At 37.9% G+C, this 144,179-nt stretch overlaps 1 protein-coding gene across 2 annotated transcripts; it reads left to right on the top strand.

The window, feature by feature from the left end:
- The first annotated feature begins 43,597 nt into the window (after nt 1-43,597).
- PRKX (protein kinase cAMP-dependent X-linked catalytic subunit) lies at nt 43,598-104,720 on the top strand. 2 transcript variants are annotated; one of them, XM_063341070.1, is made up of 9 exons: nt 43,602-44,253; nt 74,000-74,168; nt 78,065-78,328; nt 86,285-86,404; nt 91,902-91,997; nt 95,641-95,698; nt 97,153-97,230; nt 100,299-100,447; nt 100,955-104,720. In XM_063341070.1, exons 1-8 carry the CDS (start codon nt 44,061-44,063, stop codon nt 100,422-100,424), a joined length of 1,104 nt encoding a protein of 367 aa, XP_063197140.1. In that variant the 5' UTR covers nt 43,602-44,060; the 3' UTR covers nt 100,425-100,447; nt 100,955-104,720. The 2 variants fall into 2 exon arrangements, with proteins under 2 accessions (XP_063197149.1, XP_063197140.1); XM_063341079.1 differs by lacking the exon at nt 91,902-91,997 and having other exon boundaries at nt 43,598-44,253.
- Nucleotides 104,721-144,179: the final 39,459 nt, after the last annotated feature.

Raw genomic sequence — 144,179 nt, 5'->3', positions numbered from 1 at the left:
ATATTCCCTACTCCACTTAAAGAAACCATCAATATGTATTGCATTACTTACAGACATTTGCTTCCTATTGCCACCTATTTGACCTGCTTTTATGCATAGTTTATTAGGGAAATTCCTTTTTTTCCTCTTGAAAAGCTATTCCAGTATCCTTAAATGGATTTCTGTGTATAAGAACTGAAATCAATCCATGCCTCATTTCTTCACTTAGAAAGTGTGGTGACTTTTATTATTTAACTGAACTGCTGTAAGAATAAAAATAATTTAACCTGAGAAAGTTATATTAATCAAGTTTAGGTGCTGGAATCAATGTACTCCACATTTGAACAGCTAACTTGAATAACTAATCAAAACTAGGCACTGTGATTTTACAAATTTACAAACACAAAATAACTATCATCTGAAATATGTAAACATAGCCAAGCTACACAGGTTTTTGAGTAAACTGAATTCTATTGACAGCAACAAATACATTTTTGCAAAATATAGTTGATTACATTCCTCCATAGATATTCTAAGGGGGAAAAAGGACTAAATAATTGCTTTATTTTGTTGTGTTATCTTCACCAACTCCTGTTATAGAAGTTGAATGTGAAAATACTATATGCAAAGAATATATCCCAAAGGAAATATACTCTGCCTACACATTAAAGCACAGTGATAGCATTATTTTCAGGACCGATCTCTGTAAAAGTAAGGCAGATACTGCCGAACATGAGGTTTCAAAAGAAGACATAATGCCATGTTTGCACATTTTTGAACTTTATAGTTCAGAATTTGTATCTTCAATAAAAAGTTCATTTCTGATTCAGAATATGATTTTTAAATGTCAATTTTATTTCTATGAAAAATAAATAAATAGCTATCAAAATTGGTATTCAAGATTTCAAGACAATAATAATGAAGTATTTGATTGGTCAATCACAATTTTCTGCTTCATTACTAGATCATGAAAATGTTTGGAGCTTTGATTTATTGTCTCAGTGGAAACATTTATTTTAGACTTGAATACTCAAGTATGGGAGAGAATTTCTTCCTATTTAGCTATCCTAATCATAGGTAAAGTTAATGCTTTTTTTTTCCCAGGAAATATCAGGTTGGATTTGTTTGGCAGCTGGCATCCAAACAACAGTTTAAGTTTAAACAGCCTATTGCACAAATTTTGGAAAAACAATCTCTTTATCTTTGTCAACATTCCCTTTCCCACAACAGATTTTAAAATCTGTCACCCTTTCCCACCTGCGAGTTAACAAGAAAGGTTTTTCCCTCTTTCGTGGCAGAATTTTATAATAGAGTAGAGATTGCTGGTTTCTAAGATCTATAATTGAACACATACTCTGCACTCAATTTGTTCAGCTGTGGTTAACTCAGGTAAAACACCGAAGAATCAGGACCCTTTTATCACTGTAAGTTACAAGGCATTGAGTTTGCACTGTACCTCCATTGGCAGTCACCTCAATAAGTACCATCTGTGCTCCTTATTTATGTTCACCTGCTTTCTAATTAGCACCTTGCAAAGCTGCACACCTGCAGCGGCTCTGTTCTCACCTTGCTGCACATTACCCACTAAGTCTCCATAGCACACCCTACGCAGAAATAATTTTGTCACTACATCATTATACCTCCTCCCCTGCCAGCGAATACAGGCAAAAATCAACAGCTTAAAATGATGTTATTCTTCGGGAAAAATAGTTATTCTTTTTCTTTTCCATCTTTACACATTTTCACATAAAATGTGAAATAAAGCCAATGTCACATAAAGCCGTTTTCACACAAAGTAAAAATGTTGCGCGTCCAATGTCAGTATTGCAATTGGCTCTTTTAAGACCAGGCTAAGGGGTCAAAACCAAACAAACAAAAAAAACCAAAACAAAACCCAACCAACCAACCAAAAAAAACCCCAGAAACCCAGAGTTTTCTCTTTGGATCTCATTAACAAGTATGCCAAAACACAGCCAAACGCTCTGAAATGCGCTCACCATTGAAACATATACTTTTGCATTAGGTTAATTTCTTGTAAAGTCACACCAACCCTGTTCTGTTGGTCTGGTTGCTTTTCATGAGGGGTTATTTTATTTTCCTGTGTTGCATCACATTTTGTGTAAATCCCATACACATACACACACACACACCACACTCACCCACAAGCCCAGCTGCTAGTGAATAACTTAATTGTGAAGTAATTCAGCAAACCCTGAATACCATGCGGACAAAAAGCATCACCTCAGGGGAGTCCGATGCTTGGTCAGATTTTGAACTGTAGTAAGGAACATTTTTTTCTTATGCGTGTTCATGCAGTAGAACTGTTCTCCTCTGAACCTCTGTCGTATATGATCAGTACACCCTGTCATAGCCTGTATTTTCCTCCAATTCCCAGACAGGTTGGCACATGTATGTTTGTGAGTGTACGTATGCAAGGAGTGCGTAGAGTGATAATCTGCCCTTGTATGACTTAAATCACCATTGTACAATTGTGATTATTAGTGATAAATTGCATGTATAATGGACGGGGTTTTTTAATGTTACATTGGCTTTATTTTTCCTCTCCACCTATTTGGTATAAATCTTATTTAAGTGAAAAAACTTTGAACATTCTGTGATTTTCTTAGTCCCCTAGTGCCTGTAAGTCTGTTCCTATGTGATTACCTATGCCTCTTTGAAGCAGGTGGGATAGGATGCTGAACACTCCCTGAGCAGAACTATCACAAATCTCTCTCATTTTGTGGTCATGTTGCGGAGTTGTACATAACTTCACCAAAGCCAGTAAGCACCACTTAGACAGTCATATGCTCTCTTAAAATCAGAGTATTTTCTACCTGAGCCTCTGCTTAGCAGGGTTCTGTCTGTGCCTTGAATGTGGTAGATCACTGGTCTGTCAGCCAAGGACTAGTCTGAAAGCTCTGTGGTGTTTACTGGTATTTTTAAGAAAAAACTATGCAGCTGATCCTCACTGAAGGAAACAGTCATAATCCATTGACTTTAATGGCAAAGCAGAATTAGGACTACTCCTATATGCAAGCAATTTAAGAGCAAAGACATTTCAAGGAAATTGCAGAAAGTATTTGAGAGCAGAGCTTTCAGCAATGAAAAATACTTTAAAAAATTTAAAAGCATGTTAAGGGATGGAAATATGCAATACAATTTAACTGCTATATACTTATATGCAAAAACCACATACATTTGCAATATAGAGGTGATGTTGTATGTTTGCAACTCAATGATAACCAAATAGTAACTTCACACTGTGCCTCTTTTAATGACGCTCCAATGGATTAGCATTAAAGTATTCTGCCAATGAAGAACAGTTAATGTAAAGCTCAAGCTGGTCATACAACGAAAATATGTCTAAGAATTTAATGTAAAGTTTTTTTTTTTAATTATTGAATGAAAATAAATGTAGACTGGAAAAATCTCATGAATTTGGAATTTCCTTGTTGGAAAAACATTTCTTTGCCACACCTTCAGAAAGGGAAAACCCCATCCCATTTCCTGTCCTAATCCCTGTTCCAACTTGCACAGCGTATTTAGTTCCAATGATTGCATTACTTAGCAAATAAATTCCTGCTCAAGAAACCCAGCCAAGTGTCGAGATTGTATCTTTATTTACATTATAAGATAAAAATAGCGCCACATGCATATTTTTGGGTAGTACTTCTCCCTACCCCATGGTATTAAGAGCTAGATATCAATCTCTGTAACAATGATTCAGCGAAACAAGCCATAAGTCTAAAATCTTGTTAAGAAAACACACGTTATACTGTCACAGAATGGTTGAGGTTGGGAGGGATGGTTGAGGTCAGCTGGTTCAACCCCTCTGCTCAGGCAGGGCCACCTACAGTCAGTTGCCCAGGACCGCGTCCAGAAAACTTTTAAATATCCATAAAGATGGAGACTCCACAACCTCTCTGGGCAGCCTGTGCCAGTGCTCAGTCACCCACATCATAAAAAAGTGTTCCATGGTTCAGAGGAAACCTCCTGTGTTTCATGTTGTGCCCATTGCCTCTGGTCCTGTCATTGGGCACTACTGAACAGCACCTGGTTCTATCTTCTTTATAATCTCCTTTCAGATATTTATACACATCAATGAGGTCCCCCCAAAAGTCCCAGTTCAACTTTGTGTATCACAAAGATCAGCTCAAACCTGTTTCAGCATTGGGCCAACGTTTAAATGGCTGCACTAGGGAGCAGACAACTATTCTAACACCTAAAACGTGGACATCTGTCCTTAGCAAGGTGAGTCCTGATGCCATTAAACATGTAGGACTTTTTAATTTTTAATTTTTTTTTAAACATTACAGATCATGCTGAGAGCCTCTCTACTTGCTTTCCGAGTTAGTCAGCAGAAAAGCTGACTACTGATTTAAACATGGGCCTGTCCCTGTGTCTGTCCATAGGCTCCAGAGAAGGGACAAAGTAGCCTGAATATGTCTGTACCCACCCATATAGTTAGGAATTCAAACATAGTTAGGACACAGTACATAGAAAAAGCTAAATATCTCTGATGGGATGCTTCAGCATTTATGTACACTAAGAAGGAAACTGCCTGAAGCTGCCCGATAGGACAGGTTAAGCCCAGCCCCCGTGGCGAATTCAAACCAGAGTCATCCCTTGGCCTTTGCCCTGAGACTAGCAGGGGTCATCCTTTGTAAACAGAAGGAAGACATCATTTAGCCATCCAGCCTTTCTAATACCATAGTGGTCAACACATTCAGATGAGGTGAGATTCTTGTATTTTCTCGGTGATGTTTTATTCTAGGAAAATGTCCAGCTACCTGAATATAAGATTGACTAAGAGGGAATGCACTTCACCTCTGTGTTGTAGCTGTACCACTATATAGCCAAAAGATAAGGCTAGTTACTTTTCTCCACAAATCTTTCCTCTAGATCACTCTATTATTATTCATAATTAAAATTATATTACATTTTAAGTACACTAATCATGTATAATTGACTGAATCTACTAGTCAATCTACCTCTATTCTTTGTTCTTTCTTCACCAAATGCATTCAGAAATGCCTCTATGCAGTCAGAGAAAAATTGCTTATCATACGTCAAATAAATGAATCGTATAGAAGTTTATCAAAAGTTTATATCAAAGATGAAGTTTATCAAAAACACCTCACACACATAAATACTGAAATGAATGTGCTTGTTTCGCACTATCAATGCAATTAAGTCCTGTCATTTTTGTATACAGCCTTGGGAATCACAGCATCAGTTATCATTAATCAGAGGGAAGAATACAATAAATACTAATCTGTTTAAAGAAAAATGATCTGTTCTTTTCTGACCACTACCAAAATAAGACACAGTGGAAATAATAGCCATTTATATTTATAAGACTTATATGTTTCTATATCTAGAGAATTTATCATTTTAACTAGACTTTGACTGATTAAACATAATGCCCCAGCGATAAGCCAAGACTTGTACTCTGAAAATTCACACACGGCATTGATATAAAATATTGTAGCAATGCAACTGGGACACTAACAACAGCAATGAACTCTGCTGCTTATGAAATAAACTCCACGTTCTAAAACTACAATTTTTTTCTTGAATATTTTATTACCCTCTGTCACTCCAGTTGGTGGGAGGTGGGGGGTGAGTAGGTTTTAGATCTTGCTAATTCTTGGAGCTGACTATGAAAACTTCAGTGGAAGCAGTCACTGTTCAATCATGAGGAGGAACTTCTTTACTTTGAGGGTGGCAGAGCACTGGAACAGGCTGCTCAGAGAGGTGGTGGAGTCTCCATCTCTGGAGACATTCAAAACCCGCCCGGATGTTTTCCTGTCCAGCCTGTTCTAAGTGAACCTGCTCTGGCATGATGATCTGCAGATGATCTGAGATGATCCTCTCCAGAGGTCCCTTCCAACCCCAATCATTCTGTGATTCTGCATTACTTCTTTTAGCCATGCAGTATGGTTTATGCATTGTGAATGGAAGAGTTCGTAGTCCCTTTTTGCTTGAATTATAATACCCTCAGGTATAAAAAAGACTCCTGAAACATCAGTGCAAACTATTTTACCACTTATGGCAACCGCAACTGACTACACAGATATTCACACACACAAATAATAGAAGTTTTCTGCCAAATACCCAGTGAACAGTTCTGCAGTATGGTAACACATCTATTAAACAAATTCATAACACAAATTTCTGTCAAGTTTTCTCTGATGTTTCTGAAAAATTTGTGGAAGAAAATATGTCCAGCACCTGTGTTTTGTATCAAAACATTGATAATTTTGATTTTTTAATTAGTTTTTTGATATAACAGAGTATGTTCTACAGAAGCTATGAATTAATTACGAACATTTTGCAGACATTTTTCCTTGTTGCTTCAGTTTTAATATGGTTCCAGTTGGTCTCAAAATGCACTATGATATGTACTAAGACTTCCTTTACAAAGACATGTTTTTTGGCTGTACTAACTTTTAAGCCAATGTTTTACAGTTTCCCCATGAAGCGGTGTACGGATGTACTTCATACTTTAGTTCTGCAGAGTCATGAACAGAGACGGGAAAACGAGCATGTAAAAATCCATGGATTATGGGTATATTCCTACAAACTTTCTGCTGGACAGTAGCAGAGCTGACCGCTGCTATTAGCAAAAAATTAGGTACGGTTCTCCCATGTTTCAGCAATTCAAAATGGTGTACTTGCATCCCCTCGGTATGAATGCAGTTTTAAACCAGGTAACTTGGCCAAAGTAAAAAGGAATTTTACTTTCATGAAGCCAGAGTCACACAGTGAAAAATAACACACTAAAGTCTATATGTGGCATTCCAATGTGTAAGTAACTCATCTCTTAATCTCTTCGAAGACTGCTGATGGAAAAATATGTTATCCAAATGTAAGAGTTTCTGCTATTTTACAGTTTATTAGGCTGTCCCATTAATTTTTCAAGCTTTTCTAGTAATAGATGCTTAAATTATTTGGGTAAGAGGAAAGGGGCAAACACAACAAAAAATTGTTTATAACTTCCTTAAAGTATTTCCTCATCCATGGAATTGTTGTAGCTAGCTGCTTATTCAAATAGAACACATTTTATCTCTCCCTGTTTAAATTCGTGGTACTGATAGTTGTTTGAACAGCTAAATATATAATTGTGTAATGTACGCAGCTACCCAAAATTTGGGGCTTTTTTATTTAAGGAAAATGAAATATACCTTCACTGTTACTGCAACACTGGATTCATTTTTCCTACAAACCATCCTGGTGGGGAGGTGTAAGCTCCATTGTGTCTAAAGAAGTGCCAAGTATTTGCATATTTCAAATCTGTGAAGCTTCATGGATGAGCAAACAAAAATAATCACTGCTGCAGATACTTGTGTCAGACAGCAGTACGGATATGTATTTCTGTTGCTGAAATCTTCATTTTTTTATGTGCCCAATTATTAGAGCATGTACAAGGCAAAGTACTTGAATTAATATCCAGTAAGCCAAAATAAAGCTACCATAATTGCCACAGTTGTTTCCTCTCAAAGGTTTGTTTGTGGGCTTTTATAGTTCCTGAAATACATCTCCAGTCATAAACAGGCCATATCAACTATTTTAATGCATTTCTTAACAGAATGAATTTACATATTATCACAAGAACAGCTAAACAGATTCAGAAGGGGAAGTTTTTGGGAGTAGTTTAGTTGAAAAGTATTTTGAAATATGAAAGCAACTATTTTGCTTTCATTAAAAACAAAGAAACACAGAGGGTTCCACTGGAGCAGCGCAGAGGCTGAAATGAGCTTTTTGACTCCAAAGCAAACAAATAAACAAACAGAAAACAAAAACATTTGCATGTCTCTGTTCAGAAATGCCTCACAGCTGCATATATTCCTATGGGAACTTCTTAGAATACGTGGAAGGGAATAATTAATCAATGTTTAATTTAGGTGTTTCGTTTGGACTTCATAAATAAAACAAATCTATTTGTTTCTTTATTCCCTTGTGTACTGTGCCTTACAGCAAAATCCAATAAAATGTATTAGAAATTAAGTATATAAGTTTATATTAATACTAAACATATTTTTAGTGATTATTTAATCAATTAAGATTTAGTAGATAATTACCTCAGATAGATAGAAAATTTTGTGGGATGGTTTAAGAATCCTACATAAAAGAATGCAATTCCGTATTAAATTCTGTGGAAAATGAACATAAAGAATAGCAAGTCAGCAGAACACAATGCAAAATTTTCAGAAGACAAATAAAAATCTAAGAGCAAAATTTTTCAGTGTTTAAAAGAAAAAATAGGAGCAATGTGCATTTTTTATTAAACCATTTTTTATTAAAATGTTAGGCACGTTTATACATACTGTACATGGATTAGAGTTGATCATTCGTGTAAAGTAAATAAAATCCTATCGATGGAGGATTTTTAAAAAAATCTGTCATGCATATAAGGCACAGATTATGGGTCCATACTAATATGCATTGCCAAAATATTGTAACAGATGTGAGGAGTTGTGCTGTCTGTTGTGTCAATGAAATTAAGAGCAAAGCATATTTCAAACCACATAAGACTAGAAAATAAAGCAGGCTCTGGCATGCACTATGCATCATATTGTATAGTTGGATTGGTCAAAAGGATTTTTGGTGTTACTTCACAGAAATTTCACTGAATGAAGATTTCCGACGTAGTGAAAAGAAGAAATAGTAAAGTAGAGGTAGATTCACAAGTAAGAATATTCTATATAGCATTCATTTCCTGCAAAACTATTAAAACATGCATACATTGGTTCCCAGCAGCAGAAAAGGTGCCACACTTTTACTGTCTTTTCCTCTGAAAAATTTCTTCAGACTAAGATGAAAAGACATAGTTCTGCTTTGCTGATAACTGCCTCATTTAACATAGTGATCACAGATTATTCCCCTCTTAGTCCCTTGGCAAAGGTGAAGTTTGTTCAAGGGTGAAGAGGGTGAAATTCTCTCTGTATTTGTGCAATTCAAACTCATTAAACTGATATTGCTAGCTGTTGCTAGAAGGCCACCACAAGGTTAGAGATGGGTAGTTAGACTCTCAAATTCATTTTCATTACTTGTGAGTAGGTGATTCCCTCCTGAACAACTCCAAATATAATCTAATTATTTTTTTTTTGCTTTTTTTTCATCTTTAGAGGTCACAATATCTCAATTCAGTCGTAAGGACTGCAGAACTGAAAATTGTCTGGTATCAGATTTTGCTGTATTTCCTAATAAAGAATAACAGTACAAAATATTTACCTTAACTGCTTTCAGAGAAAGATAAAGCAAGAACATGGGAATGATGGCACCAAATAATCAGTATCACTCTACCACTGTAATTGAAATATCCAACTGGGAACTGTCCTCTTAACGAATGCAATATGTATAATTCCAGTTTAAGTTTCAAGCAACATGGACATTCATCCCTAAATATTAGACTGAGATCATCCTTGTTCTATGCAACATCCAAGATAATGCAACATGGGCCAACACCTGTCCATGGAGGTTCAGACTGGTGATGAAGGACAGTAAGCCAAACAGCTACTTTATTTTACCTGTCAGACACAATTAGTTGTCCCAGTCTTAAATTTCATCTCTTCTTTTATTAAGGAGGATGGTTTTTAAGTTGCAATGCTGTTTTTCCATGCCTATAATATAAAAAATTAAGCAGAGTTTTTATTCAGCGGGTAGAAATTTTTAAACAGGATTATTTTTTTCCCACACAGTTTAGGCACACCTAGGTCACTGCAAGTGGTAAGCTGCAGAAACATATCATTTGTGTAGCACTACTTATTTAAGAAAAATGACGAAATTAATTAGTAGAATCCGTTTCCTTCCTTGACTGTTTAACTTGCCACAGCAAGCACGGGGAACTAAATGTCCATCCGCAACCTGGCACATCCTAATGAAATTCCATTGCCGAAATGGCTCCTGGCGAGCGATGGGGCTGGCAGGCGAGGGAGGCCCTGGCCGGAGGGCAAGGTGGAGGCCCCTCAGGAGACCTGGGGAGGCTGCTGGGATGAGGGTCACCAGCGTGAGAGGTGGCTGCGGTCACAGGCCATGCCGTGAGGGGGGCTGGGCCGTGGGGGCAGCCGTGGCAGCTGGTGATGGAGGCCGGACCCTGCCGGGGAGACAGGGCAGCCCTTCAGGGAGGCCATCGGAGGCCTGGGCGTCTCAGGAACAGTGATGGAGACACCCGCCTGGACAGGGAGGCAGAAAATTGAAGTAACTGTCTACCTTCACTGCCTTTTCTACTTTTGTGCTTTATTTTTATCTCTTATTCTCTATCAACAAATTTTTGTTCCAAAATAGATTTGCACCAATATGAAGTGCTGCGTCCAGTTTATTCTGTGCTGAAAGTAATTTAGATAAGTAGTATAAGTCAAATATCATCTCTTATGAGATGACATAATAATGAAGCAGTCCTCTTCCACCCAAGGACTTCATATTACCACATGAACATCAGTTCTTCCCTTTGAATATCTTTCTCTTGATGGCTGATTGGATGGATTGGATGTTTTGTCATCCAAAAAGCCAGTTGTGCCTCTGCCATAACTCCTGCACCTTTCACAAACAGAACTAAAACAAAGGGATAAATTACCAGCTTGGCGCAAGGCCATATACAAAAGCTGTTAAATGGCTTAGGATGATTCCTGTTACACGCACAAGTTTCAGGTCAAAACCCATTTAAGTATGGTCCTATGGCACTCCTGTTACAGAGCTCAGGAGTGATAGCAATATTGCCTAATTGCTGAATTTTGTAAGAGGAACACTTCTGCTACACTGTTAAGTCCCCAACTATAACTTCTTTGAAATAGTCTTTTGAACTGCATGGCCAAAATGTCCCTGTCTGTGTTCTTGCACGACTGAACATAGGCAGCACCATCCTTAAAGCTGTAGGAATAGTTAGAAAGAATGGGCAGCAAAAATAGCACAGGATTATTTGTCAGTGCAGACTGCTGGTTGGACAGCAGTGAGGAGCAAATACAGTAGTAGAAAAAAAAAAGAGAGAAAAAGAAAAGAAAGTGATCACAAATGGTTCGTAAAAACTGTTATCAAATATTGTATTCATTACAAATATCCAGATGCATACATAATTGAAAAAAGGAAAGTTGAAAAGACTAATCATTAGGTTTTTGATTTTGCCAAGATGAACATTTAAGAAATGCCTCTCTGGGCAGCTGGTCCAGCCTCACATTCTTAGCCTCTCTGAATCCAGGGTCATTTGTTTATTATTCATCTGTTATGGAAGTATAACACCTTCATGGCAAAGAGACTCAGTCACACTTGTCATTGGTATTCACTTTATTCTGCTTTGCGTATTTATATAGAGAGTACCTAACCCTGGAATACAAAATGAGGAAATTAATAGATACTATAAAGGAAAATATTTCTTTCTGCAGTTAAGAGTGAAAGGATATGGCCGTATGAGGTTGTACTGATATTTTCCCAGTGGTACTGACACATGAGTGAAAGCTCATAATCAGCCCTTTTTTATTAGCACTAGATAATATCACATTCATTGCAAGATTGGTCTCCAGCCTCAGAAGGGCACCTTAAAATCCATGTGCCTCTGGGGCAAAAAAGTCACTATAATTTTACTAGCTGCAATCTCTAAGAATAGTTCAGATATATATACAGGCAAAACAGGCTGGGATAATCTGACTCTGACTCACATTAATAGTTTAAATGGAGGCTATCTTTGATCAAACTGCCCATCTATCTATTTGTGTGCATATTAAAAGAAAACAGAAATAATTCAGAAGAAAAAAGAACAGTTATGTAAAAGAAAATTTGGGGGATAAAATATGGTCTTGATCCAGGAGATAGAGGAAAACACGGATTTTTCATAGTCTTCCCCTTCAGAGGGGAAAGTTATCCACAGGTTATCAGTGTGTAGGTGTCGGAAGATAATGATGAAAGGGAATTTATTTTTAAAACAACATGTTGCCAAAACAGGCATATGCAATTTCATCATACACTGCTTAATTACGAACCCTTATGACACACACGAATACAACAATATCCATTACACTGGTATTATTCCTTTCTTAATTCAGCAGGATTTTTTGCCTAAAACATTCTGAATAGCTTCCACTACAAAGTTAATCATGTTTATCATGTAAATCTCAATTATTTGGAGTTGTATTATATTGCAACATAAATGTTTTCAAAATATTTTGGAAAACATTTCAAAAGACAAACTTAATCCAATCCTGTCTGCCAGAGCACTCACATGCTGAACCTTGAAAAATCCCATTACTGCATGAGTAAAGTTTCTCTTATCCTTTCACCTAATTTTGTTCTCTGATTTGTATGCCAAAGATAGAAATTTAGAAATATTTAGAGTCAGTGCAATGTTGGACAGAAAATAAGCTTTCTGTTCTTGTAAGAACAGTGATTTAAGTGTTTTGTTTTAAACACACACAGAGTAATGTAAATTATTCACATAAACACACACTAGTTTTGATGCTATTTTTAGTGCAAGATCTAGTTAAAGACTTGAATGCCTTAAACAGAGTCTGAGTGTCCTATCACTGATTCTTTTTTTCTCCTTGTGACTGAACAAGGCATTCATAAATGTCAAGACCAAATGGCTCTTTTTGCTTGTTCTTTCAAGCAGCTGCAGAATTATACAAGAAGAGAGAGAAAATTGAGAGTGTTATATTGAGAAATGGGCATGTTCATGCATGAAGTTCAAACAAAATATGCTGGCAACACAAACAAAGTTCACTGGGTAATTCCAAATACATTCTTTGAGCAATTTTTCAGAGGGCAGTGACCACAGAGTTAGCATAATAAAGGCTCTTTCAATAAGTAAACTGCTAAAGGAACTAAAAATGCCCTCCTCACACACTTCTCTGAAGCATAGATGTAATGCCAAGACCCGGACAACATAATGGCCTCCTGCATGCCTGCTATGTTCTGTATGTCTGCTATTCTGCTCCATATGCTCTCCTGGCCTGCTTTTTTTTTGTGTGTGTCTCCCATGTAATTTTGCTCTTCGCCATGCTATGCCTTGGAGAAAAGAGGGTCATACATTCTGGCAGTCTGCATCCTGATTCCTGTTAGAGCTCCTTTGAATAAAAAGGACTCATAGCGCACTTCTGAAGTACAAGTCATACGCAGACAATTTTGAGCTGGTGGAGCGCTCTCATTATAGTTCCAGGTCTACAGGTGTGGCCTGGGAAATGAATGCATCTGGCACTGCCAGGATCAAGATATGTAATTTAGGTTAACTCACATGAAGACCACAGGTAAAACTATACTAATGCAGAACCCCAAAAGGAGAAGGAAGCTTGGAGATGTTCTCAAACATAAGCCACCACCATAAAAATAAGAGAATGTGACTGACGCCATCAGGATTCAGTCCCCCTGGAAGTGTTGATGTTACAAAGGAATGCTAGAGTTAGGCTGGTGTGAGGTGTATTAGAATAAGCTAATATATGCTAGTAGAGTTTGTTCTGGTGCTAACCTGGGAGGAATAATGAATGGAAACATGTATGTAATTAACAGTCACCCTTGTATCTTAACAGGATGACCACAAATTTATCTATTCCGTATGTTTGAAGTGGGTTAGTCTATTCCATGCAGTTATTTTCTAGACTGTAATCCAGATGTGTAAAGCATTATTAATTCCACTTTTCCTCTATTTTGTGAATACATAAGTATATTTTGCATAAATGTTTACATATTTTAAATATAGAGTTTCTTAGTTCTTCCTGCTTTAAACCATACTATGATAGTTAGACCTAAAAAAAGAGTATCTGGTGGTGTAGCAGATCCACTGTAAATCTACAAAGAAAGCCTAGAGCCAAAACACGTACATAAGAGATGGAGAATAGCTCTACAAAATGCTTTTCAGTAATTCTCCACTGAATAGCCATGAAAAAGCATTAGGCATAGAGATGGGCAAACACAGCTGTGGATTCCTCTGTGATCCTGTATCAAGAGCTGTTCTGTGGATAATCCATTTAAAAATGCTCTTTGGCCTGAGCTAGCATGTGCCAAGTTTCTGCATCAATCATGACATTCTGTATTGCCTAGATAGAAGCCAGTCAACAACTAATGCGATTACATGGCCACGATAGTTTTTAACAGGAAAATGGCTTAGAAACTTGCAATTGGATTTGATTTGATAATCCCTTGAATGCAAAGGTGGCTTTTCATGTACTGATGCTGAATGATTATTTCTAGCAACGGAAACAGGAGACAAAAGTCCAAAATAAATTTTGGGTTTGGTTTCCCCTCTTTTTTTTTTTTTTTTGTTTTTTTTATGCTTCAGTGTGTTAAAGTGTTTGTCACTTAGTTTGGAAGTCATACCTCAAACATTTCTCTGAGAAGAAAGAAAAATCTATGGGATACAGGGGACACATTCTGATCAGCAAAATACCTGCTGTAAATGGGCTGCGTTCTTTGCAATCTAGATTGCAGGGCATTGTAGGTCTATTAGAAGGCACCAACAGTCAAAGATGTCCATCAGCATTATTTACTTCCTTTTGAAAGCACAATTATGATACAGTGAAGATTTTACTATTTGCAGCTGAAAATTGCTTATTAACTATATATGAAAATTCAAAGTATTATATCTTAGCAGCACTGTTCTATGTAATTATAGCAGAACTAAATTCTATTTTAGTTTAGCAGAATTAATTTTATCTAAATAGCCAAAATGCGCCACTTCAGACTACAGGATGAATGAGACAAAATGCAAATCACCCTAGTGAGGTTAACTGTTCCATTTCAATGAAGTGAACGGCAACTTACTAAACATCAACTTCTTGCACCGATTTTCACGTCACGTATGTTTTTTCTTGAGTTTACTGTGGAAAGACAGGAAGCAAAGCACAAAATCTAACAGTTTTGCCTTCTGAACACATGGGCCTACCCCAGCAGCAAGTTTTAACTGCCTCAGTCATGCAGCAAAGGTGTAAACTCAGCTCTAGTCAGAGCAATCAGAAGGCACAGCAAATCCGGAATAAGATGCAGTATGAATATTACCTGAGCAGAAGCATATAGAACCTATATTTGCCTGCTTCCTTTTATCTGCCACGAACAGCATTTTTAATGGAGAATCTTGGAACTTTTCCTGGGTCATCTTACTATAATTTAGCAGTTAGCAATTACTTGATAATCTTAATTAACAATTTTTTATTTTTAAATCTCTCTGCAGTTGTAAGCACTTACATTTTCCCCATGTTTCTAGATAGGAGGAGCTATCTTCAGGAGTCAGCTGGCTGCCTGTAGTCTGAGGAGCTTTAGTGAATGCAGGAGTCCTTACATGACCTCAGGCTGACCCTTGCTTGAGTCTCAGTAAATCTAGGCTATGGTAAAACATTGTGGCTTCTCTGCAACACGATACTTAGAGCACACCCCTCATATCAGGTTCCATTCCTGTCTAACGTTGCGTTTGCCTGCCGATCCTTCATCACAGGAGAAAAGTAGAGCTCTTTTTCTATGGTGACTTTCCATCCATCGGATATCTCTGCATTCTTTGCTCTGCTACTTGTATTAATACTTCTTTCTACCATTGGTTTTGGGATGACTTTTTTTTTTCACCATTTTTATGTAGGTTTTTTCATGCTACTTATTAGGTTCTCCTTTTTTTTAATATAAGCATTTTAAATATTACAAGTGAGTTTATTGTTGGCAAATGAGGCTGGATTTCTTGCATTAAAAACTGACAGGCTCATCATCCTTTATTTTGAATAATTCATTAGTCCAAACCCCAAGAGTACCTTAGAAAAACCTGAAACCATACCTCCTGTGAACATACCACACCCACATCCACAAATGCTGATCATTCGAACACTCTCCCTACAACCTAATTAGTATATCTGAGCCATTTGCTTTTGTGCCAAGAAGTAATCTATGGCCAAAGATTCAGCCAAAAGCATGTCAACTCTAAGTGTTTTTATTGCTTTGCATCTGGAGTTAAAAGACTTCTCAAACCTCAGACTACGTTCAAAAATGTCCGATAAAAACGCATTACCTCTTCATACGGTGGGGAAGTTGGCTGCTCTGTGTAAGCCTCTCTTCTTCCCAGAAAGTCACTGCATCTTGCCTCAAGATATAATGTGAGAAATGTGGGCACAAACTGAGCAGGACGGGTAGTGTTTAAGGGTGGAATTCATCAGATTTAAACCTCAGCAAAAGTTTCAAAGGGCTGGTCCACATCCAAAGACTCGACTGTCACTTTTGAACTGTGCCAAAACAAACCAGTGACCTAAAAATAAGACTCTGCATTGTGTCTACCATCTTCCTCCTTGTTCTATTTTTTTGGTAAATAAAAGAAAGTGGCAATGATACAATCCATTAGAAAACAGAAGGAAAATGAAGTTTTTTAAAACCATTTCCCACTGAACAAAGAAGTGATCCAAATGAGAAAGGGTAAGCAGACTACTGGTTTACAGTCCACAACAGACAGAGGAAGAAAGAAAATAAGTCAAGTCCATCTATCCTCCTGGACCTCATAATGCATTCATTAAAAAAAAAAAACAAAAAAAAACCAAAAAAACCAAAAACCACCACGAATCCTCTTCTAAACAAATTAGGTTAACAGACTAGTGAGGCTGCCTGTTTCCTATTTCATCTTAATTATTTTTATGCTGTTAATTAATTTTGAGAATATTAACATTAGCTTTAATGTTGAGGTTCCTACTTCTTTGTAATCAGATTAAGTGATTCCAAGGTCTTTCATGTGTTTTCTAGTTCTCCTTTCAACAGCTTTCATAACTGCCTGCTTCTATTTATATTTCTCCTACCGCAAAGCCAATGTCAGTGAGATACTTCTGCTCTTGCTCATAAGAAATGTTAAATCTGCTATTTTTGGAAAGGGGCTCAGCATCATTTGTGCTGACTAATTACTTTCATTTCTATCATCTTGTTTTCCGTTTTCCATGTCTTTTATTTTGCGTTAACCCCTTACTGCTAACATTCTCTGGGCAGCAGTGTAGCAGAGCCAGGCCACCCCGGTGCTGACAGCTCCTTAAGAATAGGCAGAGATGCTGGAGTATTTCTATGTGACAGGCTGCAAAAAGCATTCCCACTTTCCTGATACGGTCACATTCAGAGATAAGCTGTGATGGGTCACATGTTTTCCTTTCACGCTGCTTGTTCCTGCCCAGTTGAGCAATGGCAGCAGGGAGACATTTTTCTCCCAGCACTCATCAAGATGTAATAACAGGGTTCCTATTGTTAGAGGTGAGCCTTGCTTTTTTTGGCACCGTTGAGTTTTAACGTAAACATCAGCCTTGAAAGTCAACATAGTTGTAGTTAAGAGAATACAAAAATGTCCAATAATGTATCTTCATTCTAAACTCTGACATGTGCTTCTGAGATTGCTGCTATGTCATTTTTTAAGTCATAAACCTATCACCATACCTTCAGTTAGCGCAATCCTGTAAAACACAGAGGTCAGAATACATGGTGCTTTTCCCCCTCATGAAGCTTGTTTAAAGCTAATACTGAAAACAGCCAGAGCCTTCTCACAAAGAAACGGATGTAAAAGTAAAGGTCAGGATCCTGGCTCTGCCTGCCTTTGCCTTGGCCAGAAGAACCATCCCAGCAAAGATGTGGAGGCAGCTCACTTTGTGCTCCTTCAAAGGGCCAGCAAGGGTGACACTGACATGTGGTATGCATCAAAACACAGTGCCTCCTGTTCTTTGGTGTGAGCTATCAGACTTGATTTTACCTTGCTCACAGGCTGCAGGTGCACAAAACACTTCAGGAGCTCCTAGTCCAAAATACCTTCCAGCTTGGTACATGCTGTCCCTTACTCTACTTGCAAGCAACAGATCTCAATGCAAGATTTAGCATGATTTATATCTAACTATTAAATGTTGTTTAATAGTGTAAGTCTACCCATTAAATCTTTCTTCAAACCAGATATTTTTAGGAGTAGTCAGAGGTGATAATCAGCTTTGGTATACTGTCCTGTTCTCTCATGGTTGCAGAAAATGAATGTAATGAAAAAGTCACTCAGTATTCGGCCACTACTAGAGTTCTGATCTACCAGAGCAAATTTATGCCATAGTGCAATGCAAAGTCAGAAGAAAAAATAGCAGCTCTACAACGTCAAGCTTTTACATCTAACACTAGTAACTTAAATCCATGCTCAGACAGGTAACAAACCAGATCACCAGTTACTGAGGTCACAGGACCTCCATCGAGCCAAGCATCTGATTTTGCAGGTTTGGCTTCTAGTTGCCAGAGCACTGTCCAAGTGTAAAGAAGTTTTTCAAAACATTATATAGATTATTAAAAGAGTCATCGGTAGCTTGACTATAATTAGCCACAAGATCCACAATGTCATTAGAACCAGAGAGACCGGTCATAATGACATTCAGTTTTCTATTGCTCACATAAAACTAAGGGTAACGACTGCCAGATATATCCCATCTATTTTGCCTAGGTTTTACTGCCAGACAATGTGTATAATATGATTACGGACCTGGGCACATTGCTGTTCTATGTCAGATGATTTTTTAAACTGCCATCTTCCAGATTCATTATTTATATTTAAAACGTCTTTAGTCCCAGTGCTTTAAAACATAAAATGAGTGTGTAATCAATGCAGTGATATCTCTCTGAGTCTACAGTCTGGAACAATGGCTTCAAATGGCATAAATTGCCTCCTATTTCCTGGCAGGATGTTATTGCTGAAGTCTAGTGACAATTCTCTTAACATCAATTATTTCACAATTGATTCTACTAGATCACCACCAAGTAATCACCCACATTAGACGTACCTACAGCTTTTGGCAAATGTTTGCTGGGCGAGGTTAAAGACATTCACATCTTTTCATTGCATGTTTAAATTCCCTACCTGGTCAGCAAAGTCAGAGAATGAAGAAATATCTCTCTTCTGAATCAAACTGGTCCCTCGATACTGAAAACCAAACATTGTTTTACGCTGTTTTAGGTGCCTGAGGACCCAATTATCCATTCTCTAACTGCCAACCTTTCGTTTTCTTTTAGCTTCTCAAATGTCTTGTGTTGCTGAATTTAATTAAATGATATTTAATATAAATGTAACACTAGAGAAACAGATACTTATTCAACAGGGCTGTGCAAGAAAGTGGAAAACAAGAAAGAAAGCACACTGAGTGACCCAGCTACTTAATTTCATGGTGCCTACCCTACATTTCAAATCCAACATGTGACAAAAGTCACTGTTTATCTGTTGTACCTAAATTGTCAGTCATATCCATGGATAGATACTGCTTCAAGGAGACACCATCTAAAGTTTCCTCACCTCGTCAGAAAACTTTCCAGTTTTCTAATATGCAGCGAACACTGCAGCATGCAATGAATATGCCACAGTCACTTTTCTGTTTTCTGACAAATTTATGACCACGCGTTCCTCAAGAACGGTTGAATAGGTTACTCCATAACTTGCTACCCTGCCTGTGGGAGAAAAAAAAGCCAGAAACAGTTTTATTTACTAAAAACACATCACCTTTCTATTGAAGATCATTTTGTTTCATTTGGTTAGCAAAAGGGAAAGAGGGGGAAAAGGAGAGAGCAAGCAATGTAGAATAAACTGTACCCTTCCCTCTGAAAGCAGCATTTGGCACACGGACAACTCACTAACAGTTTCTTAGTAGTGATAATTAGCAAGTCAGCTTCTGTCTGTTTGTCTCCTGTTCAGTTGTGTTTTGCTATCACAATAGTTCCAGTCATCATCTTTCTTCCCACACAGAAAATCTACCAGTAGATGAATTATTCTGGCACTATTTAATAATTCATTTTTTTATTGTCCACAGGGTTTACATGTAGCTATTTTTGTAGCATGAGTGAAACTGAATTATGCAGAGCATTTTTGAACATTTGCCCTGTCACATCCTCTGCAACTCGTACTTATGGAGGATGAGTTGAACAAAATAGTTTGCAAGCTAGATATAGGCACCACTAAATGAAGGACTAGCTCACGATGGGAGCAAACTTCAGGGATTAAGTTAAAATCCCAGGGCAGCAGCATTCCCAGAGAGCAGAGAGATGTTTGAATGAAAGAGGAGGGCCATGAGCCCTGGAGAGGATGGCTTTATACATCTTCCAGAGACCAGTTCTTTTTCCACAGAATCATAGAATATGTGTTGGGTTGGAAGGGACCTTTAAAGGTCATCTAGTCCAACCCCTCTGCAGTAAGCAGGGACATCTTCAACTAGATCAGATTGCTCAGAGCCTCATAAAGCCTGGCCTTGCATGTCTCCAGGGATGGGGCCTCCACCACCTCTCTGGGCAACCTGTTCCAGTGCCTCACCACCCTCACTGTAAAGAACCTCCTCCTAATGTCTAATCTCAACCTACCCTGATTTAGTTTAAAACCATTGCCCCTCATCCTATCGCTACATGCCCTTGCAAACAGCCCCTCCTCAGCTTTCTTATAGGACCCCTTCAGGTATTGGAAGGCTGCTATAAGGTCTCCCCGGAGCCTTCTCTTCTCCAAGCTGAACAACCCCAACTCTCTCAGCCTGTCCTCATAGGAGAGGTGCTCCAACCCTTTGATCATCTTCATGGCCCTCCTTGGACCCGCTCCAACAGGTCCCTGTCCTTCTTGTGCTGAGGGCTCCAGAGCTGGACACAGTACTCCAGGTGGGGTCTCACCCTAGCAGAGTAGAGGGGGAGAATCACCTCTCTGGATCTGCCGGCCACGGTTCTTTTGATGCAGCTCAGGATGCGATTGGCCTTCTGGGCCTTTTTTGCTAGACTGTGTTTCTGATTTACCTTTTATTGTCATAACAGCTCCAAGGACACACATCATGACAGATTTTCCCCAACTTGCATACTGAAGAAATATTCAGGAAAAGGTTAAGTTGCATGCTGCAAATGTTGAGGCTTCCAGACAGTGAGATAGAGTCTTTCATAGTCTTCCCCTTTTTCTCCCATCTTCATGAAACACCTTCATCTTTTCAGCAGGTTTCTTCCATCTTCTTTACTTCATCTATACTCTTACTTTCTACTTGTTCTTTCATGTTAAGGAAATGTTCATATCATTGCTGCTACTTCTTCCTTCAATCAACCATATTTTTTCAAATTTAGGGACGGAACCATGAGTGACTTCTTTCCCTAAATGTACAAATAAATTGCTTCTCACTCTTATGATGTTAGAAGGAGAATATAAAGGATAAAGAACAAAATTGAATCAAAAATGCCACTTTGCATTCATGAAGTGTTTATAAGAATAAAATCTTGCCACTGATTTTCTAGTGACAATCAAGATGCACATCCCCAGTGCAACTAGTAAAAACTCTATGACCACAGCAATAAAGCTGCAAGAACAATACAAATCAGGCAGCAAGACAAAATGTCTCTGCCAGACAAAGTGTTTACAGCTTTCTTGAAAAGATTTACTGTAGGTTAGTTTTGAATAGAGAGAAAGGAAATAGCTAAAAGTATCAAAAGAGAAATAATAAAACTTTTTGCATTTGAAGAAAATATTCTCATGTCACAATACCAAGGAAACAATGCACTGCAAAAGAAATCTGAAATGCTGACTGAAAAAAATGTTTATCATAAAAATGGAACTGTCTAGAACTATATAATATCAAGCAGGGATGAACACAAACAGAGAAAGAAATAATCAGAAATAGATGAAAAATGTTCGTATAAAACTGCCTAGAAATGAAGATGAGTATAACAATCTCCAGTGAAACTTGGATGAGAAAGCAGCTTTTAAAGGCAAATTTTCCCCTTTGGTATAAACAAAAAACAGTTAGATTGCAGAGAGATATTTACCCGTGATTATTCATACTTTTCACAGCCAATTTTTAGAGTGCTGCATTTAAGGTCAAGGCAAAGAACTGCGCAGACTAGAACTCAATGGACAAAATCAAACTCTCTGAAAAAATCAAGCAACTAAATTAAGGCACTTATGGCACCTTGATTCAGGATCCAACTATATCATGTACATTAGCATGGACGTTACTAGATGTTCATTGTTCTTTTGCTACATTCAGTGGAAAACTGCATTACACAGAGTAGATGGTGTTTGTTTAATAGAAAGCGAGACACTAATTTTTCAAAGCCTCCAGCTGCAGTGGAAATGAAACTGGTTTTTCCCTTTTCCATACTTCTTGACTGCACAAGGATGATCTCCCCCTTTCAGCATCTCACTCCCACAGTTTGTCCATCTTGTCTCAATACTTCACTAATAACCAGATTTGTCCCCAGTGATTCAGCTACCAAGCTGCTCTATCCCAGTTCTGCTGATCTGTGTATCACAGCCACCTCCTTCGCTTCCAGCTGACAATCCAGGATTTTCCACATCTATATTTGAGGCAGGCACTCAGAAAGATTTTCATAAAATGATCCACTGGTTCAGAGAAGAAGCACAATGTAGAAGTCTCACTTTCTTCACAAACTCTACAGGATTTTAAAGCAAAATGGCTTCGTAACTTGCAGACCTAATTTTAGGTGCTACATATATCATCTATAGTGCCTGTCTAGCAACAGCAGTGATGGGAGTTCCCTTATTTATCCTGGGATATAATCCTAAGTTTTTTACTGATGAAATCTAAGAAATCTACTCTGTGGTTGTATATGACAGTTCTTCAAAACCTAGAATGGCTGGATTTCGAAAGGGACAGCAAAAGATGTCTGAAACTTATCACAGTGGACTACCTCTATTTTCATGACCAAATATTCAAAAAGAAGAAACATTCTCAATATTGCCATCACATCTGGACAATAAACCATACAGATGGATCGAGTTGCCTGTAACAAATAACTTTTACAGCAATTTAAGGATACATCTCTTCTCGCTCCTTTCACACTCTGATACTAATGAGTGCGTTGCTTTTAAAGAGACTCAGTTATGTTATCATAAAAATAAACATCCCTATTGTTTTCTTCTATATAACAGAAGCTAATGGGAAACCTATTGTAGATAGGTATCTTAGTGTGGTCTTTCACAACATCTTATACAATAAGAGTACATTAATATATCACTACTTGCATAAAAACTGCCACTGTGTGGAACTATCACTTTTCTATTCATTGAGAGCAAATCAACAATTTTTGTGGCCTTACACTTTGTAGGGTTTTTTTTCATTGGTAATTCAATGTTTACTGTTGGTTTATGTTGGCTTTTTTTTTTTTTTTTTCATAAGACGGGTTGTAATTTGACACCTATTTTTTAGGTGCAAAGTTCTAAAATACTTTGTGGTCAGACAGCATCACTGGACACTCAATCTCAGAACCATAAAAACTGCTAACAGCAAATAGCTGGGTAGCAGCTCTGATCCTCTCTAAAAGCAGATGGTGATCTGAATGGACTATTAAATCACTGTATTGGTTATAACACCGGTTATGTGCTGGTGGCTTCCATTGTGCAAAGCTAGCTCTTGACTGATGACTTCTCTGTAATTCATGACTGACACTGATTTGATAGGGAGATGTAAGTAATATTATTCTATTATTATTCCTTTCTACACTGAAAAAAATTAATCAGAGGAAGGCTCTAGCATTCAAATTTTCCAAGCATTTTCTCAAAAGTCAATCTCTCTGCAATACTTAAGGTGGGTGAGGGGTTTTTTTTTATTTATAACATTATCTGATTACCAAAGGTATAGTTTCATTTGGACTTATTCATTTATTTATGTTCATTTCTGCATTTGTTGCCAATGATTCAAATAAGATTGATAACTTATCACCCACAAGAATAAAAGCTTATTAGAATGAGTCAATTATAATGAGAATTTATAATTTGAATCTGAAAGAAGCCACTCAACTGGAAATTATTTTATTTTAAATTGTTAGCATCAATCTGAACTCCTATAATTACAAAAATTTTCAAATACTGTGATGTAGCTGAGCTATGCGATTTCATACTACACGCTTGGTATATTTTCCATCTAATTTCTAGCTTCTGGGGATCATACACTAAATCCTGTGATCCCGTGATCCAGTATAAAAACTGGTAAGAGGTAAGGAGGCATAAAGCTCACTCATGTATCCTGCCATTACTTTTTCCATATATTGAACCAAATCCCTAGCTTCCTAGTCCCCACAGGGTTCAGCTGTAGAATAACAGTTTCATACCAGTTCGTAGCTCCACTTTTAGCCACATCCAACTCATTCAGGAGGTAAAATCCTCTCCAAAGCCCAAGGTGCTACTGCCCTGAATTTAAAGGAACGCTGGAATGGTTATAAGAATGGTTATACATGCTATAAGAACAGAAAAGGTACCGAGTCCATCTCCCTCTACCAAGGCAGGCTAGACCATTCTTAATAGATGTTCACCTAGTCTCTCTTTCAAAGCCTCTAATAATAGAAATCCTATTTTTACACTAGGCAGCTTGTTCCTGTTATTAATTATCACTGTATTTTGAATATTATCTTTTGCCATTCAGCTTAAACCTCTCTTCTTGCAAATTCAGCCAATGTTGAGACCTTGTCCTCCAGTGGATATGGAAGATAATTGAATACCACTATGTAACAGCCTGCATATACTGGAGGATGTATCCTTTAACAGTCCTGTTTTTCTAGACTAAGTTAACTCAGTGCTTTCAAATTGTCCTCAGAGATCATATTGTCTAAATCTTTTAGCGTTTTTAGCTCTACTCTGAGTTCATTCTAATTTGCCTACATCTTTCATAGAGAGTAATTCCTAAAATTAGACACATCATTTTAGCTGAGGCCTCACTATATCTGGAAAAAGCAGAATAATTACTACCTGTCTTATGTACAAAACAGCTGCTAATACCCTCTAGAATTAAGAGAGTTATAGCTTTCTACCTGATAGCTATCCTTTCATTCTATCTTCCCAAGAGACCCTACCTAACAGCACTTTGTATTTCAACAAAGGAGGCTTAGGAAATTCACTTTTGTCAGTCTTTATCCTCCTCTTCCATCCATGCATCCTCTTCCTAGAATCCCAGATACATCATAATCTTGATACCTACATCAACACGTCTTCTGTCTGTGGATTTTCAACTGTTGTTGTCTGGCTAGTTAGCATCATATCTAAAATTGCTAGTACTAAATATTTATTCAAATAAAAATATTGTGTCCACCTGACAAGTTGTTATTCCTTGTCTGAAAAGCAAAATTACTCTTCCAGAGATACAAAGTTAATTAAAACCATCTACTACAACCCTACTATTTCGATGCATTACATAGCTACACAAAAATAGCCTCATCCACCTACTCCTTCTGTTTGGCAGTTTATAGTAAATCCTTACCATTATATTAACCTTATTTTATTCCCCTTTCATCTTCATCCAAGTATCCAACCACACTGCCTCCTCCTGAACTTCAGAGCAGGTATGTGTACATTCTTGATCCACACAGGAACAGTTCCCTGTGTTTTTCCTTCAGCATGGGCAGGGTTTCATCCTATATTTAAACTAGACATGAGCACTGTAACTATTTCACATAAATGTTGACTTATATCCTGGAGCCTCAAAACTTGCCTGGGTACTTTTCAGAGAAAACAAAGGACGACCTATTGTAGTGACCTGCATGTGTACCAGCCCAAGAACAATGCAGACTAGAAGTGCATGTAAGGAGAAGGTGGCTGAGTAGGGATTAAAATGGATGAACATAAAAAGGCGGTATTTTATTAAGACAACGAAATGCCCCACGACGTAGCCAAGCGAGTAAACAAGAAAAATCTGTAACAGCCCTATAATTATCATGTAAATTGAGATTAATAATAGTAGAAATATTCATCCCATGCTCTTCTAATCAACAAATAGTAGATTACAGGGTAATTAGTAGGGAATTTATATATGATTATTAGGCTCTAGATTACATGGTGACTAATTATAGTAGCAATCTGAAGGCACGCTAATGACCATGGTATCATCTGGCAAAAAGTACATAAATTAAAGGTGTAGCATATCCTAGAACTGTATACATGATCAAAGATGGATAAAAATATAACAAAATCTTTTTCATTATTTAACCATTTCTCCAACATAATGAAAAATAAGGCATCAAAGTCATATTTTTGAAAAACCACAAGGTAGATTATCAGCGCAAGATTTAGAAGAAAATATTATTAATGATTTATTGAATGTCCATGACCACAAAAATATCTGTATCAGGTTCAGTAGTTTGGAAAAAGGACAATTCAGAAAAAAATTGAAAGCCTAAGCAGTATGATGGACACATGGTATTTTTTTGACTGTCACTCCTAATTAATTCCAGTGAACAATGTACAGGACAATCTCTGTCCTTTCAAATGAGAGCACATCCTTAAGAACTTAAAACCAATACAAATTCTTCCAAAAAATGTAAAAATAAAATTTATGAGATTTTCTAATTCAACCAAATAGAAAACTGCTTTCCTATGTCCACATAGGGACATCAATAGTATGATTTTCTGATGCAGTAGGGTACGCAACAACCATCTTGGGTGAAACTACCAGAGACTGAGCATTAATGAAACTCAGACCTCACCTTAGTAGCCAAAAGTAAACTTTCAGTCTTAAGTTACACAGCCTTAAAAACAATCCTCAATAAAGCATTATTTTAATATGATTATTTTAAAACAATGATCATTTATTTCCTGAGAAAACCAGAAGAGTGGGTAATTTCTGGGCAATAGAGGAGAACATTTATACAGCCACTGCCTTATCTACTCCTTCATTTATCAATGTCTGCTTTCTACTGCAATCCAAAACAATAAGAATGATCTTTAAAATCAATAGAGACTCTGTAACAGGCATGAAAAGAGAGCAAGAGAGGTAATGGAACAGAGCATACGCTCAGCAGAATGTAATTAGAAGAGTGGAAAAGTTAAATGCTAGTAAAAAGAACAAAGTGTGGGAGAAAGAACATCTAATGAGAAATAATATGGAGAGTGAGGACCATAATCTTGTAGCTGCCTAAACCAGCTTGACTTTTAAGTTCTAGTTATAAATGCTAAACAAGATCAAAAGACTTGTCTCAAGTGAACAATTTGACATAGCATGCTTCATTCTCATATTAATAAGGACCTGGGAATGTGCTAGAGAACATTAAACTGTCCAGTGCCGCTTAGCCCTATGGAAGATGCTTCAGAAAGTCTTTCTTACAGAAAGGCTGAATTCTGCTTATCAATTAGCAGTTCTCATAAACTGTAAAGACCACTTATAGAATCGGGACTTATATCATTTGATCTGTGAAACTTCCATTACTCGAGGCAGGAATTATTTCTGAAACTATAACTGCCTGATTTCTTTTGAGAGTCAGCTTGGGAGGAGACTGGGCCCGTATAGTTCTTGCCCCTGCAGCGCAGAAGACTGGCTTGGTTGCCTCTGTGGCATCATCCAGCCTCCTTAAGCTGGTACAGAAATGTCATGGGCTGAGGAATCACACAGAGAAGAATAAATGGTTATTAAGTAGCCCATTTTCTGGAGCTAGTGATGCAGGGATCAAAACCAGGGCTGTTTTCAACCTCAAAAACATTAGGAGGCCTGAAGCTATTTCTTTTCATTTTGCGCTAATATTTTACACCTTCTCTACTGGGGTTTTCTGCAGGGCCTTTTGCCAGACAAAGCTTAGCAGTGAAGTGACTCTGGTATTGCTGTGACGAGCACAGTGAGGCCAGAGGTGGAAATGGATACTTCAGGCTGCGAGATGCAGTTAAAGCAGCAGACTTTATAATGACTTATACAGCTTATATCATACTCTGTCAGCATGTTTCTCCTCTTCAGCTGAATTTTTTTTTCCATATGGTCCTCACTGATGTTTTCGTAAAAACATTCCCACGCTAAGGTGACAACGACAGGCCCCAATAGCGCTAATATATTCACCGGGTACAACAACACAGAAGCAGCATTGCTTCATCAGCCAACATTCCACCTGAGCTAAAAAGCCCTGTCAGCTGGGTACTTGCATGACTACGCTGCTTCCAAAATCTCGAGTGAGGATAACTAAGGACTCTGTTCCATCCTTCACTCCACAGTGAAAACAAATTCTAACTTTTTCTTGATTTGCTATCCTCTTCAGGGAAATCCAGCTGCCGTATTTACCTTTTGCTCGTTTATCACCAGTCATAGCAACAATTAATCAACCTATTAATCACTCCAAGGGAAATTTTGCTAAACAGATTTTGAAAAAAATTAAGGGTTCAGCCAATAGAATAAATATATGTGAAATGGATGAGAAGGAGAGAGAAGGACAATGGTATAGGAAATCTGCTAAATCATTATATTCCTGCAAAATAAGTAAAAAATAGAATTATTAGGGAACAATAGATTTTGAAAGACACATATGCAAGACATAAACAGATAGAAATGCCACTACAGAAGGTGAAATAAATCTGAAACAGCAGCAGTGAAGACAGTTGTGAGTGAGAATGAGTGAAATATGCCAGAAATTGTTATGTTTTACAGAAATGAAAATTAGATAGAATGGAGGGTAAATAAATTTGCATGCTACTAAACAACAGAAAGTAGTGAGAGCTCCAAAACACTGTTTGTATTCCAGAATGATGAAATAGACAAAAGATAGGGAGAAATACAGAGAAATAGAAATGTTAAATACGTCATGAGGAAGAATAAAACCTAACACAGGTAAGTTAAGATGTATTTTACAGTAGCACAGGGTCTAGTCTTCAAACTAACAGCCATGACAGATTTCATATATTTTATATTATAAATTCTGAGATGCAATTACAGAAGAAAGAAGAGATTGTTAAAGACAGGAAAAACAGAGATGTGAAATAATGGAAAAAGGAATGAAAAAATGTCAAAAATCAGAAAAGATAATAGCACCTTGATAATAACTGTTGAGAAATTCATATGGGGACCTGTCCAACATTTGTGGCAATGTGTTTCAAAGGAAGATAGTGAAGAACTATGAATGATAAAAAGAAGTTGAGATTGGCAAGATCTTGGGTTGAATTTGGCTCCGATGAGAGATTGCAGTAATAAGATTACAACAAAACAGACATCAGGATGTCAGATTTTTTTTTCAACTGAATGAAGACGGGTACTTCCCAAATACTTGTGAGGATAAGTCCAAAATAAGAAAAAAGACAACAAAAGACATGTCTATGTTATAAAAGGTAGATAATGCACTGCAGAAATGCAAAATAAATAGGAATACAAAAGAAATCAGTTCATTTGGAATCAACTCATGGAGTATATTGTCGAGGACTACAGTTTAAGATTCAACTGTGAATGCAGTCCAAAGAATGCTAGAAATCACTAAAGACAGGTTTCACTACCTGTGTATCTTTTCTGACTGTTCTCATTAATTTGGATGAACAAGACTATTTCTTGGGTAAAACAACCAATTTCATAATTAAATGTAGGTAAGCCAAGAAGGCCAACAGCATCCTGGCCTGCACCAGAAATAGTGTGGCCAGCAGGACTAAGTGATCGTCCCCCTATACTCGACACTAGTGAGGCCCCACCTCAAATACTGTGTTCAGTTTTGGGCCCCTCACTCCAGGAAAGACATTGAGGTGCTGGAGCATGTCCAGAGAAGGGCAACAAAGCCAGAGAGGGGTCCAGCGCACAAGCCTTATGAGGAGCAGCTGAGAGAGCTGGGGTTGTTTAGGTTGGAGAAAAGGAGGCTGAGGGGAGACCTTATTGCTCTCTACAACTACCTGAAAGGAGGCTGTAGAGAGGTGGGGGTCGGTCTCTTCTCCCAAGTAACAAGTAATAGGACAAGAGGAAATGGCCTCAAGTTGCACCAGGGGAGGTTTAGATTGGATATTAGGAAAAATTTCTTCACTGAGAGGGTTGTCAAGCATTGGAACAGGCTGCCCAGGGAGGTGGTTGAGTCACCATCCCTGAAGGCATTTAAAAGACATGTAGATGTAATGCTGAGGGACATGGTTTAGTGGCAGACTTGGCAGTGCTAGGTTAACAGTTGAACTTAATGATCTTAAAGGTCTCTTCCAACCATAATGATTCTATAATACTATGACTCCATGAAATGTAAGCTGGTGGGTTTTTTTTTTTTTTAAGAACAGTAGCCTTATAGAAAAGCTTTAGATTACTTTAGAGGAATTTAAGAATTTAGAGGAATTTAGAGGATTACTTTACTTTAGAGGAAATGCGGGTGTTGTGACTCCACTATATTCTGTAGTGAGTCAATGGCAAGAAATAGTTTGACAAAAGCACATCTGTAAGGTCATCACCTTACATGGGTTCTTCAGCTGCAGCACCATTGCATATAGATCACATACATCCTCTATTCCTGACCCCCTCTTCCATTTTTCCGGGAGACCTACTTTTGCAGCTGTGTGGTCACCCAAACCAAGGAACTGGTGAGGCTGAAAAAAGCCCCGTCTTTCTATTACATCAGTTTTCAGCCTGACGACTTTGCCAGGATGGTTCCCTGGGTGGTTGTGCAACTGAGGGGTCAAGTGGAAGGGGCTGGGGGAAAAGGAAACAATCAGCTGAGGGCTGTTTAACTTGGCCCGAAACCCATTTTTCCCCCAATGGCTGATGAAATGCACCTGCATTTCCATCTTGGTTTTGTATACTACTAATATGCGTATCAGAGGTAAAGTCTTAGCTTTGCCCTCACTGCACTTGCCTGTGCCTCATACACACTCATGGATGACTACTAGTTCCTCACTTAGTGCACTGGGCTCTGCAACTCTGGTTTCAGTATTTCATTAGTGTAGTAAGCAGTGTTCATTCTTTTTTCTTTTTATGCCACAGAAATAATCTAGGCCTTCAGGGAGAAATAAAGAGAATTTTTCAGAGTGAAAACAAAACCCAGGAAATTCCCCTGCACTCACAGAAATGGAATTTTGTTCAGAAAGCTGTGTGCTACCTTGAATAAACGCGCCTGTTTTCAAAATTTAAACAGTGAAAAAAAGCAATCTTAGATGAGATTTCTAAAAGAGAACCAAAGATACAACATGTCATTTTACAATGTAATTATATGCTTTTGAGAAAGTGTAAAGCATAACTGTCATAGAGGCACTCAAGTAATTATCAAATGTGTCTCTAGAAGAAAAATGCTAAACCCTTAAGCAACGTTTGGTTTAAATTTGAAACATTTTATTTCAAACTAAAATATGGCAATATAAATTCTGATCCTAAGCTAGTTTAAAGTTCCCTGCATCAGGTAAATGAACTACTCAGAAAATGTCTGATTTTCTTTAGTATAAACCTAGATAAAACCAGGAATACTGAAATAAGTGGTAGACTACTTTATGTTCAAGTTTACATGTTACAAAAGCAAAAAACTACAAAATAAAACAGTGAGTTAATAATATGAGTTGGTTTTCGGAGGCAACATATAAAATTCTCATTAAAGTTTACATATGAACGCTTCCTTATTGTAATGATATGAAATTTTGCTACATAAGGACAAATAGATCACACCAGAAATCTTTCTGTGATATAGAAAGAGGTCTAGAAGGGCTCCAGAGGTGATATAGTTTTCCCTGTCTTAAAATAGTTCCCTACTTAGACCTTACCAGGCTTCACTGCAGAGGAGGTATTCTTACGGCCTTGAATCGTTGTCACAGCTTCAGCAGGAACTCTTCTCAAAACACAGGCAGAACTTCCTCTCATGCAAAGAATAATCTTTGCAGGATATTTACATCATTGGAGTTTTATTCTGAGCTGTCTAATGCATAAGCACTTCTAATGACAACTTATGGTATTTCTGTAACATGGGGGAACACAGTTCTTTAGAATATATTAACATGTATGGACTAATAGAAAATAGTTTAAATCTTTGGAAGGCCTTAGCACAGAGATTTACCTGTGTCAGTGGTGTATCATTTGCTAGTGTTTTATTTCTGCACTGCACTGTAGGATTCATTTGGCAAGAAAAGATTTCATATTTTCAGCAAATTTATAAAAGCACAAAAATGTACATTTCTAATATCATATTACTTTTGCATTAATAGTTCCACTTTTGACACTTTTACTGTTTTATGAAACTCAATTTAGTACATCTTTGGAAAAGAAAAAATTGGGGTGCTAAAGAAATATTTGATAGTGAATTTTTGAGTTTCCAGCAAACCTGTGTCATGGGTGAACTTTTTCTCTTTGTCAAATCATTATCCGCTGTCAGGAACCATCAGTGTGGTACTTAATTTTTATGAAGTATTCCTTGCTCTGTGCTTAATTCATGCTTTTGGATTAGGAGAAAACAATTTCACACCCTGTGAAATTAGCATTACATGTAATAAGAATATGTAGTTTGAAACTTCATTCTGCTGAACGGGCCTGATTTGGTACAAATGGTTCCTAGAGAGTCATACCTATAATTGAAATGGTTCAGTGAGATCAAAGGTAATTTTTCTCTTTTTCTTTCACTCTACTCTCACTGCAACTGGAGAAAATGTTTAAATTATAAGAGTTTCAACCTAGTAAAGCACTTACTGTTAAGTATGTGCTTAGGTTTTTGTTAGTCAACAAAGCACTTGAAAATTTCTTTCGTTCCTACTGACTTCAAATCATATAGAAGCTTAAACCAAAACACGTACACACTCGCTTTCATGAAACAAGGCCAAACTGAGAAATACATTCTAAATGGACTTATCCAAGAAAAGCTTCAAGCTGCCGTCCGATTCCATTAAAATTCATTAAAGATTTTATCCTGCTCAAAATCCCTGAGTATAGCTGGGGAGATTACATTGTCAACCTTTGAAACCTTATCTAAAGTTAAAACCTTTCTGTCAAAAAACTTGAAATAAGTATCAAAGTTTTCATATTATGTTCAGCAAAAAACTATTGATTTTTAAGAAATAAAAATAATCTAAGATGTAATAAGACTAAGATACGTAATATTTGTAACATTGCCAAATAAATGTTAGTAGTGCTTTTCAAATTAGCTAATGATAACCACTTCTCACTGAATCTCAGAAATAAAATCCCCAATTATTCTCGCATGTCTTCTCAAACGTACGAGTCATCTTTGTGCTGTCTTTTTTCCCTCCATCAAATATTATAAATGAAGTAATTTTGGTAGAACAGCAGACTACACTTTTGAAGATTTTGAATATTTATAGTGAGCAGAGTATCTATCAATGGTCAGGCAATAGTTACTCCATCCCACATCACAGAGAAGAGGAGTACTGAATAAACCTGAAGAAACCTTTGACGTCTCCGTCTTCCAGTTTAGCCCTGCTACTCTACTATCTGTAATACCATCATAATATGATTTTCACATATTCAGCTCTTAATTTCCAAACTTCTGAAAACCTGCCTGCATGTCCCTTTGTTAAGATCCTTGCTTATCCTACGTGACATCTACTGGGGGCATAAGGTGGCACAGTCAGGTATTACCACTGACAGAAAAATGAGCTGGTCAGCTGTTCAGCCTAAAGAGCATATGCTCATTCAGAAACACCTCACCAGGTGTTCCCCTAGTCATCTGTACCCTAAAACTTATACCTCTGCATTTTTAGGGAAGCAATTCTCTCTCTTCACCACTGTTCCTTTGTGAAATCCCTGTATACCCTTACCTGCATTTCTTTCTGAACTACAGTAATTTTCTTCTTTTCAGTATTCCCCTAGTTCCGGCTGTTCAAATTCAGATACTAAGAACAACCAATGAACTCAGCTAAGTCATTGCCAAAGAACTTAATCCTTCTCCCATTAGTTTTAGAATCAGATTCATATCTGGGGTCTAAATCAACCAAAGCTTACATAAACTACAGGCAGCACAGATACCTTGACACATAAAAAAAAGTCATGTGCTACCATACGCGCATTTATTGCCCATTCCACCTATGGGATTTGAAATGGACAGAGTTGGCCAGTAAAGTCATGTCGTGAGCCATGGTATGTTCGAATCCAATTTATCTCTTCAGGAGTTTCTGTAGACTGGGCTTCTCAGTCCCCAGTGAAATGTAAATCTGTCGCTCCCCACTAGAAGTTCAGCAGGAAGCTGAAAAAGGAAACCCTGCCAATGCTCTCCTTCGAGAGGCTGTCTCCGGGGCTCAGGAATCCCCAGCAGCCCTCCTCCTCAGTGGTGCCACCTGGAAGTGCTACCCTGATTCCCATTACCCAACCCACCCTGCATTTCACTCAGTTTTCAAACAGGAACACTCTTTCTCCTTAGCCTATATGTCTGTTATTATTTATTATTTATGTTTGTCATTTTTCACATACTATGCTTTTCTACAGTGAATTCGGGTACTCTTTTTAATGGAGAATGTGAAAAATATGAAGCCATCTGGCACAGTTTTCTATTCATTTTTGAGTAGTAACCCTCTCGGCTGTATAAGTGTCATTGGGAGATATGAACCTTGTTCTAAGCGAGGAGACTGCTTGGCTGTCTGATGAAAGGGTGTGTAAAAACAGAAGCAGATAAGAAAACCACAGTATATAAACATGAGGAGAACAGCTTCTTATAACATGAAAGCAGCACCACTGATAAAGCGGTTAAGGCAGTGAAGTATCTGAAGAATAACAGTCACAAAAAAGGAGTAACCAAAGAAAGATCAAAACCTTATCCCCATGCTACAGGACCTACCAAGTAGTTTAGTTAAATGCAGGCAAAGTTAAAAACAGAATTAACAAAAAAAAATATATTTTATTAAAATATATATAATCAGAGTTTTTACAGTAAAATAGATTATATAAATCTGTGTGGCTTTCCTGACACATATAACATACTGGAAAGACAAAGAAGGAAAACAGAACTGTTCAAAATGAAAATAATTTGATTAAATAAATAAAAAATAAATTTCTGAAAAAATTGCAGAAAGAGCATTGTTACAATATTTGTCCTCTCTCCTTCCCCAAATCCTGTTTCTTTCCCTTCTATTTCTAGTTAATGGGTTGCAGACAAGCACAGGCATATCTGAGAACAGAACAGCAATAAGAACTAAACTTATATATGGAAAAAAAGTGAGCACAGATACATTAGATAAAATAGATTACAGATACATCATGTAAAATAAATTAAAAAAATACATAATACTAAGGGTGCACAAATAAAAGAAATGTTGTACCTTATATGATGACCTATAAGGTCATCACCTTATTCTTCTGTATTCATTTATGCATTGCAGTATCAGGCCAAAAGGAACAGGGGTTCTAAGGGATTGCTGTTTTCCCTTCCCAAGCATGGCTAGAAAGGGAGAAGCAGGATGCTCAACAGAGGCTGTGGACCCAAGTGTTTGCCTTGTGAAGCCCATCTGGAGCAGCTGGGGACTGTGAAGAGAGAAGCCATGGCTGAAAAGAAAACCTCACAATTCCTTCCAATAGAAAACTAATGAGAGGTCTCTTTGAATCTGTGGTGTGCTAATTAGCGGTCAGCTCCATACCCCAAATGATGAGCCCAGTGAAATCGATGGCAAAACTCTTTTTTTCAACATGAGCAGGATTGCCCATCACATTTATGAAGGATAGCAGCAGCTACAGAGGGTTATCTGCAGTTCCAGTACAATCTCCTAACATCTCTTCTATCTGTAGTTTCCTTTACCTGCAAATATACCAAAACAGGGAAAAAAGCTACAGAGTCAGTGAGAGCCTTCTGCACAAGATGAATGTCCACATGCATGCAAAAAAGCATCCACAACATTTCAGACAAACTTAAAGTGTTGAAAGAATTGCCTACGTTAATGGCAAGGAAAACACTTGGTGTGTTTAAATGGTAAAATTTAAAACCGGATTCCAAGTTACAATAATCAATGTAATTTTTAATACAACTTAAAGGTGTTACATTTATATTTATCTACATAGAGACATATACATCATAGGAAATGTGAATAAGCACATAACACATTTTAAGAAATTTACTAAAATGGAGAGAGGAAAACATCAGAACTAAAGATCCTTTTCCTATAAGCTATGACTCTCAGAAATAATTTCTTCTTTTACAAAGTCATATTATCTACACATCCTGGGTATCAGTAAGTGCAAGATCCACATTAATTTCCACTAGGTTTGAATCAGTATCTTTTAATACCTGAAGCGTGTCATTATTAACTAATCACAGCAAACAACCAAACAACCCAAACAACCCCAAGTATATGTAGATCATACCTGACACAAAGCCTCTGTCATCACAGAAATACCCCTTTGCCTATGAGGAGCAGATGGGTGGATGAAGAAAAATAATCATGACAAAAAGAGATAAACATGTTGAGAAACTTTCCAAAACAATGGATACAAGCCTTGATAAAGTGAATTTGTTAATGATGAGAATAACTTCTCTGCCTCATGATGGACATGGTCTGATTGCTAGATACACTAAGCTGAAAGCTGGCAAAGAATGTTTCCATTTATTTTTAGCTGACTTAAAGCATCTCTTCTTCCTAAATGAGTTTTTCCTCTGATTCAAGCCACTGTTGTCCTCATTCTCCTCAGACTTGCAGGAAATTGCACTGACAGTGCATCAGTTGAATGCAGTTACCTATCTCCTGAAATGCTATTAGCGTGAGTTCCAGCTGTCAGATTTTACATTTAATTAAATAATCCTAATTTCATCCGTATAAAGTTTGTAAAATTTGATCAGTCTGAAACCTGGATAACCGAACAGCTGTGCACCAAACCTTGGCTTTCTAAAAGTTCTCATCCTTAACAGAACTATGAAGGAGTGAGCCACTCCAGCTGTCCAGAGAAATGATCCATTGCCTTCCAACAAACACAAGAATGGAAACAAGATCAGCTCAAAAGCTAGAGATCAGCCGCTAAGTATAGTAGGGAAGTTATGTAATTAGGAATTTTGCAAGATGAATGAACTATTTGTCTGCTTATGTGTTGCTGAACTCGTCTATGTTCATATTCTGTATTGCCCAACATTCACTGCACTATTTGTTACGTTGACAATTTTGCAGATTTCATATTACACAAAAGCAATATACAAGGAAAAATAAAATGCACCAGAAATTAGTAAAAAATGTGAGAGTGCTAAATGAATTCACATGTAAAGCCCTTGGTGGTAAATTGTCCTTCTTCAGGAGTGAATGTAGCATATAAACTCGGACATAACATAGGGTTTGCACAGATCTATAATAACCATATATTAACTTGAATTTTCCAAAAAGCCACAATGCTTTTCTTTTTGCTGAAGTTCATAGTTAAATGGGCAAGATGCCTGAGTAAAATGTATTTCCATTTTATCTTTGAAAATAGATTCATTCTCAGTTTCGTTGCTTGAACACTTTTATGCTTTTTGGTTTATGCTCCGGTTCATAAAAGCGCGTAAGTGCATGCATGACTTTAAGTATGCATGTAAACTCAGCCGCAGCCATTGGAACATTGCACCTTGTGACTAATTCCATCGGCTTTAACAGAATCTAGGCTCTTGCTTAAAACTAATAGAAATTAAGTAGGTGCTTAAATACTTTGCTAATCAATTTGCAATGACTCTCATGTACTGAACAGTTCATGAACTGACCTGTAAACAGAAGAACGAATCATAGCTATATCACTTTACATTTGTTTGGCAAAATACATATTTCATTAGCAGAAAAAGAGTTCAAAAATCATACATAAATATTATTTCATACATAAGAGTACAAAAATGAATTCTAAGAAATCTAAAATCTATTTCTCATCCCTCGGTAGTGATCAGACTGTAAGAGTATCAACAGAAATATTTTGAAGGCTTTTCTGTCTGCTTTAGCTCATGTTTCTATAAGCATATTAACTGATAGTGAAAGACAAAAGTATAAATCAGGCCAGTTTGGAGTGTTAAAGTGGTAAGTGTACCATCACAGAATGAATTTACAGAATTTATAGTATTTTAATTAAATTAAACTAATAAATTACAGAACGCCAGAGAACAGATTAAGAAAAATACATATTACTCCACAGCAGAAGATATCTGTTATGGAAAATAAAGGCATGATTGATGTTGCTGGATTTATCTGATAATGTCCTTTCTTTTCACAATTACATTCCACTTTTAAAGATGTAGCTATCATGCATGTAAGCATTTTGCTTTCAAAAATAAAGTAACAGGACTCACATTTAGCCACTTACTTTGAGGACTGTGGTGTCATCTTCATTTTAGAGATAAACTGCAAAGATTTGTAGAGATTTGCCTAAACTTGAAGTAAGGGTCAGACTTTGCTTAGCTGATTTGAAGTACTACAGAAGTAAGAGACAGAATGCCAGCCTCTTGCCTGGAGCTAACTTGGGTTAAAACTACGTATTTCCTGATAGGGCTAGGCAGATACCTCCAGAATACAAGAAATCCTGTTAATCTAAATGAGGTGCCCACCTCTTTCCTCTGGTTTTATGGCCAGCCTCAATGCCACTGTGAAGTGATTTATTCATCCAGAAGACTGAATGAAGATCTCTCTAAAAACATTCATGGGAAACACTACCATGGCAGCTGCAGCCATGCACATCCACGGAGTATTCAAAGGGCTGATTTTTTTTCTTACGAGGGGCAACGGGAGGGACAGCAAAGGCGTGAGCAGAAGAAAGTGGAGGATAAAGCTGAACCAGCCTCAGAATTCCCCACAGCTGAGTGATTAGGGCACTGAATGCCCTACAATCTTGTGCCTAGCAATGGTCTGGGGAACTGATCTGGCTATAAACCCTAGTAACTTCATTTTATAAATAAATCCCTGAACTAATTCCTGAACTGGCTCACCAGGGAGCCATCTAGATGTCAAACGCAAAAGCAAGGGTGTGGGTGGGACTGCTGATGTGAGAGGAGGAGGAGGACGAGGACAGGATTGTGGCAGCCTGGATTTGGATCAGCTTAAAATGAACCACACCTTTCTAAGCCTGAAGCCCGCATAAATTGTGACACAGGGAAAAACTGACACTAAATCAATGAAGATACGATGGATTCTTAAGCCTGGCATCTTTCTGACTTTGATGGCTGTGACTAAAGGAAGGTTTTAGCTGTTTCTTTTTCCTCACACAAGTCCTTAGTCTTGGATATGAAGACACAAACATGAAACCAAATAGAACTTCAAAAAATGTCGAATTAAAAGATTTATCCTGTTCACACATTAGATGTGTATGCCTTAGAAAAGACTGTATGCAATTTCACTTTAAAGGTCCTTTAACTGTTTTAAATATAGGAGAAAAAATAGTTTGGCACAGAAATTTTGTATTTGTCTAACTGAGGACTCCTTGATGAGGTAGCTTAGTTCCCTGAGGTTGGTAGCAACAGATGGGTTTTATTATTCTGTTTGTAAAGCTCACACTAATTTAATAATTTTTGGAATTTATTCTTTTACAGTAATCTTTGCAGAACCTTGATAAAATTTGTAAAAACACACTACAGCTACATACCATAAATTGTACAAATAAATATGACCTCTACTATATTTAATTCCTACAACCTTTGCAGCATTCCACAGAACAGTGAACCAAACACCTCATCTCATGGGCACAGTAAAGAAAGGAGTGTTCATGAAGTAGGAATGCACAATATGGGAGAGTATGTCCTGCAGTTGCCTTCAGTAATTTAAAGGGAGGAGGCTGGAGTGAGAACTCCTTTCATACAATTAAGATCAAAAATGCTGGATATTCCATTTGCTGAGCGACTGCTATAAGCAGCATGCTATCCTGAGTATTCAAAATGAGATGTGCTAGCATGAATATACTTAACTAGTTCTTTGAGGAAAGGAATGAACAAAAAGATGTCCTGCTGCATTGCTACTCTATTCTCTCTTCCACCTGAGGAAAATATCAGCATCTGTCTTTGAAGAGCTTGTCCAGCACACTGCTATTTCAGTGTCTCCTACGAGATAACACCACGTTCCTCCAACATTTTTTTCTAAAAAGGTGGCCATGACTTAATTTTGTGAGGGGAGCAGTTTTGCATATATGTGAGATATGCTTTCAGAATGCTTAACAGAACAAGTTCCTCAGCAAACGTAGGCAAAGCAATGTCTTGTTTCCAGATCTCAATCTGGTTTTGGCAGAAGCCAAGTGCAAACTTGCTTAGACTGGGCAGAAGTCTAGACACCCTGGTAACAGCATTTCCATGTTTGAACTGGCAAAGCTGATGCACTTCCGAAGCAAGGCATCAACTCGGCAAGACTTGACAGAATCACGGTTTTGGATGTAGGCATCTACATTATATTCTTGGTGCTTAAGTTCTCATTTGGATTCAGCCATTATACTCATAATCATTTAAATGCTTGGAAAAAAAACCCATTAAACACAATCATATTAAAATACAAGTGTGATAGTTGCTTTATGAATGCGTAGATGCATTTGCATGATGTGTGCTTGTTCATTATTTCCATAGTATCTTATGTACGGTCTTATTTCCATAGTATGAAGAAACTACTTCAGATGGGTGGAACAATTTCCCCCTTCCTTTGTCACAGGCTGGGATTTCTTGCACGAAAAGGTGCTTGTTTACTTCATAGAACTTGCCTGATCATGAGCTTCTTTAGCAAAGCAAAGCAAATGAAAAACACATACAAGTACTAATTATCTTTACTAGTTGTTCTTCCTCCTCAGAGCCATCCCACGTTTTTAGGCACTGTACATAATGTGACAAAAGGAGATGATACGGAGCTATTTATTAGTAATAACCACAGTTGAAGGACTTCTCCATTTCCTCCCTACAGGTTTGAACAGGTTCCCTAGCAAACTTGTTGTAGTGGTTTTACTATGACAGTGATGGTAAAGATACACTTTAACAACATTTGTAAGGAAAATTACATATATGCAGGGAAGAAAAAAGCACGCTTTCAGGTAGACAAACGCAAACCTGCTCAGACCACAGAGAGACTCTTTTGTCTGCAGTCATGGAGACATTTAAATGACTGGTTCCTTTCTCAGCGAACCAAAAGATCAAGAGTTAAGTAAGTGCTTAAATCATATTCCATTTGCATGGTACGTGTATCACAATGTCCCCCCAAAATGACAGAGAAATGATCTCTTAATTCATAGATACTCAGGTAGAAAGTTTGTAATCCTTTTGACTAGTTTAAAATTGTTAACCAAAGGTTTCCTGGGGGGAAATAAAAAACTTACAAACAAAATGGAAGAAATGGGAGGTAGGTTAGTAATTTAGCATGCAAAGAACCCTTGAACTACCCGTGTGGCTGTAGATGCGGCAAACTGAAGTTTGGCAAATGGACATACGTGAAAGGCAGCACGGAGTAACCAAATTGACACCTGGGACCCTCTTGGCCCCTCAAAGTTCTGAGCTTATAAAGGAATATAAGTACACTGAACACTTCTTTTTTTTTTTGCAGATGAAATGTAAGAAAAAATCATCAGTATTGAGAAAACTTTAAACTACTGTTCTCTACATTTTTTTTTTAAATAAAACCTCTTTTACTGAGGCATTCACTGTCTTTGGAAAGAATAATTTGTAACATCCAGTACTTCTAAGGGGAAATGAAAATAGAGCTAACCGTTGGTGTAAGCACCTGCAAGGTAAAGGAATGGAAACGTAAAGCATTAAACTCTGCTTTAAGCTAAAGGAACCTGGCTGTAGGCATCTACTGCATGTGTGGGAAAAGTGAAAAAGATGAGAACTATGAACTATTGAGGGACAAGGAAAGGCTAAGATTATTGAAAAAGTACCTGTGACCAGATGTTCACATATTAAGTTAAAATAGTGTCAAAAATTAAAGACAAGAGCAGAACAGGGATGCAGGCTTTCCCACAGAGTGTGTCCAAACTGGGCAAGAAACTAAGTTTCGTATCTACTATTGCAACCCAATGGCCAGCTCCACTTCCACACTTGGTTTATGAAGTTATGAGCTTTGATTCTCAGTCTCCTTGTATTTAGAAAGAACGGCATTTTCTTTCCCTGAAATATTGTACCAGTATCTGCAAGATACATCCTAAGTAGGTTTTACAGAGGTGGTAAAGCACACTAATAATATGTTGGCATTCTACATACAAACATTGCAATTATATTGCTACAACTGCAACTAGTGAATGCTTTGGATGCCAGTCTAGCAAGGCAGGAAGCTAACTTTAATCACAAGAGACTGCAGGGAATGGAGCTACTCCTGTGCTTATGAACCTTGCTGAATCACAGCCTTTTTGAACGTGTGCTGTCATACAGGCCACCAACTGTTGAAGCATGGCAGTAGGAGGCTCTTTAGAGAAAGCTTTAAGTTCCTGAATGCAAGTAATTTAATCACTAGGTAACGTTTATAGCATAAATAGAAATATCAGTTGAAAGTAATCAATACCTTCTGTAAAGTATTTTACGTCCTTTTTAACATCTGAGCAGTGAACGATTTCTCAGTTTTTATGAAAAAAAAGGTTTCAGGAAAATCACACATTGATCTTCTTGGATAGACTGAAGTCAAAGGTACTATCTCTTGAAAACGATGATCACAATTAGCTTGCACTTTTTCCTAAAAATCATTTCAATTTGCAATTATTCGTCTATAAAACAAAGACACATTTTTATATACACTGAGATTTCTTCAATGTATGAATGTTTATTTTTCAAACTGTTACCTTTAACAAAATTTTCTGTTATTGTGGAGAGCTTTTTTGTCTTGCTCATCTTTCCACCAAACAGGAACTTAAATTTATAGCCTGCCAGAATATTTACAATTCACAATTTAAGGAATCTTTAAAATATTCCATTCAAGGCATGAATCACGATAATTTTTGTATACAATGTACAAAACATAACACAAAAGCAAATAGTAAAGTAGTAAAGCAAAAGAAAAGTGCAAAACTTGCATTCTGAAAAGTACACAAATGAAATTTGAAATTTTGTAGCAAAAGTGAGGTCATCCTCCTTCACTGGTGATTCTTTCCACAGGCTGACAGGAAGCAGAGATGACCTAGCATTTTTCCAAATTAGTCATAACCCTTCATGTCAACAAGTTAAAAGATAAAAATACACGTTATATCCTCTGAGTATCGTAACTATAGACAAGACTGTAAGGATCTCTTAAAATTCAGGAAAGATATAGATAAATTTGTAATTCTTATGTACAATTTATATATTTATACCCATTTTTGTATATACACATAATTATTTCTCATTATTATTGAACCAACTCCACATAGAAGGCAGAAACTACCTACTTCACACAGAAACTAGTATTCCCACATTTTCACATTTAATAAAAAGGAGATACAAAATGCCACCTGCGTGATTTGATCTGCACATCAGCTTTACAGATATCCTGCTTACTGGAACGGAGTGAGCAGTGTAAAACTGGGCCCAGAACAAGGCATGGAAAAAATTAGGATCTCCTTCCCAATTTTGACATGAGCGCTTCTCAGCGACTTGGCTCCCACACCGATTTTCCCCATCTTTCAGCACAATCGTCAACACTTTCTTGGCCACCGTGGAAGGAGCTATATTCGGTACTCCATGAGGTGCCTTTCCCAGAGCCGCCAGCCACCCGCGGCCACCTCGCTGTCTCGCAGGGCACACGGAGGGGCCGCTGCCGTACCCGCACCTACTTGTACGCGGGGAGTGAAACAACGCGTGGGGAAACCCTCCAAATGCGCGGGGGAGGAACGACCCCCGACCCCGCCACAGCCGCGTTACCCCAAGACCCGCTCCCACGCGTGGGGAACGACCGACCCTTCCCGCAGCCGTCAGTGTGAGACCAGGTGGGGCAGGCAGCCGCTTTGCCAGGGCCCCCATCCATCATTTTTAACTTTCCGCGGGGAGCGGACGGGACCTTCCCCCCGTCCGCCGCAGCCCTGAGGGAGGGCGGGGGCAGGCGCGGAGGCGAGTGCTCCCCCTCCACCGTTCCCCTCCCTCCCCCCAGCAGCAGCAGGGCCGCGCTGCCTCTCAGGCGGGACGCGGGGAAGGACGAGCAAAGGGCACCGGCGCTACCAGACACCCGCGGGGCTCTGCCCGCGGCGGTGGGGGGGGTACGGGAACGAGTTCCGCGCTCCCGCCGCGGCGGCGGAGACTGGCTCGCCCCCCGTCCCCGCCCCGCCAGCCCTCTGCGGGACCGTGCCGCAGCGGCAGGGAGGCAAACCCCGCCCCTCCGCCCCGCCTGTGGCGCGGCGCGGCTCGGCACGGCGGGGCTCGGCTCGGCCCGCCCGGGCTCACCCTCGCCATTGTCTGTCTGCGCGGCGGTCCCTGCTGCGAGTGGCGGGCGGCGCGGCGGCCGGCCGCGATGCTGAAGGGCTCCGCGCCCCCTCAGAGGCGGCAGCGGGAACGGGCTCCGGCGCCGGGGAGCAGCCACCCTGCCTGCTGAAGACTGAAACTTTGCGTCCCCGCCGGTCCCTCTCTCCCTCCTTCTCCTCCTCCTTCCCCCTCGGCGGCCCGCCTCGCCCTTCTCCATGCGCTGAGCGGGCGGCCCCATGGACGCCTTCAGCGCCGCCAAGGCCAAAATGGGGGCGAAAAGCGGCGGCGAGGCGGTGGCGGCGGCGGCAGCGGGGCTGGCCGCGCCTCAGCTCGCCTCCCCGGCCCCCAGCCCCGTCGGCCCCGGCTCGCCCGCCGCGCCCGAGCCCGCCTCCTACAAGCTGGAGGACCTGGAGACCCTGGCCACCGTGGGTGAGTGCGGGAAGGGGTGAGGCGGCGGGAGCGGGGAGGAACAAAGGAGCTGCCCAGGTGCCTGCCTGCGGCCGTGCCCGGCGGGAGGAGGGCGGGCAGCTCCTCCCGCCGGGCGCGGCCCCCGGAGATACCCCAGCGGCCGGCTGCCCCCTTCCCGGGCGCCCTCCATTTTTTGGGACCCCCAGCCTCCTCCGCTCCTTCATTTCCCCCGGAGCCGCGGCCGCTGAGCGTTGTGGGCCCGTTCTGAGGCGGCGGGGTTGGACCGTCGGCCATTGAACGGCCGGCAGGTGCCGTGGGGGTGATCCCCACCCCGGCACCGGCCCCCCCGCGGCACCCCTCTCCGCACACTCGTGTCGTCGCCTCTGGCTGGCGAGATCGTGGGTTTTGTCTGCAGCTGAACGAGCCGGTAACCGGGTTTGGCCTGTCTGTGAGACGGGGACAGTCACTGCTGAAGCCTGAAGACCTTTTGGTGTCGAACCTGATTTATGTGGTTTAACTTCATTTGCATGCACCGTGATTTAAAAAAAAAAATAAATAGAAAATTCATCATTTAAATGTAGTTGTCGTGCCAGTGGAGAGATCAAACAGCTTGACTAGATACGGCTAAGTGAATTTCAAAACTCCAACACGTTGGTGCCCTGAATGTTGGTGCAAAGATGCTTTGCCTGTGCTGAATTTTGGTAGAAGGCGAGGTTGCATCTCACATCTACTACACTGAACTAAAAACTGCCTGTAATCGGCGGCGTTGCAGAGTAAATGCATGTATTTAATAAATGGGCATTTCGGACATCAGTGATGATGTTCACTGTGTTCGTATCCACTGTATCTGTCAGTGCACTGTGTTTGAATGTACATACGTGTAGTTACATATGTTTTTGCGCCTGGTTGGCAGGCTTGTGTATTCGCCTATAAGGAAGTTTTATTCTCTCTTTCTTCATGGGACTGTGAAATGATTTTGGATAGATTTATTCCAGTAAGAACTGTAAATCTTAATTTCCTCTAAGCTCTCTTCAGCCCAAAAGGTGCGATTTAAACCCTTTCTTAGTGAGGTTGATGGGTTTAATAGGTCTTTAAAAATGGAGTTGGAAAAGCCCAAGAATGTTGTGATCAGTGAAGACCATGTTATCTTCTCCTGAAGTGCATTGTTTTTTGAGATATTTTTTTCCAATTTGAAATGTGAATGGGCATTTTATTGAGAAACTAATTGAGATTATTAAGAGACTGCTTGAAAGGTTTGTGATGCTTTTTTTTTTTTTTCTACCAGAAGCAGTCGATCTTGTTTGTTGCATCATGACTAGTTGCTGTGAACACAGTTGTCATCACAGAGGATTACGACTTCAAGTGAAGCATAGGCTACAGAAAAATAGTAATTTTTAAAGAAGGCGTAATAGTCTTGGAGATGTTCCTCAGGCGTATGAAGAAATGTGGAAATAATCCTGTTGTCAATTTTAAACAGCATCTATTTTTAGAGTGTTCTTTAAGGTGCTCATTAGAGGTTAAGGAAGAGGAAAGTTGTGATTCCACAAGGTATAAAGGGAAACTTAAAAACAAGTGAGCCTGCTTGCTATGAAGACACAGAGAAGGAAGTAAAATGTAAAAGGAACAGATAGCTGCCTATCAGGGCACTGACAGAATACTTAAAGAACAGTCTCCCTTCTTTCTGTGTCTTCTCCAGCTTCTTTTTTTTTTTTTCCTTCTTTTCTCAAATAGCCCTGTCTGAAAAGATGACCGTTCTTTGCATTTCTTGTGAACCATGGCATTGGTGGTTTTGTAGGGAGAAAGAAGACAAAATGCAAAACTTGAAGGGTATGAAATTGTACACAGATAAATACATAAAGCCTTACCTGATCGAATAAGCTGAGCTGGCTTATTGTAAGTTGTTTTTTAAATGAATTTATGACTTGCCTATGTGCCGCAGTAGAAGGCTGTGAAGAGGGAAGGGATCTAGCTCTGGACCAGGAAGCAAAACAGCAGCCTTAAAGTGATACTGAAACTGAACGTATTTATACCTGCCTTTGAGCGTCAGAGTTTATAAAAGACGCAGTGCCCTGCTAATGTCTCTGTAGTGCATCTGAGGTCTGAGCCAGTAACCCTGCCTGAGGTTGGACTGCTCTCTACATACCTGCTAACATGCTACATTATGTTCCTGAGTTAAATGGGCTGCAAGTTAAATTGGTGCAGAATACCCTTTTTTTAATTAAGTTAGTTAAGTACCATTCAGGTTTATGTCACATGTACTGAAAGAATATATCTACAATTTTTTTTTTTTTTAGCAGTGGTTTAAGTCAATATTGCCCTATCCTCTGTTTTGATCTCCCTGCACAAATAGATGAGATTAATGTATTGTCATCAGTTTCACTACAGCAATGTAGAGTCATCTGCAGTTTGATTGCTGTGATAAGAATAGCCATTTTCTTTCTGCTGATGTTCTCAGAAGCTGTGTGCTCTGTCTGAGATATTTGGAGATATTTGTGGAGGGGAGGTGGATACCCAGAAATTACAGGACAGGAAGTTCTGATATCTTCTCTACTAGAATCATTGTTGTTTATAGATATACCCAGGCTTAGAAACAGTATGGCCTTAGAAACTATTAAGTTGAGTAAGGGAGGGAGGTGAGCTTCATGCTCTTACAGCTGTGTATAAGTAATACTTCAGATAACAAAATGACATTGGTGTCTGTGAGATTGTGGTCATCCCTGACTTTAGGCATCTTCTCTTGTAGGATGGAAGACAGTTAATGTGAAAATAAAAAAAAAAAAAAATTGTAAGCACTACCTGCTTTGAATATAATAGCTACTGTTTTAAATAGCTTTCATAGTCTAAGAGGATTAAAATCTCTCTGTTAACCCCACCACCATAATGCAGGCTGGATTGCACGTGCTCTCTGTGATTTCTGTCGAACGCTGTGCCTGGGTTAGCAAAGAACTCACTGTGAGGGAAGAAAGAAGAAAAGGGGAGAACAGTTTAGCGTAATGATTGGGAGGACATTCATCTCCCCCAAAGATCCCAGGACTCAACCTTTGTTTTGTGTTTGTGGGCCCTTTGGTAAAAGGCATTGTGAGCAGAAACTAGAGTACAGGCATGCTTTTGGGGGAAGTGCCCTAATATTTAGTCAATAAAGTGAAGTTATGGGTTTGGGGAGGGTATGGGAGTGGGGTGCATACTGATTTCTGGCACTAAGAGAGATTGAACAGGAAGAATATTTCTTTAAGGGTACTTCCTGAGAGGTTGAAGATGTGGCATTGAACCTTTGAGGTGTATGGTGTTTTGTTTTGTTTTTAACTAGTCCTTTTATATGAGAGTTGAGCACTCCTGCTCTGGAGCTATTGATGGAGCCCGGTTGTCCACTTATGTCTTTGAATTAATTTTCCTGTCAAAGGAGGTCGAAATATGAGTGTTTGCTCAGCATGCTCAGAAACAGCTGCTCAGACCAGGCTGATATATTCTGTCAGTCTCAGTTGAATTTACATACTCAGCTGTGCCAAGGTTGAGATGGTTCTGTGCTGCACAGAAGCAAAAATTCATATGCTATGACCACTATGTTCATTGCAATTTAGCTGCTGAAACTTTATGGCTCACTCATGATTATCTGAACCCATTTCAGACTTTTTGTAGGTCTGGTCAGTGGAAGAGAAACTATGAATACTGGTGGCATAGTTTCTGAGCCATCCTTGGTTTTGATAAGCATTTAACAAGAGCGACCTTCCTATTCCAGTAGCCAGAGTGGCTGCAGTCGGACACCTGACATATATCCTGAAATGGAGATACTAAATTTTTAATTATGCCATAAGGAAGAAGTAATTCAGGTAAACTAAAATAATAAGTACAAGAAAACCAGAAGATGTTTCTTCACTTTTCGGTAGGTGAAGTTAGGAGAACAAATGTTATGTTCCTAAATGAAATATATGGTAATAGGGAAGGGGGAAGGAAGAGAACACTAGGAGGAGAAAGATGACAAACTTATTCTTGCCGTCTTGCCTGTGAGATTTGTTCCTTGCCCATTTCTCAAAGTGCAGCGAATTCCGTAGCATGCTTTATAAATGTAAATTGCATTTTGTAAAGCTTTTCAATTGATTGAAATATTTTAATAGCAGTATTTTCATGTGAAAAGATTCTTTTAAACAACTGTTCCCATGAAGAGCTTTACACTAAACAAATGCAGAATAAAAAATTGGGCAAACCAGTATTTTAATTTTTATGAGCATGGGAAAATTTTAAAAAGTACATGGGAAAAGTGAGGCACAACACATTTTTAAATAGTTAATTTCACTGTGTACATACACAAAATATGCTAGCCAAATGTATTTCAAATGGCACTATATATGAAAGACAGTAGGTACAGAACTGTAGTCTAATGCTGTAAGAAGGAATCTGCTCCTGTATAGGACATTACAGTACTATTTTCCATACATATAGTCTAAGTAAAAAATTCTGTACCAGAATAGCTAGGTTCTTCTTTACTAGTAAAGAGCACTGGTGGCCTTTTTAAGGGGCTCAAATTAGTTCTGTTTCTTACCAAGTGTTATTTTTGGTTTCGCTACTGAGGTCCTCGTCTATTTAAAATGTTATATTCTGAGGGATGTGTGAGCATTTTTTTCCTGTTTTGTCACCTTTTCTTGATACTGAAATGATAAATAATAATCCATGATTTTACTTGGCAATGTCCTTAAATACCACGAGTTTTGAAAGAAAACATGGTCTGAATGTTGTGACTGTAATGGTGACCTGAATTCACCATTACATTTGTACATCTTTGAGACTTTAGTCATAAGGCTAAATGACTTGGACTTTGTTTTCACTCTCTGTCTGTGGAATGTCTTTCTTGCTTCATTTTTCCCTCCCACAAGATCATACTTGTCCCAAAATAAATCCTTAGTATTGTTATAGCTGATGTTCTAGAGAGAAAATGACCAGGTGTGACTCAGCTTTCTTCACTTGCTTTTCCTGTTACCCACTGCTGAGGTGAATTTCAGCAGCATAATGTTTATTGTGGGAGTAGGCAGCAACAGGTCCTTTCCCATGAGGCTTTTGTTCTCATGAGGTTGGAAAAAATAGATTGAAACACGTATTCTCATTTGCCTTTCAGAAGGGCCAGAAAAGTGAGAGTATATGGAAGAAGCCTGAACATGTGAAAAGAGAAAAGCAGAAATGTGAACTTTCAATCTTCAGTGTTTAAAATCAGTGTTGAGGTAAATGGCTAGTGTTTGCCTGTCACCTGTTTCTTTTGCCTTAATCTGATTTAGGTATTTAACTGATTGTGGAAAGAAATTCAGTATTCTTTCTCTGATGATGTGTACTTGAGAGTATAGTATAGAATGGGCTTTGACACTCAAATATACTTCTTGAAGATAAATAATTTAAGTCCTATAAATAGCCCAGAGATGCCTAAAAGTGCCTGTTGCAATGCAAATAATCAAATAATCTGGAACCCAACCAGTGCTAATTTTTCATAAATAAGAAGCATGCAAAACTCTCTCCCACAAAATCAAAAGCACCTAACACCACATCTTCCCCCTGCCAAGTTTATGCTTAAATAAAACTAATGTTCCAGCTGAAGACACTGTTGAAAAATTCTTCCATCAAGTGTTGTCTCAGCCGGAACCGAAAAAGATGGAAAACTTTAAGAGAAATAGAGATTTGAATTATTTTTTTTTTCTTTCCCCTTCTTCAAAGGGAGTGAATAAGAACTTAAAAGTATTGGCGGTTGACAGCATGTAGGCTCTTAGGGCTTGACTCACCTTTTCTATGTTTAGGTTCCCCAGTTTGCATGCCTGGACTGTTTGTAGTGGACAGGGAGAGCAGCCTTTTGGAGATGGAGGTCTTGATATTTTGGTGTTTATGTCTTGTAAATTTAGGGAAACAAATCCCAAGCTAAAGTGCATTTAATCCTGGTTTGGCCCACTTTAAGGGCGATATGCCATATACAAATATTGGAAAAAAGAGAAGTGTGGTGGAGTTTATGTATCATTTTTATTTGTTATGAGAAGCATAGATGTGTATACAGCACAGAAGAGTGAATTTTTGTGAAGTAACAGATGGGAGCTTTGTGTTTACTTTGCAAGGACTTGTCTGGGCCTAAGCTGTTCTTAACCAAATTAGTTTAGGTTAAACAATACAATTCCCTTACTGTTGATACTTATAAGTGTAAAACATTTTCAGCATTAGCTTGTACTACTTGGGAGTAGTTTAACACCATGTCTTTACTTGGGAAAACATCCTTCAATTTCTACGCAGTTTTAGAGGGTTTTCAGCAGCTTCAAAGATGTTGGTAAGTAAAATTTTGCTGAGTACTGTGTGCTAGTGTGCACCTGGGATATTCAGGTGACGGGGAAGAGCAATTCTCAAAATTAGATTGTATTTCTGTTTTCCCACAGGAAGACTGTCTTTTCTCTTTTTTTTTAAAAAAAAAAAAGAAAAAAGACATTTGTTCCTTCATTTGAAAGGTATACATTACAACGTATTTTTTTTTAACCACTGTTTGCACTTCACATTAAGCAGTGTTTCGTTTTTATTTGAAATACGTATTGCTTTATTACCATTATTCTTTTATAATACTGAAAGTGGGTCAGAGATTTTCCCTTAGTATAGCCTCTTCTTTACTATAGAGACTGTAAATTTAGAGTGCTAAGGAAATTCACCTAGGAAACAGGTGAGTAAATTGTGAAAGTAGGAAACAGAACACATTATATTTGGAAAGTCTCATTACTGTATTTCTGTGGATAATGGTAGTCTTGCTTTGTTAATTTTGGTAAAAGAAATGTTCAAATTTTTGCCCTTTGTATTATATTTACCATTTTATTTTGGGTAAATAATATATTTCAAGGGTATTGAAATAATTTCAATTGTGATGGTAAGACAGTAGGTTGCCAAATAAAAGACTTCTTTCTTGAGGGGTTCCAGGGGATAGTGTTTGAAAAGATGTTACCTCTGAAGCAGTGAGTGATGTTTGTTTTCTTCTAAAGGTTTAGAGGGACAGGGTGTAAAATAGATACAGTGTTTCTGTGAGCAGTTTTGCCCTGAATCCATTGATAATCTTAAAAAAAAAAAATTTCTGAGAATAATACAGACTTATCATTTTGGAAAGCTTCTTTGAACTTGAAGAAAACATCTTGTTCTGCTCTGGAGAGCTTTCTGAAAATATTAAAATAGTAGTCTCATTATGAGGATTAACTTAAGCTTTTGTTTTTACTCGGTTTAAGGGCCACAGTCTTACTGAATTCTAAATTTTGTGTTTTTACAATTCAATTTAAGCAACTTAACTATTTGATGTAAATACCCAAGCTCTTTCATTGAAAGGCCAAAGATAACTGGAACAAGGGAAAACAGTGTTGAAACTGTAAGTCCTGGCATACTATAAGTTTTCAGAATGTGCTCTTCTGGGCATGTCTACATTGTAGAAAATACAGTTACAGTTCTCCTTTTTAGACATATCTAAACTAGATTTAAACTGTTTTCATTTAATTTCACTACAACTGCTAGTTTTATTGCCAAAGTGCTTATGCTTTTGGGTTAGTAAAATAAGATTACCTGAGTTTAAAGCTCGTGATGAAGGATTTGTATTAATATCTGTACATATTTTAAGGTAGTTTGACATGTTTGCATTGCAGAGTTGCTTTTCACATGTGTGGATGCTCAAGTTTTCTTTTGGTAAATTCTGACAGCTGCCCTATCCAGTCTTAAATTCTGGTGATCTGTGGCATTTGTTCGTGAAAACTTTCCACCCGGCTGCTCTCTTTCTTCCTCCTATCCCAGCTTGGAGGAGTTGATAGCTGGTCTATTAATTGATTGACAGTAACTTTTGTGTAAATGTGTTGTTATTTTTCTCGAGGGAATCAATTGGTCTGCTTCAATACGCTTCACCTCAGACAAATTGCTAGTGTGTGTGTTACTTTTATTTATTTATTTATAACTGAAACACATTAAAATTAATGAAGGAAGCATTGTTTCCATGTGACTAAACTGCATCGTATAACATATTTTTGTATAATGCTGATGACGATGGAATGTTAGACTTGTCTGTTGGATTGATCTGGTCCGTGGAACCATTCCCAAAGCCTCGCTTTGACCTTCAACTTTCTTAGTCTATTGAGGGAGCAGGGAAGTCCAGCTCAATTTGGCCTACATTATAGTTAAGTAAATCTGAACTGCACCCCTCAGGCGATTTGAATACTTTGTGAAGTATCTGAATTTCTAGTCTTGTGACTCTTTATTTGTTGAGGGGCGTTTATTTAATACCAAAGTAAAAGTAGATTGGTTATATGGTTTTATTTGGTTTGCAGTGTATTTCATAGCCCTTATGCCAACAGGTTATAGTGTCTAAAACAGATGAATTTTTATGTAAAATCTTCTTTGCTCTTGTTTCATTTCTGGATATTCAGTTTGAATATCACCTACAGCTTTCTCTATTGGATTATAATTATATATATATGCATATATATTTAAATTTATATAAATTCATAAAACATAAGTTCTACAATTCTAAGCTTGATGTAGGAAGAATGAAAATACGAAGAGTCATGCTTTTTTTCTGTCAGGACTTCTTAATTTGCTGCCTATTACACTTAGCAGTTCTTTGTTTCATTATTCGTACAGTATCTACAGCATATAGTTTTGTTGGTTTTTTTTTTAAACTAGGATATTTTTTACTTCCTTAAAGCATTGATTCTGAGCTAATTTTTCATGAAAGGTCACATATCTGGTATTTTTTAATTTGATTTTACCACTCGATTTGCAAGAATTCAGATGTAATGATTTGTATTTAGTATTTATTAGAGTACTTGAGAAAGGCAACTCGGGGCAGAAGAGCTATATAATACAAACTATTACTAGCAGTTGTAACCTGTGACTTTTACATGCATTTGTTTTTCTTGTCTACACTTGGCATTGTGTTATGCATACTTTTAAAAAGCACTAAAGCTATCAATGCAATACATTATTTTGCCTGGAAAAAGGGACTATGTAATCTCTTACATTGTCTAATACAAGAAGAATGTGGAGCTGCCAACGTTTGTGTTTGTTCGTCGGTTTTTTACATGATCCTTACATAGGAGGTAATGGTTTGTTACCAAAGTCATATAAAATGACCATTTGGGATGCCCACTATGCAGTATTTGAGTTTTGGTATGGTTCTTCATTTAAATTTAGCTTTTTACACAGCATTCATGGCATTTGCTTAAGTAGTGTTCTCTTTGTATTGGGGAATATGGGGACTCTGAGCAATCTGAAATTTTATGGTAATGACACTGCCATTATTGTTGAAGGTGCAGGGAGCTCTCCGGATTAAAGCAAAATGTCTAGTTCGTATTGCTTTTTATGCCTCTCCAGTGGTGCTCCAGTCAGTAAATTAAATGCTTCAAAATTTTTTATGTAGATGTTAAGAGAGCTCTCCCTCCATAAACTCTTCAAAAACAGGCTAAACTGGGTGTAAGATTTTTACTTTGCTGATCTACTAATTAGGATGCACTGTAATAGCTATATGGATGGCGAATATGAAAAATAAGAGGCTGGGAGCCAACTGTGTTTATGTAAAACTTCTGGGTGCTTTAATAGCAGACTCCTCTAGCCACCTGCCCCAAAACTGATGACAGACTTCTAGCCTCAGACCTCTTTCCCCCCAGCTTGGTATTGGCTTCTTACAGCTCCTTGGGTGCAGGAGATGATAGCCTGTACAGTTTTAATTTGCATGGCCTGCCAAAAATAACTTCAGAGTATGCATTGTAAAGTTTTAGTTTGTTTTCAGGAAGATTAGTGGGTAACTCCTTGTCTGTCCCTGGAGAACAAACAATAAGGACAGATGCTGGTCAGTCGGTTTCTAAACTGGGATTCTTGTCCCCTCTTTCATCAAGACGTTTCAGGTTGCATGTTGGTATGCTGAATTTGTGTTCTGAGGCCACTAAACTCTCCCTGACTTTTGTGTTTTTCAAAGGCCTATGAAGATGACTTTAATGCACCCAGTTGCCACACTCAGAAGTAGTGGATATAGAACTTCTATTGAATCGATAACATTGTTCTTACTCCTTTTTTAGTGACTGACATAGTTCAATCCACTTAAAATAAATTCACATTAGCAACCATATATGTAGAAATTGCTCATTCATTAATATCTTTGGAAATAATGTCATTCGGGACATAATAGATTTAAAAATATTTCTAAAAGTTTCCAAGTATGGCAACTTAATTCAAATTATTCCGTTTAAAAGCTTTCTGCATCTCTTCTAGTAATTTCACAGTGAGTAGCAGTGATTCCTTGGATCTGTTAATGGAAAATTTTCCTTGATGAAAGTTGGTTTTGTTACTTTTTTTTTTTTTCCTGCTAGAAAAGACAGCTGGGAAGAAGCTGTGAGAAAGACAGTGTGTCCTACAAAACAGAATCATTAGAAGGAAAACAAAGTAACTGAGAAGACATTTGGAAATAGTTTGAAAAAAAGAACTAACACCGAAGTTAATGCAAAGTATTTTAAGACATGGGAATATATTTCTTTCTTGGGGAAAAAAAGGTCGTTTTTTAAGTTAATTTTTTGGATTTCAGTTGTATACATTTCATCCTTTATCATCTGAAAATTAGAAACAAATTGGGGCACATCCATTCCATGCTGTAAAGCTTATGAAAGCTATTCCTTTTAAGTGTTTAGTAAAATAAACTATATCCTTTGTTATAAATGTCTTAAGTGAAGAGAGTTTCTAGAATTATCTCAACTCTTTATTGCTTGACTTATTGTAAGCCAAAAGATTTATTTTGGTGCTGGTGGAGATGATTTTTTGCTGCCTTTGTTGTTAGGTAGGCCAAAATTTTTTCAATTCTACTGCACTGTCAGTTGTGGTTTAGGCAGAGTACAGCCTCATTGGCTTGATTTGGGATAATTCTGGGAAAACAATGCTCTGTAAATCTGTAATAGGACAACTTGAGTGGGTTGTGCATTTTATGAAATAACAGTATTTGACGTCTGAAATCTAAAGGATATTTTGGAATTATGTCTTCCTCGCCCCACACCCCCATTCCCCCTCCCCCCCCCCCAAAAAAAAAAAAAAAAAAAAAGTAACATGATTTAATTTTGTGAGCAGAGGTTGAGGATAAGGCATGGCTAGGGTATAATTCCATAAATATTCAACTTGACTGACATGAAAGGCAGATTGAGAAGTAGAATCTCAAAATGCTGTTTAGCAAGGATTTTTAATGTTGGTTTTTTTTACATGAAATATGTATGAATTGTACTATACTGCAGGTGATGTTACTTATAAGTGAATTCTTTATCTGTTGAGAAGAGCTTGCAATACACGCTAATATGAAATAGAGAAGCAACATTGTGAAATGGGAAATGCGGAAGACAACTGGCTTTGTGGCTAATTAGCCAGTCCCTCAGCAATCTTTATTTTTTTTCTGAGAGGTCCGCAGGTAAACTCATCTAACTTAAAATTAAAGCAGGAATTGGTTGCATAGTTATTGATTTCATAGCTTAGAGTATGCTTGTTTCACATTGCTTTTAAGAGTTTCCTAGGAGTGTACCTTGGTGATAAAAGCCTTCAATATAAACAAGTTTTTCTTTTAATCTTGATCTTATATGTTTACTTGCAAGTGAAATGCTTTTACATTGTGTATTTGGAGACAAGGGCTCACACCTCTGTGTTAATTTCAGATATTTTTTGAATTTTATTAACTTTTTTTCATGGCTGCTATTTGTATTTTAATAAAGAGGGTTCCTAGTGAAATGGAGACTACCAAAGTGGATGAGTAGTCTGAGAAAGCTGGCAGGCAGTAACGCAGATGAATGCAAAGGTACGGTGAGGCCGTACCTTTGGTTCAGAATGTTGGAATTCCTCCTTAAAAATTATGTTGGAAAAAGAGAGTGGGATAAGGCAACTTAACGCTGCTTTGAGACACTCTTCCATTTTGTTTAGGTAGGTCTGTCTTTCTAACATATTGTTTCTTTTGAGAGCAAAACAAGTAGAACAGAGTGAAAGTCTGGCTGGGAGCACAACTGTGTACTCTAAATGACTATGTGAAGAAACAAATGTTACTAGTACTTGATTTGGTAGGTATATCTGAACTTGTGGTTGTTGCTAGTTAATACTGAGTGTGCAATCTCAGCAACTTTATGTGGAAATAAGCCAGCTATGGATTCACTGATACCCTAAAGTTGGGCACTGTTGCATGAAATGTTACTAGTTTATCTCCTGTAATAAAATGCGTTGATAAACCTCTCTCTAATCTTCACATGTTTTGGCATTTAAAATATCTGTAGGAGGAAAAAATTCTCATGCTGGCAGTTGAATCTAACAGCTAGGGAGAGATTCAGGACTCCAGATACTCCCAGACTAGTTGTGATTTCTAGCCTAATTGGCTTTCATTTTTGATAGAGATGTTAGGAGCTGCATTGTTTGAGAACAGATATAACTTTGTTGCTTGGCCTCCTTTGGTTCTCTGAAATATGATTCTTGAAATAAAATTAAACAGGGACTGTAGTGGTGGGAAAAAAAAACACCCAATAACCCAACCTAGAAATGCTAGGACACTTTGGGGAGGGGGAGAGCAGAGAGAAAGAAAAAAGCCATACTGTTTGATCACTTTGCTTAGGAGGTCCCTCCATACCATAGTTGGTTTAGTTTTATTAGCAAGACAAATCCTTTTTTTGGTGCAAACTATTGAATAATTTACCATAAAGTACAGTCATCTCTAAAGAGTTTTGCATGTCATACACAGACCTCATTTTAAAGACTGAGGAATGCAGTAAACTTGACTTGACTAAAAAAGGCAGTATAGTGAAAACAGGTGCTTAGGGACTCTTTAAACATTGATAGTACTTAACTTGTATGCTGACAAGTCCTATTAAGGATACCATTCAATTTTTATGTCAAGAAGTAAGATATTTGTATTAGTCATTGGCACGGCTTTCTTCTGGTACCTCCTGAAGAGCTATATTTTGGATAGTGCAATGCTAGTTTCCCCTTCCATCAGTGATGTAGGAGCACCTCTTATATATGAAGGAATAATTTCATCAGTCTCTGTCCTGCCTTCTGAGACTGTTACTTGTTCCTAGGAAACGTGCAAGAATCTGAAACAAACTGCAGTTCACTTCATAGAGCAGTAAATATCTAGTATGCCTAATATTTTTTCTTGTTTGGCATATTTCATCTCTCTTCAGGGCAGAAGTGTGCCATTTATCTTTGCTGCTGAAAACTTAACATGCTTCAGCTTCTCTTAAAAGTGTTAATTGATGATAAACCATCAGATACCAGTAACTTTCAGTTACAACTGATTTGGGTTGTATATGAACCGATGACCCAGCCCAGATAGATGGGTTTTGTGTTCATTTCTGACCTTTATATCAGGCCCTGCCTTCTAATTTTGGCACATTTGTGCTTGTCACTATTTCTTTAAGAGCAAGTCCTGAACTATAAATTATATTGAAATGCTTATTCTTTAAAATGAATAATTTAAAATACATTTTTGTTGAAAGGTGTGCTATCTCAAATATAATAGTGAATGAACCTCTTTGTAAGCAATGATGTTACCAGTTTGGAGAAACAGAGTCTACAAGGGCATGTGAAGTACTCTTGGCATGTGAACTACAGCTCATGAATTCAATTAGCTGTAATTTAATCTATCCTATCAAGGTGGGGTTGGATTTGCTATTCATTGCTCTCTTTACTGCAGACCGTGATCCTGTTTTTAAGTATATCAGATTAGGTTCAGATAACTAATTCTGAGACTTTATGGAATGAGAGAATGGGAGAGAGTAGAAGTGAGAAGCAACTATGGCAGTAAACAATGAAATATATTAACCTGTGGTTGAGTGAATGGGTGTGTGTGTAGATTATATACCCATATATCTACATATAAGGGTATATGTTGCTAAAAAAATTGACGTATGATGAAGACATACATAGGATAGAATAGTGAAATAACTGAAAATCTAAACGAAAATGTAGATTCTCATGAAAAAGAGAACTTGGTTTTATTTTCCAGATTTGAGTATTAATGACTAACTGCTATCAGTGACTGGGAAGTGAGAACACTGAGGTTATAAAAAGGGCTCTGTATGTCTGACTAGCTCATAACTGTAACTGTGATATGAAGGGTTGGAAATGCTGTTTCTATTAGTAAGGTCTATCTAGTAGTCTTCACTATTATTACTACTGTATAATATACTTGATACTCTTTATGACCATACAGAGCATTATGAGTTAAGATCCAGGAAATAACTCCTCATGGCCTGCAGAACAGAGCAATTTATAAATCTTTAATGCTGAGAATAGGTTTCCAAGCAGTATTCTAAATACACTCTACGTAAAAGTTAAACTCTTGTGTCTAGCGTAGAGGTTTGTGAGAAGGAGTGTAACTAGCTAACACTAATTGTGAACTGATCGGTTTTAGATCTCAAGGTTTTGATCTACTGATGCTTTTGACTATCACAGATAATGGAGAGGTTTTTGGGGGTGTTCTGTTTTGCTTTCTTTTTAAAGCTTTGATTTCCATTTAAGGCATTCTTTAGATTAGCCAGTCCAGTTAGGATGGAGAGCTGCCCATGTGTATTGTCTCAGTGTATTGTCGAAACAGTTGTCATGAAACACAGTTTTTTAACATCTCAGTTACTTTTCTTGTGTACACATTGTGATTTGCCACTGTACTACTTTGAACTTAGTGGTGAATCCAGTGAATTGTTAGGTTGAGATTCTGCAACTTGAGGTATCTTGAACACTGGGCCATTAGTAAGGATGAGATTTTTATCAGCCCAGTCTCAATACATGTGAAGAGTTGTGTGGTCTTTTCTTCCCAATGCATTTGAAAACTGAACTAAGTTTGTTTGACAGTATTTGAAGTGCTTTCTGATTGTATGGCAGGTTTTCAGGCCTTATGGAAAGATTTGTGTAGGGTACACGCTCAGCTGTGTGTCTAATGTTTTCCTTCTGGATTTGTATGTATTTTTGTCTGTGATATTGCTCAAATTCTACAACATGAGGATGAGGTGCCTTTTTTTCTTATTTTAATGGCGCCAGTCCTTGGATTGACAGATAATATTTAAGAGGGGCCTACTCGTAAGCAATTTAGAAATCATAAATTTGAACACAATTGCTATCAGAAATGACACTTGAGAATATGTATTTTGAAAAAATATATAAGATTTAAAGAAGGATATACAGTGCCATTAATGAGACTTAATATTCTGCAATACAGGTTTTGATTTTCTTAGATTTAAGCCATCTCACACTCACTGTTTTGTGTTGGGTAAGTTGGTCATTCTATAAAACTAGCTATCAAATAGCTGTCTGAAATCACTTACGTGCATTTTTATATAAATATTTGAAGAAGTAATGAGCTTAGCTCTTCTCCAGTGTGTATATTAGCTTGGAAATTTAGGAGCGAATATTGCAGCTTGGGAAGCACAAATCGAGGTAAGGTAAATTGTGCTCACCTGTCCAAAGCAAGCATCCTTTTGGGAATCTTGAAAGCCTTGGCCTATGTGTGATTGAATCATACGTACTGTAGGATATTTTCTTTCTCTATGTCATTGGTGTTTACCTTTGAACCATATCTTTCTCTTTGCTCTTCATGTGACTTCATGAAGGATTCTCAGTTTCATATTGTGACTCATGAATAATTTAAAATCTGATAAATTCTTTATTATACATATATATTTACTCTTTAAATATTTTTGCTCAGGAGCAGCTAATCGTCGTTGCAAATGAGATTTATTTCCATAGCCTTGTATGTCAGTCTTGCTTTTGCATGGGGAAAAATTTGTTGTTTAGGGAATTCGCCTATATCCTTGCCTGTTTATGACATACTGCGTCTTCCTACCTGCGTTTTCAGATGTATGAAATTAGCAAACTATGTCTAATGCAAATGATGTTAAAATAAATAATGTGCCTTAGATGATTTTATGCTTTAAAAAAAAGGAAAATTCTACAGGAACAATGTCCTGCACAAAAATGCCATCTGGTATCAGTCAAAAAGTCAATCCTTACTGTTGCAAAATTAATCCTATTGTTATATATGCCATAGCCTCTGAAACTTTCTTTAGTATTGACTGTAGTGACCCATTCACCTCTTGATTTCCATTTTCTTGTACAGTTTGTTTCTCAAGAGTCACTTTGAAATCAAGGCTGTTTCATGAAAGGAATTTTTGTAGGTTGTTTGGGTGTATTCTTTCATAAATTCTCAAACGTTCTCATCTGGGTTCATCTTTGTCCATTGAAATATTGTCAATTATGTACACCTTCTATTTAAAGTCTTATTTGTTAGCTTGGATGGATTTCTTGGGTAAGATGTTCAGAGGTATAATATTGAAGAGAGACTAGATCCTAGTTTGGAGGTGGGAGGGAAAGGAAAGTGCGTGTATAAAACTAACAGGGGCTGTTGGCTTCTGACTGTGGAAACTCTGTAGAGTGGCTTTTCTTTCCTGTTAAGAAGCTGCATAGTAAAAACAGAAAAATCTAGTTATCCATTCTGTGTTTCAGTTGCGTAGTAGGCTGAAGTTAGAAAACAGCAGAATTTTAATTACGGTTAGACTTATTTTTCTGAGGAAAAAGGCGTAGTTTTCCATAGAATCCTGAATAGTGTGAAAAATTTAAAGACTACAGTACTTTTCTGTTCGAGTATTTAAGTGTTTTCAATAAACATAACTGTTAAATTAACATTGGCATGTCTTCAGTAACATTAAGTATTAGTACAAAGAGTGTTTTCAGTCTTTACTTCTATCAGTAATGTAAATCCTGGGCACTATAGAGATTTTCTTCTGAAATGTTTAATTGATATTTGAGAGTGAAATTTGGAGACTGGGATTTTGAAACTTAATATTTGTGTTAGTATATTTGTTCCAGTTCCGTATCAGATAAAACTTTATTTGGATATTCTAGACTTACTTCCTCTTTCTCACATAATAGCTCTTTGTATGGAGGATATTATTATGTCCCTTCTAGTGCCAAAAAACATCACCTTACCTTGGACAGTGTTACACTGTTTTTTGTATGGTATAGTATGAGAGAATTTGGAAAGGTAATGAACACATGAAGTAATTTCTAGATATATAATGTATCTTACTCTGTAGTGTCTCAGGAATATCACTTGATATTGCCTTATTAATATAAGCAAAGCCTTACATTTGAGGAATACTTTGTTCCACTTGTGAATTCTCAGTGTATTAACCCTTAGCCAAAAATAAATCCATTTGCAGTGCTTGTTCCAGATGAAAATAGTGTTTTAGGAAAAGATTCTTACTGGCTTGTAGCTTGATTTTGTTTTCTAAAACTTAAGTTACGGAAGATAGAATACAGGGTCTCAGTGGCCCAGCATACTGTTCATAGCTTATAGATGCAAAGAAATTATTTGAGTCTTTTGGGAAGGTATTCATTTTGCTATAGTTACAACAATAAGTCCTTTATGCATATCATAATAAAATCTCTAGTACTCAGTACACCCCATTCAAAGATGAAACTAAATGAAATTTGCAGAAAAGGACTTAATTGTATCAGAAATCTTTTTCTGTTTTTGTCTGCATAACAGCTCAAGTGTAAGGTAAACATAACGATAGTTTTAAGTACTTTCTAAGACTCTCTTGTTGCTGTATAAATTTCAATAACATATGTAAAACTACAGATAATATGGGTGAACGCAAGCTTGAAAATTGAATATGGTTTGAGGTGTGATCCGTGATGTGTTTGAGATGTGATCTCATCAATACATATATATATATCTGAAGGGCAGGTGTCAAGAGGATGAGGCTGGACTCTTTTCAGTGTTGTCTAGTGACAGGACAAGGGGCAATGAGCACAAACTGGAATACGGGAAATTCCATCTCAACATGAGGAAAAACATCTTTACTTTGAGGGTGGCAGAGCACTGGAACAGGCTGCCCAGAGAGGTTGTGGAGCCTCCTTCTCTGGAGGTACTCAAAACCCACCTAGATGCGTTCTTGTGCAACCTGCTCTAGGTGAACCTGCTTTGGCAGGGGGGTTGGACTGCCTGATCTCTGAAGGTCCCTTCCAACCCCTACTATTCTGTGATTATTTGTAAAAATTTTATCTCTCCTTTCCTGTGTGTAATGTGTGTTTATTAACTATATCAGTACTTAAAAAACCATAAATTGCTAGATGGATGAACTGGCTTTTTTAATAGCATATTCGTGATATTGTGCCAGTAGATTTTATTTGGGTCCCAGTGCTGAAGGTTGTAAAGTCGTATAGGTATATTTTGGCATAGTTTTGGTGACATGTACGAAGAATTCAGTGAGTTGCTAACAATTCTTTTTTAAATCTCAGCAATGTATATTTCCTTATACAAATTACCGTATTCTGTGTCAATAATTTCCATGTCATGAAATCCCACGTGCACTTAACAGACCCTATAACTTCGAGGTTGGTTCCTTTGTCTGAAGGTAGATCTATGCATTGTAAATGACTATCAAGCCTACATGTGTAGAACTACGGTATAATCAGCAGAAGGAAATAGGTAGTTCTGGGTTCATAAATCGGATGTGTAAAACTGCTCAACTGAATATAGAAGTGCCTTTTTTTCCCCTCTGTTGACTTGGAAAGGACCTGACTGGTCCAAAGGTAAGCTCTGTAATAAGTGAGGAAGGTCCAACTCAGAGTGTCCGGGGAGTCTGTTGGTTGTTTGCCTAAAAGATGGAGAAATTCGTCCCTCAGCTTGTGTTTGGATAACAAACAAGATGGTCAGTTACTGCTTGTACACTGTTAGCCTGCAACTTTACTACTTCCATTTTTTGCCTTTTTTTATTGTAAAAACACTTTTTATAGGTTCCCACCATAAATTGCAACAGGCCAAGAACAATGTCAGCCTTTCAGGATATATATCTGTTGTATCTTTTAATGTTCAACCATAAAGAAATTATATGGGGCTACATGGTCCTGTGTGGTAATCTTCTATCTTTGAAAGACGAAAGAGCTCCAGTTTGTCATTTTTCAAAAATATCAGTCTTAAGATTTGAAGGTAGAATGTGAACCACGAACTTTCTGATACTTTGAGGTCTTTAACTACTACTCAGTGGACAGGCTTTGTCTTCAACGTGAATGTCCAGAAGTGTTTTGTTTTTTTTTTTTTTTTCCTTTTGCTATCCTGAGTTAGCTCTACATTAGTGAAACTTTAAAAATGAAAGTCAAAAATCTGAGTGAAAAAAGGTTAAACTTTTAAAAAACCTGCAAAAGTAGGTATTGGCTGGCACTGAGCTTTAATATCACTGCTAATTTGATAGAATTTGCTTTCTGAATATTAGTGTATCTTGATTTCAACCTGGCCTTTCTAGCTAAATCTCAATTTTGCTGGTATAGTTGTGCATAAATACATATGCAAGTGTGTTTCTGGACTCAGGCCTTCTGTGGTAACACACAAAATAGCAGGAATAGGTGATCTTGAACAGTTTTCTGCTAGTTGCCTATTTAGCTTTTTCCCGAACCATACAAGAGAACTAAAACATGCTGAGTGCATTTAAGTAAAGTCAGTCTTTGATTTGTCTTCATCCAGGAGCTCTTCATCATAACTTACTCTTCACTCTTATACTTTAGAAGCATTGCAGAAATGCCATATTAAGTAGTGAATAGATAATCTGTTTCAAAAGTATTTAAAAATACAGTTTTTGTGCACTGTGTGAAATTTCCCCCATGATTTGCTTCTCCTTTAGCACTACTTTAGATGAAGATGGAAGTGAAATGTAATTGAAAGGAATGTATTATAGGAGGTACCAGTCCCTCAAAGGCTTCTGTCCAGCACTGGTGAAGGAGGAAATCGGTCAAGTACAAACAATGTGGCTTTTATTACATTCATTCAGCAATAATAAACCTTTGTACTTTAACAAGATTTTTTTATTTGCATTTTAGAAGGACATAGTCAAGATATTAAGCCTGATACTTTCTTTGCATTAATGTGGGACTTAGTTGCATCAAGTAGTTCTTTTGGAGAAAACAAAGGAAGAAATCTTCAACAGCCGAGTTTCGGGACAGAAAAAAATATGCTGATTATGTAAAAATCCTGCAAGTGTGTAGAGGCACATATTTCTGGGCTGAAAAGGAAGGTGGGTAATCGGGTTTTAGATACCTACTAAGTACCTCTATTTAGCCTCACATAGTTCAGAGGGGACTGCTGTTAAGGTTTCAACCCATGCTGCTGCCTGTATCTCTGATCTTTATCAGATACTATGCAGCTTTAACTTCTGTGGAACAAAGTGACTCTGACTCTTTAAATCATTCACGGATTATTGCATTTGTAAGTAATTGTTTCTTAGTCATCAAATGTTACATTTATTTATTTTTCTTGGATGAGAACATGAGTTTTGGGCACAGCCATATTTTGTAGTTGTTTGGCTGGTCAACTTTATTTTAAGGTTTTCTGTTTTCTTTGGGTATAAGCTTTGTCCGTACAGTAGTTTTGCAGCAACATATAGGACCTAATATGTTTAACTGTAGCAATCGACAGAGCAAAAGCTCCTGGAACAATCTGTTAAGTACCTGAACTGCGGTGTATCTTCTATTGAGGTGCTATTTTAAGCTTTTAAGAACTTAACGACTGTTTCCTTTAGTGGAAGTTAATTGAAAAGGTTTTAAGTCTGCCCTTGACTTTGTGACACAGCAAATTGTTTTGGGTGGTTTTTTTTGTGGAAAACCAAACTAAATATCTCCATGCTGAATTTGAGTAAAGCAGCTAGCCAAATCAGTTTTGTAAATGCTTCCTGTAAACGGGGAAACTGAAGATGAAGATAGACGTGCTGACAGATGATGAGAGAGGAAGCCTTAGTATCATCTTCAGTAAAGATTTGATTGTGGGACTTAAACTTAGCCACAGAGCTGGTTTTTTTCAACTTAGTATGTCCCTGCATAGGTTTTTCTCACCGTTGTTTTTCTAAACATTTTTCTTCTACCCTGGGAAGCACTTCTAGTTCGTCATCATAGTAGAGTAAGAGAAAAATGGTGTACTGATGATTTACTGGAATTGATTCTTTATGCACTGCCAGAGATAAACTGCAAGTTATGTGTCTTCATAGAAAATTAGACGTCAATCCCTTTTGACTTGGACTGCTTCTGGGACATGCGGTTCAAAATTTTGAATGTAGTACTAATCTGAACTCAAGAAGTAGGAGACATGTATTCACAACAGCAGACCCAAATTAAACAGTATGTGAAGAGAGATCAGGATTCATCATTTTGGGTTGTAATATAAAATGTTTCTGTGATAGAAGGGCGGTGATTTTGGGGTTTTTTTGTTGTTTTTGTTTGGTTTTTTTCTTAAAACAATCGAAAGGAATCTTGTAGCCTAAAACCTAGGATGTGATGATACCTAGAATAATACTAGACTCATCTTTTTGGTTTTCCTTCTCTTTGCCTGAGTCTAGTTACTTTGCGATGCATTCATGCATTACTTTGTTTGTGGTAAGCAAAAGTGTAATACACTTTAATTAAAAATAGTAACTTTTAGCCTAAATGTCCATCAGTTTGTTTTAGGTTTCATTTTAAGGAAGCTGTTTCATAGTGTTTTTAAAAACTTAAAGAAAAAAATAATTAAAGCAATTATAAAATATTAACTTTGAGCACAAATTCATTTAGAAACAATGCAGAATTACTCTAAACTTGATGGGAATTTTGAGCACCAGTTAATGGACAGGAGATGGCTAGATGTTGGGTTTTGTATGTCTGGCTTTTGTTTGTGAGATATTTTTTTTTTTGGGGGGGGGGGGGGGGGAACACAACACAAATCCTTCTCTTTAATATTTGCATTCCAAGAAGGTCTCAGTTAACACAGTTGTTTTAATCTCTCCCTACCTGAAAGAAGCAATTCTGTGAATAGGATTTGAATGATGTTTTACAACTTTTAAAAGTTATAAAGATGGCCTGTCTTGCTACTGTACTTTCTAATTTACAGGTTCTTTTCCAACTATTAACAAGTGACACTTTTTGATAATACTTTACCTGAATTTCTTATTAGATTAAATATATAATTTAATGCTTTCTAGTGTTTTAACTTGGAATGTGTTGCTAGCGAGACAGGTACCTGATCCTTAGCTTAAATGTGTGCTTGTCTTTTAAAATGTGATAGACCATAGATATTTTTAAAATAGGGTCAGTACAGATTGATACACTTTTATCAGGGGTTAGTATAATTTAAAATGCTGTTTTTCAAAAGGCCTACTAAATTTAGTTCAGCAAAAGCAGTACAGAGCTTAGTTTTCTAGCTGCGAAAGGAGTACATCTTTAGAGGTTTTGAGCTGTTTTTGTAAAATGTTTACATCTTTACAGTTCTGCAGTTGAGACATCACACTTCATGTGCAATATTTAAATAGGCAAAAGTAGGACTAATAATGACTTTGCAGTGTCCTATTTTCAATATGGAGGAAAAACTTCATCCACTCATCTGTTCACGTTCTTTACATCAACATGTAACAAATCACAGGTAGTGGAAGGCATGGGAAGAGTTACAAAAATACCATCGAAGAAACAAGTGCGGAAACACCAGTTTTATGAAAATTGTTCTGATGTTTGTGGATATTAAAATTTTGTGAAGGGACATGGACATGTATTTAAATTCAGTGTTCTAAGAGCTGTTTAGAAATGGAAAGGATTAAGGGTCATGTATCACCAGGAGACTGGTGGCTTTCTAGTCTCATTTATTTATTGGTCCCTGGTATTTCAAAATAAATAAATAAAGAATAAAGAGAGAGGAAGAACTTTCAAGGATTCTGCTTAATTTGTTTAAAGACACTCTGATATTTACAGTATTTTTGTAAAGAGCCAATACATTGTGAGCCAAAAAAAAAATAATTATCTGGAATTAGAAAGGAACTCCTGTCATGGATGTTCTGTTGAATGGCGCTTTTTGGAAATCAGGAACCTGTCTCTGAACTATGAAAAACAGAAAGCTTGACTGATGAGTATTAATTAGCCTGGTGTTTCTATGTTCTTAATTCTTAAGGATTGTAATTCAGAAAGATTTAAATGGGTGGGTCAACAACATAAGTTGTTGACACAATTTCTTGGTATTCTCTGGCATATCAAATCTTGTGCAAGTTGAAGAGAATATACGAAATTCTAGATTGTTAACTGTAGTTTTAGTGGTGTGTTGTTATTGGCTCCTCGTATACCCAGTAAGACAGAACCTGAAAATATGTCACGTCTTTGGAATCTGGAAGCAGCAAAAAGGGGGAAATTTTTTACAGCGGCTTTTTTGAGTCAAAAGCTAGGCTGTGCTTCAACCATGCATTGCTACTTTCTTTTCAACTTCAACTGGGCTGTGATAAAGAATTAATGATACTGAACTTTCAGTTGAAAAATGGATTGACAAGGGATGAGGCTAGAATCTAAAATAGAAGAGGGAACTACTAGTATGCCACTGGCAATAAAATTTCTGGGACAGGTAGTCTGAAGAGCGATGATCATGCCTGGAACGTAGCGGGCATATTTCTTGCTCTGTAGTATTTCACATTATTGCTAAGTAGAAAGACTTTTTCTCTGTCCCAGTGTAAACTAAATCGTAGCACAATGGATGAATGAACAATGTTATAGAAGCAAGCTGGTCTGGCAGAGCTGCACATGGTGAACACTACACGAGGCATCTCTATTTTCTATGCTTTTAAGCTCTTTTAATAAGACTGTCTCATCAGATATATGATGACTGAAGGATATACAAAAGCTTTGCAAAAGTATCGTCTGACATTCACTTCTTATATTCAATAGCATGAGATATGCAGTTCTAGGCAGATCTATAGGAAACCTGTAAAACCTCCTCTAAATTTTTTTATTTCTCTGGCATGTTTTTTAGGTTTAGATTAGAACCCTCTAGAGTGGTACAGAAGTATAGAAGCAGTGGTCTAAGAGTTACGGTGAGCACTCCAGAGCTGGTTTGTGGAACAGTGCAAAGATACAATTCGAGAAGGTTGAGTGGTAGTCTGCAAGCCATTTGCAGTTGACACTGGTCTAAGGGTTGAAAAATAAAAAAAACGTAAACTTGGCTACTGTGTTGTCCAAAATCATCATCCTCGTTCTGTGTTGCCCTGTTCATGTGCCAGACACGTCTTCTGTGGTAGAAGCCTACAGGTATTCGTGTCATGTGGTTTCCCAATATCTTTCTCTCAAGCGTTAATCTTCAGATTACCAGTCTATTTGGGCAGGCTGGTTTCCTTTGCTGTGCCACTTCTTCCCCTTCTTTGTCAAGAATTATTGACAACCTGTTCCCCTTCTTTAAGATATTTATTGCTAGGCTGTTCAAGTTCTGTCCCAAAATGAAACAGATTAAATGGCAGCCAAATTTGACATTCAGTAGTGAGTTTGTAATCTGATACAATTCACTTAGTTTATCTCTGATATTCAACAGAATTAAGTCTGTTGTGCTTGTAGCTACCAATAAAAACTAATATGTGGCACAGTACAAAATATCTCTTCTAACTGTAAATAAAAGTAAATACATCTGCTGCTTTTTGTAGGCATCTGTGGAAGTCAAGACCAACCCCTTTGGGACTCAGAAAGCAGCCCTCAGGGTCATGGATCTCACATGACCTAGTTTATTCTTCATTAAAACATATGGTATCTATCTGAGCAAGGCAAACTTCGTTTTAAGAAAGAGCTGGGGATTAGAAGAATGGGAAGCTGGAACAGCTGGGCCTAATTACTGGGAACAAATAAAGAGGCAAACTGAGCATTAAATTAGTCACCTACATCAATAGCAAAATAGTCACTACATGACTACTCACTCAATTGTTTTAGCTGATCAAAAGTTGCAGGATTGGTTTTCCTAGCATCAAAAGTATCTAAAATTGCATCAGAAATATTCCCACACTCTTTATTCTTTTCTACCAGGCTTCAAAGAGAGTAAAACCCTGGAAACTGGCTATGGTATTTTGGCATGGCATTAGGGAATCCAGCTTGTTTTGTAAGGCTGAGAATGCCCTTCTTGCGTTTGATACCTAGGCCAAGCTGGTCCTCTACAGTTTTTGGCCTCCTTCCTTTGTGTGTGTTTAACATGAGAAGGTTACCTAATAGAGAAGATTGCTGGCGTTCCTTCATGTTCTGCAACCACATTAAATTGCAAAGGGATCCAAAAATTTTATTGTTTCTGTTGTAAACAGATTAGACTGGATTAGTGGTTAGCATTTTGCATGTTTTATTTTGTTTGCCCGTTTAGTCCTGAAAATCTTGAATTGTTGCATGTTGCAAATACCACAGGCGCTCTTCACTTGCTTTTGTTGCTGATGGCCAGAAACCTTCATTTGCTATATGCCTGAGCAGGGAGAAGGGGACTGCACAAATAAAAGACAAATCCTCCTTCAGACTTTCTAATAACAGCTGTTTTCACGAGGTATAATTTTTTGATGTAAGCACATTTTTGCTCTAAAACTCTGGCATTATGTGCTATAATAAGGAGAGACAGGTAGGAATATGCGTGTGTGTAGCCATTGCTCTTCCTTTAGCAGGATAGTACTTGGTAGGTCCCAGGACTCATGTAGAACAGTACACGGTCCCTGAAGTTCTCTTGGTTTGAACTAGATGTTAAATAAATGTCAGTAGAGTATTGTGCAAATCTGCAAACGAATCTGTTTTTCCTCTCATTATTATGTTCAAGATGGGCAAGTACAGAATGTTTCTTTTTTAAGGTAATCCTAAGGAATGTTTACTTATCTGTCACAGAAGGTCAGATTTAGCCGGTTCATACAGCTGAGCTCTGGGGTGATCAGGGCAAAAAATTGAACAATTCTTTCATGAGGATTAACAGAAACTATTCCACGAGCTTAATGCCTCCTTCCTGGAGGGCAGGAGGAGGCAGAAGTACTTTGATAGAAGACTAGTATTGCTGCCTTTTTCTGCTTCCAAAAACCTTCCCTCTAATTTATGCAACTGAGCCTCCATTTTACACGCTGCCACTTTGCTGCTTCAGTTTTTTAGTTTTCTTTCCACGAATGTGAGGGGCAGAATTTCTGCCTAGTCACAACAAGACCTGTTTTTATAAAACAGATTTTCCTGACTGTGCAAAACAACCATAACAACACCTTGTTGCAACCTCCCATCTTGACCATCAGGTCCCATCCTGTTCTTCCCTCCTGTCCCCCATTTGCAAGGAAGAGAATTTTAAAAATACTTGCAAAAATAGTTAAAAGCATGAGCAGGAGATCCAGACCAAAAGTTTGAAGTGAGATATTTGCATTGTAGTCATCTTTGTATGCAAACTTTATCCGGTTGTCTGGCTAAGCATAAAAAAAAAAGAAAAAAAAAAAAAAAAGCTCAACAATTAGTCCTGTATGTGGCTGTGCAAAGGCATATATTAAACCTCATTTGCATACTTTATACAACTGTTTTTAAGTTTCAGCAAGTTCCCCTGCTCTCCTTGTTAATGGCCCCATATGATTAAAGTAGTCTTTTTTTTTTCTTTTCCTTGGTTGAAAAAATATGTAGTACTCGCCATGTTTGCTTCTCTTTGCAGTGAGAGGAGTTTGACTGAACAGCTTAAACAGTGTAAGCAAATTCCAGAATATCACTGTTATTTTTCTTTAGGGCTTTAAGAGAGCATATTGTTTGTCAGAAGTACTGGAAGGGTGGTGGTTGTGTGTCTGGGTACTGTCACTACCAACTGATGTAGGCCTAATGGATTTTCTGAGAAAACTTGAATGGGAGAAGATTCGTATTATGAGAAGAGATGTCTGAAAACAAATGTTACATGCCTTCTTGGTCTGCATTGTCTTCTTGATTTCCATAGCTGCTTGAAATTGAGCTAAAGATGTTTGAAAAAAGACTGCCTGCAATCAGTTCAACAATAAAACTGGTTAGGGAGGTTGTATGTTCTCGCCTGTCTGTGTGGTCTTCTGGTTTTCCCGGAGGCTCTCTAGATTAGGTGCTTGCCACTATTCTGGAATAGCCTGCCAGGCTTTGCTGTTCCTGGCAGAGAAGTTTTTAAAGAGGCCGTGTTTCCAAAGTTAGAACTATTGCTAAATAAGTCCCCGACAGGCCCTTTGAAAATGGATAGAACTTGTGATTGCTATTATTATTACTGTTATTATTTCTGAGCAGCGCCATTTGTAAAGTTAGACCAATAAAGGCATAAGGAAAAACTTAAGCATTCTAAAATAAAAATTCCTAAGACAAGTAGAACAAGTCATGAAACATGAGATCACTAGAGACCTAGGAAAAATTAGGTATGTGTTCTCTTCGAATTTACTTGTTGAATATGTCTATGGGAGCACTTAGTCCATACAAGTATCAAAATGCATATAAAACCAACATTTACTTATGGGATTGATACTGTTAATTTCCCCGAGTCCACATTTGGAAGTCTTAAAAGCTATAGATGATTTTTAGGTTCAGTATGCAGTACAATTACAGTTATTCTTGACAGTGGTTTTATTCAGGACTTAAATTTCATCTCTTAATTCTGAAATAACCTAATAATTTTTTTTTGTCTATGCATTCAATATAGATGTAAATATTAAATGTTTTAAGTAGCTTGAACAGATGGCTCAGCTTGGAAGCTTTCAGGCCTTTTTTTGGTATGTTTGTTTTGGTTTTTTTTCAGTGCAGAAGCCCATCCCTGTGCAAATAGGGTTGTTTACAGGTATCTAATGTGACTACATTGTTAAAGGATTTAATTGCATGATAAATTTTCCAGAGTAACCTGGTGGCTTACTTTACTATAACAGCAGGCTTTATATGAGACCTGTTTACAGTTTTCCTGGTTAAAGAACTGTAACTCAGGACAGATGGGAATGTAAAACTGCTTTGATAGAATCTTTGGTGCTCGGACAACTGTAATCCTTGGTGGGTTTGTGTAGTGAGAAGTTTTGTCTCGTAAACTGGTTTTGAAAGGTGTATTGGTGATGGAGCTGCGAGTTCCATAAAAATGGATTACTGAAGTTGTTAGCTTCTGGTTTATAATATGAGTATTTTGTTTTGTTTTTTAGTAAATGCCATGCTCTTAAACACTATTACAACTGACTGGAAAGAATAACTGTTACATAAAATGTAAATGTTTTAAGTGAGAATACACATACAGAAAACAAACATATATTTTTTTATTTTTATAAATTCTCAAGCTTCTTGAAACTACTAGAGGCAAAAACTCCCTTGTTTTTAATCCCCTCCACAAGTAATGCAGTTTGGGATGTTCGTTTCTTTGGTCTCTCTACCCCCTGCACCTCTTTCAAAAATCTATTTCCTCTCACATATATACTCATCTCCCTGCACCCACTATACATCTTAGAAAATTGTCTTGTAGTATAGATTGATCATAACTGGTCAGCACAATCTGAAATCAATTGACATACCAGTTAATAATACTGAAATAGGTCTACAGGCTGCCTTCCTAGAGTATGTGCGAAGAAGGGGAAAATTATGAGTTTAAATGTAAGATTTTGACTTTTTTGGAAGGCTTTTCTCAATAAGAGAGTGACCTTTTACAAATCAGGCAATTGGTTTGAATGCCAAGCATCCTTTTAGGGGCACATATTTCTGTCAGAGAATAGAATTAAAAATATCTGGTGTACTGTTCGAATGGAACCTACATGGCATTGTTTAATGAGTGGAAAAAACAATGCACAACCACCCAATGAGCTGAAATGTGCGTTCATCTTCAAATGTATAACACTACGCTGCAGTACAAATAGCAGCATGGTTAAATGTGCTCGTTTTAACTTTCATTTCAAACTGAAAAAAACATATAATTGTCTTGAGTGCAATGCACTTAAAAGGAACTATAATGACTACTGTATTGAATAGAGAAATGCGTACTACATTATTTAAAAGAAAATATGTTTTTGTTTTCCTTTTATATTTTTAAGTGAGTTGAAAAAGGGATACATTAACTCTAAAAAAGGGTGCCTGAAATCTACTGTCTCCGTCTAATATAATGATCTAGCGCTGTAAGCAGATTTTTTTTTTATTATTTGTTTTCAGAAGGGTCAGCAACTTTTAAGTGTTTGTTCCCATCGCTCCCTTATCCTACTGAACCACTTCACCTCTCTGTGCACATTTAAGGCAATAATGTCCTCACCTGAATAACTGCAGACAGCGGTTCGCAGCCACTGAATGTTGGTAGATGAATATTTTAAATGTTGTTGTTGTTGTTGTCATAATTGTATATTCTGTACTCTTTGTCTTATGAGTTCTTACATTCTAAACGCTGATTGATTTATTTTTTTTAGCTACCTTGTTTTAATAAATAACGTATGGAAAGTTAAGTAGGTTTTTGTGTTGAGGAATTATTAAATCCATTACAGTTGAACACTACATTCTTGCTCAGTGATGATTTATTTTTTTTCTTTTATGCCACACACTGTGAATATAATAAGCTGAATGCTACTTTTGAGCTTATCCCACCCCTCCATGCCCAATCTAAATTAAAACTAATCTCTGAAATTTAAGGGAGTGTTTCCCAGCCTTTCTTCAGCACTTGGAAACAGTTTTGCTTGTTTTATTTATATTGGTTATATTTGAATCTTATACATTACATACTTATTTTCTTTGTACATCTCCCTTATCCTTTCTCAGGATCACGTCTCTTCTTTGCAAGAAATACTTCCAGTATCTATCCAAAGAGCGGCAGTATCACAATACCATTATTTTTATTAAATCTTTATCAATAAAAATTGGGAAATCCCAATAAAAAAAACTGTGTGAAAACAGGTAAAAAATGTAATACTGATATACTGATGAGGAAAAAAGCCCAAGCAAACCAGGAATTGAGTTCCTGTAGGCTTTAATTTAGTAAATTATCTTTGCTTTTTTTTCTTTTCTACAATAAGTTGATATTTCTTCTTCGACTTTTCAGGCACAGGTACCTTTGGGCGTGTTCATCTGGTGAAAGAAAAAATGGCCAAACGTTACTTTGCACTGAAAGTAATGAGCATTCCTGATGTCATTCGACTGAAGCAAGAGCAACATGTGCACAATGAAAAGTCAGTCTTGAAAGAGGTCAACCACCCATTTTTGATCAGATTGTAAGTTGATGTATTTTTTAAATTCATTTAACTCATATATAGAGTGCAGTTAAAGTGTTCCAGAGTCTCATTGCAAGTTGTTATGTACTTAACCAACACCAAGCTTTTAATTTCTATTACATAATCCAGACTGAAATGGACTTCAGACTAAAATATTTCTTATAGAAGAATCAAGAATTTAAAATCAAGAGGCATAATTTAAACATTTAAGCAATAATTTATTATAAGCTTCACTTTTACACTTTTATAGCTTTACTCTATCTCTTATTTTCATACTGCAGAAGAGGAGTTTTCTTAAGTTAGGGGAAAATACTAATGAAATGGTAGGATTGTCTCATTAAAATTACTTCTGTAATGAGTCTTGATGTTAGAATGGTGAGAAAAGCAGTATTTTTATATATATGTATTTCCTGTAGATATCTAGATAAAGATAGAATTAGGCGTAAGTATTTTCTTTTTGACAACTTTTGTGAACTTCACTTTTGCAAACTCTAATTTTAGAGTTTAAATGACTGCAGCATTGGGCTTTGCTATTCCCATATTTGAGGCCAAGTAATGGAATCTGTTGAGAAACATGATTTAAACACAGTTCCTGAGGAATACTTCTTTTTAGTGGGATTATGATTATTCTAATGATCCCTTTAAGAAGAGAAGACATCGTACTGTTCTGTGCACAGCAGCACAGCACCTTTTCTGTCTTAGTCCGTATTTACTAATGGAATAACTAAATCTGTAGGTAATTGCACAGTTAATTTCCATTTATGTTTTCTCATGCATGGATACAGGGTCATTGACCAAGATTTGTTTTGCATTTACCTGCCCTAGTCAGTTTTACATAAAATTAGACAAAATTAGCCTTAGTTAATCTCTAGCTGCAGGGAGTACAGCCTCCTCCCAGGGCTGAGAAAGTATCAGAGAGAAAAGAAGAGACAAAACCATGGTAGTCATCTGAAAGATGGAAAGAGCCCTGCGGTAGAAGGCTTTTTCCCTGGTGTGCTGTTGCGTTTTCCAGCATCATGATGCTATTAGTTTCCAGCCAGTGTTCAGAAATCCTGCGTGTGGCATAGTATCAGTAAGATGAGTTCTAGGATATGTGGAGTTTGAGATGCATGCAGGAAGCAAGATGGAGAGGCTGAGTACATCTGGTTAGACTGGTTAAAATATGGACGGAACAGGGGGAACAGGGTTTTATATGTATATCTAGGTATATATGTTCTTTAAAAAAAAAAAAAAAAAAAAAAACCAAAAAAAAAAAAAACAACACCCTACCAAAACCAACCAACCAAAAAAAACCCTAAACCAACCTAGTACGTCTGTGCATCTGGAACAGGGCAGCAAGTGAGGGAATACAGAAACTTGGGTGAGAAGTCAGAGACAGGGATGTGAGGGTTTGTGTCCATACAGAAGCGATCAAAAATCCAAACTGATAAGTTTTCTTGGATTTCCTTCATGCCTTATTTCCAGAACGTCATATTTTCAAAATTACAAAAGACAGGACACAATTCAAATGGAAGTTCACTTCTGTACATGGCAAACACTCTTCTTGTCATCTAGTGCGCTGCCTTTTCCATTGATGTGTTCAAGGAGGTGCTGCATCATGTCCGTGTGCTGCCTTTGTCCCTTGGCAAAGGAGACTCCAAGTAACGTAGCTGAAATGAGTTAGTTAAATTTTAAGTCATGTTAACGTTTGTGTGCTTTAGGTTAAACAAGCATTCATGGACGATTATCACTAACTATATGAGAAATAAAACTGTCTGCTGCTTTTTGTGTGGCTAACGGCTTTTTTTTCAGCTGCCTCTTCCCCTCCCCAGTACATGGGGCTTTTCCATTAATTCTTTGTGAATAATTGATCAGCAAAAAGGGGGAAAAAAATTCTATGGTTCTGCTTTAATGCCTTTGAACTGTGTTATCTACATGATCTGCTTTTTATATTTTCAGTTAGTGTCACCTCCTTGAACAGGGATAGTATCTTCCTCTGGTTGCAAAACAAGAAATATGTGTCACTGCAGCATAACATTGTATTTTTTTTAGCACTTCATGATGGAGAATTTTAAAGTAATGGTGCGTATTTATGGTGTTCTTCCTTCCTATATCTTCCTGTATATAAAGACTTTTTTCTTTTTTTTTCCTTTTCCTCTTACTTTTGAGAAATGCCTTTCCTGCACATAGGGAGGTCCTGAATCTTTTTTTTCAAGAGAACAAAATTAATAAAAATCAACCATGTCTTACAGTCCCATAAACTAAAAAAAGGTTATTTGTCTGTACGTGTTCACAGTGGCATCCAAAGTTCATGTCATGAAGCTGAATTATAAAATTACATGACATCATGCGTATTATTCTAATCACAGCTAATGTGATATTTTCCCTTTGTGTATTAAAACACCATCTCTATTGGAAATATTGAAGTTCTTTATTTCGCTATTTTTCATGCATTCCAAATGTATCTACTTTTCTGTTTATAGACAGTCCTTTAAGATTCTGTTCTCGAAGAAATTAATTCCAGCAAAAATACTGTGTTTTAATGGTCTAAGTCTTCCATTTTTCCCTCTGTATTGTTAGTCAGGTTTTGCCCTTTCTCTCCCCTGTGGATGTTTTTTTAAATATGTGGTTTCCTTTGTTTTACCTATTCCTGTTCCTCCTCCTTTGTTTATTGTAGGTGCAACTTTGCCTAACTCCTTTAAAATACATCTCAAGAGTGTTTTTTACATAGCTGATAAAGATATTCTGAACATAATAGCCAATTAATGATGTTGGTGATTCTGATAGGGAGATAGTGCCATAAAAGCAAAAGGAATGTCTGGGCTTTGCTTTCTTCAGGACTTTGAAGGAATGGAGGAACAGTTGCTGATGTCTCATACTCTGTCTTATTTTCTTGGTTGGCCTCAGTGCTGGTATCAAGAAAATCTTACTGAGCAAAAGTCACTCCTGGGTTAGGAGTTCAGTTTGCTCTGCTTATCTTTCTTGAGAGTCTGTGCCTTGATTAGGAATCAGCTAATGAAGGAAAAGAGAAAGAGGGAAGGAAGAAAAAAAAAATGTTTGATCTTTCCATGCCTGTGATACTGCAGAAGCAGTTACTAGCTAGAAACTAAAGTAACTTCTGTTTTTGTATCAATAAAGTAGGTAGGGATAGTGTTCTTTATTTATTATCATAGTAATGGGGATAACTGTTTTAAAAAGGTAGAATGTTCTTCAAGATGTTAACAGATACTTATTTTCTTCTTAACAGTTGAGTTACATTTGAGTGTGTGATATATGAGTTATTTGATGTGGGTAGAAAGAAAAACAGCTTAGTTTTGGGGAATGTGTGAGAGAAGATTCCTGTATGCTGTAATGAAGCATTAGAAAGCCACATGGAATTATTTTCTTTTTTCCTTAGCTGCTCTTTACTGCACGCTAGTAATGAATGTACCACTAGTAATAGTTCCTAAATTAAAAGCAACAGTCTGAGGAATGGAAGGTACTTATCATTAGGTTAATTCAGAGGTACAGAAATGGATCTTGCTTTGCTGTCATTTTTTGCTTTTCTATTGCTTTTGTTAAAATGTAAGGTGTGTAAGAATGGTCTTAGCGGACTGACAGTGTACTAAATCAGTTACTATGTGCTTAGCAGAGACCTGTTTTGTACAATGTAACGGACTCTATCAGTTAGATTTTGTTGCATGGCTTGTGTAGTGCATGTCCTGAAGTATCTGTTTTACTTTTCAGGTTGAGACAGATACTTGAATATCTGTTACATAATCCTGCTAGATTCTTGGGGTTTTAATATTTGCGGAATAGGAACCATAAATTAATTATGTATATAGTTGGGGCAATAGAAATCATTTTACAAAACCTTACTTCTAAAGCAAATCAGAGAGATTTTTAATTTTTTTTTCAATAAAATATTTTTGTTACAGGTTTTGGACCAACCATGATGAACGTTTTTTATATATGTTAATGGAATATGTGCCAGGAGGAGAACTTTTTAGTTACCTGCGCAACATGGGGCGTTTCAACAACAGCACAGGACTGTTTTACTCTACAGAAATTATTTGTGCAATAGAATACCTGCACTCCAAAGAAATAGTTTACAGAGACTTAAAACCTGAAAATATATTACTGGACAAAGAAGGACATATCAAGCTTACTGATTTTGGATTTGCTAAAAAACTGGTGGATAGGTAAGTAGGTTTTTGATACGGTAATTACGTTTTGCGTGTTAAACACTTGGAAGAAAAATAAGTTTGATTTTGGAGCTCAGCATTTCACCTAATACTCTGTGTGGTTCACACATACCAAGTCCCTTAATATGAAGGAAATGATCATTGTAAAATGACTGCATGGAAACCAATATTACATCTTAGGTGCAACTAGGAGCAATATCACAAACAAGCTACCATAAAAAAAGTATTTTTATATGAGTAGAGTTGTATATTAAAGTTTTCAGCAGTCATCTTGTGAAAAGTGAAGTAATATGAGCAAATATTGAGATACGTACATCAGCATGTCAAATGGGACATTAATTCTCCATACACATTGAATTGTTAAGTGTTTTGTAACTGCTGTTTCCTTCTGCTTTCCTTTTAGAGAGATTTTTGAAGTACGGGTATAACATTTTAAAACTGGCTATTGTGTTTTCACTGGCCTGTTGCTAAAATGAAAGTGCAAAATCTAGATAGAAACAATAAGGTCAGCTTCAGCAGAAGCGATTTATTTAACTATAACTTCTACAATACCGTCAGCCTTACGTCTGTTTTACTAGCATATGTAAACTTTTCCTGGGTTTTTTCCCCAGTGATTTCTCTGTTCTCTCCATTTGAACTACTCTTCCAAGATTATAATATATATTCTTAAAAGGAAGCAAGAGCTGTCATTGGGATTCAAAAAAGGGAGGAAAAAACCTAGCTTGTCATGTTAGCAAAGCGGTGTGACAACGTTTGGTATTATGACCTTGGGCCATCTCTTGAGAGAGACATTATCTGATTGTTCTAGTTGAGGCAGTCTAGTAAGCACTAGGTGCTAGGTAAGGTGTTAGGTAGGTTCTCATCCTCTTCATTCATCTGTTTACCTGGTTGATGCTGCTTTTGCAACTTAAGTGTGTGTGGGGAAATTCTACAAGATCAATTTGAAATGAAGATGGATCTGAGGGAACTACTCTAATGGATCCCTTATGAAGTAAAACTCAGATGAGACGTGTTATGGAGGTCATAAAGGTTGCTTCCCTATGGGTTACATGCTCACAGTCCTGGGTTGGCTTAGCATAGAAGAATGACAGGCAACTAATAAGTACACTGATTCTATTCCATTCAAGATCTGAAAGGCTGTTTTAAAACCATAGTGTTTCAATATCAATGTTTGACTGAATTCAGGTTTCTGCTAGGCAAGCAGATAGGTCTACAAATGTTGGCTTTTTTTTTTTTTAATATTTTGTTTTTAAATCAAAATAACTTTTTGCAGGAAGAGGTAAGGCTACTTCCGTGTAAGAAAGTAGGACTGTCTCTTTTTGAGACTTTTTCCTACAGATTCTATCGACTTCCTTTTTACATGTAGATACTGCCACTTAGTGGTTATTCTTAATTTGGATTTCTGTGGTTTAAGGCACAACAGAAGTAACCCTTCATTCAATAAGGTGATAGTTCACATCAGAGTATATTTTTCAACCTGGAGGATGAATCTATAAGAGTGAATTTGTTCAAATACGTTTTAGGACACCAAAACAAGTTATCACTACTAGTTTTAATTGTGTTTTTGCATCCTGTATTGTTGGAGGGAGCAGTGAAGTTGATCGGTTTGTGTTAACTTGAATCATAGAACGCTATAGTAGTTTTATATTTGTAGGTGATTTACCTATAAATGTAAAACATGTAATAAAAATACAGAACATAAAGTTGAAAGGAGGAAGGACTTCATCAGTTAGAGCACAGGTAGTTACCTATGCGAGTTTGGTTTAGTTTTTTTCTGGTGGTTTGGTTGGATGTTTTGGAACTACATAGTGTTCTCCCACTAGCTGTAGTCACTTTCACAGCATTGGTTTTGTCACTGTAAAAATACACAGTTGTCAAGAATGTATCCACTAACGCACTCCAGTAGGGTATTCTGTTTCGTAGATTATGATAAAAGTACAGGATATATTTTGTCATTTTTATGCATGGCAAATATCTGTGCACATGAACCATATGTGTATGTATGTGAATATGAGTGTATATATATATGTATAGCATATATGAATTGTGAAAATAAAACATAAAGTATGTATGTTTTTCAAACAGCTATGAGGAATCCTGCCACTTAGGACCAACAAATGTATTCCTAGAGAAGACATGATATATAAAACATGGTCTGCAGGACACCTTCAATACAATTACAAATTCTTAATACATAATACTTCCCATGAATCATAGAATCATAGGGTTGGAAGGGACCTCTGGAGATCATCTAGTCCAACCCCCCGCCACAGGAGGGTCACCTAGAGCAGGTTGCACAGGAACGCATCCAGGCGGGTTTTTAATGTCTCCAGAGACGGAGGCTCCACCACCTCTCTGGGCAGCCTGTTCAGTGCTCTGCCACCCTCAAAGTAAAGAAGTTCCTCCTCATGTTTAGGTGGAACTTCCTATGCTCAAGTTTGTGCCCATTACCTCTTGTCCTGTCGCTGGGCACCACTGAAAAGAGCCTGGCCCCATCCTCCTGACACCCACCCTTTAAGTATTTATAAGTGTTGATAAGATCCCCCCTCAGCCATCTTTTTCCCAGACTGAAGAGACCCAAGTCCCTCGGCCTTTCTTCATAAGAGAGGTGTTCCAGTTCCCTGATCATCTTGGTAGCTCTCTGCTGCGCCCTCTCCAGCAGTTCCCTGTCCTTCTTGAACTGGGGAGCCCAGAACTAGATCCAGGTGCGGCCTCACCAAGGCAGAGTAGAGGGGGAGGATGACCTCCCTCGACCTACTGGCCACCCCCATGCTCTTGATGCACCCCAGGATGCCATTGGCCTTTTTGGCCACAAGGGCACATTGCTGGCTCATGGTCATCCTGTTGTCCACCAGGACTCCCAGGTCTCTTTCCACTGAGCTGCTCTCCAGCAGGTCAGCCCCCAACCTGTCCTGGTGCATGGGGTTATTCCTCTCCAGGTGCAGCACCCTACACTTGCCCGTATTGAATTTCATAAGGTTCCTCTCTGCCCAACTCTCCAGCCTGCCCAGGTCTCTCTGTATGGCGGCACAGCCTTCCGGTGTGTCAGCCACCCCTCCCAGCTTTGTGTCATCAGCAAACTTGCTGAGGGTGCACTCTATCCCCTCATCGAGGTCATTGATGACTATATTGAAGAGGACTGGGCCCAGTACTGACCCCTGGGGAACACCACTCGTCACTGACGTCCAGCTAGACTCTGTGCCCCTAATCACGACCCTCTGAGCTCTGTCTTTCAACTAGTTCTCTATCCACCTTACTGTCCATTCATCAAGCCCACTCTTCCTAAGCTTCCCTATGAGGATGCTGTGGGAGACTGTGTCGAACGCCTTGCTTAAGTCAAGGTAGACCACATCTACTGCCCTCCCCTCATCTATCCATCCAGTCATGCCGTCATAGAAGGCTATCAGATTAGTCAGACATGATTTCCCCTTGGTGAATCCATGTTGAGTACTTCTGATAGCTTTCTTTTCCTCCACATGCCTTGAGATGACACCCAGAATGAGCTGTTCCATCATCTTTCCAGGGATGGCAGTGAGGCTGACTGGCCTGTAGTTCCCCGGCTCCTCCTTCTTGCCTTTTTTGAAGACTGGAGTGACATTGGCTTTCCTCCAGTCCTCAGGCACCTCGCCTATTCTCCAGGACTTTTCAAAGATGATGGAGAGCGGCCCAGCAATGAATTCCGCCAGCTCCCTCAGCACTCTCGGGTGCATCCCATCGGGGCCCATGGACTTGTGAATATCTAATTGATCCCTCACTCGATCCTTCTCAAGCCAGGGGAAGTCTTCTGCTTTCCCTGTTACTTTCTCCGAAATCTGGAACTCCTGAGGGCTCGGCCAAGCAGTAAAAACTGAAGCAAAGAAGGCATTCAGTAACTCCGCCTTCTCCGCATCCTCCGTCACCATGGCTCCTGTTTCATTCAACAGCGGGCCCGCAACTTCCCTGGTCTTCCTTTTGCCTGCAATATACTTGTAGAAGCCCTTCCTGTTGAGCTTGACATCCCTAGCCAGGTTTAATTCCAAGGAGGCCTTGGCTTTCCTTGTTTCATCCCTGCACGCTCTGGCGGCATTCTTGTAATCTTCCCAAGGGGTCAGTCCCTTCTTCCACTTGAGCTTTTTCAGAAGCTCCCTGCTCAACCACACATGAATGTTTCTGTAATTGCTTACTTGAGATTTTTCTGTACGCATTTTCCCTTTTTGCCATTACTGTGTGTGAAAGGTGAAGTGTTCACCACGTCCATCTACAATGAAGCTGCTTTTTAGAGAGAGTGGCTGGCTTGTAGCTCATGTTCCCGCTGTGGGAAGTAGCCTCCTCATTTACCTTCTTATTAGAATGTTTTCTGAAGGGCTAGACTCTTTTTCCTAGAGAAAGAAGTAAGAGAGGAGGTTTTCTTGTCTCCTTCTGTTCCTTGTTGATATGTCCTTCTGTTTATCCTTGTTCCTCCCTTTTAGGTCATAGTGTACTGTTAAAATTCTAAATTTTTCTCCAAAACGTTGTGTCTTTGCCTCACCTGCTGTTTATTTCTTCTCTTTCCCACCTTGGTGTTGCTTAACTGAAGATTTAATAACCTTTTCACTTTCTTCTAAGTACATTCGCATAAAATAGATGTCCCACTACTTTAAAGAAAGGGCAAAGTCAAGAAAAAAGATGGGGTTGTTACCTGAAGGATGTAGAAAGGATTTGCTTTGAACTTTACAGTCATTACATTTTTAGACCTTTCTTTTTCTAGAAAGCTTTTACCACTTTTTGGACATAGTATATCTGTTAAACATGTTTTTGATCTTTCTCACTTTTTTTTTTTTTTGAGAGGGCTGGGGGATAGTGTTAATCCCTGGTTCTTTCACAGAGGCACAAAACTAAAGCTCATAGAATTTTATATATATTTTTTTTAATGCACAGATTTCCCTCAGGATGTTATGAAAGTTTTAGTTAGAATTAGGACTTTCCTGATTTTCTTTTCTTTTTTTTTTTTTTGGAAATGTTATTCACTGTTAATTTTAATTTGTTCAGTTTACATTGCTAAAAAAAAAATAGTTTTAAACTAAAAAAGTCTTCCTAGAAACTTGAGAAGTCATTAACCTTAAAGATATTGGGGATACTTCTGTGCTGTTGATTAAGCAGGATGTGCCTCGTGACTGTTCTGCAGAGTGGATTAAAGAGGAAAAAAAAACAACAAAACAAGACACAGCAAGTCTTGTTTGTAAAGTGTGTTGTTTGTCACATTCTGCAATAATGTTTTGCAGAACAAACTTTTGTGGTCTGGAAACTAAGCAATCTCCATTGAATATAATTATGCAGAAACTTCCAGAAGAGAATACCAAAAAGGACATTGTTATTAATCTCCGGCTCGTATGCGAGAAGCCTCTCAGGGCCTACAGAGGTGGATGCTGAATGATGTAGAACACTAAAATACGTTAACTGTCAAGACTCAACTTCTCCAAATAATACCGTTAACACATCCTGCAAATATTATTTTATAGCTTATCTCTGTGACCAGAGTAGATTCTTTGTTTTATTTTCATGTTTTAAAATTACATGTTCAGCTTTATCAGCTATTGCTTTACCTGTATTTCAGCTTTTATCTTGAAAACCCAGAGCAGTGGGAGTTTTGTAGCAGTTTGAAGGAAACTGTCTGTTCTTATTTTTCTGCTTTATAATTTATCTTCAAAAGTATGATCTGGATTTTCAGATGAATATGCAACAGTCGTGAAATAGTAATGATAAAAATACTTCAGACAATTTCATCTTTTTATAGAATTTACTTGATGTGTTTCCAAAATATTTAATAGTTTGTTTCATGACCAAGAGGAACTACAAGTTGTGGTTTTATGGCACAAATACACAGCTTGACAAAGAATATGAGCTTCCTGCAAGTTTTTGTGTAGTTAGTAAACATACATTTCTTGATTGAAATGTAGAGATGACCTGCTGGTGGTAATAAATTTAATTTCCTAGTGCACCCAGGGGACTTTGTTGGGTTATGTTGGCCTTCCCTTTATTTGTGGTTTTCCTTTTGCTTGAATAAAAAAGATCTGGTTATTAATTGAACATCTGTTTAGTTACATTGTTACCAGAAAATGATGGGGGTCCTGGAAGTCATGGCCAAATGTTAGATTGTTTATTTTTTTCCTATGTAAATTACCTTGCTAAGTAATGACAACCACCAAAGAGTGCATTTTTGCTGAATTTGTGCCTTCATAGCGTTGGCAATTTTGGGGGAGGAAAGGATGAATTTTGTTGGACATTGCCCTGCAAATGGTCTAGCTTGTCTCTTAAATTGAACGTGCCTGCCCTGTCCTCTTTATTTCTACAGCCCTTCTTCCCAAATGCAGTAGAACTGGCAGCTGCTTCGTTTCCAGAGCTGGCTAAGTCAGTATGAATAAAAATCCATACAATGGATTGTAATACAGCTTTGTAAACTTCGGGGAGGGGGGACTATTTTGTTTTAAGAGACAGCAAAGCTTTTCTTATTTACCTAGTCCTAATCCAGGCAACTGCTAGATGGCAGTAGTGTGTAAAGCAGTGCTATAGGTAGGAATTTTCTTGAGTATGCTTAATTTGGAAAATTAGAGTTTGTATTTGCTAGCAATAAAATTATGCCACTATTTTATGATAAAAATTAAAGATGTATTCTTTACACTAGTGAATGCAGTTTCAAGAACCATGGAGCACATGGGTGCATAGTGTGTCTAACACATCTTGACAGTTTAGCTGGAGTAATTTAGGTTTTGACATATTAAAATCAAGATTGAAGAAATTCAACTCTGTGCATCAAAAATTTTCATTTAAAGTCTTGACTGATTGTACAGCCCCTCTTCCTTGTTCTTTTTTTTTTTTTTTTTTTATGAATCAAGGCTAAGGCGTAAAAAAAACCCAATCAAACAGAAGGAAAACAAGAAAATAACACCCAAAGGCTCCATTTAAAATAATTCTCCAATCTCAAAGTGCTCAAAAGTGAGCACGTTTTCAGTTTCATCTTCTAACTTGCTATCAGGGAAGTGTAATTTATTCAGAATGAGAGCACTTTTTTTCTTGTTCCACACATATTTCAATGTAAGTCAAAGGTAGTGAAGCCAGGCAAATTCTATGTGGGTATTTTTGAAAAGAAGAATTTACATTTACGAAAGACATTGTGTCAGAATCATCTTTGTTTCAAATTGTGATTTGGTCTTTGTAAACTTTATCCGCTTAGCTTCAATTTATCTCATGAATTTATAGAACTGGAAATATATATTAAAATTTGGTAGCAATATGACACTTTTGTATCCTGAGCTAATATTAAGAAAATTATGACTAAAAATGACATTAAAATATATCAGAAATAGTATTACATAAATATTTCACACTTGCATAACTACACTTTGCAAATATTTTAAATAATTAAAAATACAAAATGTTTTCCTTTTAATGGATATTGTCAAAGTGATGACAGGTTACATTTCAATACTATTTGAAAAATATTACTTAGATTGCAAAAGGAGCCTTACTTATGTCTGCAGCAATTTACTGATTTAAACTACTACTTTTTTATCTGCCCGTCTTCCCTTTGTTTTTTCTAAATGAAAATTTTTCCTTTTGCTGGAAAAGACCAATAAGCTTGCCTTTTGCTGGGCCTGTCAGGAGTAGTGCGTGAACATCCAGAACTCACAGGGTCTGCAGCTTACAGGCTGAGAACCACTCTTAATAATTTTAAAACCACATATAGCCTAATGGATGGAGTACCATACCAGCAGTTGGAAAACTCAGTGCACAGATATTTCCTGCAGCTGAGAAGTTTCTTAATGTCCATGTAACTTTGGAGAGCATCATCAAAGCAGTCTTTTTAGATTTTGTAGATGTCTTTATTTTTTTTTCTCCCTATGTGTGTGTTTGGATTTTTTGTATTACTGTTATTTTGGTTTCACTTCAGTCTGGTTTTGTTGTTTTGTGGATGTTTTTTTCTTCCTTTCCTCCCAGGACGTGGACGCTCTGTGGCACTCCTGAGTACCTTGCACCAGAAGTTATACAAAGCAAAGGCCATGGAAGAGCTGTGGATTGGTGGGCCCTAGGAATTCTCATATTTGAGATGTTGTCAGGGTAAGTGATAATGATTACTATATCACAGCAATATTATGTAATACAGTAATACAGGATTCTTTACCAGTTTTGTTTATGATATTTGGAATAGCAAATTTGGGCTAAATTTATTATTGGTACACCAGTTTCATTTCTGCCTCTGAAGAAAGGAATTGGGAGCTGTATAAAAGAACATGTATCACTGTTGTTACTGGGATTTTTATTGTGTTGGATTTGTTGGTTTTGTTTCTTGGCGTTTTTTTATGTAAGACTTTCAACAGCTGCTCTTTTCCTTATCTGTTTTGGAAACAGTTTTTGTTGAAGTTTAGATTTTTATACGTAAAATCCTTTATATTTAAAGTGTGAAGAAGAGGACAACCAGTTTTCTTTGCAACTTCTGTAATTAATTTGTAGCATAGTGAAATATTTGCAGTGGGAGCTTTAGTCTGTAGAAATGCACGGTGACAAGTACCGAAGATTTTTATTAGTACAGCTTGGATTACTACTGAGCACTGGTTTTCTTTAAACCAAAGAAAAAAGAACAGGGAAAAGCTTAAAAGGTCTATTTAGAAATCAGTTAGCTGAAACGCTACTTTTGATGTTTTGGAATTTGCTTGATAAGCAGTGTTTAAAAAAGATACAAATTGAAACTGAAGCAAGGCTTACTGGCATTCATATAATTGAGTATTTCTGACTTTAAGTATTAGGTAAAAGTAATTGTCTTAATTTGCGCTGATTTCAAAAAAGAAATACTATTTTATGTAAAATAACTGCTTTCAGGAGAATGTGAAAATCTGCTTGTGTACTGAGCAAGGCATCCCTGTGTTTTTCCTTTTTTTTTTTTTCTTTGTTGTAACTTTTGAAGGTACTTGAGAAAAAAAAAAAGTGGGAATTTTGAAATAAATCAGTTTTACCATGGTTGGTGCAGTAGAACAAACGCTGGTGAAAGCAAGGCTTTCATAGCTTTGGAAGAAATGGCGTATATTTCATCAGTTTCGGTGTCATAGTTGTTAGAACTTTTCGGTACCAGGCCCAGTGCTCTCTGTGCCTCTCGCTCCCTGAGTGCTATCGGTTGCCTCTATGGCCTTTCATTCTGGCCATAGAGAGCCCCGTAGAGTTAAGTTGGAACAAAAACATCCTCGCATGGATTATATTCCTCCTTTTTCTGTATACGGTACTCTCAGCTCAGGGTGACTTTGGTGACCCTTCTGGTGTTTGGACAAGCTTGTCAGATTGTCTGAGCAGATAGTTCCCGTGATGGATGATCACTTCAGAGCTCCAGTCCATCCCATGTTTGCTGTGAAGAAGTTCACCCAGTAGCACCAAAATTTTATCCCAGGATAGAATTGCTGCCCACTGCTTGCTTTCACAATTTCCTGAAGGCTCGCATATGCATTTACTTTGAATCTCAAGGCAATTTCTGGACAGAAAAAGCATAAAAATGTACTAGTAGTTCCCTACTGACCGGGGCAGGCTTGTCTGACTGGTCTAATAAAAAGTCATTTTTTATGTAGGTTGATCTGTGCAGAGGCCAGGCTTCACCTTTCTGCCAGTGCACCCTGTAAGGCTGAGCAGCCCAAGTTGGTCACGGGAGTCCTCCTCAGAAGGATGAAAGGAGCAAGAGATTCCCAGCAGCCTGTTGCCACTAGTCTTAGTCCTAGACAGCAGGAAGACTGTAGATAAAAGTGTTTGGTGCTGTAACATGAGCGCAGGTGCTGCAGTCTCCCAGCTGTAGTCTGAGTGATTTACTGTCCTGCCACGCGTTTCGGTAGGACCACTCTCTTTGGTCTGTGTGGTCTCAGTGTTAAGTGGATACTGGGCGGTTTTCCTTTCCGCGCTTTAGAGATGTTGATAGGATTCTCTCTGCTAAAGCAATAATAGAAACATGGTTTCCAACGTTAGCATAATGACTACAGGTGACAGTCAAGCCAGATCTCATCTCTCTGTAGTCAATGAGACCTCAAGACTGCAGGACACTGAAGTATGACTGCTCTATATTCGACTGAAGTATGACTGGTATACTTCATAAAAAAAGGGAGCAGCTGCAATCATTTCTGCGTAGGATCTTCTATGTCCTGACACTCTGGCTCAAGTGATGAGACCTGGATTCCCCCAAGCTTAATATAAACACTGTGGCTATAGAGAATCTTAGCCAATAGAGATAAATTACACATTTCTAAAAGGCAACTGAGATCTTACATAGGCTGATTGACAGAGCAGCTGTCTCCTGCAAGTGATTTTGTAAGGTTTTTTTGTTACAGTATTTGTGTAGATAGGCTCTTCATAATGCTTGGGTACTTCTTTTTATTACATAGTGTCTGGGTGTGTCTGTTTTTTATATCCCTATCCAAAGCCAGGACAAAGACTCCACCCAAGTTTATTTGGTTGATTGCCTTTTTTTTTTTTTTTTGTTGGGAGGTTTTGGGGTGTCGTGGCTTTTGGGGTTTTTTGTTTGGTTGGTTTTTTGGGAGAGGGGTAGATATTACTTGCTTAGGATTTTTAAGATTCTGAGGTTTTGGGGGCTGAAGGGGGGCGGGAATTGTGGCTAGTGTGTGTTTTCTTTAGGAAGGGCAGGTTGTCACATAGGGCATATGCGTTTGGCATTCTGTTAGCTTTTCACTGTTGTTGGCAGTAGCGTTTTAAGACACTTTTCCTCACCATCTCAGGCTGTGGATTGGTATTTGCTATCAAGGCTATTTAATGCAAAAACAGTCCTAGGTAACTTTATTCCTTGAAATTCAAAGAAGATTTAAGAACTATGAAAATTATTTGAAGGTGAACTAAACATGACTTCAAGACTAAGTTATGGTCTGCAAGTAAATAACTTCAGACATTTGGTAGTTATTTCCTGAAGTTTCTCTCTCTGAACCCCAAAAGCAATTGAAAAGAATTGGTAGATGTGTGCATAAGGAAATGATCTCTCTAAAAACAAACAAACAAAACCACACTTTCCTGTTCTGCAGTGTCTTATTTCTCTAACTTAATCTCTAGAGGCCCGTGGAATTCTAGTTTTCCGCATACTAGGTTTAAGGAAAGGTCCCATTTAGTTTCAAGATAGTAAAATAGAGGAAGGGGAAAGAGCAAGGAGAACCAGAGGTGAGAAAAAGTCTTTACAGAATAGATCAGTCATACCAACTTCATAGAGTTAATCTAAGCAAACTAAACAAACTGTCAATAGAAAGAGGTGGAAGACCTATTTATTTTGAGTAAATGTGTTCTGTTACAGTCTACGTTAGAGGGAAATATACTTGTTGTTTAATGTTAGATATGTTAGGTCATCAGATGTGTAGCTAATTAAATTTTCTCATTTAATGAGGGGTTTGTGTTTTTTGTTTTTGCTTTGGTGGTCTTATGTGATGTGGTGGTCTTAGGTAGCTAAAGGTTGCTTGTCGACAGTTTCATGTTCTCAGACCTGTCTGTTTTCCCTTGAGGTTTTACAACTTATCTTCTTCAGTGCTAAAACTATCTGTTATCTTTGAGACCAACGTTAGTGCCATTGTTATGCATCAGTTAGCAAAAGGAATGGTTTGCAGCTGTTGTCCCATGTACAGCGATTTTATTATTTTTTTTAAGCTTCAGTTGGTGGTAAAAAGGCAGCTGTTTGTATTTGTGTTATGGTGTGAAGACAGTCTGAAACTCAGGGTTTTTTTTGTTGATTTATTAGGTAGCTTCCAGCACAATACTTGCATTGTTTTGTCTAAAATCTGTGCTGTGTTGCAGACTGACATTTGCAAGCAGTATCAAAGTCAAGTTATTTGGTTTGTTCGTAAGAAACCTATGTAATCTTCCAAAGCTGTTCTCATTTTGCATACAGTTCAAGTGTACTTTAAGCAGTATTGCCATTAAATTATTATATAGCCAAGTGTGATTTAAATTTCCCTCAAGAATTGTAGGCATAATAATTTCAGATTTTCAAAGTCAGAAAGCAAAGAGCAATTTAAACATACGTAAAAATGTGAAAACATACATACCTCTTATTCCTCTTGATTTCACACCTTAATAGTGTACAGAATGTTTGGAGATGGAGGGGAAAAAACCCTTGCATTTCATATCAGTCTGCTTACTGCAGCTGGCACCTTTGTAATACATAGTTACAAAGTCTCATTCTAATTGCCTTATGCATTCATAGGTGCTAATATCTAATTAAAAATACAAAATTGGAAATTGAATGTACTGTTTGTCAACTTGCTTGGAGAACGTGAAGGACATAATGTTGCCTGACTGAAAAATAAATTTTATAGGATAGTCTCTCTGTTGTGGGAAAAATTTATGCATGTTAAATGTCGAAGACATTTTCCTTGTTCTTTAGTGTCAAAGCAGGAATTTATAAACATACAATTTTTTTTTTTCCTGAGATTCTTATATTTTCCAGTTTCTTTCTAACTGATACTACTCAGTTTTTCATAATGAAACTACTCTGGCGTTCTGAACAAGAGCAACAAATTTTCTTCAGACTTTCCTTAGCCAGATAGTTTTGTCAGGCTTTTCTGTGTTTGAAGTATTACTTTTTTTACTTTATGCATACAGACAGCTTTACTTACCTATTCTGATGGAATTTGGTTTTGTCTGTGGTCAAATTTTACCATATTTCAAAGGACATACTAATGTGCTTGACCATCAGCTGAGTGATGAAGAAATTAGTACACCTGAAAACACTTACGTAATGGAAATAATGTATAGTACTTGTTAAGAAATAAGCTAGTTTGGGTATCATAAAATTAAGGAAAGAATATGAAATGAAGAAACATTGTTTTCACCCTTGTTTGTGCTACCAGTGATATCCAAAGCCACCACCACTGTATTTGTGTGTGTACGCAAGCAGTTAAGTTCTCTTAGAAAGTAATTATAGAACGTTAGGGACATGCAAAAATACTTTAAGCATTGGACTGCAATAGTGGTTGGACATTATTAATATGGTTGATATTCAAAATAAGTGCTCTAACTGTCCAACACAGAAAGGCAGCTGCACTTTGAGGGAATTGCAAGTTCTGAACAGTTTATCTCTTTCAAACCTTCTCTAACAAAACATATATTTGAATTCAAGACGTACAATAAATAATGAAATGGACAGTCTATTCATATGAAGGTCCTTTACGCTTGAGGTAGAAACTGGTGAATAAGGATATGCTTGCAGTTACAGGAGAAGATCAAAAGTGGTAATGCTGTTTTGGAAAGAATAGCCTTGGGTTTTTTAGATACAGGCAAAGCATTTTTTACTTTAACGCTGAAAATTTGTTACATAGTTGATATCTTTACTGTATTAATGTAACAAAACTCTCTCTTGTAATACTTCAATTTTAATTCTGTATTCAATGCTTTGTGTACAAAAATGTTTTCAGTTTTGCAGTAGCAGCCTTAACTTAAGTTATTCTTCAAGTTAGTGTTTGATTGATGGTGCCCTACCAAAAAGAACTATATAATCAATGCTTTCTGAGGGGAATTACTGTAGCATAAAACTGTTGATAAGATTTTTAGAAATTCTTTTTCTAACCTCTAAAAATTTGCTGTATTAAAATAGGTTTCCTCCATTTTTTGATGACAATCCATTTGGTATATATCAGAAGATTCTTGCTGGCAAAATAGATTTCCCGAGGCATTTGGATTTATATGTGAAGTAAGTCCATGATTCCCAACACTGTCTTTTATAGTCTAAAAACCTCCTGAGCACTGTTTCTAAAGGATCTTCACAGAAGACCAGATGACAGATTCTGCTTTTCTAAAACACGATGTTGGAGAATATTTTAGGTTACGTTTACTCTTACAGTCCAAGTAAAATTATGTGTTTGGTAGACTTCAAGCTGGAGATTCAGTTCTAAGATAGTATCCGCCTCTCTTACTTTTCTGCTCTTTTACTTTACTTTTCTTTTTTTGGAACATTAAATGCTTTCCCACCTTGTACAAAGCTCATTGGTTGGTGCCTGGAAGAAAGCAAAGAGAAGAAATATGAAGAGATAATTTAATATGAGTACAAATTAGAAGAGCAGGAAGCAAACACTAAACTGTTCCTTTGTATGCATACGCACCAGTTAAATGACTCTCGACATAACTACTTGAATGAACTCTCTGATACTTCAGAAGTTCCAGTGTAAAATCAACTTCCACTTCTGATAGTAGGGCCACAGTTCAATATGCAGTCTTATATATGTATGTGTGGGTTTTATTCATAGTATTTTGCAATTGTTACAGGTATGTTGCAGATTAAATGCTTTTTTCCCTATTTAAAAATTCCATGATTGAAATAATTGTTAGTAAACATTAGAACAGAGGAAGTGCAATTTTAAACATGAAGTTTCTTCTCAGAAGCAGAGATGAGTGAGTGAGGACAGGAAGTTTTTCTTACATTTCCAGGATAATTATTCAGGTTGTTTTGAAGAAGTAACCTTGGAGATGGCAATTGCTTACTGTCACCACTAGGCAAATAGATAAAATGTTATACAACAAATCTTATGAAATCTGTCCAACTTTCTGTGAACTTTTATGAATTCTCTTGCAGAAAATAATCATTTGGGGAGGACTTTTTAAGCCTCCATTGAACCATCACGTGCACTGAATCACGCATGTCTACCTCACCTTAGGCTGATTACTGTCTCATATTTGTGTCTGTTCTCAACAGTTTTCCCTTACTGTCTCGATGCTGTTTCCAATTTAGTGTAGTCTTATTGTCTGAGCTTCCTAACCCAGTCTGTCTTAGGAAGAAAACTGAGTGTATCACATAGTATCATGTGCACTAAAGTACAAGAGCGTGACCAGAAGATGAACAGCTCAAATTAAGTTATTATCACTAGCAACTTGTCTAACATGGTGAAAGCGTTTAAAAGTAGAGATGCTGTTAACTTCTGTTTGTGCTTGACGTTCACAAACCAATGCTAATTTCTACTATCCAGAAGACACTTAAAATTTCCTAGTTATGGTAGTAAGCATGCATATGCAGATTTTGCACTTCAGTCTAGACATGTCTGCCAGTGAATTGTATGATACCTTCTAGATGTTCCCTGTCTCTTACTGTGCTGTGCAACTGCAGTGTGTCTTGTCTAAGCGCTGTTGCTCTGGCCTGAGTTAGCATCTCTTCTCATTGCTCTCTACTGTGTCCCTTTTGTTAGGCGCCTTGCAATTTGATCAGATGTTTTTCCAAGTCCTTTGTCCTGTATACATGAACTCCTTGCCACATTTGACCATTTGTTCACATCTCCTCCAAAGACCAGCTTCTGCCACGATGATAATAAATTAACCAACTAGAAATTCCTAAATAAGACTGTCTAGCAGAGTTTTGTGTTACTTCATTTCTGATAAAACCTGAGTATTTATTATGCTCCATCTATTTCTTTGGCCACTAATGAGTTCATAAGTAATTTCTTTTTTTTTTTTTTTTAACTGTTCTTTGTAAAGACAGCTTTGGAAAATACCAGATGAAACATCAATACTACAGCAGTTTAATGATTATTGATCTGTAAAGACCTTGATGTAGAATTTCATTCCCCAAATACATCCAACAAGATTTCTATTGGATTGACTTTAACATGATCATTTCTAAATTATTCTTTCAAAACTATATAATAAAGAAGCACTAAACTATCTATTACTTGTTTCAATTTAATACATATTTGTTCTATTGAATGCAGCAAATGTCTTCATCTTTAGTGACAACACAGTATGACTAAGCAAGTTCAGGCCTTAACTGTTCTTTTCTACGATGAATTTTTGAAGCAAGGAAAGAATGATCCATTAAATGTTTTCTGATTACATAGGAATAAGAAACTCCATGATTTATCTTTGGCCATATAGCCTGTGAATCTAGTTTTGGGTTTCTGGATTTCTTTTCAGTTCTACTTTTGTTTTAAAGTCTGATTAGTCTGATTATAGCCATTCTTGTAGCCTTCTCCTTAAGGAATAGTCTTCTCCGTGAAGAACTAGAAGGAGGTATTTCTGCAAAGGTGACTGTAAAAGGAGTCATTCACGTGATTTAATCTAATACAAACATTCATTGGCTGGAACGATCATGAGAATTTTAAAAATTGCTTTCTACCTTTAATTTTTATTCTCCTTTTATCTGGCAATTGGATATTTTCTCCAGTTGAATTTTAGAACTATATTTCTGCCAAATACTACTTCTTTTCAAACAGTCTAGCCCTCTCGGTTCATATATTCTTGGTGCATATGCTTTTGTGATTTCAAGGGTAGGTGCCATAGTAGTGGTTTTGTTTTCGGATAGTAGGTGTTAGAGATGGAGAGAGGCAGGTGTATCTTTAATATGTTTGCATACTTTACCGTAAATAAAGCTGTTCGGTTTTTTTAAACCTTCTGCAAAGTTAAAAATTGGAATTAGCCATACTCTGTAGATCCCTAGCATTTCATGCAGTATTGCATCTCTCAGGTTTATTTGTAGAAAGAACAATGATGGCTTAACTTTTCTTCTTTCCTGTCATTGCCACTTTATGCAATGAGACCAAAATGCTGTTATTCTAAAAATAAATAGCAAAATAATGTTTGAGATAAAAAATAACTGCTTGTAGAAATGGGAAGCCAGATTTTTCTCTCAACTCATAAGTAGTCAAGCTAACTCAATAAATTGTGATACTCACTTTGATTTATGTTGGAGCTTTTTGTTGCTTAATGTTTAAAGTACTTTGCTATTAAAATGGAAGTCCTTTATGTCTCTAAACTTCTGTTCATCTTTTTAAATGTTGATTTAGCTTTATGTGGAACTGTTCAATGAACTGCAATGTCAGCGGAAGCTTTTCATTTTCAATGAAATTAAAGCTTACAGATGTTACTAGTTTTAAGCAGATGACTAGCTCTTCCATGGTTTCTCCTAATATTTCGCTGCCAGAGAATTTAGCTGTCAGTGTATATAGTTGAGGGTGCAGCTTTATCTGTATTTTAAAAATATATTAGAGTTGCATTCTGCCAAATAGGTTTGAGATCCATTTTGAGATTTTGGAATGCCCAACAAAATACAAAAATACAAAGAAAGGTATGGTACTACCTGGGGGGGCAGGGGAGAGAGAGAAAGTTTTTCCTCTGTGTTTCTAGAAAGAGTCTAAAAGGAACTTGCAAGAATTCTGCAAGTTCCTTTTAGAACAGGTTATTCCTTTTTATCATTTGCTCTTCAGTGTCCTAAAATATGAAGGACATGAATGAATAAATTATACACAGTATTAGCTTGTTAAAGGGAAGTACGTTCATATTCTGTAACATTTGTATGACAGTCAAATATAAATTACTTTTGTTTAATAGAGTACATGTTTTCTTTTCTGCAGAGACCTAATTAAGAAGCTGCTTGTGGTTGACAGGACAAGACGATTAGGAAATATGAAGGTCAGTATAAAATGTTAGGTGTAATGCAGAACATAGCACAAGGTTGAATCAACAGACCAATTGGTCAACAGACCAATATAAGTATAGATGCTGGAACCCGCTGTCCAAAGTTCCTTTTCAGAGCCTTTTATGGCACAAACTTATACTGGTAAAAAAATATAGGAAACAAATGTTTTTCTTATCCTTCAGAATTCTTTGCAGTGTTTCTTGAGGGCAGCAGGAAGGTTAAAACCAAACTTTCATAAGCTGAACATTTAGAAAGTTATTAACCAGTTAAACCTTTGCTATCTATTGGCAGTTTTGAAGGAAAACAAAAGCAAAACCTTGGTTTATTCAAACATAGGTTTGGAGAAAATATTTTTGGCTAGCTTTGGCGTTTTTTTAGTTTATGGTTGCTTTGGTTTGTTTGGGGGTTTTTCCCTACAATTAGCTAAAATGTCAAAATCAAAAATAGTTCTAATTAGAAGTGGGATTTGGAGTGTGGATGGCAGGTCAGTCTTAAGTCTAATTCTTTTCCATAATCATAGTTGGTTAAAAAGATTTAAATCCCATTGGGCGTTTTCTGATGAAGCATTCAGTCAGATCTGCTTTTGAGGGAACTAGGTGATAAATTACTTTTCTTGTTGCCTCTTTGGATATGAGCATGGATAGTCCCACTCCATATAAATCTGAAAAAAAAACAAACGTCCGGTATGCTTCCTTCTATGGAGCTGCATGAGGTATGAGCTTGAGTGCCGTGCGTTAAAACTGTGCTGTGATCAGGCCTCAGACTGAGAACCAGCTGTTTTTTCCCCAGTGCTTAATGCCTTGAGAATAAGTCTGTGCTTGAACCAAGCTTCATCCTGGGTCGAGGGGGAAGACATTTTCGTTCTTTATGTACATATTCAAAGCAGTCAGCCCAGAAAAAATAATTGTTACAAGGCAAATATATCTTTAACTGTATATCTAAAATGAAAACAAATGGTTTTATATATACACACTTTTGTAACAGTACTGAGAACCTCTTGTTGTCAGCACTAAATGTCTGTAATATTTGATAGAACTACTTGCTTCCCAGACATGATTTTTATTTAAGACACCATCAACCCTCAGTTATGTTTTTTTATTAGTGTAAGAATTAGAAAGTATATCCGAATAAGAGGTATTCTCTAAAATGGTGGAGAAAACAGAAATGAATAGAACTGCAGTGAATGTTTTTGTGGCTGTTGATCTCCCTTGTGTCAGGAGAATGCTGCTAAAAAAAATGTGGATCTTCTTGCTGGAGCTCGGGATCTGCTAGGGAAATAGTACTACGAATTTATCCTGTAGAATCTTCTAATGATTATCACCTGAGAAAAGAAAAAGGGTTAGAGGGACTGTTAGTCTGCCTTGATGCCACAGTTCTTATGATGAAATAGATGCTTTGGCATACATATAACTTGCTAAATATTTATTTTGATTTTTTTTCTTTAAAGAATGGAGCAGATGATGTGAAGAGACATCGATGGTTCAGGTCTATAGATTGGGACGCTGTACCTCAAAGGAGACTAAAGGTATTTCCTCCAAAATACTACATAGGACATCGCAACGAGAGATCGTTGTTCATTTAAGCTGGTCTGTGGAGGTTTTGGTGCATATCACGTCTGTGTGTTTATATGCGTGTATGAGCATGTGTGTATATGCACACATCAATAATTACATACATTTTTACCCTTTCACAATGCAGAAAATTAATTATCTGAATGTCTACTTGTATTTTTGTATGTCTAAAAAACCCCATGCTTTATTTTGCTGAAGTTGATTAGTTAATAAAAAGTTTAATAATAAGTTTTAGGGGTTTGTAAGGAATTAGTTGTTGTAGGTCATTTTTTGTTTGGGGGGGAAGGAGGGGATTGGTGGTTTGTTGGTTTTATTTATTTATTTATTTATTTATTTTTCATTGCCCTTATATCCGTGGAAGTATTTTATTCCGGGCTTTAAATTTTATTTTGGTGCCAAGTTCAATTCAGGTAAATGCTTTAATAAAATGTAAAGCATATGGGAGTAGGAGGAATAGGGAAGGTGAGAGAGAAGGATTTATGAATGTAATTCTAACATACCTTTTAACAGCACTGAATTCTACTATTCTATGAGGGCAGATGTTTGCAAAAGCTATCAACCCTGCAAAATGCTTTGTCAAGTCCTCTGGAAGTAAAACTGCCTTCTTTCTTTTCTTCCTTAAAGTTCTAATTATTACGATTTCTTACAGCAGTGATTTTCAGTAACATAGGTTGCCATATGCAGGCAATCAAGTACCAATTAAATGTTTGGTTTTCTTCTTCTTCGCATTAGTTTCTTACAATGAATTTCTGGCTAGATATCTTAAATTAAGTTCTTGCAAAATAGATAAGAGATGAAAATGTGCCTGATGTATTCTTGTAGACATCATCCTTACACAAACCTGTCGGTGACTTTTTTTGTTTAAAAAAGAAAAAAAGTTTACATAGTTTTAAATGCATAGGTTGTTTTTCTTTTTAATGATTGCTACACCTAGTTGATGTTTTACGTGGATCTATTGTAATGAAGTCACATTTTTCAAATTCTTTACTGTAAATTCTGGTTACACAAATCCACAAAGAACACAAACTGGATGATAACACGTTTTATAAGTATTTCAACTCTGAAGTTTATGATAGTCTACTATATTACCAAATGAATAACAAACAAATAGTATTTAAAACTGAATGTTAGAGGTACAAATCAAAAGTCTCAGGTCCAAACATCCTTTGTGTTGCGTTTCTATTAAAAAAAAAAAAAGTCACAGTGGCATTAAGATTACTATGAATCCAAAACTGTTTCTTAATCTTAGTGATGGTTACATTAAGCTCTTAGAAGACGAGATGCTGCTTAATTATACTTCAGAGCAAGGATGTGAACTGGGTCAGAAGTTTACTTTGTCATTTCTCGAGGCTGTATTTTTCAGTATTAATTTTCACAATCTCACTCTATTTCATACTGATGAAGAGATTGAAAATATGGAATAATGGATACAGTGCTCCATTTCCCCTGTAAAATCGTGAATTGGCCTATTGTACAAATGAAGAATTGAATCACAGTCCTGATAAGATCTTAAATATCAGTATTATATAAATAATAGTAATGGCTGAAAGAGAGAAAATAATTTTGTTAATCTAAAGTAGAGGATTTTCCTTCCTCTTTATTTTTTTAATTTTTTTCTCTTTTTGTGTGTTGCTTCACAAAACTGGTTTTCCTGGCGAAATGCTTCCAGGAAGGTGGGGGAAGGAAGCATTACCCACAGTGGAGCAGATAGCCCTCTGCAGCCAGAGCAGATTCTGCACGTTTTCTTAAGCATGGGGTCAGGAGACTGTGACTGCCACATGCGAAACTGGGACTTAGAAGTACCATCCCTCAGGGACCCTTTCTTTCCCATTGAAAACCTGGTGATGGCATTGTTTCAAACTGAGAAGGCCAAAAGATCAGATAAGATCTCAGAGCTAGCGGAAGCCAGACATTTATCTTTTTGAGGAGACGTAGAATAACAATTATCTGTACTTTATAGTTCTGTCTGTGGTATGACTTTTATTAGCCAGTTTGGTGATCATCCATAAGGTTTTTCCCATCCTAAAGTGTTTTGTTGGACTCATGAGGATAGTTATTCTCTCTGTTACTGAGAAGGGGATAGAGAGATGAATGTCCCTTGAGAGAAGAAAAGGTGTTTGCCCTACATTAACCCCTGTGATTAATGAAATATTCCAGAAAGTAGCTTTATGTCCTAGCCTGGGGCTGGAAGGGCAGAGTAATCTCGATGGTAGATAGAAGACAAGTCAAAAACAACAGGTACTGTGAAGCTGGTGGGGCAATACTAGAAATCCAAAGGATTCTCTGAGGAAAGAAATAAGAAACAGTATTTCTCTTCACACCTCCAAGTTTCCTTAAAAAGATCAATTTGAATTAAGATGTTTTTACAGACATCCTTGTGAAATGCGTTTTTACAGTGCAGCAATTTCTTTACCTGCTTGAATTTATTGCGAGGCTAGGAAAAAACATAGTAGGTAGCGGGAAGCATACACAAGTTAGTCATTTCAGTCTCCGTAAAAGCAATCAATCAATCTATTTGAAAGCAATGAAGAGAAGAGGAGGCTTTTTTTCCTTCAGTTAGAAAGCAGTTACCCACACTGCTATCAAGACTCTCTGTTGAAAGGAACCTAATGTGATTACACTCCTTTTTGCTCGTAGGCCACAGGAGAGGGGAAGAGGGAGGAAGGAGAGTGGCAGATTGTGCTGTAATGGCTGCCTTGGAGCTTAGTTGTGGTAATCTTTTGCAATAGTTACTTTGGCTCTGCAAAGCAGCTAGAACATGAGTGCTAAATAAAATAGGTACCTGTATTGTGTCTTTTAACAGCAATATTTAGCTGCAATATAGAAAAAGTGTTGGAACACGTCTGTGTTGCTGCAAACTTCTTTCTCTCATGCCATTCATTATTAGTGAAAAAGGTGAACTTTTATAAATATGTACCCCTTTTGTTTAATCAGTCTTTTACAAAATGTCTGCTTTAATATGATGGAGAGGAGCTCATTGAGGAAACTGTACTAACATTTTCATTGTGCTTGTTCTGACTAGCCTCCCATAGTACCGAAAGTATCCAATGATGGGGATACTTCCAATTTTGAAGCTTATCCTGAAGATGACTGGAACAAGACACCTCCGGTACCCCCTAAAGATCTCGAAATTTTCAAGAACTTCTGAATGCAACATCTACACTGGAGAAGGTATGTCCAAAGGTCAGGAGTCCTCTTCAAAACATTGCAGGTCTGGTAGTGACAGACGTATGCACAAATTACATCTTCTGATTCATAACAGTGATTAATGCTTCCTTACAGCTTGTAAAACCAACATGAGTCACAGTAATAGTATAAAGCAAACTGTTGAAATAAAATATTGTAAAGCAGGTTTATGGAATGACAAAGGTAATTTATCTCACAAGTTTTGGTGTTCTACAGTAATGAAGAGTTATTTGCGTACTTTAAGTCCTTCTGTCCTTAAAATTTTTAAAATAGTGTGTTAAAAGCAGATACCTAGATTGATTTGACAGATGAGGAAATGTGATGGCAAGATTTTTATATTAAGAATGAAGACTTTAGTTAGAGGAATGACATTGTCCGATTAATTCTGTCCTCTGGATTCTGTCTTAAAACTGTGATAGCTTGATACTTGTCATTCAATTCACATGCTCCACATTGTATTTTGTGTTCCTTTTTCATTATTTTTTGTCTTAGAAACTGGAAAGAAATTGAAGTGCTAAGTGCAAGTCTGAAGAAAAATGGAGTTCATACATAAATGAAGACTTTCTTTGTGGATAAGAATGATACTGCATTCAGATATGTGTATTAGTATATAGTAAATATCTCAAGAGTTGGAGGCAGGCAAAAACAATTTTTTGCTGTAAACATTTGACATTAGTAAATTGTAATATTGATAGTCTACTCTGAAGTAGGCTCACTAAAATGGTATATTTTAGGATTATTTTTTTTTTAACTTATGGTTTAGTTAAGTTTCCTGCTATTCCCAGATCCTTTTTGCATAGTTAACTCATAGACTTAATTTTATAAGTTTATACTAAACTTGTGTAATTAAAAGCACAAATTAGTATATATGTATATAATGAATACAATACAACTAAAGCACAGGAGCTGTGCAAAGATGTAAATTTTTGTACTTTGCAGAGTCTATGATTTTTATTTTTCAAATAATGTTTTTCAAGAAGTTCTCTAGGAATAAAAATCTTAAAAGGATAAATGAGTTTTTCATCATCTTATATACATTTTATAATTCTTTGTAAAAAATAATTAAGTTTTAAAAAAGATTTGTACCTAAAATTTCCAATGCCTCACACTTGCAACCATAGTACTTGAAAGCAGAAAGACAAGGGCATGTTTTATTGTTGATTAAGATGCATCTTAATGGCTAATTTATGAAGTTCTGTTACAGTGATGTCTCTTTACAAACCAGGATATTGAGTGATTATACACTGTCTGAAAAGAGTTTCCTCACACGAAGACTCTCTGTTAACATGCAATTCAGTGCATACCGATAAAAGGGCTCTAGCTGGCTCTTAACAGGAGTTGTTCTCTCAAGCTTGTTGTCTTCTCCAAATGGAAAGCACGAGCCATAACAGACTTTTTTCATTATTGAAATTGTTGTTGTTGAATGCTTGGCACTTCAGAATATCAGAGGGAAGACTGAATATATATGAGAGCTTGATTTTTCTGCTCCTGCTTTTGGAAATGTCCTAAAGTCTCTGCTGCCAGGAATTCCATATGTACAGAGTTCAGATCTTGGATGTAAGGAGTCTCTTTTTTCATCCTGTGCTAACATCTTTCTAGCAGCTTGAGTACACTGTGTTTAGGAAGTATTTGCAGTACTGCTTCATTTTAAGTAGCACCACATATCAGTTTGTGGGTATGTATGTATCTATGTATGTGAATACACATAAACATGAAGATAGATTGTATACAAGTCAGGATCTTTTTTTAGGGTTTTTTCATGTTACATATTGTGATGCTTGTGTTAACATAGCGGAATTGATTTCAAAGTTGCTTTGATTTCAAAAAGTAATTACATTCTTTCAGATGGTGTGGGTTTAGATAACATTTAGTGAAATAATCATATTTAGATCAAAAATTTTTTTTTTGAAAGCACATCAGCTCACTGGAGTTCCACTACTATGACTGTTGGCTGTATGTAAAGCTGTTAAAGTAGAGCATAGACAGTTTCTCCCACAAACTGCTGTCCGCATTTTTGATTGAAAATGCCATAAGAAATGTAGGCCAAAGATTCGTGTTTCTGAACTAAATCCTGAATGCTTATGAATTAGACATTCTACTAATCGCTAATGAAATTACCACGCTTAGAATTTTACGACACATCTGCAGCTGAAGTCTCCTTGTGGAAAAGTGACCTCCATTTTCTTTTTTTTAGCTCTAAACAGTATAGAAGTGCTTTTGTGAATTTGCAATTTCTAGTGTATTGGATCTATTTCTTCATAAAGTCTAACTTTAAGAGATTGCATAACTCTTTGCAAAAATGCACAATGTGAAACAAAATCAGGATACCTCGAAGTGGTAATTCTGGATTATCACAAAGTTTTCTTGATGTTACACAAGTGTCACAAGCTGATGGCCCCAGCTGCCACTCAGTAAATACTGTGTAGGAATGTATAATGAGATACAGGAAAATCCATAGAAAATTATCATTTTAACCTGGTAAAAATACCTTATTCTCTTGAAAAAATGAATCTTGTCCACTGTATTTGTATCTGTGGAATTCGTTATTCCAAATCAATCAGAAAAGCTGAAGCACATAAAACACAAATTACTTTAAGGGGAGCAAGCACAGTTCAGGTTTGTTGTGTTGTTTTGTTTTTTTAATGTGTGAGCTTACAGTATTTTATGGAATCTGAGTACTACAAAACCAGTTTTTTATTTAAAAATGTACATACTGCAACAAGCAAGTGTGCTAAATAGATTATGTTTTTTCAAATTTAAAAACTGCACTGTGTTTAAGTCTTCAAAGCAGAGGAAATGAAGTTGAATTTGACTAACGTGCCACATTGGTGGTTAGAAGTTTTGAATGCTTGAACAACAGGAGGTCGTGGATTATCTTTCTATGAATCTTATCCATTGCTGGCAGTGGATGCACTGACACTCATTATGATAAGAGACTGAAGAAATGAATACAATCTTATTAATAATGCTAATCCATTGATTTTACATTGTTTCCAGAGCCATGTGTACATATGCCTAACTACTGACCTCGTCAACATGCTTTCTAGTACAAAACTGCTTTCATTTTTTTTAAATTTAAAATCCTTAACTAAAAAAAACCACCAAAACATTTTTGAAGATTTATTTTAAGTGATCAGTTGTTTTCTCTACAGTCTTGGACTTAATGAGCTGTTATTACCTTCCCATTTTATTTATTTGCACAAGTGAGTCTGTTTTGTTTTAAGTCTTTGCTGGGACTTCATGGCCCACTGACATAGTTCTCTATCTGAGTGCTTATGCAGAAGTCCCCGGGTACACACTGCACTAGGAACTCTGGATTTATGTTTTTTTTAAGCAGACTAGAACACTTTCTTATTGGTATTCTCTGAAGTTCATTTTATTACGTTTGCTTCAGTTAACATGTTTTTTTGCGCATAGACTGTTGCATAAGGAGTGTTTTCTTGCAAGAGCCCATAGGCCTTTGGTATTCTGCTTCGGTGAACAAGAATGTTAAACATTAAAAAACAGCCTTTATTTTTGAGTTTTATATATATATATATTTTTAATTGCCCAACTTGAGGTTTTAAGTGAGAAACGTGCATTGTAAACTCAATTGCCTTGTAACCAAATGATATAAATGCTTCATGATTTCAATGGAGAACATGCTGTAGATTTTCCTGTAAATTAGCTTGATCAATGAATATGTGTGCTACTGAGCTTTAACTAATGTGATCTTCCACTGTAGAAAGTCATTGTTAATGGATCAAATATAGGTACTAAACTATGTTTAAATGGATGAACAGGGATTTTGCAGTTTTGAAAGCAATTAAGATATGGCTGTTTCTCAGCCCATCTGCTTGCCATTCAGAAGAGTTGTGATGCAGTGCTTCCTATGCTATAGAATTATTTTTCAGCTTTCAATGACTGTAGCATGATTCCTTTTTGTACTGTACTGTGTACAGACTTTCCATGTTTTGCACTTTTCTATGGCAAACCTTGACTGCTTTATAAATACTCTGTTGTGTAGTGAGTAGTGGTAGTGGTAGCAGGCATTTGTGTACTGCCTAATCAGTTTGAACTGCTAGACTTGCGAGGTTAACTTGGTCTAACGTTGTATGTTGCTGGTTGCTTGTTGTAGCTCACATGTATAAGTACTGTTCAAAGTTACAAAGTCAGCCCTCATTGCACAATGAAAATCACTGTGATCTGTACATAAACCCTAGTAAAATTTTATTGCTGTTTAATTTATGTAATATCTGTCAAATCTGGATTCATTTAATAAACCTTTATATCTTTTTAAATGTTTAAACCTGGTTTGCTTCCATTTATGTTGGGAGGAGGTAGAGGTTCTTCATCCAAAAAAAATGATGAAGGGGAGAGGAGCAGAAAAACAACTGTTCCTTTAGGAGTTAGGTCTTCCCAGAGCAAGACACAAGTGGTGGAACGCACTTCAGTTGGCATGGAAGAAGCACCAAAAAGTATATTTTCAAATTCATTTCAGGTACTGCGCCGATAATGAAAAGTGTTAACTCAGACTTCTCATTAAACTTTGATTATATGACCCTAATCGCTTCAACATTTTCACAACTTAATGACCTGAATGCTGTCTGGAACACTCATTTCAATGTTTCTTTAAGCATCAAAAAATATTCTTGTGATGTCAGGCACACCTAACTAGACCTTTATTTGATCTTCTGTCAGGAACTTCAAAAGTCCGTTTTTAAGAAAATCCGTTTCGCTGTTAGTGTTAAATTACTTCTCCTAGGTCAATTGTATTTTATTTCTTATCCACTAGATAGCTTAATCTTGCAGAGATAATTATGTAGCCATAGAACTAACTTTGTACTAGTTAAGGGTTGTTTTTTTAAAACAGAACTTCATGCTTGCTTTCTGCCTGGCTTAATTTTAAATTTTGTGCATTGACATTTTTCTCTTGTAAACCACTATGTCATATGCTTCAAGAAACTGCTAATGGAAAGTGAAGGAACACTGCAATGAGCCCTGGCAAGCTTTTAGTCATGTCTTTGACATGAATCAAAAGAGCTGCTCCGTTAAAATATACCAAACTTTTGAATGTTAGCAAGTGTCCAGGGTGTTTATAAGGAATTTGGTTTGGCATCTTGTTCTCACTCCAGCCTTTTGCCATGTGGTAGAGTTTTTGTTCATTTGTTCTAACCTCAGTATTATATCTTTTTTGACCGCACTTGTGACTCTGGATCTTACCCAACAAAGGCCATTTTAAACATGTTTTTTCTCTCCTGCAGGACAGGTAATTGTTGCTGGTGTATAACTTTGTCTGGACCATACTCACATGGCTTTCCTCACTATTCCCAAATCCGTCTCACTTCCATGGTTCATTAGCCCTTTCTACTGCAAAACACTGTTAAAACAGCATTTGACAAGAACCCACCCTTCTGTGACCCTACTGTTAACTGGTAACAGTATGGCACTATAAGAAATGGTTGAAAGCAACTGGCACTGCTGCAGCTCTGAATCTTGCCCGGTACTTTGTGAATTGTTGTATAATTCACATATTGAGCTCTCCCTTGTGTGAACTCCTGCTAGCCACTACAATCTCAGCTTCAGAATTTAGGGAGCTCTTCACAGGGATAGTAAAGGCTCTTCTGCTGTCCCAGAGGAAGAGTCTGGCTTTCCTTGCTCTCTTCTGCTCCTCCTTTCCATCTACCCTTCAAAAAAACGCCACACGTGAATGTATGTCAAGCTTCCTATTTATCCGTGAAACCAGGAATATTGTAAAATTTTACCAAGCTGAATTGTAAGAATTTATTTCAGTGTATCCAAATATTTTTCTAGTCTTGTGCAGGGATATTCCAAAGTGTGACAACAGAAAATGTCGGCAGTAAGTAGGGCTATATTATATCCACTTTGACTTATGGTACAGTTTTATCTGATTTGCTGTATTTGTTTCAGTGCCAATAAGAATGAGTTGTTGGGGCAGGTGGGAGCCAGGTATCTCTTACTGCATCTGTAATTTAGGACACAGGCCACTGAAGACTCTGAGGGAAATCCTGAAACTGATATGTAACGTGAAGCACAAAAATGCAGGCCTGTCTTACTTCTGGTATGTGAACCTCTAAGGTGCTGTGCAGGTGCTGTCCACTGCACTGATTTACTTAATTTATCAGAGTATATCACAGATACCTTGAAAAGTGGAGTCTGTTCCGGTTTAAAGAACTAACCAACTTGAGATTTGTGGGTTTTTATTTGTTTCGTTTCCAGCATATTGTCCATATGCTAGACTATGGCAATAAAGAGGGGAAATGGAAGAGAGAAAAATATTTTGTGAAACCAGATAAGCTTGAATTGGACATTAATCCAAGAAATAACTTAGTATGCCTGAACACTACATACTTGTACATGTACTTGCCCTATCAGTAAAGGTTGTAGAGAAAATTGTGCCTGTTCTAGCTTTATGCTGGCTGCTAAGCTATAAACTTGCTGCTCTCCTCAACGCTGTATAAAGAGAGAGAGCTGTAGGAGCCAGAGTTTATTTCATCTTTAGTCACTAGTTAGTCTAGTTTAGAAAATCCTTGAGACTAAAACCCCTTGGTTGGAGAAGGAAAAAAGTGCTTTACAGTCATCATCCTCTTACTTTTCTGTTCTGCGGAGGAGGTGATTGTGCTTTGAATCGTGCCACTGTTGTAAAAGGCATGAAGAAGGCAGCAGCTCGCTCCAGCATGCCGTGTCTCAGGCTCCCTTCGGAGCCTAAACTTAAGTCTTCTCACACTGAATGACCAAGTCTCTTTTTCTTTCAGCAGCTTTGTGAGAGTGTAACTGAGCGGCTTAGCAAATATTAATACTAAGCCTTAGAAAAACTCTGAGCTTTTCAATGGCAGTTTTCTTTAAGTCCACATTTCTTCAGAAGTTAAGTGTTAGGCAGCTCAATTTTTGACTTAGGATACAAAAATGAAAGATTCTCAGCTGTTTGGTGCTTCTGAAGTTTGCTGAACAAATATCTTAAATACAGAGTGTTTCAAATTGTGTGTGTAATATCTAGTACTTTCTCTGACCTGATTTTAATTTCTCGATTAAAAAGAAATTTTAATTTAATTTAGGACCCTCTTCTAATCAAGGTGCTTGTAAAAATATTTAACTGAAGCAGGGCTGCTAGACTGTGTTAGTATAGTAGAACCTTCACAAGTGGGATGTCTTTGATTCCTACTGATAAACGGTTTCCTTCAAGGCTTGCTGACTAAACTACTCAACATTCTGTTCTTAGTTTTTGGTTAAACTTTTACCCATTCTAGTAACACATTTTGCCAAAAATAAGCACAAGTAAGTAAATAGAAGTAGGTACATTATTTCGTCTTTGTGTTAATAAAATTGACCTGTGAGTAAGTACGTGAACGCATTATTGAGGAACAGCAAAGTTTGTTCCAGATGAATATGTTCATGGTTTGATTGTATTCAGATTTAGGATTTTTCTTACTGGCCTCTGGCTTAAAGCAGCGCTGCAGTCCCGTGCCATGGCGTTTGCTTCCTCCTGCCAGTCTGCCATCATCCATGTAGCAGCAATAAAGCCAGCCCATTAAAACAACTGATCTATGAGAAATGTTTCCCTGCTGTGAACTGAACTTTGGATCAAAAGCACTACTTCTGCTCAGTTGATCTGAACAGGAATTTCCAATAACTGAGAGTAGCTGAAGTCCTCCTGTTCCCTCTGCAGGTATTTGCCACCAGGGAGCAAGACTATTGCAATATGCTGTAAAGTAACACAAAATTGAAACAGCGCATTTTGAACCCATTTTAAAATCTTTATGTAAAGCTCCTGTGTCTGATGTAATCCCCAGCAAAAGCTTGGTGATGCAAGAAGAAAAGCATGGTGGTGGATTGTTTAAGTAAGTGTTGTTAGAGACTGAGGCTCTTCTTTCATTTTGTCTGGCCATTGAGGAAAGGGTGAGGTTTTCTGGGGTGGTTGTCTTTTTTTTTGTATTTTTTTTTCCCCTAGGCTGGCCATCAGTACATGAGCGGCCCTTACTCTTCAGTCAGGTTTCCTTGTTGACCCTGGGTTTTGAGATAATGAATTTTTGGATTGTGAAAATGTCTGTAAAGTCTGTTTCGAGATTCTGTAGATTCTGCCAGTAACTAACTATTTTAAATTCTATTTATACAACTGATGATTATTTACATGCAAAATATGAGGGGTTTGAAATCAATACATTAATTTGTTTAAAATTTTAATACTTCAATACACTGACATGGCAGTCAAATAAAGAAAATCTGTGAATTCAATTTAAGAACAAGATATTTAAAATACCAAAGCTTTTGATGTAAAGTATTTTAAGATTGGAAGTAGAGTAACATTGTCTGAATAAACAGGTATCAGGAAGGTGGGCTGATTTCAATTCTTCAGCTGGGGATTAAAACTGGAAGCTATTGACTGAGGACTCAAAAGAGGAGGTTAGCACCCATTCTTCTCTTCCACCCACGTGTCAAAACTTATGTAGTAGAAAAAAACGTAGTTATGGCACCAGCTAATGTCTAAGAGTGAAGCTGAGATATCTACAGGGCATTTCTCAAAATTTCAATCCAGGTCATGGTGAATGCTCCACAGCTTGTCCTCTGTTTTGTATTAGATTTTGCTAGGGTGCTTTCATTAAAAAAATTCTGAGATACATTGGGGGTCACTTATCTCCTGAAAACAAATTGTTGGTTATTGCCCTTCATTGATACTCTAAATTACTTTAGTGTAAGTCTCCGATAGAGGTGCAAAACCTGGCTTGTTACCCTGAAAAGCAGTGTTTACCTATAAGGAAAAAGAGCAGTTGAGTTAATAGTGGTAACTGTACCTTTTTTTTATTATTATTAATATTCAAAATGAGTAGTTATCTGCATGAAACATTAAATGGCTTGAAGTTCAGCATGTGACGTTGCATTTTTAAAGCAAAGGATGCATTACAGCTTTCAAACATGGGGCTTTTTCACTCCATTTGTTCCTGTATGTGTGTTAAGCAAGGAAAATGTCAAAGGAAGAGTGAAGTTGCCAAAACAAGCAAGTTTTCAGCTTCTGAGTTTTCTGCAGAGTGGATAGATAAAATGTTTACCAGCAGATGGGTTTCATGGAGTAAAATAGCCTCACAGTAGTGATAACCTGTCAGCCTAGGAAACAAACTTTCAGTAGGCTTGTGCTGATAGGCAAGAGTTACAAGAGATTTTTCAAATTTCCAAGTATAAAGTAAGAAGCTTCAGTGATCAAACAGTGGAGTGATGATTTTTGTCACTGTCATTCAAAAATAAAAACAGACTTCCTTATCGTGCCAGTGCCAAAATCATGAACAGTACAGAAACATATTGCCCTTATTTAACTTTGTTATGAGACTGTGTTCTGCGTTTTTTTTTTTAGATTTCGAAACATCAACAATAATTGTAATTAAATACAATAAAAATGCAAATGAGAAATTTACCTTGTAATATCTTTAAGCTTCTACTGTATTCTGTACACCGAATGGAGGAGATTTCATCCTACTTAAAATAATTCAGTCCATAACTTTTTTCTCTCTAAATCTCTTTGGTTGATCTTAGATTGGCATAGCTTCAAGCAGCTAAAAAGAGAAAAGCTGCAAGAAGATTACAGAAACAGTCAATGACTTTTAGAACATACGTTGTCCAAAAGTGTGTGTGAGGGGGCTTTCGCTGCATAGGGCCATAGCATATGATGTATCGGAAGGAAAAATACAAGCCACCTTGAAAATCAGGTTTGAGTTACAGTATGGTTTCATATATTGCCAAAAAGTTGTTGCATTTAGTGGCTTCTTCCAGCTAGATCCCTTTGAAAAAAACCTTAGCTGTATTTTCCTGAATTGTTGTGGAAGTGCTTGCTTCATGTTCAAGCTTGTTTCCCTGTTGCCCTGAGGGTGACATTCAGTGGAGTTCACTTCTGTTTATTCTGTTGAAAAAAATCTCTGATCTTGTTTCTTCTCAAGGTGTTATGGGAGATAACAGCAATAAATTACACGTTGAAACAATGCCTTATTGTGAGTCACATGAAAGACTATGAATGAGAAGACGACAAACAAAAGACAGAGAAAAAGACCTATCATGCTAGTCTTTAAAAGGATTTCCAGTAACACGATTAAGTTAAAACTCTTTAAAACAAGCAATTTCTCCTATTAATGTCACATATTTCATCTACCAATCATCTGCCTAATTTGCACATTTTGAATAGGGGGAAGTCAATTAGTGGGTGTAAGTGATTGGCTGGAAAAAGAGGGTCTCTGGGTAAGGGAATAAGAGAAAAAAGTTATTTTGTGCAAATTTCTCTAATAGAAACTGCGTAACAAATATTCACCTGTGGCAAAAAAGGGGAAAAAAAATATATCTGCATTGCATTTGTTTCCTGATACCACCATAGCACATTTAGGCAGTGTTCCTTTCTTTGGTTGGGGTTTTGATTTTTTCAAATTGGAAAAGGGACTATGTGAAATAAAAATCTTCAACGCCTATTTTCTTTGATACTATATCCTCTTACTTTGAAAAGAATAAAACCAAAACCAACTAAAAAAATTCCACCACCCATGAAGTAGTTGATTTAAGGCAGATGCAGCTTCTAGGGGGGGAGAGAGTACTTGAAACTGAAGAATAGCAACGTCTCAGGAATGGGAGAGAAAGTGTTATTTCCATGGTTTTGAAAGTTTTCTATCTGAATCTCATACTTGATCCCTTATGTTACACCAGAGGGGCTCATGACTTCAAAGATCAAATTGGGTAAGTTAATTTGGAGGGTGGGAAGGAAGTACTTAGGAAAAGTTTTGATTTTCACTTGATCATTTCACAGAATGACAGGACGGTTGAGGTGTGAAGGGACCTCTGGAGGTCATCTGCTCCACCCCCACTGCTAACAGAGGGCCACTTAGAGCCAAAACAATAAAAGCATATTTTGCATTAATCCCAAATTACATTTTTGGAACTGTCCTCAAAAGTTAAGAAAATACAATATACAATGCTCATTTTTTTTTCTATTTCACTAAAAAAAAATAGATTTTCTTAGATTAATTTTTTTTCCACTTTAAAGTTTTCCAAACAGCCACCAAACTTAAATTCCTTGTTCTCACAACTTGAACTTCAGCAGCATGGAAATAACGAGCTAAGGAATTTGTTCAGTTCCTTGTCTTCTCAAATGCTGCAAAAGGACTATTTAACCTCTCTGGACTTAATGGAGGTCTGAAGTCATGAAATGGACTATGCATTGGTGTCAACTGCTGGACACTGGTTGCTCATGACAAGCAAGTTCTGTTTGAAGGTGGTGCTGATTTGCTGTCTCTGTGGTCAGCTTTGGATCTTCATTTGGAAGAAAACTGATTTTGTATGTCAACGAGCTCATGGCAGAAAGAATGTTACCTCCTTCACTTCCACATGTAAAAAATGTTTCCAGCAGTTCATAAACTTTTTTACCCAAGAGGTGAATGCCATGCCATTCAACCTCTTTCCTCTCAAGTCTAGAAAGCTGGTGTGACCTTTCTCTGGCTTGTGTAGGGCGGCTGAAATCAGCTTAGAACCCAGGTCTTTGCAAACTGAGGGACGGAAGACTGTTGTGCTCACATGTTGCTGGATGTGCATTGAATCCAAAGCGTGCTGGATGCTGCTCAAAATATGCCTCTGTCAGATAAAGAAGTTTCACCAGAAACGTATTTCCAGTTCTTTCCATGGTGATGCGACAAGCTGGCAAAAAATTAAGTCTTGTAACATTGTGCTTGCATTTCCACCAGACATGGTTGTCTGGATGATTCATGAACGCTGAGGAGCTCCCGTACAGCGAGCTGGAATGTGGAAAGAGAATGCGTCACCACAAAAAAGCCCTTCCAGGAACCATGAACCCAAGTATGATCGCGTTCGACTTGCCAGCCAATTCTTTCATCACAGGCAAACAGGAATGGAGCGCAGTGAGACCTCTCGGAAAAGAAGATGTTACCTCGGGTAGGAAAGGCATTCAAGGCAAAGGCTGGAGCAGCTTCATGTCTGTTCCTTGGGTTGGGTGACAGACAGTTGTGCAGTAGGTCTAAAGACACGGACCTGTCCGCACCCAACTCTGTTCAGGGACCCCAAATGTATGACTACCATATTGCTCATGCAGGGCTCCTCATGTCAACAAAATTCCCTCTAATCATAGAATCGTAGAATATCTCAAGTTGGAAGGGACCCATAAGGATCGTATTTTGGCTTTCTACAGAGAGTACATCTCCTTCCTCCTCCACTGAAAACTGTGCCATGGGAATTGGACTGGAATATGTTTAATTGAAAACAGAGGAAGACTGATGGCATTTCCAAGTAATGCCTTTCTTGTGATACACTCCTTGTTTACTTGGCAATCAGTTTATGTACATACAGTAATAACACCATCTATTTTTTTAATTCCCCTCTTTTGAAATACCATATAATGAAAAAGGAAAAACATTCCAGAAAAAGTCAAGAAGCATTTCACCACTTAATGTTAAGTGAACGTGAATTGTTATTGTCCTTTTGGTGACAGGAGGTCAGAGGAAGAGTTGCTCTCTCGAAAAAAAAAATCAATATATGTTAAAGAATAAAATAACCACAGAAGTACTTTTACAGTATACTCCAGAGTCAAAGTATGTATTTTTAAACAATAGTAAATCATTCAATTGTTTCAACCAGGCTTAGTTCCAAACTTCTAAATTTGGAGTTAAAGAATTCATCTTGAGAAGATGTACAGAAAAACAAACCACTCTTCCTCTCATGTTTCCTGTTTGAATTGATGAGAATTCGGGCTCCTGTTTAGTTAACTTGGCAAGCGTTACTCCCCCATGAACTGTCTTTTTAGTCAGGGATCACAGAATGTCCTCTTCTCATATGAAAAGCATGAATTTATAATCCAGGGAGTGTTGTAAAAAAAGTGGTTTTTTTCCTTTAAAAATGAGCCGCAGCACTATTAAAAGCATTTTAATGGCTTTATACTACTGTGTACAGAAGTGATTCCACTTTCAGCTTGCTGTGTTTTGAATACATTATGTATTGCCTTCCAATACTGCTGATCACAATCGTAGAAGTACAATAGATAGCAGTAAGAGCACAGCAAGGCCCGGTGAGATAACAAGAACATCGACTGTCATGCCCCAAGTGCTCTGATTCCTCCCAATAGTTCTAATTCAAAAAGGGGTGATATAAAGAAATCAGGAGATGGAGACCAAGAACTTAAGTACATGACCAAGGACCTTCAGAATGTCCTTAGATGAAAGGAGATTGCGTGGACCTCTGAAGGGGCTGTGTCTTCTCTCATGTGGGGCATCAAGGATTTCTTTGAGACGTTAAGTGTGGACTTAGAGTATAAGGAGGCTGAAGGGTTTTGAGAGTTTGGTCACAAGATTTGTTATTTGTATCTTTACGAGTCTGCCAAACTTCATATTTTATAGTTGAAATACGTATTTTGGGATATTTATGTCTGCAAACAGCAGTGATTCTGAAAGTGACAGCATCATTAGAGTCAGTACGTGTGGCAGACATTACTCACAAAACATAGTCCATTTAACCGGGAGGCATCTAATGGGAGCATTTTCCAAAACAAAGGTCATTTTGTTTTTCATTTGTTTTTTTCTGGTATTTTCTAAGAAGTTCTAACCTAGAGTGGCAATCATAGGTTTGTTCAGATGAAGACTATGCAGCTGTTAAACCGAGTAATCACTAAAGGCTCCCAATTCAGGTAAGTCAAGGTCATACAAGTAGCTCTGATGCGATTTAAGGTGTCTGTGATGTTGATATGCTCTGTTATCCTTTCGGGTTGCCTTTACTTAGTGAAAAATAGATTTGTCATCACATTAATGGCACCTGTAAACTTGGCTTATACTTGAACATGCTAATTAGACTGGAAAGATTATTTCTGCTGTAATAGTTTAGGAGTTTCAAAGCACTTCACAAAAATAGGATAATAAATTTCTTCCCATGTCTGCAAGTCCATCTCCCTTAAGCCAGTCATAGCGGGTTAATATCATAATGTTTCCATTTTAACTGAATGAAACAATGATTATTAACTTTGAATGTATAAATCAGGCATTTTGAAGGGAAAGAAGTATGGTACTTGGGCTAGCACCAAAGTACTATGAAGAAAGAAAAAGAATCCAAACCTGAACCAAAATTTCTGGTTTTCAGTTTAAACAGTCTCCCAGAGAAGTAGCTGGGAGATAAATTAAGGACAAAGTGATTCATAAGAATGCTTCAACACATGATTTCACAGACAAGAAAAACCTTTATTAACACACCAAAATGTTTTTGTACCCAGGTCCCATAAGCGATCATTAAAAAAGTGTGATCCAACAGGCTGGAAATGCGTCATCCTCGTGTACAATGAGAGAGAGCACCATGTTCCAACGGAGAGCTTCGGCAGACCTTTTTTCAGCCTGAGTTTTCCACAATATCCAAGTAGTGGATAAAAATTCCCTGGAAGGCCTGTGGTACGCTGGATTTTTGCACGCCGTCAGACACTGTGCTGAAGGGAGGCTGGCACCCTGAGTCACAAATTTCCACTTGAGTCAAGGCTTGGTACCTTCCAGGTGATTATGCAGCACCTGCCATGAGCGGTCGCTGTAAACGTCCTTCTGGAGTCAAGTTAGTACTTCAAATTCTTTGATAATTTTACCTCTGCAAATGTCTGCCGACATTAATGAAGTGGAAGAGGGAGGATGAGGGAGCACTGGGGAGGGTAAAACCCTGCTGGTGATGGTGGGGCGCAGGGAGACGTGACAGCGCGGAGGAGCACAGGGACAGGGACCTGCCGGCCACCGAGGAGGGGTGGCCTCCACCTCTGGCTCACCGCAGGCAGGTGGCCCGAAACGGCATTTTGAGTAGGTGCACTTGTAGTGGAGGTGTCGAAGCATTCCCCTGTGCAACGTGCAAACCCCGACACCCGCGCTTCTCTCCTGTCTTTCAGCAGGCAGCTTCTGTAACGGTAATGTAAATATGGGAGCCAAAAGAAGGAGTGGTCTTTTTCCATTGTATTTTAGTAAGACGAGAGTCTGTAAGCACAGTCCAAGGGAAAAATAAAAAAGAAAAAAAAAAAAGAAAAAAGAAAGACTTGTGGGGTAGAAGCCTGTGGTCTGGGGTTTGCAAAGAGATGTTAAATAGCAGCCAGAGAGAGAAAGCAGAGCTCTGACAGCTAGTTGGGGGAAGAGGCGACAGAGCAACGGGGTAGGAAAGGGAGGCTGTCACAAAGCCAAGATGAACTAAAAAGGAACAAGGCTGAAAGGAGTAAAATGGAGAGATTTCATTTGCCTCTTCTTGGATGAAGAAGCAACCTCCTTATAAAGGAAAAAATATTTTTAACATGTTTTTAGCATAGAATCATAGAATCACCTAGGTTGGAAGGGACCTTTCAGATCATCTAGTCCAACCATCAACCTAACTCTGACAAAAACCATCACTAAACCATATCTCTAAGCACTATGTCTGCCCATCTTTTAAATACCTCCAGGGATGGTGCCTCAACCACTTCCCTGGGCAGCCTGTTCCAATGCTTAATAACCCTTTCAGTGTAAAATTTTTTCCTAATATCCAATCTAAACATCCCCTGGTGCAAATTGAGGCTGTTTGCTCTCGTCCTATCGCCTGTTACTTGGGAGAAGAGACCGACCCCCACCTCGCTACAACCTCCTTTCAGGTAGTTGTAGAGAGCGATAAGCATGTTGCTCCCTAGGAGCAGGCCTGTTCTTAATGGCGTAGGACAGTCCGCCGAGAAATCCCCTTCTCCCAAGGAGAGCAGGGGAGCAAGGACAGACCTGTCTCACCCCCCCACGCTTTGCAGGGGTGTGATCCCCTTCGCTTCAGCAGGCAGGGCTCCCCTTTCTGGTGGCTGCGGCTATCAGGTTAGCAAAGCAAATTGCCCTGCTGGCAAACCCAGGTCTCTTTGGCTCTGGAGGCTGTAAATGCACAGTTGTTTGTCCTCTCCTTGCAGTTCTCTCTCTTTGGGTTACTTTTAATGAAGACCATTTTATTATATTGTGGATAACTTAAATAAGCATATGTATTACTGTAGTTACATATGTTATAACAGCCTTCTCTCCTTCACTCCGACAGATTTTCCTGTAAAAACTGAGCATACTTATTAGTTATCAGTTATCCATTGTGCATCACCAGAGCTGTAAGTTTGAGTTTGTTTTCTAGTATAAATAGGTAGCTTAATCTCATTAGCGGTAGCAATTTTTTATGGCGAGACCCTATATTGTTGCTACCTGTGGTATGACACCTATGGGTAAAGGTTTCTGTCTGGTACCTCTGCACAGCAGTACATTCATGTGCTTAAGAACTTTGGTTGCTGTGTAAGAATTTATGTTTTTCAGTACTCTTGGGATAAAATTATGTAGAAATCCTGTAGCGGGAGGGACAATTATTTAGAGACAGGGATACCAAATCTTTTTCTGTAGCCAGAGATGAAGAGAACACCAGAAAAATTACAGTAGGGGGTAAGAAAGCAACTGGCTTTTCCGGCTAATTACTAAAACAAGCTTTTGCTGTTAGCTGAACAAAACCCCTCTGGGAGTCCTAAAATAGTTTCTGTTTGTTTCTTACCTGCTCTGTCTCTGTCCCTTTTCTGGCCCTCCTTCAGAAGAACTGCTGTGCTCCCTCCTTTGCAGAATGATAGTCTGGTGGCAGCAGTATGGGTCAGGAGGAGTTAAGCAAAGATTAGTATCAATTATAGGGCACTTACTTGAAAGATTTTAAAATGAGATTCAAAAATCCAGTGGAATAAGCTTAGAAAGCGAGTAATCTAGATTCTTACTGTGTAAATGAATCCAGACCTTGTATTTGCTTTACATAAATGTCTTATTTTTTCAAGCATAAAATGTCATATACTACCTAGAGCTATATCCAGATCCTTTCTGATCCTGGCAAATAAAAAAGAAAGATATTTTTTTTTTTTTTCATAGAATGGACCCTAAAAGTCAAAGAAGATCCCAGTGGCTTGAGAAGAGATAAGTGGGATTCCTGAGAGGATACCTCTGATAAAAGACTCAACCTGCAGACAGGGAGCTGTGAATTTCCTAGAGATTTCTGTGACTGAGGAAAGAGTCCCGGTTCTCTGAAATGCTGCTCCACCTGCTCGCAGGTCAGCACAGTTAAACAATTGCTTCTTGGCCTTAGGAGAAGTGCCAAAATGGGCCACCTGGTTACTCACATAGTAAGAATAACTGGAAGACTGTCAAACTGGCAAAAATTAGGTGTGTATCTGAAAAATCAAATAAGTGCTCCTGCTAGAGATAATAGACACACTGCTCTCATGGGGCTGAATTTCCTCGCCTTCCTTGAGCTTAGGCAGATGCACGTGGACACACTTAGATGTCTCAGTCCGATTGAGAGTGAAAGCCTCAAATCCTCTTTTACAGGTTGGCACAGGTAACCGTGCAAGCACAATCTCCCAAGGAAATGGGGCTACTGTGATTACTTACTGAAAAAAATGGAAACAGCCGTTCAGAGACCACCGTTTTCAACTTTCTGAGCTCTGATTTTGCAGAGCGCCTGGCCACACTTTTTCTTGAAGCAATGTGATATTATAGAGGCAAGGATCTAGTATGAATGGATGAGAGAGAGCAAAAACTCAGGATTCTGGAGCCTGGTAGGCAGTCTTGGGATCCATCCCTGCACCAGAGATTATTTCTATGCAATGTAAACCCACCTAACTAGGAAACACATATCCCTGCTTTCTCAGCATCCTAACTACTTTCATAGTATTTGTAGTTTGTAATTGTACACTTGGTAACTTACTCTCTTTCTAGTCCTGAGCCTGTAGGACAGAAGACCTTGGAAATGCTTCAGGTTCCTCTCTTTGCTTATTAAATGTCTTTTGTTCCTTTCTTTCCTGAGGAAATTGAAAGGATAAGGAATAAATAATTAAAACCCGATTGCTTATATAATCATATAAAGATCAAGAAAATAAACAAAATGCAAACAGCTTGAATAATTAAAGCTGTCTTGCCAAGCCTTGGCAACCTGGATTACTGAGTTCCACTGTCCCCATCCACCTAGCATCCCACTGAGTCTCCAAAGAGCCAGTGCTCATAGAAGGGGAGCTTGCCTGCCTTCTGCTCTTCCACGGTTAGTTTCCAAGGGGAAGGGTTCCACGCAAGCAGGATGCCAGCACAGAGCCCCTTTCCTTGCTCTCCGTGTACTTTTAATCCTGTTCCAAAGTAACGGCAAACAGCTGCGAGGTCAGCGCGAGCCATTTACTCTCAGTCGTATGTCAAAGGGTTCCTGTGCCCTTTCACGGTTGTGAACACAGTGATGATTTATTAGCATTTACATGCAATGCAGCTGCCAGCCGTAGCGGTGCTGCAAGTGATATAAATGAGGCCAGCCAAAGCTCCTTCTATCGCTATACGTTCTCCAGCTCTGGGGTTTACACTTGCATTGTGTTACAAAGGCTTTGGCCAAACTCCTTTCTTCCTTGAGGAAGCTTAGCACAGCTCCCTCACCCATCGCAAAGTCCAAACCAGAATCACATTTCTGGACAATGAGCCGGACTTCTGGCCCCAGGCCCAGCTGCTACGTCTGGCTGGGGAAGCATATAACAGCCTTGAAAACGGCCCTGGACACGCTGTGGAGTAAGACAGAGAGGAAAATGGCTTTTGCCCTAAACGCTCACAGCAGTAAGGGGAGATGGAGGTGCCAGGGCTGGCTGGGGCTCTTGGTGGTGCCCAGATTAAAGGAAACACAGCTCCTCTCCCACTCCTCAAATATCTACCCCATTGATTCGGTCTGATTTTTCTCTAGCATGAGAAATTTAGAGGGTGGAAGCTGAGATCATTTTCTGATAAAGCAAAAACATCTGTTAACTTTGAGTGCTGTCATGTCTGCATCCAGCAGCCAAGAAATCTCCATTTCTGCTCTGCATTATCACTGGGTGATACTTTGATCAGCAGGAAAAGTCTAGGGAAATCAGATTTATGGAGAACAGAGCCTTGCTGGTGTGAATCAGAAGGGTGGCTGCTCTCGCTCAGCAGTGAAGTCCCTTGAAATTCGGGTCCTCCCTTTCACTTGCTCAGTGAATTAGTTGTGCATGGTCAGTCCTGCATGGAGGAGTCGGAGAGGGAAGGAATTTCTGGTAAATCAATAGCCAGGAAATGGACCAGCAGAGGATGCAGGTGGCAAACCAATATCTTCTCAGAGTTATTTTAATTCTTTTTTTTTTTTTGGTGGGGGGGAGATAACTGAGAGTTAGTTTTCTTAAACAAATAACAAAAAAGAAAAATCTACATTTAGGGTGTCTGTGACCATAATATCTGGTGGCACTATCTCAGACATAACCAGTGGACTGTCTCAGGACTCAATCTGTACCCTGACGTCCTTTCTGTGCATGTGAGAAGGACAGACTGTCTTAAAGCTGGCTTTGATTTTTAATTTTTCATATCTCTGTTCCTGAGTCTTACCTCTAAATAGCCAGAGATGGTATTCATTTTTCTTAAACTTGTTGTCCAGGACAACGTTGATACTGGAATATCTCTAATTGGAAACATTTGTAATCGATATCTGTTTGTGTAGATTTGGTTACTGAGAAAGTAGATCAGAGAGACAATATCTAGTAAATTATTTTGATTAAATCCTAGACACTGTTCTGAATGGAAAATGGAAACATTTTGCAGTGAGGTCTCCAATATCTAACAAATCACCAATGATGTAAGTAGGATTTTCTACCTAGTATTGCTATGGTTATATAGTTGTTACTCTTTCAAGGTTCTTTAAATACATCTCGACAGCAATGCTAACAGCTGTGGGTTCAGGAATGCAGAAGGCAGTTATTATTCAGGAGATCTGACTGAATTTGGACGCTTTCCTTGCAATTTACTGTAATTATGTGACTGCAAGAGATACTGTTAAAGATTTTAAGGGTCAATGAGAGAGAATTTAATTATATCATGCTGACAGTTCTTTTGCTTTCCACGCATAAAGTGTGAAGTGTTAAAGCCCTTGGATTGATTAACAGAAAATCAAGATTAATGTCTTATCATACTCTAAAGAGAAGGAAATGTGGGCATTGTTAGCAAAAAAGTGTACCCTGATAAACTGGACAGCTATAATCCTTTTGTGGGAAAGACTAGGATAACAGAATATGGCATTTGGCTTTGTTAATGAAAAAAGCCTTATGAAATAAAACAAAACTCAGATGATAGATCGGTTCAGGGTGACATCATATAGGCGCTAGCTGCCTCCACGTATGCTCTCCGTACGCCTTCTGTGCACAGCTCACTGTGGAGGGGAGTAGCTGGAAACAGCTGCTTTGCCTCAAATATTCCAGATAGCAGCTTCTCAAAACAGTCTGCTGGTGAGCAGGGAACTTGTTGTGACTAAGTCATTTTTAGTGGATGTTTCATCCATTTGTCTCGTTTTCAAAGCTCTGCTTCCTTCAGGATTTTCTAGTGCAAGAGGCACGAAAGACAGCTAATGTTAATGTTGTTTGCATTACGGATTATTGTTACTTTGTCCCTCACACACGATTTTACAATCTGTATATGTGTGTTTGTCAGTTTTGTACTGTGTTCAACACAGATGGGTTGAGTCTGTGACCAGGGCTCTTGGATGTGAGTCATGCAAATAATTAATAACGGTGCCACCCACCCAGAAATCTCAGTGTCCTGGATATTGAAAATGACAGTCGTGAGGGAAAACTGATGTGCAGAATGAAATTACTTGCTGAGGGTCACTCAATTAAATGTTTAATTTAAGCCTGCCATCCAAGACCCTGACCTCCAAAGCCTTTTTCTTCTCTAACCAATCCCTTGGTAATACCGCATGACACAGGAGCACAGCAGAACAAAGGCACCATGTACCTTTCGTTCACATACATCTGTGTTAAAATGAAAAGCAAGAAATATGATGGAGCTGAGTCATCAAAGACTTCAGGACAGCTGAGATAACTCTTGACAACCTCCTAAGAACCTGTTCTGCGGTGGTTAAGAGGAACCCATTTCACATCCTGTCACCTACGTCAAGGGCCAGCTCCAGAACGCAGGTGAAGAAAAGTGTTTCAGATCGCGTGGTAGTGAAGAAAAATTCATTGCGCTTGCACGCCAACAAAAAACATAACTCGAAAGAATGAGATAAACACACACCACTCTTTTCTCTCACTTACAGAAGAGGAAAAATAACCTTCTAGTATTTCCTGATTTTCTTTTGACTATGTATGTATTTGAGTAGATGTATTATCAAGAACAACAACGTTTGAGTTTAAGGCAAATATTGCTGGGTTTTTTTAACAGTGCAGCTACACAGATTCAGAATTCTTCAGACCATTTTCTGAATGTTTCTTTAGCATTCACCTGCCATAGTTTTTCGGATATATTGGTTAGTAAGTAGTCCATCAACTCCCCACGGCAATTTACTTACAATATTTTCTACAAACCACATGATGAAAATGTATATCATTTGGATTAAATAATTAAACTGACCTTACTTGATTTCCTCATATAATGCTGCCAAAGTCCATAAAAGTAACAATGATAAATATAAACTCAGAATTTCTTAGCCAAGATTTTGTAATGAAAAAGCATCAAATTCCACAGACATTATATTGATCTGTGTAATTGCTTTGTAGGGACTCTGAGACAGAGCAGGTGGTTGGGAACAGAAGTGGTTCCGTTTGCCTCATTTGGATGTGTGTTTACACAGCGAAATACTCTTGATTTGTACATAAAAATTGTACAAGAGGCCAAAGACACCCGCAGAGTCCATACGTGAGGGTGTAAAACTGCAACAGAGCATAAAATAGAGCAAGAGAGATATTTTTTTTCAAGAATATAAATCTCTAGTCCTAAAACTAGAATACCCACCATAAATACCAAATAGCAGCAATAGCTTTAGCCATTTCCATGTCTACCTCCTAAAAAGCACTATTCAGTCATTAAAATCAATATGCCGATCAATATATCCACAGAAACCTCTGCTCTTTTCTGGTATTTGCATGCCAGACGCTTAAACCTGATTTAGCTGCTCCATTTGAGACTGTCTGCAGAGGAAGAAAACAGGAGTTGTAGGAAGCAACCCACCGGTGACCTATTGGGTTTCACTGAAACTGCTGTGTGGGATTAAGCGGAGAGATTGCAAAGAAAAAAAAAAAAGAGAATGGAAAAATCTATGCATCTTTGTGTCCTGAGGCAATGTCTGACAGTTAATTCAAGACTTCTTAGACCCATACGTGCACTGTCCTATCAGCTGAGAACCGAGGTTTTGCTGCCTAGCTGGAGCTGCAGAGTCGCTCAGCTGCTGAAAAGACGTGAGGGTTCCTGGTGTTCCCAGCTGCCTTGATAACAGCAGTGCTGGTGCCTTCTGCTATTGCCTTGGTTTCACAATAAATACGTAGGTGGTGGGTGGGTATTTCCAGTCGGCGGTGTCTACGTGCCGTGTTTAGCAATAGTCATGTGTCTGTAAAAATAACCAAGCCAGACTTTCCCGACAGCTCTCTTCCCCTTACACTGAAAGCAAGGAAGGCAAACCACATTGCCTGCACTTCCTACACCCTGGACATAAGGACTCTTTCTTTAATATCACACATTTTACTTTCCTTTCACAGCCCTCTCCATCCAGAAAATGCTAGATGCATAACCAAATCTTTAGACAAAGCCACAGGTGATGGCAAGTCTGGAAATATATAACTATTACAGTCCTGTTCAGGTGCTCTTTGGCCTTTATCACTGCAAAAACGACTTTCTTTGTTTTCCTCATCTTCTCGCTGACTTTCAGCTCAGTTACAATTTCCGGTAGCTCGTAACATATATTAAAAAGATAGCATTTTTCTGCTGATGGTAGCAGAGACAGCATGAAGCCTCGAAAGGTGGAGTTGGGGTCTGTTGTAGTTGGACCTGTTTTCAGATCCGGGAATGCTAGGTGCAGAGAGAAAAGATGTACTCCATCAGTCGGCAAATCTCTCTGCCAGCGCAGGCATGTTCCCCACAGCACATTTTCTTGTATTAAGTCTAATTTTAAATGTGGTTTCTACCACTTCCTTACGCTACCCTTTTGTACTTAGAGTTGATCTCATTGTCAGGCAGTTTTTCCATATGTTCAAGTGTTTGCTTTCTCAGTTCCCTCCTATTACTCCTAATAAACTCCCTCATACCATGTTTAATAACTTCTCTTCTTACTACCTCCAACTATATGCAGACGATTATATGTTTCCCTGTAGCCAGAGCTTAATCAGCTTGCACATGCTGAACACATTAGGACCTTCCAGGGGTTTGTGTGCAGAACGGCTGGCCCTGTGTCACCACGTCTTTCTGAAAGAGGCCAGTCCCACACACATACCGGCGACCTGGGAGCCTCAGTCAGAGCTGCTGAAGGGTGCTCCAATGGGACAGTGGCCAGGGGACATCTGTCCATGGAGGAAGGGGAGCAGGGAGAAAGAGAAAGAGGGACTTTATTCCATTCTAGCACCTAGAGGAGAGCCTAGGCACGAGTGTCATGGAAGAGAAATGGAGGTCTGCATTTATCAGATACCCTCTTCTAGCAATATAAGGGATGAGAGTCTTGTTTTGAATGAAAAACTGCTCTGAGCATCTCTCCTTCTTCCTGACAGCAGGGAGAGAAACAGAGGGAATAACTTCTCAGCTCGCTATTTCATGACAGACTTCCTCCCTCTCTCCCCCTCTTCCTGTTGCCTAATCTTTATTTACCATTGCCCATATATTTTAGGCTTCTGGCACCTCAAAGATATGTGTGTTCAGCTCAAATTGAGGTGAGGGACACTGACTGAGCGCACTGTGACCCGGTGGACAGTCCTGTGGGACTAAGGGATGCTTCCTCCCAGCTGTAGAGGAGAAACAGGCAATAGGGAAGGAAACAGTGAGAGGGAAAAGGATGTTTGGTTAAGGTAACTATTAATTCACCAAACAAAAACAATAAGGATCTCTCATGCTAAATTTAAATGGAGATAGACAATGCTTTACTGTGTTATTCTTTTGGAGAGATTAGGATAGCATAGAATCATAGAATTGTTAGGGTTGGAAGGGACCTTAAAGATCATCTAGTTCCAACCCCCCTGCCATGGGCAGGGACACCTCCCACTAGATCTGGTTGCTCAGAGCCCCATCCAGCCTGGCCTTAAAAACTTCCAGGGCAGATCTTAATCATCCTGTTAGGTACAGATTTTCCGAGCCAACTTGCACCTCCTTACCATGAAAAAATTTCATCAGCATCACGTGCTCATGACATGCACAAAACTGTCCTTCAGCTGCCACCTTATCTCATAGGCATGTAACTTCCACTGCCAAACCAGTGTAGTCACATTTAGTCTGTGACTGTCCCAGCAGGACACAGTAATCAGTATGTTTTTAGAATCATTGAATCATAGAATGGTTTAGGTTGGAAAAGACCTTTAAGATCATCGAGTCCAACTGTTAACCTAGTACTGCCAAGTCTGCCACTAAACCATGTCCTTAAGTGCCACATCTACATGTCTTTTAAATACTTCCAGGGATGGTGACTCAACCAGTTCCCTGGGCAGCCTGTTCCAATGCTTGATAACCCTCTCAGTGAAGAATCTTTTTCCTAATATCCAGTCTAAACCCACCCTGGTGCAACTTGAGGCCATTTCCTCTTGTCGTATCACTTGTTACTTGGGAAAAGAGACCGACCCCCACATCTCTACACCGTCCTTTCAGGTAGTTGTAGAGAGCGATAAGGTTTCCCCTCAGCCTCCTTTTCTCCAGGCTAAACAACACCAGTTCCCTCAGCTGCTCCTCGTAAGACGTGCTCTAAACCCCTCACCAGCTTCATTGCCTTCTCTGGACACACTCCAGCACCTCAATGTCTTTCTTGTAGTGAGGGGTCCAAAACAGTGCCGAGTACAGGGGGACGATCAATTCCCTGCTCTTGCTGGCCACACTATTTCTGATACACACCAGGATGCTGTTGGTCTTCTTGGGCACCTGGGCACACTGCTGGCTCATATTCATCTGTCTGTCAACCAACACCCGCAGGTAACATTGTCCAATGGACTGGTTTTACTGCTGTGTTCTGAGTAGCTAGACTAAATTAGGCTGTGCCCAAAGTAGTGGCTCCTCAATTTCCCAATATGTCAGTGGAGAGAAAAGTCATCCAATTTGTGCAGGATCCAGTTCAGTTTCTTACTTGCTCGTCAAGATTTGAATCAACATCGCCTTCTCCACAGTGGATGTACCACTGAGGAAAGTCCTCTCCTGCTCAGTAATTAATGCTACTTACACTATTATAAAACGCTTTAATACACAAGAAAATGGGGAATGGAACCCAGCTTATCTACTTTTATGGAAGACAACTGGTCCACAAGGTTATCCTTCTTTATGGCTTCCCATGTAAATGCTGAACCACTAGACCATTAGATATCAGGGATGCTAGTTCCTTAATGTTGTATAAAAAGGATTTATTTCAGCAGTTAATTCAAAAAAAAAAGGATCACAAAGATAGCCTGGAGAGGTGCCCTATTCATTGGGACAAACATGGATGAATTGGGAGAACATGATGTCCCAACGGGCCAACACCTTAGTGCTGGTGTTTAATACTAAGTAGCTCAAGTAGCTCACCATCCAGGACTGTATGGATTTCCTGCTTAGGTGTCCCTGCATTTCATAGGAATGCTGTTTGCTGGGGATATGCATTTGACTTTGCAACCTGATCCAAAAAATAAATCAATAACTGCTCTCCTGCCTCCCAGATGAACGTCCTAACCAATGGGCTACAGATTCATACTTTCACTGTATCTCTTCACGCTTCCTTTTAGAGTAAGCTTTAAGTGATTTTTATGCATGGCTTCACTGGAGGGCCTGAGGCGTACTCCCACCCCGACTTCATCGGTGTGAATCCCTCCAGGTGGAAGGAGACTTGCAATGCTCCCACACCGAGAAATTAATTCTGTCCAAGAATGTGGTCAACAGAAAACTTCTTTTTTTATATCCTCCATGGGCCACACTTAATGAAAAACTGTACCTGGACTCACTTTTAGCAGAGGCTTCTGGTTTTTAAGGAGGTTTTCCTCATAGTAAAAGGAACTTCAGCATCAGAAGGCAGGATTGAAGACGCCTTTCAATTTAGTGTTTTCCTGCAATTGCTTTCCTACTCATGAGGTTGGATTATTTAAATAATTGTATTTGAATCTACCTAATTTTGCCCTTGTACTATGGAGGGAGGTCTCAGTGCTTTGTTCCCTATTCCAATGGGAAGCAAATCACCAATGTCTGCCTGATCTTCCCGTGGATATTGGAGATTTACATCTCTGCTGGTTCACCATAAAGAACCCAGGTTTATTTTATATGTATCAAATCTAAGTTTATATCAGGGAATATAAATAATCTATGTCCCCATATTTCTTTTCCTAACATAAATGTGTCAAAAAATGCAAGCAGCTGAGGTAAAATACAACTTTATTTTTTTTTTAATATATGTTTTGGCTGATGTTTGCCTTTTAGCTCACCAATTTAACTGTCCAGTTGCCCTGTATTTTAGATGACTGTGGCTCCTGGGTAAGGACCATGTCCTCTTTTTTGGTTTCTAGCACACTAGAAGTTGGTAGCATGTTTTTAGGTAGTAATTATAGTAAAGGGATAAGTTAGGAAACATAATCAAGAGACAGGTGAAAAGGGCTATCCAGATGTCTTCGTGTTAAAAACACGTCCATTCATGATATCTTCCTGAAGCTGATTGTTTTTCTAGCATAACACTGAGTAAAATGAAAATAAATTATAACCATTTGCATTGTTTTGAAGCCCAGAATGTGACTTAGAAAAACAATGTGGGATCACAATGGAAATGGCTTATTACTGAAGAAGCTGGAGTATCACCAGACTTAATCCATCACCTACTTGTCTGCCAGTAAAATTATGCCTTGCGTTTTTTTACTACTCTGCCCTTCCAATTCCGTGTGTTAATACATACAGAAAATTTATTTTAAAAGAGTAAAGAAATATCAAGCTGGCATTAAATGGAGAGATTTTGTCCTATCAGAGAGAATAATAACAACTATACCCATTTCAGGGGTACCACGCACGAAAGCTTTATGATAGGATAGGTTGGAGGAAACGTCTGGAAGTTGTTCAGTGCAGCCTGGACTTCTTTTTTTCATTTGAAATGAAGGCTGAGCTGTTCAGTCATGAATGAGAACAATAGTGGCTTTTAAAGGAATGCAGTTGGGAAGGTTGGCTTTTATTGGCAGTTTGTGCAAGGTCTGTTCTTCCAGAGTGCTGTCAGATGCAAGTCTGGAGTGACTGAGGAGCTGGACCAGCTCTTTCGTGTTGCGTAAACTCAGATTTGGTCTTGCGGCACGCCAACCGTGATAGTGGCACCAGCCCAGCTATAATCGAAGACAGACAGGAAAGAGAAGAGAGTCTCCTCTGAAAAGGGCACTATAAAAATTGAATTATAAACCAGAATGAGCAGATTCCTCTTGGCTGGATGGAAAAGCCCACTGTTTCTCTGTTGTTGCAGTAGGTTTTAATTAAAGGTAGGTTCTGGTTATAAATTTTACGGCAACCGCATCTGGATGGTTTCTTAACACTTAGGTGAATGACTAAAGGCATGGCTTTCCCAAGACTTCAGAAGAAAAGTTTCATATAGTATTTTCTTTTGGCAAATTTGAAGCTTCTGTGAAACCAAGAATTAAAAAGAAATCTTCAGCAATTCATTGACTTTTGCTGACCAAAAATAAGGTTAAATCTGTTCAATCATTTAATGTGTGTCTTAATAGAAAGTCACTAATGTTTAGGAAGAAACAAATAGTTCCCAGAATAGGGGAGCAAAAAGCATTGGCCCGGTCAAAGCACATTCAGATGCACCGCAGTAATATCCTGAAGAAGGAAAGCCTGGCAGGCAGAATTGTTAGCATTTTATTATTATTTATACTACCATCGCCCCCCAGGAGGCCCCATTGCGCTAGCGTTGCTGAAGCCTGTCCCAGAGTGCTTTTGACCTGCTCTCTACCAGCCTCTTTTCCAAAATCATGTTCTACAAGTTGGGCACTGTAAAAAATAAGAAATGCAAATTAAACATCTTCCATGTCAGATATTTTAAAAATAGAAATGAGTACTATGATGAATATACAGTGAAAGGGAATAAAGGTAGTCGGTATAGGCAAATCAAGCCTATTCAAAAGAGATTATTTCTGAATAGAAGGGATGTTTAGGTGATTTAAGTACATTGCAAGGTATTGTGAATTTCCTTTCTCATCTTGCTATTTTTTTTCTGGGACTTAAACTCCATATTCAATAAACTTTTCTTTCCGAGCAGTGATCTTCTCCCAAAGTATTCTTTGATGTTACAGGGTTTTTCACACAGTCGGTACAGAAGTGGTGTTTCAGATTGTAATGAACATGAGGACATATTCCAGATGTACCATCCCATTTCCAACACATATGTGTGCACTGAACTATCTTTCTCTCCTAACATGACAGCTTTATCTCAGAACAAGTTTCTGAAACTCCCACTTGCCTTGTAAATTCCTTAGATGCAGTTATATGATGTTTAGTTTTATGTAAAGAGCCAGACATATGTTGCAGGATTTAAAAATTCCTTTTATCCCATTGGGTTGAACACATAAAATAACAAGAAGAAATCCAAAATACCTGTCCTTTATGGTAGTGTTTCTAGAATCCCGGCATATGCAGGAATATACTTGTCAGAGGAACAAAAATACACCTGTGGTTATACTGTATTTGGTAAACAGAATAGCCTATTAAATAATTTTCTTGGTTCTTAAGTTGAAAAAGTTAAATAAAATTAAATGCTTTTATTAATCATGTTTATTTTCCGTGCGGTACAGCTAAAAATCCTGGTTAGACCCTACTCTGCTATATTTCATATAAAGGTGGCCTCACCCTACAGAGCTCACAGCCTACACTCGTAATGCACAGATGAGCAAGCCACATAAAGGGAGCACATAAATACGCGAAAACTAACAGAGAAAACAAACAAAATACACAGAGGAGCCCAATTCTCCACAAGCATTAGCTTTAAGTCCTTGCTTGTCATTGTCTACTATCGATAGACTCAGTCACGGGTTACAAACCAGTAATTTCTTTTGACATTTTTATGATTTGATTCCTGATGTTTGTCTGATGTTGGCTGAATGGGAGCCTGTACTGCATAAAGGCTCCAAAAGCTTGATCAGCAGGTCGGGAATGAGTTACAAGGGGCACATACTTTGCAGTATGAGGATTTTTATCATTGCCTTCACTAGATTCTCTGCATCTATGGTCCGGTTGCCAAGTCGTATCATTTAACTCATTCCATCCTTAATCTGTGTAAGAGCACCAAGCAATTCAGGTGCCCTCGGCTGCAAGCACAGAGAGGCAAGGACGTCCTGCCTTGGTACAGTGCTCAGAAAAGCTGGGCTCTGGGCCTGACTGAAGGCTGAATTTTGAGTTTAGTCAAATATATGACATTACTACACAGATTGCTTGTCACTCATAGTACGTAGCACCAGGTTTCTCTATATGCGGCCAGCAAGCATTTGTGCAAAGGTGCGAAAAAAAGGTTCATCTCTTTTAAAAACATTTCTGAATTGCAGAAAACTTTGCATAGGCTTTCTGGCAATCTGAATTTTAGAGTACACAAAGCCATCTGCATCTCATAATCCCACCATCTCCAAAATAGCTATTAATTGCAGCATTGTATACTGCTTTTCTACAAAAGTTGTGCCGAGTTCCCTCTTGATCTAGTTTGTATTTCTTCTGTACATTGCTGGGTCTGATAATTTGATTTACACTGTTTCAAGTAGTCCACATCTACAGACATTTCACTTAATTTATTGAATAGTTCTCCTGCTACTGCTACTGCCTGCTTTAGAGAAAAAAAATGAAGTTTTGGGGATATAGGAATGAGAAAAGAAGGAAAATGCCTAGAAAAAACCCAGTTGTTTAGGACTGTGAGAAAGAAAAGATAGAGGAAAAGACAAAAACAGAACCAAAGAGGGGTAAAGAATCTTTTAGTAAAATTATTGATAAGAAATAACCTGCTTTGCTTTGCCTTGACTCAAGGACTGCTGAAAATGTTAACAAAAATCACTGGTAACATTACCTTTTTTTCAATTCCCTTCTGAATTGCTGTGCAATTCTTTTTAAAAAAATGCATTTAAATGCAATAAAATCCCTTTTAAAAAATCCTTCCCTTCCTTTCTTTTCCTTTTTTTTTAACATGTCCTTAACATGTGTCAAGTACCAGCTCTAAATCAACAGATCAAATATGAAAGGCAAAAAAAGTCACAAAAATCACAGGAGGAAAAAGAACCAGAAAGAAGGCCTGAAGTCTCCCAACCCCAGGATATACTTTTTATGAGAACTGTACTTGAGTGAGGCTATGACCTCATTGGCATGCTTCATCGGCTTGGTCCCGCGATGCTTTGGGGATCTCTTCGAGATGTTGATGTACTTTTCTACAGAAATCAGACTCCTGGGAAATGGTGCATGCCTGTATTTTTTTCCAGAATGGAGCTAAGGTACTTCCCTATACCTGGGAAGGGAGGAAAACTGTGCTTACCAATATACCAGTTATGAAATGAAAGCCGCTTTCTTTGTTAAATGAATGTTTTGGCTCTTCATTGAGTCCAGAAGATGTAGACATCTCAAGAGTTTTGCTGTTTTTACAGAAACCAGAGAGAAACTCTCTTTTCATATGAAAAATATAAATAAATTCGAATAACCTAAATTGTAAACTCCACCACTAAAGTCAGGAATGTTATGTAATGCATTAGAAATGGAAACCTTTATCCAACAGAGATCAATATTTTATATGACCATTAAAATAGGTGTGGTTTTACTACTTTCCACTGCTTTAATAATACAATAGGGCCCCAAGCATAACAGAGAAGATAGGACAGCATGATGTCTGCTTTATATTGTTGGAATAGCTACCAAGAATAGTAATGAATATGATCTCAGTGGATGCATTATAAAGTATATTCGAATGAATTTTCCCTTTTGAACAGCCGATTGGCAGATGAACATGGCTACGTAAAGGGGAAAGCCAGGGGAATGAGCGCGTAACTGTGTCCCTTCCTTGAAACTTGGGAAATGGAAAGAGAAGAAATCAGGCCTTCAAAAGAATAACAAATGGAGTGAGAACCTTTACAGTCTTCAAAATCTAGAGATTTTCATACCCTTACCTCTGAGGATTCGGGCTTTTCTTGGTTTTCTGAGAGGGTTCTCTGGGGAGCTGGTCGAAGAACTTCCACCCAGGATCTCTGAACTGTCATGCTGCAGAAATTCTCCTCTTTTATTTATGGTCATTTTTCTGTAAATGGAGTTTTAGTTTTCTCATTGTTTTAGCTTTCTGAGTTTTAAAGAAGAATTATTCCTTGTGAATTCAGTTACAGCTACATAGATAAGGGGTGAGGAAGGCTGCTATATTAAGAAAAATAAATGTTAGTGAAAAGTATTTTCCCTTTGCACAAGAGTTATTGATTTGTGTTCAATGACCACTTCTCTGCTCTTGTAAATGTGCTGAACTTAACTAAAGACACTTAAACTGACTCAAAAGTAACCTTTCCTGAAACCCACATTTTTAAGTATGGAAATAAAATTAAGAGCTGAATCAACTTGAGAGCTTGTTTTATAGACTGATTCTTATGATGTTTATATACTGTTTCTCTTCAGCATTACATGCTTTGATACCTTGAAGAAGGTTTTTTGTATTCAAATGATTTTTTACAGGAGACATAATTTTTTTGATTCTGAAAATTTTAAACTGAGGGGTTTGGGTTTTTTTCTCTCTTTATTTTTAAAAAGATCAATATCTCATAAAGTATATGGGAGAAAGGATAAAGGATACGGATATTGGAATTTTTGCTTAACTTATTGCTAAGAGTAGGGAAGTAGGCCAGAATAAAATGAGAACAGAGATTACCATTATTATTTTTTTTTGTACCAGCCCAAGACCACCATGGCAGTGTGAGAAAACAGGTGTGATTCAGAGGTAGCACTCTGGAGGGAAAATAAACATAAGACTAGATTAAAGCATACGATTGATATCACTAGGTTTCTTACTAATTCTTCACAGACATAATTCCAAAACCCTAAATCTCAAAGGAGAAGATAGGAGACAGAGCCACTAGTTGGCATTCATCCCAGGGACGCAGCTATATATAATTGGATTTCAGTAGTCTTCCTTTCCTGAAAATTGAGGAAGTGAAAACAAAAAGCCTTTTCCCATCCTAGAACCCTTTTTGACCATTTTGGCAATCCAAAATTTATCTGTTTTCATCTCTTCTGGGTAGAGCTGTGTGAAGTAATACATACACATCAGCTAAAATATTTAAGACATAATTAAAGCTTATATGAGGCATTTTATTAAAAAGATCTTTGGACATAATAATTTCATTAAGGATGCAGAAGGAAACATCCTACAAACGTATATGTCTAATCCTTCTTGGTTTCCATACAACTTGGTTGTTCTGTTCGGTTTAGTATTTGAACAAATAAATATTTAATTGACAAATAATAGATTTAACCTCTTTTAATATGGCATCATCTTCTCCTGACTGACTTGTGGACTGTCTTTTGTCTCTTTTCCTGTATCCTGGAAATGCATGACTACTGTAAATTGTTTCTTGACAAATACAGTGAGTGCAGTGAAAGTAGATGATGTGTTATCTCTTGAAAAGGTGTTTTAAAACACCCTGAAGCTTCTGGAAAAACTGAAGGCAGCTGGTTTGAACTTAGACTGGACAGTATAAATTTTCCTGGAAGGCTTAGGCCCACTGATGAATTATCTGTCTGGAAAAGATATCACCATTGATTCTTACAAAAATTAAGCAGTCTTTCTTTTTACAGTTTTGAATATTTTCACATGAAATCGTTTGTTAAATTCAGAGAAATGGCAACACTCACTTAGCCAGTGACTACAAGTTTTGCCAAGTGGGTTGAGCCTTAAAGCTACGGGAACTCCTATCCATATACACAGCTCAGACATGAGATCACGTGCCCACACCAAACCCTCTTACAAAAACATGGAGAACTCTCACTGATCATTTTTCTTAGTGAGGTTGACCTGTTTCAACAGTTCTTTGTGTGACTCTACACTTCCAGGGATCTGGAATTTGTCTGGGAAGTAAGAGAAAACTACTAAGATATAAACTGATTGCCTTATTGCACCACCAGTGCTGAGGCCAAAGTCTGACCAGATGCACCACATCTTTATAGCAATTTTCCTCCACAAATTCTAAATAACCAAGATAATAATTCTCTGTCACTTGCTTTCATGTTTCTTTTATAGTTTTATGATCCATTTTTCCACTCTTTTTCTTTTTTTTTTTTTAATGAATTCTTCTTCTCTTTCTAATAATTTACTGCAGTGGGAATTTTTTATTGTTATTATTTTTACTGAAAAGCAAAAGATAGAAACGGGACAGGTTTTTAAAACCTAAACTCACATGACTGTATCTACAGATGTAAAGAGATGATCTATTAGTGGAATACCATATATTAAAGTGATATTGTTATCTTTTTACTGGTCTAAGATTTGAGCTTAGGATTCTTGGATTTTCCTGTAGGAAATGAAGACATCGCTAACACCCAAAACATAGCAAGGAATTTAAAGACTTAGACAACTTTGCTTTTAGAAGGGGGAACCTCTTGGAAGATTTCCATATGGATTTGGCATACATGTGAAAAAAGGGATAAAAAAATAAAAAGCAAAAGATACACTTCCAGAAATTTTGAGTCTGTACTTACATTTGCAACTCAGGCCCCATTGCTATGACAAAGTGGTGTCATGAACTTGACTTATGAAAAAAAGGGCAATTTGTTTTTAGGACAGTAAATGTTTCGGGTTTTACTTTGGGGGGGAAACAAAAGTAGTAAGATTATGGAATTATGAGTGATTTTTTTTTTCATGGGATAAACTAGAGACAACCTTTCTATCTCATTAAAAAAAAAAAGGAAAAAAAAAAAAGAAAAGAAACCCTCAAACCAGAGAATGGATTTTTTTCAGGAAAATGCTGTCCCTTTACTAAATTTCTGAATAGAAACTCCATAGACATAAACAGGAGAAATATGGAAACTCGGAAACTCTTCAATACTCTGCAAAAGAAAGAAATAGAAGCAAAGAAAATGAAAACACCAGAAGCCAGCAGTCACACTGTCTTTTCCAATACTCCTCTCCTTCAGTCTCGGGATCAAGTCCAAATCTGTTAAAGAAATTGTTCGGTAAACACCCTTTGCAGCGTTGATTGGCACAGATCTCCATCCGTAAACAGCAAAGTTACTTTCGCAGCTCCGACTGAATCTAGTGTGAGTGTGAAGCAGTTAAACCTCTAATGAGCCGCATGAATTCAAAGTGTCTTCCTTCTCTTTTAACGACCTGTTGGCTTACTGATTTATTTTCCAAGCTGGATTCAGGTTTGGATTCAGTGCCTGGACTGAGGAAAATTGCAGCAGCACAAGTTGTTCATTTATGTTTTCTTTCTTGTTCCCCCTTTTCATTTGTGTTCATTCCTCATCCCTTTGTCTTACTATGGCAGCTGTAAGTGCAGAGTTAATTGTTTCAAAGGGACAAAGAGATTACTTGACTTGATTAACCTTTTCTTTTTCCTAAGTTTTGCTTTATTTATGAACTTTCTGGTTATTGGTTTTACTTTTTACTTCAGAAGCCTCAAGTTAGTTTTGCCTCAGACTCTGGCAGTTAATTATAATTAATTATTTCACTATTTTTATTCAGCATCCTTCTGGAACAGAGAAAAATGCATTTACTTCTTATAAACCGCAGTTTTCTCTGAAGTTTGTTATGTGATGATGGCTTGGAACAAGGGGACCCAGCAGAGGTCTGCCTTGCTGGCAGAGGTCCAACAGATCAGTATTTTGTAAAACAATCTTTTGCACAAAATCGCAAGCTGTTCCAGCTGGCTTTTTTGACTGTGTCTGTTCGGAAAGGCAAAGGAGAGGGTCTGAGAACAGGCGTGGGATTTCCAACCCTCGCGCATCCTACTGGCGAGCACTTGGCCGTACCTGCATCTCTGTTTCTCCCCTATTTTTTGTACCTGCCAATGATTATTTCAGATCACTGCCATGCCTCTACAGGCTGCATGAATAATATAGTGAGCTTTTGGAGTAGGTCACTGAGGGAGGTTGAGTTTGCCGTTTCTAAGAACAAGTTGGATATGATAAGAGTGAAGCAGGAGCAGCTTGAGGAGGCAGATGGATCTCGGTATCACCTGAAACTCTCTCCAGCACTGCCTGTTCTTTCATGATGAATCTGGCTATAGGGCAGCACGCTAAATGTATTGGAGCCTGGCTTCTGCAAGGAGAACAAAACACATTTTTAGGGTAGTCTGTCAGTTCACAAAGTGGTGAACCTGATGAATCTGGTTTAAATTTAACAAAAAAACCTGTAAGCAGACCCTAGGAATTCCAGTTCCTTACAGATAAGGGTATCTGTCAGGAAAAGCCGGAGTTGCACATTGTACAAACCCGTGATTTAGGCTAGATTAGGCCTAGGCAGCGCTTGGGTGAGATTTACCCTAGAAGAAAGCTTAGCAAGATGGTGTCACCTCTTCAGAACTGGCTTCTGTTCTCAAATATCTTCTGTGTTGTCATAGAACCATCTGACATATTTGGCACTTTACAACTTGCAGACTGTGCAATAAAAAATGAACTAAACAGGAATAATGAGATTACCTTCAAAAAGAGTAGATGTTGAATCTAAATATTTTTAAGAGAAAGTATATCAGAAATATTTGGCGGTGTTTTATGAGAGAAAGTGATTTTCATTGTCCTTCTTCATCCTCACTAAGAGTGATAGAAAGAGATTGTTCCTACTCTATGGAGGTGCTATGTTGCAACAATTGTGGCACATCAATGCAAAAGGCTCATAAAATCATTTGCAGCTTTCAGACTGCAATATCTCAGGAAGGGTTTTGTTTTCAGTTTTGGTTTTTAAGAAACCATACGCTGTTAGGAGCTAGGGGAGAGAATGAGAGAGGGACCTATGCCCCACAAAGGTCATAAAAAGTTTTTCTGAGAAGAAATAAATGTGTTTTTCTGTTCTTCCCAATACTAACACTCAAAAATGTCATATGTAAATGAAACATACAGTTGCTTAACTTGCATAATGATGAACACAGGGTAAAAACATACATATATTTTGTGCAGTCAAGCCATGTAGTAGAACAGGTGTGTTTATCTATCAGCAGATTTGAAATCCCAACTTTGTGCATTTGTTATAGCAGAGGTAAATGTTGGATTAATGTAATTTTATATATATATATAAAACCAATATATATCTACATACACACACATATGTATTTCCTTGTCTAAAAACATAACCTGAGTGCTTTCTTCCCAAATTGGATTCTAGTGAACTTAAATTAAGTAATGCCAAATCAGAGTTTCTCCTTAAGTTAAATTCTGAAATTCCAATTTCATTCTAAAGATGCGGAATTTGAATTTTCATCATCATAATTCCCCCAAGCCCACACTAGCAGCTCTGCAAAGCATTTTTCCAAGAAGATGATATTTGGGGGATTGTCTATGTCTATTGTCTATTTTGTCTATGAAGTGACATCTTTGGCTGAAAATTATGATCTTGGCCAGTACATGGTTTTCAGAACCGGTGAAGCTGCCCATGTGCAACAGTAGACCATTTCACTACTTCTGTAACTGTGAGGGCGATATATCCAGCATAGGTAAGAATGGAATTAATGGGATTTTCCTTGCACTCCAACTTGTGGTGGCGACAGTGATTAGAATTTTCTTCCCAGCATCATTTGTATTGCAAATTATCTAAGACAGACTATGATTTGGTGCTAGCCGGGTGGACCATGGCCCATGGCTACCTGAGGCAATGCTCTTTTGTTAAAAGTAGTGGAAATGGCATTATCTTAGAAATGGCACCTGTCGCCAATTCTCTTAAAATGCCCGATAAAGATTTATATGTATAAACTGTACTCTAATACAGCACAGGTGTTAATGATACTTGGAGAAAATAACAAAGAAATAGCTAATAGAAAATCCCTCCAGAGATATTTCAAATAAGCGTGTTGGACTGATGTTAATTTGATTCTCCGTTAATTCACACCTGGAATAGTCATTACACCACTCAGTAGGAAGTTCACTGTGCTCCCATCATGATTAAGTGATGTCTGACACCTTCTCTTTTACTTTTTATGTCACAGTTCCATAAAGTGGAAAGCAGGGAAGAAACAGACTTTGTGTTTTCATTTAGTAATAATGTTATGGAAGCCTCAACGGTATTTTCAAGAAAAAAAAACAACAACCCAAACCCAAACATCTCCACTAGAATAGATATAAAACATCACAACCTCAATGTATGTGTTTGTTTGAATGATGTTTCCCTTCCCCCCTCCCCCCCACTACCCACCCCCACCCCCAAACCCCCAGTTTTTAAAGCATTGTTTTTGTATTTTTAGGTGTAGGACAAACAATAGTTACAGAGGGGAGGTTGTGGAAGTTACAAAGCTTGATTGTGGATTTGCCCACAAAAACTGGGTAAATTGGTCAAAAACCAAAAGGTTTTTTGATACGCACTTTCTGAAGTTTATCTTCTTAGACATGTAATAACAGTGGAAATTTGATTTGCATAGAAGTCTTCAGTGTTTCAGGATTTATAGGTCTGTGTTATTTGACACTTACATGTGGACACTTGCAAGTACAGAATTCATGTACGAGCGGGTCCACCCAGACGCTTTGGAGCAAGCTGTTTTTCTGACCAAGCTCACTAGAAATGATTGAATTTCCATTCAGGGATGCCAGAAACACTTTCCATTTTTCCTCAATACTGTAAGAGACCAGGTTTGAGTTATATGCCTCAGTATGCAGTAGAAATACATTTTGCCAATAAGTTTCTGAATCTGAGCTTTTCCCATATCAATTTAAATCTTTTATTTGGAAGATATGAAGCTGTAATGCAATAAGCGGTGTCAATTTCGTGCAAGGTATGTCCAAAATCCGCCTTCTTGCATGCCTTAAAAAAGTTTGCATACCATCCCTGGACCTGTTTCTGCAATAATTCTAGGTAGCTACACCAGGAACTGTGGTGATACCACTAATTTTTCGAAATTTTTACATAACATACTGACTTTCCTCATGATGTGGTACAGGGTGACATTGTGTATGTATAGAATTGAAAGATGGTTTTACCCACAAAGGCATATATTTCAGAATAACTGGAGAATTTATCTTTTGTAACAGCCAACTAATGATCACCGCAGAGTGTTCAGGGCTCAGGAGTTTGACCGTGACTTTCTTTGGGAATATGTTTTTATGCCGAAATTGATACAGAATAAGGACAGACGTTAGGACTGATTCTAGGAGAGTATTCATTTGCAAAGATAATTGATTGTATATATACCAAGCAAATCTCAGAAGGGAAGACATTTATTCTTGTAAGTGATGTAACCAAGCAGATATAAACAGACTACTCAAGCTTATTCTCCAAAAATTCAAGACCCATTCACCCACTTGTGTGAATGGGAGGTGGGAAGGAGGGCGGGGGATGGCAGGAGAGATGTGGCAGCTGACCTCCACATGGGACTCTGTGGGCAGCCAAACCCACGTCACAGTGCTGGGACCTCTTTTCTGCTCTCAGACTGGCAGCAAACAAAGTGGCTGGGCACTACTGTGACCACCGGTGGGCTTCCAGAGGCAAAGACAGGGCATTCGTGTCTTGAAGTAAAGAGCTCCGACAGACGTGCAACCACTGTGAAAGACACAGCCCTCACTTACTAGGGGCTAATTTTTGTTGCCTTGGCAAGGTCTGTTGAAGTTCCAAGGTGCACAAGTTACCATTTGTTTTATCTTTTGTTTTCCAAAGGTAAAGGTCCAAATATTTAGCACTGAAGATCCAAGTTCATTCTCTTCTTCTGTTTTCTTTTTAGGTTAAACAAATCCACTCCTTCTTCACCTCCGTTTCTCAGAGTTTACCAAGCAAAACAAACCCGAATGAAAGCAGAAAACCCCTGGGGAAAAAAATGACATATTTCAGGGCTTGAAATGAATGGAACAACTTCAGCGACACAAACATAATTAAGTGTAAGAATGTAGCACAAAAAAGTGCTAAATCATGCCTCAGAAGTGCAGTGTGTTTTACCAGGAACCAAGAACCAGGCAGGTCCTTTCTTTTGAACAAGAGAAAGCTTCTGGTAGGTTAAGGCTAAAATGATTAAAGGATTTCTCGGAATCTCAATCTACACAAAATTTCCCAGTGTAGTTACTAGAAATTTGTATAGTCCAATCTTACAGCTTTGGAGAGCATTAAGCTTTAATTAGTGGACCTGTTAGGAGGACTGTGACCAATGGAGCCTTACTGGTCTATAGTAGAATTAATGTCCCCAAATTTGGAGGGAGTAAGAAGTAATAATAAATTTTCCTCAGCTCTTAGATAAGGAGAATACAATTTAGTCAAGTAAGACAAAAGTAGAACCTGGTTTGTGATTTCCATTCACTAATCCCAGTTAATCAAGCTCTCCAACCCTGGAAGTAAAGACCTTGATGAATTAAAGCCTTGCTTTAGAGGTTGTACAGACAAGGGCTTTTTATATTAAAAAATCAGATAATCTGGTTTACTTATAATGGGAAAAATATGTGAGTTGTTGACCTTCTATGTATAATGTTTAAATTTCCTGTCTTTCTGTGTATATGAATATAGCAAGGTCAAACATACTGTAGGAGAGATGTGTGTACGAGGAAGTTAGCAATAGATAACAGAAGGGCTCTTTATTCAAGGAAGAACTTGGAGGAGTGTCTGGCACAATATGAATAAGGGAGGGCTCCATGCATGGAAGACCAAATTATTAAGACTGAAAGTAAAGAAGGAAGAGAGGAAGCTCTGTCTGTCTGGGTATGAAGGACCCACAAGGTTTAGGGTATGAACCCAGATCTGGGATGTCTGGAGACCACAATGATATGAAACATGGAAGGAGAAATTACTGAGGGCCAGCATGCAACTTTCTGGGATTATTCTGATTGTGTTCTAGGATTTATATGCCATTGACATTAGTAACTCTCTCCTGATAACACCAGCTTTCAGAAATATGTGAAATTGCCCATTCCCAGAACATCAGGGTTCAGTAAAAAGACAGTAAAATGATTTGCCACTTAGGATGCACCAAGTGTGAGATTCCATCAGCCTCTCTGCAGATGAGTGTTTCCCAGTGGACCACCTCATTCCCTTGTTTGTTGTTTCACAATTATTTTTAACATGTTAAGTGCCATTGAAATCACTCTACCATGAAATTAAAGTTTTATTTATTTCCATGCTGCCACTCTGAAGTTGTGGTAATGGTTACTGGAACTAGCAAGATAACCGAAGATGATTTTACCTGCTAAATATTCAGTAAGAAAGCTTTTCTGACATACCAGAGCATTTTAGATATATTCAATTAGAAAAAACACCAGTATTTTAGAAAAATGATGGAATTTTCTGAACATATTAAATGCCTACTTATTTGTAAAGCACTGTAACTCTGTCAGTTCAGGACATATCACATTATTTTCTGAGTATTAATTGGTTTTCATCAAGCTGCAGGAAACAATAAGGAATCTCTTTTAAAGCCTAGGAAGCATTTTCAAATTGTTATTTGCAATAATAATGTTCAACAAAAGGATACATTTTGGACAAATATGTTCCCATAGTTCAGCCAGCTCTATTTGTTTCACTGTTTTGCTGCCCAGCATTATAATGATCATACAGTTCAATTATGTTGTTTATTATCTTTTTGGGAATCTCTCAAGAACTTCTAAAACAAAAATAATTGTCAGTCATCCTTAAAAAAAAAAAAAAAAATCTTGCAATGTAATCTGCATGTGTATGTTCTTCCTGTGGGGGATCCCTGACACATGAAGTATTCAGCATTAGGGGATGAGAGAAAAAGAAGGTGGCTTCCTGCAGTTGCTGATAATCAGCCCTGAGCAGATTTAAGTCCAGACCAAAGCACACCTTAAATCCTCATGGTTACACTCCAGCAAGAGACCACTGCCCAACATAATGGTGCAGAGGGCACTGCTAGGCACTCTGCATCTGCAGTAGAATCCACATCCAGCCAGCGCATGACTTGTCTCAGCCTCTTCTCAGCCCCATGTGTTGCCTTGTAAGTCAAAGAGGTATTCTGTGATTTATTTTTTTGTTTAGTGTGCATAAAATGTGAAAGACCCATGTTCTAGAGAGAGCGATATAGCCAATATGATAGCATGATTGAAAGAGAAGATGCACGCTCAAGGGTCTGGAGACCAAGTCATAGGAGGAGAGGCTGAGGGAGCTGGGCATGTTCAGCTTGGAGAAGAGGAGGCTGAGGGGAGACCTCATTGCCCTCTACAACTACCTGAAAGGAGGTTGGAGAGAGGTGGGTGTTGGCCTCCTCTCCCAGGTGAATAATGACAGGACCAGAGGAAATGGTCTGAAGCTGCACCAGGGGAGGTTTAGATTAGATATTAGGAAGAATTACTTTCCTGAAAGAGTGGTGAGGCACTGGAACAGCCTGCCCAGGGAGGTGGTTGAGTCACCATCCCTAGAGGTATTCAAGAAACGTGTAGATGTGGCGCTTCAGGGCATGCTCTAGTGGCAGAGATTGTAGGTTGGTTGTTTGTGGGGTTTGGGGGTTTTTTTGGGTTTTTTTCTGTTGGTTTTTTTTTGGTGTCTGTATGGTTGGACTCGATGATCTCAAAGGTCCTTTCCAACCATGAAGATTCTATGATTCTATGATTCTGTGATCAATTTTTAGTGCTGAGCACTAAAACAGCTACAAGATGAGAATGATCGTTTTTGTTGCCTCTGCTTTTGACACAAAAATCTTCATCTGAGGAAACATTCTGTAACATGTTCAGCAGTGCTCATCCACACAGAGCAGCATAAAATCCCACTTAGGCTGGCAGAAGAGGGAGAGGAGAGCATTATATGATTCAGTATTCTCAAATTTAAAAAGACAGAATGATCTGCAGCCAGAAGGATAAAACTAAACATCTTTCTTTATTTCAGATTAATTACTTGTTTTTCATTAGCTAAACTAAGTTTCCACAGTGATGCATCAATAAAATATCAATTACTTTTTAGCGTACCAAAGTGTCAGCTTCATGCAGGTAACCGGTTTGTGGGCATTTATTGATATGTCCATAGACTAAGTGCCTTAGTAGTGTCTCCTAGAGGGCTCAAATTCTGTTTGCTCGTGAACGATGAAAAATGCTGAATAATAGTAAAATTAATTGAGTACTTGCACTGATGTACTATTCAGCTTAACCCTAAGAAGCTCTCTAACCAGTCAGATGAACCCTTCCCTAGAGCACCCATTTTCTTCTGCTGATAGCCGTAGGTTCCCCAAATGACTGCCTTTGCTATAAAAGACACCTGTAGATGTCTTAAATGGTCCAAGGTAGTCTTAAATGGTCCAAGGTAAATGTCACTTTATCACAGTAAGGTTTTATCCCAATTTTAGGGCAACATTTATATTCCAACAACACTAAAAATGTTAGTGGTGCTGTGATTCAGGCACTTTGACCTAGTTGTGTCACGGTGCTGATAGGGCTTTAGAAACGCCTAGCTGTCATTGTGTCCTGACTGCACAGTGGACTGTACAGGTTATGAGAGTCAGCATTGCTTTGGATGCTTTTCTGCCACCAATTCTGGCATCAAGGGTGAATTTCAGTAACTATTAGATTCATCAGAAAGGATGGGAAACAGTTCCACGATACTATAGAAGTTAATCTGGGCTTCAGTCACTTGTGGGAGCTGTGAGAAATCACTCTGAACCCTTTCAGGAAGAGGGGAAGGTGATCCATGGTGTCCTACCTGTTTCTTGGACTTCCCACAATTACCAAAGAGTTCACCTTTGGTAAGACCGTCCAGTTCACAATAAGAAGCAAAAGGATAAGTAAAGAGGTAGTTCCCACTACATGTTTTATAAAGACCATTTGGACAAGCATGCTCTGTGAAGAAAATTCCTTTCCCTTCAGGTAAGCAAGGCAAAACCATACCTAGTTTATGTATCCTGACTCAATATGTGATATCTTCTACTGCTGAGCATTACAGGTCTCAGGTGACTGTGGGGCTGCCTCAAATCACAACTATAAAGATCCTTAAGTTATGTAATATCAAAGGACATAAGGCTCTCACAAGCTTAATGCACCTCTAGCATTAGATGAGACCAAATTAAAAATTTTGAGGATTTATACTTTTGACTTGGAGGCACATCACCGGCAATTTTTTTCTATTCAGCTATTCTCTATAGTGCAATAAGTTAAGATGAAGGAATACCACATGGCTTTTTGCAGTGCAGATGTTTAGGAGAGAAAAACTTTGGAGCTGAACCCAATCTTCTTATCTTTTTATAAGGATGTTTAAATTAAAGGGTTGGATTCAAGCCTATCTGACTTATATGTATCTTACATAGAGATATATATACACACACACACAGACATACACATATATATAAAAACCACTATATGCTTCTGTTATTGGCAGCTTTCTTTCCAGAAGATTAACAATGTCTGGCACTTACGTGCAGTTACAAATATACAGAGCTAATAAATATGTCATTTAGCCTAGCATAATATGTTTGAAACAAACCATCCCAAGAAGTATTTTTTAAAATATGGCAGCTGTCATATTTTGTCTGAAGGCAAGAGCCACTAGAGGCCACCATACACCTCAGAAAAACGAGGTTTCTTTCCCAGGGGAAAATCTTAAAACACATTCCACTTGTCCATAACTGACTTCACCTTTCTCATTAAATTTATTTCCAAAATTTGCAAAGAAAGAGTTTTCTTGTAATTTGGTTTTCCTTTCTAACTCATTCATTTCCAGTGACGCAGTTGCTCAGGCA

Source organism: Chroicocephalus ridibundus, chromosome 1 (assembly GCF_963924245.1).
Source record: "Chroicocephalus ridibundus chromosome 1, bChrRid1.1, whole genome shotgun sequence".
NCBI classification, from domain to species: Eukaryota; Metazoa; Chordata; class Aves; order Charadriiformes; family Laridae; genus Chroicocephalus; species Chroicocephalus ridibundus.
The sequence above is the reverse complement of the archived record's forward strand: the minus strand, read 5'-3'. Positions and strand labels throughout refer to the sequence as shown.

Coding starts and splice junctions, on each gene's coding strand:
- PRKX (XM_063341070.1), top strand. CDS start 44,061: ATGGACGCCTTCAGCGCCGCCAAGGCCAAAATGGGGGCGAAAAGCGGC. Junction 74,169..78,064: donor CACCCATTTTTGATCAGATT/GTAAGTTGATGT, acceptor TTTTTGTTACAG/GTTTTGGACCAACCATGATG. Junction 91,998..95,640: donor CATTTGGATTTATATGTGAA/GTAAGTCCATGA, acceptor TCTTTTCTGCAG/AGACCTAATTAAGAAGCTGC.